The 144,179-nt window shown below is 41.5% G+C and overlaps 4 protein-coding genes, 2 long non-coding RNA genes and 1 pseudogene across 10 annotated transcripts; 2 read left to right on the forward strand and 5 right to left on the reverse strand.

Annotated features, from left to right (window-relative positions):
* Positions 1 to 13,273: 13,273 nt before the first annotated feature.
* Positions 13,274 to 52,474, reverse strand: LOC133258257 (uncharacterized). Of its 2 annotated transcripts, XR_009739888.1 has the most exons (4): positions 50,155 to 52,474; positions 43,541 to 45,029; positions 24,717 to 24,956; positions 13,274 to 13,766 (listed from the first exon to the last, which is right to left on the reverse strand). It is a non-coding gene; the product is annotated as an uncharacterized LOC133258257 (long non-coding RNA). The 2 variants fall into 2 exon arrangements; XR_009739887.1 differs by lacking the exons at positions 13,274 to 13,766; positions 24,717 to 24,956 and having other exon boundaries at positions 42,525 to 45,029.
* An 821-nt stretch (positions 52,475 to 53,295) lies between these two features.
* On the reverse strand, positions 53,296 to 74,278 carry SPRYD7 (SPRY domain containing 7). Its single transcript, XM_061434660.1, has 5 exons — positions 74,172 to 74,278; positions 68,397 to 68,513; positions 65,782 to 65,948; positions 60,090 to 60,192; positions 53,296 to 55,778 (listed from the first exon to the last, which is right to left on the reverse strand). Exons 1-5 carry the CDS (start codon positions 74,275 to 74,277, stop codon positions 55,681 to 55,683), a joined length of 591 nt encoding a protein of 196 aa, XP_061290644.1. The 5' UTR covers position 74,278; the 3' UTR covers positions 53,296 to 55,680.
* LOC133258251 (RWD domain-containing protein 1) lies at positions 60,897 to 61,980 on the reverse strand. Its single transcript, XM_061434659.1, has one exon. The coding sequence runs from the start codon at positions 61,803 to 61,805 to the stop codon at positions 61,074 to 61,076; it is 732 nt and encodes a 243-aa protein (XP_061290643.1). The 5' UTR covers positions 61,806 to 61,980; the 3' UTR covers positions 60,897 to 61,073.
* A 7,946-nt stretch (positions 74,279 to 82,224) lies between the features above and the next one.
* On the reverse strand, positions 82,225 to 89,695 carry LOC133258255 (uncharacterized). The gene is made up of 3 exons (XR_009739885.1): positions 87,221 to 89,695; positions 86,126 to 86,228; positions 82,225 to 82,651 (listed from the first exon to the last, which is right to left on the reverse strand). It is a non-coding gene; the product is annotated as an uncharacterized LOC133258255 (long non-coding RNA).
* A 16,754-nt stretch (positions 89,696 to 106,449) lies between these two features.
* On the forward strand, positions 106,450 to 119,226 carry TRIM13 (tripartite motif containing 13). 4 transcript variants are annotated; one of them, XM_061434654.1, is made up of 4 exons: positions 106,459 to 106,550; positions 107,089 to 107,200; positions 116,781 to 116,921; positions 117,978 to 119,226. In XM_061434654.1, exon 4 carries the CDS (start codon positions 117,986 to 117,988, stop codon positions 119,207 to 119,209), a length of 1,224 nt encoding a protein of 407 aa, XP_061290638.1. In that variant the 5' UTR covers positions 106,459 to 106,550; positions 107,089 to 107,200; positions 116,781 to 116,921; positions 117,978 to 117,985; the 3' UTR covers positions 119,210 to 119,226. The 4 variants fall into 4 exon arrangements, with proteins under 4 accessions (XP_061290637.1, XP_061290638.1, XP_061290636.1 ...); XM_061434653.1 differs by lacking the exon at positions 116,781 to 116,921 and having other exon boundaries at positions 106,450 to 106,539; XM_061434652.1 differs by lacking the exon at positions 116,781 to 116,921.
* A 443-nt stretch (positions 119,227 to 119,669) lies between these two features.
* On the forward strand, positions 119,670 to 125,886 carry KCNRG (potassium channel regulator). Its single transcript, XM_061434656.1, has 2 exons — positions 119,670 to 121,459; positions 125,607 to 125,886. Exons 1-2 carry the CDS (start codon positions 120,882 to 120,884, stop codon positions 125,830 to 125,832), a joined length of 804 nt encoding a protein of 267 aa, XP_061290640.1. The 5' UTR covers positions 119,670 to 120,881; the 3' UTR covers positions 125,833 to 125,886.
* LOC133258253 (cysteine-rich protein 1-like) lies at positions 121,809 to 126,743 on the reverse strand (annotated as a pseudogene).
* Between the last annotated feature and the right edge of the window lie 17,436 nt (positions 126,744 to 144,179).

Genomic DNA, 144,179 nt, shown 5'->3' on the forward strand with positions numbered 1-144,179 from the left:
ATGCACTGGAGAAGGAAATGGCAACCCACTCCAGTGTTCTTGCCTGGAGAATCCCAGGGATGGGGAGCCTGGTGGGCTGCCGTCTATGGGGTTGCACAGAGTCGGACAAGACTGAATCGACTTAGCAGCAGCAGCAGCAGAGAACCTGAGGTTCAGAGGTCATGAATTCAGAGGCCTTTGTTGGCCTGGCTATGTCTGGGCCATTTTTGTAAATGGTGGATATTGGCCTGTTGATAAACACAGGTTTATTTAAAGGCTTCAGACCATTCTTGCCATATTGGACTGTGGGTCAGGCTTGCCAAAGGTCCAATTTTTCAAGGGAAACCAAAAAGCTGGGTTCTTTTTTCCTTTGTTTTAAAATGTAGATTCATGTTTTTTAATGCACTTTAGGGAATAAGTCACTTAAAAACTCCAGGCCCTCACATTGTGGGCCAAATGGTCCAAACACGCATTTGATGGGGAGGAAAAAAAAAAACACCAAAAGCTTAGAATGAATAAATAGATTACTGCTACTCTAGTTCTTAAGGCAGTAGATGTTGCACGTTTGCCACTCCTCTGACTGAAGGGAAACTTGCACACTGTTGTTCAAGCTCTGTTCAGTTCAGTTCAGTTCAGTCGCTCAGTCGTGTCCAACTCTTTGCGACCCTGTGAATCGCAGCACGAAAAAACTTCTCTTTTCCAATTACTCTGCCCATTTCTGCCTCTTCTCTTCACCCTACTTGCTATCACCAACCATGTAAGTCATCATTTTAGAGTTTTAGGCATATTTAGTGAGTACTTACCATGTGTTAGTCATTGCACTAACACTGGGATATATTTGTAAATAAGACAGCCTGGTATCCTGCCTTCACATAACTTCAGAGCTATCAGAGTAGACAGACAATAAAAAAAGTTATCCCCCAAATGTGTGATGGGTGTCAAGGCTCACAGCAGGAAGACCCTTATAAGCTGCTGATTCCTAATACACAAGGACAAGATCCCAAACAGAAGTCTATATATCACATGTCTACAATTTTAAAGTTAAAAATCCAGCTTCCAAGCTTAAAATATATTCTAAACTTTGACAAATGTGCTTCCATTACAACCTGGAAGTCTGAGTCTGAATTTAAATTTCCTGCCTTTTTGGACTTCTGCTTCAGAATGTGTCTGTGTAAAGAAGCATGGTAGCCAGACTCTCGCCCACTTTTTGTCTCCCTTCTTTTCCCTGTCCTGGCTCCACCCCACACTGGAACAGACCTTGAGAACAAGTTCAATTCAGTCACTCAGTCGTGTCCGACCCTTTGCGACCCCATGAATAGCAGCACACCTGTCCATCACCAACTCCCGGAGCTTGCTCAAACTCCTGTCCCTCGAGTCAGTGATGCCATCCAACCATCTCATCCTCTGTCCTTCTCCTCCCACCTTCAATCTTTCCCAGCATCAGGGTCTTTTCAAATGAGTCAGTTGTTCCCATCAGGTGGCCAAAGTATTGGAGTTTCAGCTTCAACATCAGACCTTCCAGTGAACACCCAGGACTGATCTCCTTTAGAATGGACTGGTTGGATCTCCTTGCAGTCCAAGGGACTCTCAAGAGTCTTCTCCAACACCACAGTTCAAAAGCATCAGTTCTTCAGTACTCAGCTTTCTTTATGGTCCAACTCTCATATCCACACATGACTACTGGAAAAACCATAGCTTTGACTAGACGGACCTTTGTTGGCAATGTCTTTGCTTTTTAATATGCTGTCTAGGTTGGTCATAGCTTTTCTTCCAAGGAGCAAGCATTTTTAAATTTCATGGCTGCAGTCACCAACTGAGGCGATTTTGGGGCCCAAGAAAATAAAGTCTGTCACTGTTTCCATTGTTTCCCCATCTATTTGCCATGATGTGATGGATACTGGATGCATTGATCTTAGTTTTTCTAATGTTGAGTTTTAAGCCAGCTTTTTCACTCTCCTCTTTCACTTTCATCAAGAGGTCCTTTCACTGAAGTCCTTACTCTCTGGGAAATGACTGTCACCAGTGACTCAAATTTGGGGCGTCTCTCTGTCAGCCACCATCTCCTTTTTTCCCCCATTCTACTCTTCCTCTTTGTCCTAAAACTTCTGAAAACTTTTTTTTTTTTGACAATTCTTCTTTCAAATGGATTTCTGTTCCAAACATACTTTGAATGTCCACCACCTCCCATACAGTGTCTTCATCAGGTACTTGCATTAATGGACAGGGGAGTAGGGAGCAGAGCAGAGACAGGAGGGAAAGGCGCTCTGCCTGGAGAGTCGATCACACTCTCCTTCTTCCTCTGACCCACTGCCCGCCTTCCCAGCGGACAGTCAGGTGACAATATCCAAAGGGCAACACAAACACAACAAATCCAAGAAGGAACTCACGTGGTACTTACCTAATGGTGCATGGCAAAGACTCTGCACTCCCAGTGCAGGGGACAGGGGCCTGGAGTTCCAACCCTGGAAGGGGAGCCAGATCCCACTGCCACAAATCCCAGGTGCACCCAAATTAATTAAGTAATCAAAAAAACTTTATTGCCTGGCAAAGCAATAAAGATATCCTTTTCTACTTCACCCAAAACTCTGCCTCCGGGATTTGACTCAGCACCAGTGTACAAAGAAGCCAAGGTTTTCGTAACAACCATAAATCCAGGGGTCAGATAGAAAAGGGGCTATCACGTAGACTTTCACTAAGTAGGCATCTATGTTTTGTTTGTATATCACTCTTTGTAGGAGACCTAGTCTATTTGTTAATATTGAGCAGCAAAGGCTCCAATTTGTAAATATTCAGCTCTAAAACCATTCATGGAAAACAGGATAATTGGAGGTAGGAGAAGCCTGAAAGTAAAAGTCAAAAAAGCTTGGTTAAATTGTTTGACTGTAAACATACTCCTCTGTCCTTACTATGATATTTGGGTTATTCATGATTCCCTAAATGAAAACACCTAGAGGACTGAATCTTGCAGTATGAATACAGTTCTAGGCAGAACTTCTTCCCTGTTTCCAAGTTGGCGTTGGAGGAGACTCTTGAAGAGTCCCTTGGACTGCAAGGAGATCCAACCAGTCCATCATAAAGGAAATCAGTCCTTCCATCAGATGGAATATTCATTGGAAGGACTGATGCTGAAGCTGAAACTCCAGTACTTTGGCCACCTGATGGGAAGAACTGACTCATTTGAAAAAACTCTGATACTGGGAAACATTGAAGGCAGAAGGAGAAGGGGACAACAGAGGATGAGATGGCTGGATAGCATCTCCAACTCAATGGACATGAGTCTGAGTAAACTCTAGGCATTGGTGATAGACAGGGAGACCTGGCATGCTGCAGTCCATGGGATCGCAAAGAGTCGGACACGACTGAGCAACTGAACTGAACTGATATCCCTTATAATCAACACTGCCAATATATTAATAACCGTTGGTTCAGCAGTAAAGAATCTGCCTGCCAATACAGGAGATGCAGGTTCCATTCCTAGGTCAGGAAGATCCTTGGAGAAGGCAACAGCAACCCACTCCAGTAGTCTTGCCTGGGAAATCCCATAGACAGAGGAGCCTAGAGGGCTACAGTCCAAGAGGTCGCAAAGAGTCAGACACGACTTAGCAACTAAACAACAACAAAATAAAATATACTATCAAAGCTTTCCAAAAGAAGTTTTCCCTACTTATATTTTGTGAGTTTTTTAACTTTGAGGTCTACCTTCCTTTAAAATCTGCAATTTAAATGACTTTGATTTGCATAAAAGGTTATTTTTTTTCTCCAACTACTTGCTCACTTGCTGTCTTCGATGTCCAGATCTACTATGCATGAGTCCACAGTAGCCTGTGTTTATAGACCAAACAATGTGATGTCCTACAGCTATGTGTAGCCACTAGACACAGGTGGCTATTAAATTCAAATTTAATTGTTTGATTAAAATTAAATAAAATTAGAAACTGATTTCTGGACTTCCCTAGTGATTCAGTGGTTAAGACTCTGCCTGCCAAAATAAGGAACAAGGGTTCGATCCCATGATTCCACAAGTTGCTTGGGAGCTAAGGGCGTGCGCCACAACCACTGACCCCACACAACCTAGAGGCAACGCTCTGCAACAAGATGAGCCCCTGCAGTGAGAAGCCCACAGCCCGCAACTAGGGAGCAGCCCCTGCTTGCCACAGCTAGAGAAGGCGCAGCAACAAAGATCCAGCACAGCCATACATGAAGAAATATTTTAAAAAAACAACTGATTTCCTCAGTCACACAAATGTCATTTCGAGTCCTCAAAAGCCACCAATACTGTGGGTACCAGACTGGAACACAGAGACATAGAACATTACCACAGAAAATTCCAGGACGCAGACTTAGCAACAGACAGACTTTTGTTCGCAATTCTGAGGTGGCGCTAGTGGTAAAGAACCCGCTTGCTGCCACAGGGAACTCTGGCTCCATCCCTGGAGAAGAAGATGGCAACCCACTCCAGCATTCTTGCCTGGGAAATCCCATGGACAGAGGACCCTGGTGGGTCCACTCCAGTATTCTTGCCTAAAGAATCTCATAGACAGAGGAGCCTGTAGGGTTCCAAAGAGACGGACGTGAGTGAACCGGCTTAGCACCACGCAGCAAACATGTTCAATTCCCATCTTTTACTAGACTTGTGATCGCAAGAAAGTTCTTAAACTTCCAAAGCTTCAGCTATTTACATTATAGAGCAAGAAATATTAATACCTACACCCATAGTCAGTTAATGCCCAGCACATTTTAATTGCTTTAAAAAAGTATTAGTGTATAGGGATCAAAAATACAAGTTTTTTGAGACTCTAATTCAACACCAACAAATATTTTCTTCAGGCCAAGAATATTCAATAAATCTTGCTGGCTATTCAAAAAGATTTTTGAAATTAAGAGGGAAAGAATATATGTATACTTAGAGCTGATTCATGCTCTACAGCAGAAACCAACACGACCATTGTAAAGCAATTATTCTCCAATTTTAAATACATTTTTTAAAAGATTTTAAAAATTAAAAACATCACAGTACACACTTTCTTTCTTTTTAATTTTTGGCTGTGCTACAAGGCATTCAGGATCTTAGTTCCCTGACCAGGGGTCAAACTCACGTCTCCTACAGTAAAAGCGCAGTCATAACCACTGGACCTCCAGGGAAGTCCTCAGACACATATTTTTGTTTCTTCATTTATGACATCCAACTTTTGTAAGAGAAAACAAGTTGAATTGCCCTGGAGAAACCTAAGATGTGGGTAGCTATTTAAACCCATAAGTTGACCCAGGAGATTTCTGTTTCCCAAACCATCCCTAAAATTTAATTCAGGAACAGGTTCAGCAGATGTTCGCATTTGAACAGAATCCTCTTGGTGATCCAAGTCTGCCTTCCAGAGCAATGAGACAAAATTCACACTTCCCTCTCCCCACCACCCTTTAGCTTGGGGATAAAACCCATGCAAATTGCACACTCTAGGACTTTTGAAAGTACTTCAACTTATCTAAGCCTCTCTCCAGCCCCATCCACTTGCCCTACTTTCAGATCAATATGGAGCCTGCTATAACAGCCTCCAAAACCGAGAGCTGTGGATAATGTCCCCATAGAACTTAATCCCTGCCACTCTCACAGAGGGACACATTACAGATAGGAATGCGAGCTGCTAGAGCCAAGATAATTCCAGACTCACAGAACAATTGTTCTATCAACCACAACTACACAGACCAACCCAAACAAAAATAACCAGGAGAAGCTATGAGTAACTTACAACTCATCATGATATGAATTGCTAACGTCACACTCATTTGGAAATTCCGGTTTTTCTAAGCTTCTCAAAGTAAAAAAGAGAAAGGAGAAGTGAGATTATGCAATGAGAAGATAAAAAGATAGGGGACAATAACTGGTCCTTATTGTTCAAAGCTAGACTGAAAAATATTCTAATTAAATCTTTAGTTTGTTTCTCTTTAGACTTCAGTAGAGCTTTGCTTAGGTTTTCTTTCATATTAAAGGAGCACAATAAAATGAGTTATTTCTCTCTTTTTAAAAAAAATGTATTTATTTACCTATGGCTGTGCTGGGTCCTCATTGCTTCGAGCAAGCTTTCTCTAGTTGCAGTGAGCAGGTTCCACTCTTCACTGGGGTGCATGGGCTTCTCCTCGCAGAGCACAGACTCTAAAGCACGGACTTCAGTAGTTGTGCACTGACTCAGTTGCCCTGCAGGACTTGGGATCTTCCTGGAGCAAGGATCAAACCTGCGCCCCCTGGGTTGGTAGGCGGGCTTCTACCTATTGGACTACCCGGGAAGTCTAATGAGTTGTTTCTCTCTCGTAACATCAGACAACCCAACTAATGGGAAAAGGGATGGGACAGATGAATACATTAAAAATACGTAGAAAAATACCATAAGAATGTCTTCTGACCCACAGTATGAGCAGATATAATTCCAGTCTCTTACTACCAAAGGAAAATCTGAACCGAGCCAAGCCCTGCCATTTGAAATAGCCATAATTCTGAAGACCTGTCGTCATTAGTTTACTTCATTTGTTTACTATGGAAATGAGAATAAGTAAAGAATCTGCCTGCAATGTAGGATACCTGGGTTCAATCCCTTGGTCAGGAAGATCATCTGGAGAAGGAAATGGCTATCCATTTCGGTATTCTTGCCTGGAGAATCCCATGGACAGAGGAGACTGGTGGGCTATGGTCCATGGGGGTCTCAAAAGAGTCAGACACGACTGAGCAACTAACATTTACATTTAACACGTTCTAAGCACTGTCCTAAGTGATTTACATATATAACTGACAAGCGTACAAGGTAAGTAGATAGTACCATTTTCCATTTTTATTGTTCATTTGCTCAGTCATGTCTGACTCTTTGTGACCCCAAGGACTGCAGCCCGCCAGGCTTCCCTGTCCCTCACCGTCTCCTGGAGTTTGCTCAAACTCATGTCCATTGAGTTGGTGATGCCATCCAAATATCTCATTCTCTGTTGTCCACTTCTCCTCCTGTACTCAATCTTTCCTAGCATCGGGGTCTTTTCCAGTGAATTGGCTCTTCGCATCAGGTGGCCAAAGTGTTGGAGCTTCAGCTTCAGCATCAGTCCTTCCAATGAATATTCAGGGTTGATTTTGGTTGATCCCATTTTACAGACAGATCAGCTGAGGCACAGAGTAGAGACTCTCCTTAGGTCATACAGTTACTCAGTGTGAGAGCCAGGATCTAAGCTCAGGCAATCTGGATTCATTTTACAATCTTGCCTCTGGGGGCAGTTGGAACACGAATGAACTTAAACAATTCCTTACTATACACAAACCTGTGATCATACAGCAAGACTAATACAGCTATGGTTGTTTGTAGAAATCAATTAGGAAGAAGAACTCCAAGGGACTTACCAGGTGGTCCAGTGGTTAGGACTGCCTGCTTCCACTGCAGGGGGTGTGGGTTCAATCCCTGGTGAACTAAGATCCTGCACACCCCTAGAGTGTGACCAAAAAATAAAAAAACAAACACCTGATGGTAGCCTCTTACTGTCATCAAACCCACTTCTCCTTGGTTTTCAAAATCCTCTATAGGATGAGTATCTCAGCTGGCCATAATTTTTAAAAGTCAAGAAATAAATCCTGGACACATTCTTTTGGATCTAATTCAAACTGCACCTGAAATTGGAATCATTCATGAAATTTTCTCTCTTTTTTTTTAAGTTATATCATTGAATAAATTCTCCTTTCAAAAAAACCTGGTTGAGTTTCAACAGAAAGACCCATAACAAATACATCCTTTTCTGCAGCCACTGTCATAGGGAACGTCTCAGGGGTGGGCTCTGACCTCAGTCAGTCTATTCAGAGTGAATCTCAGGACCTTTGTGGGCAGGATCAGACAAGAAGGTCGGTAGAAAACTGAACTTGAACCTTGGAAGACATGAGGCTGCGGAAGCTGTACTCAGAGTTGCTGGAATCCGCTGTTGAGAGTCCAGGGTACCCATCCAACCAAGGAAAGGTAGTCAAGATATGGAGAGAAACAACCCCGTGACATCATTTGATCCTCACTCCTTTTCAGTAACTCTAGCCAATAAGATTCTTCTTTTTGCTCAAGTTTTATCATTAGTGATCAAAAGAGTTCAAACACACTCTTTTAATATTCCTCAAATTTATCTTCTCTCTTTCTACCCTGCCTAGGATCAAGTTAGCCTTCCTTCTCTATAGAATGCTTCGATTATCTATTTTTGCCTTACAACGACCCTGAAATGTAGTGGCTTAAAACAACAATTCATTATTTTTCTCCATCCTGTGTGTTCGCAAAAGGTGATTGTCCAGATGTATCAGTCAGCTTTACCATAGTAACAAAGGACTCCCTGACTCCCAGTGGCTTGTAACAACCAGTGTTCCTTACTCTGGTATCATGTCTGCCGCCACGTTGGTAAAGGCTCTGCTTCTGCTCCGTGTCTTTTCACAATCTGGGACCAAGGTTGCAGGAGTAGCTCCTATGTGAGACGTGCCAGTCCTGTGCCAGAACAGAAGAGCAAGAAAGTAGGTGCAAACGTCCACAATAACCTTTAGAGCCTCAGTTCGAGTGGTGTTTATGCTACGTCCTTTCAGAACACAATGACCAAAGCAAGTCCCTAGCTTTGAAGGCTCCCCATAGCTGTCCAGATAAATTAGGCTGACACCCAAGGCCCTTTTGAGAGGTTAAATAAAGTAAGGAGATACATACATGCACGCACACAAAAGCACAGAGAGAAGGAGATATTATATGTATAGATACACACACACACACACATGCACAGTATTATCCTTTCTTGCTTGCTAAGTCACTTCAGTTGTATCCAACTCTTTGCAACCCTGTGGACTGTAGCCCACCAGGCTCCTCTGTCCATGGGATTCTCCAGGCAAGGTTACTGGAGTGGGTTCCCATGCCCTCCTCCAGGGGATCTTCCTGACCCACAAACCGAACTTACGTCGCTTGTGTCTCCTGCACTGCCAGGTACGTTCTTTACCACTAGCACCATCTGGGAAGCCCACACAGTATTATACCACCCTTTATTTTTAATTTTTATTTTTTTGGCCATGCCACACAGCATGCGGGACCTTAGTTCCTGGACCAGGATGGAACCCAGGTCCCCTGGAGTAGAAACAGAGAGTCTTAAAGTATTATTCCACTCTTGAGGAAACTTGACTTCTACATGGCAGCTTGAGGGTAAGCTCTGGAACCCGTCCTTTACTAATCAGGGGAAATCCAGGAAGCCTCTCTCCAAACAATTGTCAGGCTTCTGTTGAGCCTGTTCTGATTGTAGGCTTTAGTTCTAGTAACTGGGGTCCTCCCCTCCTTTTTTTTTAAACTGTAGTAAGAAACACATAACACGAAATTTACCATCTTAGCCGTTTTCAAGTGTGCAGCAGAATAGTGTTAGGTGCACTTGCTGTGTTCAGATCTCCCAAACGTCTTCATCTCTCATAACTGAAACTTTACACCCATTGAGTAATAACGCCCCATCTGCCTCTACCTCTAGCCTCTGCATTCAGCCTTTTGCCCCACCTGTAGGGTCACAGTAGCTCTGCTGTGGGATTTCCCTGCGCACCTGCCAGGGCTCCTGCCAGGGACGCTCAGCTCCTTGTTGTTTTCACAGACCTTCTTCTCAAAGCCGACCACGTAGTCTGCCCTCCACTACAGCCCCACCCAAGAGCATCAAATTTCTGCCTCCTTTCTGGATACATATATAGGAGCTGAGATAATAACACTAGTGGGAATTCCCTGGCAGTCCAGCAGTTACACACAAGGGGCTTCCCAGGCGACTCAATGGTAAGGAATCTGCCTGCCAAACAGGAGACGTAGGTTTGATCCTTGGGTAGGGAAGATCCCCTGGAGAAGGAAATGGCAACTCATGTCAGTATTCTTGTCTAGGTAATCCCATGAACAAAGGAGTCTAGCAGGCTACAGTCCATGGGGTCTCAAAAGAGTCAGACACGACTTAGCAACTAAACAACAATGACAAACCAGTGGTTAGACCTCCGTAACCACTGCCAAGGGCCCCGGGTTCAGTCCTTAGTAGGGGAACTAAGATCCCATGAACTGCGTGGCTCAGTCAAAAAGTAAAATTAAAACTAAAAATACAAGGTAATAATAACATCTATAATTTATTATATATGTTATTTATTATATATGTCCATAATTTATTATAATTTAATAAATTTATTATATCTATAATTTATCTATAATTTATAGATATAATTTATTATATATGTCCAAGTTCTAGGCATCATTCTAGATGCTTGACAGATGGATCTCTAATCCCTACACAACCCAGAAGTTATGTAAGGTATGAAGGCTACTCCCAGGTCTTTGTTTTCATTAAGCACCACTCTTTTTTTCTTTTTTTGGCCACATCACTGGGCTTGTGGGATCCTAGTTCCCAGACCTAGTTCCTTCAAAGCATCTAGTCCTAACCACTGGATCACCAGGGAATTTACCATCACGCACCATTCTTGATGTAGATTTCAACCCTTCTTCAAGTCCCCCATAACAATCCATTAGCACCAAAACTATTCGCAAGCAATATAAATTTGCTGATGCCTCCCCAAAGACATGAAACAGAGTTCTACACTGCACATCCAATAGAAGTCAAAATTCTCAACAGAAGTGGCTTTTCTCTGATGTCCTTTCCTGCTGTGCTACCGTCAAGTCTCCTTCTTCTTCTCCCATCTCCAAGGTTTAGCCGCCTCAATTTTATACTGAATAAGTAACAGGTAACAGAATATGCAATATAAACATGGCTTAAACAATAAAGTTTATTATCACTGGAAATATCATTTCTAGCTTTGGTTAATTCAGAAGCACAACGATGTCATCAAGCACCAGCCCAGGGGCTTCCTGCCGTTTTCCTTTGCCATTCACAGAATGTAAGTTTTCATCCTCAGAGTTGTTGCCCGTGGTCACAAGATGGCTGCCATGGCTGGAGGAATTCTACCTGCATATAACTACACGTTCACGCAGAAAAAGTGGCATTTCTCACCACATCCCCTGCCTCCCACCCTAAATCAGAAGAGAAAACGTTTCCCAGAAATATCTCAGAAGATTTATCTTTAAACTCATCCACCAGGGTTGAGTCACAGGCTTGTAGTAACTAATACTGGTGTTTTTAGCCTCTAGAGTTGGAAAGACGGTTCTGGCAGTAAGGACAAAGGGGAGGGAGAGTTGTTGTTGAGAAATTAACCACCAGTCTTGTCCATACGAAGCAGCTCGGTATCCTGCTCATTTCTGTGCTCTGCAAAGTAAAATGCCCGACTGTTTAAAAGGTGAAGCTCCCTGCAACTCTAGTTCACAGCAGTCTAGTATTACGCAGGGAGGCTCTTTAGAGGCCTACTCCTGCCCCTAACCCTAGTGGGATTTTCAAAGCAGAAAATGTTAAAACTCCTCCCTAAGAGGACTTCTGGAAATATCTTTACTGCCATCTCCACACACGTAGCCATTCAGCAAACTTTTATAACCTCGTACAGATTTGGAAATTCAGCATCAAAGTGGAGTCAAACAGGCTTCAAACAGGAGTCAAACTGCAGATCAGTGTTCGAATCCCGGGCTGCCTGGCTTCAGTGGCCTTGCTGCCAATGAAAGCGGCAGCCTCGTGCAGAGTGCTCAGTCACCCAATCGTGTTCGACTCTTGGAAACCCCATGGACTACAGCCCAGCAGGTCCTCTGACTATGGGATTTCTCAGGCAAGAATACTGGAGTGGCTTGTCCATTTCCTTCTCCAGGAAAAATTCCTGACCCAGGGAACAAACCCACGTCTCTTCCTTGGCAGGCAGATTCTTCACTGCTGAATGACCAGGGAAGCATCTTCAAAGAACCAAAAAAACAGAATCGGTTTAAAATTTACCAGAAGGATAAATAACTTCTTGGCCCTGCAATAATTAAAAACCATCACAAGGTTTTAAGGAGGAATACAATTTCTGTCCCTCCCTGGCTATCTTTAAAAGATAAAATAGAGCAGCGCTTTCAGCTCTTGGCTGAGGACATGGAGGCGTTTTAAAGTGTCTGAATAAATGAACACAAGCCATGCTTCTGAGTTCCTGACATCCAACCCTGTAAGTGGGGCCTAGGGAGCTCTTCGTTCAACAGCAAACACTTACTGAAGGCCTGGCCCTGGCCCCGAGCAACAGGGTCTGAGGCCAAAAACCTGAATAGACAGATATTTTGGTCTCCATGTGGTAAGAGCTATTGTGGAAGAATGAACAGAAGGCGCGGGAGTGCTAGCAGGGGAAAGGGCCAGGAGGGTGGCTGTGAGAAGGGCCAAGATCGTCATCGCCCCGGCTGAGGCCATGCCTGTGTTCCGGGACAGGGCGGTCACTCACTTTCAAAACCAGGACCCTGAGTCATGAGGGAAGAGCTAAACTGGATTCGGAATACACCGTTACACAAGGTGCGTGCGTGCACGCTACGTCACTTCAGTCATCTCCGACTCTTGGCGACCCCATGGACTGTAGCCCACCAGGCTCCTCTGTCCATAGGGATTCTCCAGGCAAGAACACTGGAGTGGGTTGTCATGACCTCCTCCAGGGGATCTTCCCAACCCAGGGATCGAACCCAAATCTCCTGCGGCTCCTGCATTGCAGGCAAAGAAGTCTTCACCACTGAGCCCCAGGGGAAGTCCGTAACACAAGGTAGCGGGGTGGGAAATGTTTTGGAAAGATTTCCTTCCAAATGGTTTACAGGAAAACATTTTAGCAATTCTAAATGTAAATTTCAGGGTTTCATTTGTCTTGAAACTCGGCTTATGGAACACTTCACGTGGCTCATGTACTTACTTCGAATAATGTAGCAAGTAATTTGCATACATAATCTTGTTTAAAGCTTACAATAATCCTGTGAGATAGGTAGTCCTATTTTTCCACTCAAAAAAATGTTCTTTTTAATTTTTAATTCCTCCACTCTCCTTTCTTGTTTTAGGTGCAGGAACTAAGGATCAGAGAGGTTAAGCAATTTGTCCAAGGTCATTCAGCTCCTAATTAACAGACCCAGATCCTGACCTTCCCTGTCACGTACGTGATCAAGATGTGTCTAGGAAACTCATTCTTGGAAAGTATTATTTCACGGGAAAGGTAGTTATAGGTTAGCACACTGGATCCAAGTACAGAATAGGCTTCCTGTATTTACACTTCAACAGAAAAGCAACAGAAATGGCCATCGAGGTTGAATGATCCATCAGTAGAAAGGAGAGGAGAACCATTTTTTTTTAATGGATACTGAATGATGCTCTATTCTCACACGTATTTTTATAACAAAGTATTTATTAAGGAATTTAGTTTTAGGGAGAATAGTTTTGCCACTCTGACTATCTGTTTGGGCTGTATTTTCTAAATCTTGGGCAAATTTACAGACATACTGAAAAATGTAAACGGGAACACCACTGAACTCAGACCCTTGCGTTCAAAGAGTTGTCTATCCCCTTGACTGCTTTTCAGAAATGCAGGTTCTCAGGCCCCTCTCCAGACCTGGTAGGTGGTTGGTGGTTTAGTTGCTAAGTTGTGTCCAACTCCTGGCAACCCCATGGACTGTAGCCCGCCAGGCTCCTCAGTCCATGGGATTTTCCAGGCAGGAATACTGGAATGGGTTGCCATTTCCTTCTCCAGGGGATCTTCCCAGCCCAAGGATTGAACCCCAGTTTCCTACCTTGCAGGTGGATTCATTACCGACTGAGCCGCCAGGGAAGCCAGGATGCCCACATGGTTCGAGTGCACATGGAGCCTGAGGAGCATGCTTCTCCTTGTGTATCTCTTTCTCTGGTCTCCTCCCTCCCATCCTGGATAACATTCTATGAGTCTATGAAAATCAAGAACACAGTAGGTCATGAGATGGACTCAAAAAGACAAAGTTTATATCCAAACATTTACTATCTCTTTAACTGGACTTGTTTTTACTTTATCTAGTAACTCCTTTCCATAGATTTTTAGGGAGACCTATGGAGAAGGAACAGAGAAGGCAATGGCACCCCACTCCAGCACTCTTGCCTGGAAAATCCCATGGATGGAGGAGCCTGGTGGGCTGCAGTCCATGGGGTCGTTGAGTCAGACACGACTGAGCGACTTCACTTTCCCTTTTCACTTTCATGCATTGGAGAAGGAAATGGCAACCCACTCCAGTGTTCTTGCCTGGAGAATCCCAGGGGCGGGGGAGCCTGTTGGGCTGCCGTCTATGGGGTCGCACAGAGACGGACACGACTGAAGCGACTTAGCAGCAGCGGCAGCAGGCAACACAGAGCTTCCTAGGTGGCACTAGTGGTAATGAACATGCCTGCCAATATAGGAGTTGCAAGAGACGTGAGTTTGATCCCTGGATCGGGAAGATCCTCTGGAGGACAGCATGGCAACTCACTCCAGTATTCTTGCCTGGAGAATCCCATGGACAGAGAAACCAGCAGGCTATAGTCCATAGGGTCTCACAGAGTTGGACATGACTAAAGTGACTTACCACGCATGCACACACATGGTCATACTAGAAAAAAGGGGGAAATAACAGGGAAAAAGAAGTCAGTGGGAAGAAAAAGGAGGGAGCTGTGGTTTCCCCATGGCACAGACCCATCATAAAAAACTCTTTAATACATTACTGAATTTCTGCAAAGGTTGGGTGCAAAGCCTACTACATGAAGTGCCCTCTGGGTGGTCTGGCTTTTGAACAATGATTCCTCCCATCAGAAACCCTCTGCTATTTTGCAAACATTTCAATGGCTCTGATGAAAGAAGTGAAACAACAGCTGGTGAATAATCTCATTTTATATTAATAGAGCAGTGTTGACCCATCTAGGTCCCTCAGTACTTTACAAAACAGAACATCCTTTCTTTCCCAGGGCAAGGAAAAGAAGTCTCAGCCACTCTGCACTAGAGCACCAGTAGGGGCCGCTGCAGAAGCAGAAGCAGAGAGCCCTTTTCCTGCAGACAGAACCTACTGGGCTCTTCCAGACGAAATTTAAGCTAGAATTGGACAGAAGGCATGGCTGCGTGCTGGTAAGCTGTGCCCGACTCTTTGGGACTCCAGGGACTGTAGGCCACCAGGCTCCTATGTCCATGGAATTCCCCAGGCAAGAAAACTGGAGAGAGTTGTCATTTCCTCCTCCAGGGGATCTTCTCAACCCAGTGATTGAACCCTCGTGTCTAACATCTCCTGCATTGGCAGGGGGATTCTTTACCACCACGCCACCTGGGAAGCCCTATTAGAGAGAGTATCTTCATTAAATCACCATACTTTACCTATGATAAATGATAGCCGCAAAATAACACAATTCTTGTCCCAAACCTGCCTCACTTTTCTTTATGTGAAGCTCTTTCTGTGAAGCACAGTAGACATGTCAAAGTTAGGTGATAATCCTGAAAGATAAATCTGGGCTATTTTTAATACCAGGACTAGCAAAGAGTTGGACATGACTGAGCAACTAAGCACAGCACAGCACAGCCAGTGGTTTAACATGAGTGGAGTCAAATACAACAGAACCTGACGACACCAGCCTTAATCAGTGGCCGTGCTTGAGCCAGTAGCATTTCAACAGTGTAGAGAATTGCAAAGGAATGAAAAATAATCTGTGATTTTGAGGCACTTCATTATGCTGCAGGATTTATTCAAGACAAATATCTGGAAGCAGGGGTGTAAAATAAAAGCATTAAAGATATATACTGCAGCTGATTATAAATGCTATTATTGACATACTCAGGGGGGCTTCCCAGGTGGCTCTAGTGGTAAAGAACCCGCCTGCCAATGCAGGAGATGTAAGAGATGAGGGTTCGATCCCTGGATTGGGAAGATCCCCTGGAGGAGGAAATGGAAACCCACTCCATTCTTGCCTGGGAAACCCCACGGAGAGAGGAGCCTGGTGGGCGACAGTCCACAGGGGTGTACAGAGTCAGATAGGATTAAGGCGACTCAGCATGAAAGCACACATACAGGGTGGGAAAACTAAAATATTTTGCTTAAGGAACATTTCTGGAGGTTTGGTCAAAACTTTTTTTTTTTTTTAATTCCAGGAGAAAAGTAATGCTGTTTGGTTTTTGTTGTTGTTGTTGTTCATTTGCTTTTAATATTACTTAACGTTTACTAAAGCTGAATTGTGCTTCCCAGGTGGTGATAGTGGTAAAGAACCTGCCTGCCAATGCAGGAGACGTAAGATACATGGTTCCATCCCTGGGTTGGGAAGATTCCCTGGAGTAGGAAATGGCAACCCACTCCAGTATTCTTGCCTGGAGAATCCCATGGACAGAGGAGCCTGGTGGGCAACAGTCCACGGGGTTGCAAAAAGTCAGACACAATTGAGTGACTAAACAATAATAAATTCTGGAGGATGACTTACGTGCTGGCACTGCAGTTAGAAAATAGGGATTATTATCCCCATGTGTCATGGAAAGTCTTTCTTTATGACTCCTCTGTACATGATCCCCCCTTCCTTTTCTACTTTGTATTATGGAACATTTTCAAACAATACAAAACCGAGAAAATAATGTAATGGATCACTGCCAAGCCTCAACAATTATTTACATGTGGAAATCCTACTTTTCTATATCTAACTGGATTATTTTGAAATTAGTCCCAGATTTCACATCATATTATCCACACATATTTTAGTAGTGTGTCTCTAAAAGATAAGGACTCAGAAAAAATCATAACCATTGGGATTTTCTCGGTGGTCCAATGGCTAAGACTCCACACTCCCAATGCAAGCGGCCGGGGTTTGATCCCTGGTCAGGGAACTAGACCTCACATGCTGCCGTTAAAGATCCCGCCTACCACAGTGAAGACAGAACTAGGACCTGGTGCGGCCAAATAAACACGTAAATGTTAAAAAAATCATAACCATAATGTCATCATCATACCTTAAAAAGCCTTAATGTTATCAAATATTCAATCAGTGTTCAGATACTCGAAATTTCTCATTATTTTTTAACAGCTTTTTAAAATTAGTATTTTATGGTCCATACATTGCAGTCAGTTTAAATATCCTCTACGTCTCTTGTCACTTAAATAAACTGTCCTGCCTTCTTTTCTTCTTTCCTTTTATTTGTTGGGAAAACTGGGATACTTTGCAGTTACCTACATTCTGCATTTTGCTGACTGCATCCCTGTGGCAACATTCAACGTGTTTCCCTAAGCCCTGCATTTCCTGAAAAGTATTGGTTACATCATGACTAGATCAGGGTGCCTTTCTTTTTCCCCCAAACTTTAAACTGTTTATTTTGTACTGGGGTAGAGCCGATTAATAACGCTGTGGTAGTTTCACAGGAACAGTGAAGAGACTCAGCCATACATACACAGGTATGCTTTCTCCCCTAAAGCCCCCTCCCATTCCCACTGGCACACAACACTGAGCAGAGTTCCCTGTGCTACACAGTAGGTCCTTGCTGGTTACACATTTTAAATATGGCAGTGTGTACATGACCTTCCCAAAGTCCATAACTATCTCAGGGTCCATTTTTTGACAAGGATACTCTATAGCTGGTGCTGTGAACCTCCAACTGCGTCGCATCAGCATCACGTGGTGTCTGCTTGTCTCATCTTTTGTGATACTAGGATTGGCGAGTGAATCCAGGCACTGCCAGCTTGATCCGTCCATTTAAAAGTGCCCCATAAGCTTTTCCCCTGAGAGTTTTTAACAGGCACTGATGATCATTGCTTACATCTGTTATCTCATTAGCGATTAGGGACGTACGGTATTCTAATCCCAGCATTCCTCCTTCATCTACTAGCTGGAAAGCTTCTGAAACAAGAACTTTTCCTCAACAACAATTCAGCTATCCTGAGATATAGTTCATATAGAAAAAACTAGGCAAATGCTCAGCTTTCCCTTTTTAAACCAGCGTTCAGAGTGATGAGTCGGTTCCTTAGCAACCTGTAAAGGTGACCTATGAGGAGGTTTTTTTTTTCTCCTGGTATAATTATAAACTCACAAATTTTAATATATTTGATGAATCTCAATCCATTGGAGATGCTCAAATTATTTCATCTTTGAATGCTGAGAGTCTCTTTAACTTCACTGGCTCCTGACCTGAGTCTTTTGGATACAACCCAGTCATCTCTAAGGGCTTCCCCAGTGGCTCAGCAGTAAAGCATCTATCTGCAATGCAGGAGATTCAGGGTTCAATCCCTGGGTTTGGGAAGACCCCCTGGAAAAGGAAATGGCAACCCACTCCAGTATTCTTGCCAGGAGAATCACATAGACGGAGCAGCCTGCCGTGCCACAGGGTCCAAAGAGCCGGGCATGACTGAGAGACTGAAGAACAACAACTGTCATCTCTGAAAGCCTCCTTGCTTTCTAGAAGGACAAAATGCTCATTTCTTGCCCCAGATCTGGAATCAGTGATGACCCACAGAAGCCCTGCTTCCCTTTAGTGACCACAGTTGAGTGGCCACATGCCGGGTGATGGAGTGTTTCCTGCTCCTGGGATTGCCGTATGAGTGGGTCTTTCCATGGCCAGAGCCAGACAGGCCCCGCTTCTGCTCTCATCTCCTCCTACTGCCCTGGTTCACTTCACTCCTGGCACACCTGCCTCCGCTAAAAAGAACAGAGAACCTCCTGCCGAGGGCCCTTTCTTTGCCTTCGGTGTTTCCCACGCTTGTCACTCACTCTTCCAAACACCGCTGCTCACTCCTCATGTCCATCAAGCCTTTATTCAAATGTCACCTACTCGGTGAGGCCATCTCTGAACACCTCATCCAACATGGGACACGGAACCCCTGCCCTCCCCAGTATTCTCCACACTTCTCCCTGCCTGAGTTTTCTCCCAGGACGTGCTGACTAATTCTATGTAATTTAGTTGATATTTTATCTGCTGTCTGTTTACTCACTAGAATGCATGTTTCAAGAGGGCAGAGACTTTTGTCTGTTTTTTGTAGGTTCGCATTAGTTAACTATTTTATACATCAGTTCAGTTCAGTTCAGTCGCTCAGTCGTGTCCGACTCTTTGCGACCCCATGAATCGTAGCACGCCAGGCCTCCCTGTCCATCACCAACTCCCGGAGTTCACCCAGACTCACGTCCATCAAGTCAGTGATGCCATCCAGCCATCTCATCCTCTGTTGTCCCCTTCTCCTCCTGCCCCCAATCCCTCCCAGCATCAGAGTCTTTTCCAATGAGTCACCTCTTCACATGAGGTGGCCAAAGTACTGGAGTTTCAGCTTTAGCATCATTCCTTCCAAAGAAATCCCAGGGCTGATCTCTTTCAGAATGGACTGGTTGGATCTCCTTGCAGTCCAAGGGACTCTCAAGAGTCTTCAATACCACAGTTCAAAAGCATCAATTCTTTGGCGCTCAGCCTTCTTCACAGTCCAACTCTCACATCCATACATGACCACAGGAAAAACCATAGGCTTGACTAGATGGACCTTTGTTGGCAAAGTAATGTCTCTGCTTTTGAATATGCTGTCTAGATTGGACATAACTTTCCTTCCAAGGAGTAAGCATCTTTTAATTTCATGGCTGCAGTCACCATCTGCAGTGATTTTGGAGCCCAGAAAAATAAAGTCTGACACTGTTTCCACTGTTTCCCCATCTATTTCCCATGAAGTGATGGGACCAGATGCCATGATCTTCGTTTTCCGAATGTTGAGCTTTTAAGCCAACTTTTTCACTCTCCTCTTTCACTTTCATCAAGGGGCTCTTTAGTTCCTCTTCACTTTCTGCCATAAGGGTGGTGTCATCTGCATATCTGAGGTTATTGATATTTCTCCTGGCAATCTTGATTCCAGCCTGTGTTTCTTCCAGTCCAGCGTTTCTCATGATGTACTCTGCATAGAAGTTAAATAAGCAGGGTGACAATATACAGCCTTGGTGTACTCCTTTCCCTATCTGGAACCCATCTATGTCCAGTTCTAACTGTTGCTTCCTGACCTACATATAGGTTTCTCAAGAGGCAGGTCAGGTGGTCTGGTATTCCCATCTCTTTCACAATTTTCCACAGTTTATTGTGATCCACACAGTCAAAGTCTTTGGCATAGTCAATAAAGCAGAAATAGATGTTTTTCTAGAACTCTCTTTCTGTCTTTTTCGATGATCCAGCAGATGTTGGCAATTTGATCTCTGGTTCCTCTGCCTTTTCTAAAACCAGCTTGAACATCTGGAAGTTCACGGTTCACGTATTGCTGAAGCCTGGCTTGGGGAATTTTGAGCATTACTTTACTAGCATGTGAGATGAGTGCAATTGTGCGGAAGTTTGAGCATTCTTTGGCATTGCCTTTCTTTGGGATTGGAATTAAAACTGACCTTTTCCAGTCCTGTGGCCACTGCTGAGTTTTCCAAATTTGCTGGCATATTGAGTGCAGCACTTTCACAGCATCATCTTTCAGGATTTGGAATAGCTCAACTGGAATTCCATCACCTCCACTAGCTTTGTTCGTAGTGATGCTTTCTAAGGCCCACTTGACTTCACATTCCAGGATGTCTGGCTCTAGGTTGGTGATCACACTATCGTGATTATCTGGGTCGTGAAGATCGTTTTGTACAGTTCTTCTGTGTATTTTTGCCACCTCTTCTTAATATCTTCTGCTTCTGTTAGGTCCATACCATTTCTGTCCTTTATCGAGAAACAGAGTTCTGTTTTGTTCAGAGATATATCGGTGGCATCTAGAGCAGGGTCTGGCTGTGAGTAGCTGCTTAGTAAATAGTTGTTGAAGAAATGAACTGAGGGGAAATAAGCCTACTGTGACCGACCTAAGCCATCTAGTCTTTCAATTATTGGATGCCTCTGGCAAACATCTGTAGACTCCAAAAATTAGATTTTTGTGGGGAATATAAGCTCACCCTACCCCATTATTTCCCGATCAAATAGCCCTGGAAACAGGACTAATTTAGTCACACACTTGTCAGACTCATGGGCCACTGGAAGGACTGTGGTTTATAAACTGAGTGAGACAGGTTATACGAAAGACAGGAGTCAAGGATGACTCTCCAGGGTTGTATCATTTTTGGTTTTGTTTGGGGTTTTTTTTTTGGTACAAACCAAAACTTTCAGAGTGGCATTGCCATTTACTAAAATAGGGGAGAAAACCAGAGAAGCAAGCTTTGAGGGACAAATCCTGTTGGTGTTGACAGCCAATAAGATACTGGAGCTGTCAAGTGGGCAATTAGATAGAAGGGTTTCAAGTTCAGAGGAGAGGTCCTGCTTGTATAGATAAATGTGGGAGTCCTCGGTACAGAGACGGTACTTAAAGCCCTGAGACAACACGAAGAGATGAGGCAGATGGGGGATGAAGGTTGAGGACTGATCCTTCGGTGCTTTAAGGTCCAGGAGTGCCCTGGCAGACGGCCAGAAACTGCAGAGAATGTGTGGTCCTGAAAGTGTTCCAGGCTTCTCTAGTGGCTCAGTGGTAAAGAATCTACCTGCCAATGCAGGACGACAGGAGTTTGATCCCTGCTCTGGGAAGATCCCACAAGCTGTGGAGCAACCAAGCTCGTGCACCACATCTATTAAGCCAGTGCTCTAGAGCCCGGGAGCCGCAACTACTGAAGCCCATGCACCCTAGAGCCTGTGCTCTGCAATAAGAGAAGCCACCACAGCGAGAAGCCTGAGAGCGCCACAACCACAGAGCAGCTCCCCGCCTGCCGCAACTAGAGAAAAGCCCGGAGCAGCAATGAAGGCCCAACACAGCCAGAAACAACTAGATAAGTACAATTATAAAGGAAAGAGCTCCAAACATAACGTGGATTTCCTTCAGTACATTAAAAACAGAAAAGAAAGTGTTTCAAGGAGGACAGGGTGAGCAACTGCCTTAAAAGGAAGTAGGATAGGTCCAGTAGGATGTGTGCTCAGTCACTTCAGTCATGGCTGACTCTGCGACTCCATGGACTGTAGCTCGCCAGGCTCCTCTGTCCATGGGATCTCCAGGCAAGAATACTGGAGTGAGTGAAGTCGTTCAGTCGTGTCTGATTCTTTGCGACCCCATAGACTATAGCCTACCAGGCTCCTCTGTCCATGGGATTTTCCAGGCAAGAGTGCTGGAGTGGTTGCCATTTCCTACTCCAGGGGATCTTCCCGACCCAGGGATCGAATCCGTGTCTCCTGCATTGTGGGTGGATTCATTACCACTGAGCCACTGAGAAAGCTCCAAGTAGGATGACCAGTGGATTAAAGAGAGTAACTAGCCATGCCTAGAGGAGAAATCAAAACCACCACACACACACACACACACACACACACACCAGTCCCCAGGGAGATTTATCTTGAAGTAAATCATAAACAATAAAGGTTTCTCCAGGTGCATTTTACTGGATGAGGGGCAAACAATATGGCCCCAATATTCCTTGGGCCGGAATGGGGGGCATGCAGCTTTGTGTCTCTGATCTTCAGGGCAACTCTCAGGCCATCTCAGCATGGAAACCAGAGCATTCCCTTAGGCAGGGTTAGGGAAGTGTTTTTCATTCCTAGGAAATATCACTCCAGGGCAGCCCCCTCACTTGGGTGTCAAGGGCAAGAAGGGTGGCTTCAGAGCTGACAGGTGCAGGGGAATGGGCTGCCTTAAAGTGGGGGTGTGGCAGTAACTGTGGGGCTGGGGCCCTAGTCATTCTAGGTGGAATCTACCTCATATCCACTTCTCCCCACTTTCTTATTGTCCTTCATGTCAGAACCGTCAGGCTTCCTACCTAGGAGACTTCCCCCTCGCATCTTCATTCGACCCCACTTTTCCCCAACTTTGACTGCCTCAGCTTCTCCTCGGGGCACAAAAAGGTCAATTAAAGTGAATTCATAATAATTGAAAACAATGATCACTTTAATACAGGTTAGGGTGAGGGTGAAAGTTGCTCAGTTTTGTCCGACTCTTTGCGACCCCATGGACTATACAGTCCATGGAATTCTTTAGGCCAGAATACTGGAGTGGGTAGCCTATCCCTCTCCAGGGGATCTTGCCAACCCAGGAATCAAACCAGGATCTCCTGAATTGCAGGCAGATTGTTTACCAACTGAGCAATAAGGGAAAGATTGAGACAAATCTCTCCTTTAGTGGAACACCTCCAGTTCCCCACCTGGCCTGTTTTCTTTGGCCTAAGTGCCTGTAGGCTCCAGAAATAAAGAGGTGGGCAAGGGGAAAGGGGACCATTCGGTTCAGTTTTGTTCAGTCGCTCAGATGTGTCTGACTCTTTGAGATCCCATGGACTGCAGCACGCCAGGCCTCCCTGTCCATCACCAACTCCCTGAGTTTACTTAAACTCATGTCCATTGAGTCGGTAACACCATCCAACCATCTCATTCTCTGTCATCCCCTTCTCCTCCCACCTTCAATCTTTCCCAGCATCAGGGTCTTTACCAATGAGTCAGTTCTTCACATCACGTGGCCAAAGTATTGGAATTTCAGCTTCAGCATCAGTCCTTCCAATGAATATTCAGGACTGATTTCCTTTAGGATGGACTGGTTGGATCTTCTTGCAGTCCAAGGGACTCTCAAGAGTCTTTTCCAACACCACAGTTCAAAAGCATCAATTCTTTGGCGCTCAGCTTTCTTTATAGTCCAACTCTCACATCCATACATGACTACTGGAAAAACCATAGCTTTGACTAGACAGACCTTTGTTGGCAAAGTAATGTCTCTGCTTTCAAGCCTAATGAAGTTTCATGTCAAATAAAGGACAGCCTGTCCCTTCACCAGAGCTATCTCCTTGAGCCTCTTACCATCAAAAATGTGCACCGCCCTCTTACGTCACCACTAGCCAATTAGAACAAAGCCACACACCCTGCAGCCCTCACCCCAAAATCTGCTGATAAAAACCTTTCCCCAAAAACCATCAGGGAGTTCAAGGTTTTTGAGCATGAGCCACTTGTTCTCCTTGCTTAGCCCTGCAATAAACCTTTCTCCAAACTCTCATAATTCAGTCTGTTTGACCTCACTGTATCCTGGGCACATGAACTTTGTTTGGTAACAAGTTCATCCATAAAATACAATGTTTCCCAGCCACAAATTCCTTTAGACAAATCTACCTGAATGGATTTGGACCTGTCCCCTAGGCATTTGAGGTGAAAAACAGAGTATTCATTATGTTACCACTTCAATCCTAAAGGAAATCAGCCCTGAATATTCATTGAAAGGACTGATGCTGAAGCTGAAGCTCCAATACTTTGGTCACCTGATGGGAAGAGCCTACTCGTTGGAAAAGACCCTGATGCTGGAAGGATTGAGGGCGAGAGGAGAAGGAGACGACAGAGGATGAGATGGTTGGATGGCATCACTGACCCGATGGACAGGAGTTTGAGCAAGCTCCAGGAGGTGGTGGAGGACAGGGAAGCCTTGCCTGGTGGCAAGGGACACGTCTGAGCAACTGAACAACAGGAAAAAAAAGAAAGAAAAAGAAGGGCACAGAACGTTCCTGAATCTGTGACAGATTGGTACAGAGAGAGAAAAGAAACATGCATTTCCCTACATACCTTATTGTTGTTTTGCAGTTATTGGAATGTACATGAATCATCTATTCAAAAATTAATTAAAAAAAAAAAACTAAAGAAAGCACTTAGAAAATCAATGCTATCCAATTGATTGATTGATCTTGGCCTTCCCGGGAGGACTTGCAGATGAGAATCGAAGGTAGGAAGGCTTTCAGAGGGATACATTGATCTAGGGAAGGTTTTAAAGCCAGGGGCAGGCTTGGGAGAAAGAGACTGGAAAAAGTGTCAATAGACACCTAGAGACAATCGCGCTTGAAAGAATTTGTGAAGTACTTAAGTTCCCTGACACTTAGGAATTACATCCTAGCTGTGACACCATTATGGAAGTGAGAATGTGCTGGTTTAGAATGCCCAGGGCACTTACCTCCAGTTCTGGAGGCGGTCCAAGGAGTCTCCGCTGCAGTCTTGGAGGGCTGTGGCATCACCATGCAAATCTTCAACAAAGGTTGCCTGTCTTCTTGAGGGGGCTGGGGAGATGGCACAGGGGATCAGAGCCCAGCAAAGTGAGGGGCTGGAGGCTTTGGGTCCCCACCTCTGCAACATCTCATTTCCAATTCTTGCCTTCTTGGTGAGGAGCAGGAAATAGAGGAGCTTGCTCCCTTCTCTGGGAGATGAATAAACCACAGTGTCAGGTCTGCCTGAATTTGGGATTTAATCCTAATAAAATCTTACTCTGGAAAGCAACCTCTCTCAGTTGCTACTTTCTGGTAGTTCATTCTAGAATTGCTTTAATCGTGTTAAAACCAAAATGGCCATTAGCTTTGAATGGAGAAAGATCAAGAGAAAAGGCGGGAAAGATACTAGCTGAAGCCAAATCACTGGTGGCTCATGGCTTGTTCTTCACTTTACCCCTCCTATCAACAGCGTTTCTAGGGACCTGGAGTTACTGAGTAGGAAAGACCCAGGTTAGCATCTCATCTCCACCATTATTTAGTTCAACGGCCTGGGCAAATTGAACCGGTGTCTTCCTTGGTAACGGGAAACACTAACGGCTGCTTCAGGGCTATAGTTAGGGTCAGATGAGAGCCTTTGTGGAACTTAGCCATTTTTGTGCAATTATCATGTGATAGGAAGAGGGCTAAAGCAGTCTTGTGCTCTAGTGTAAGAGATAGATGAGAGGATCCTTGAAGAAAGAGAACCAGGAATGGCTTTCTTGACATAAAGCCATTTTGGGATCTAAGCCTGGCCACAAAGCTTGCCCTTGAACAGGTCTCAGTAATTAATCATCTTAGGAGAGGGGAGGTACAAAGAAGGGAGAAGCAGTCAAGAAACAATCGGGCAGCCCTGGGGCAGTGTCCTGTTCCTCAAGGAATATGCATAACCATATACCTTTAAATTCTGCAGGATTTAAGGCCCCCCACCCAGATGGACTGAACTGAACCCAGATGGAGGACAGAATGATGATGTTGACCCTTTGGACTTCAATCAACTCACGCGTAGACACTGTCAACCTTTTTGCTCCAATTCTGTGCTGAATTCTTCTTTGCTCAATCCGCATGATGAATATGCATGTGTCTGCCTGCCTGCTTAGTCACTCAGTCATGTCCTACTCTTTGCAATTCCATGGACACAAAGGCTCCTCTGTCCATGGGATTCTCCAGGCAAGAATACTGGAGTGGGTTGCCATTTCCTTCTCCAGGGGCTCTTCCTAACCCATGGATCGAACCCAGGTCTCCTGCATTGGCAGGCGGATTCCTTACCATCTGAGCCACCAGGTGAAGTCCTTTGCTCAAGCCCACTTATGAATATGCATATACCCTTAGTTTAAAACCTCCTCAGTGTTGCTGTTGGGGAGACATTGCTTTGGGAAAGGGTTCTTATTTGCTAAGTCACTTCAGTCATGTCTGACTCTTTGCAGCCTTACGGGGTGGAGCCTGCCAGGCTCTGTCCAGGGATTCTCCAGGCAAGAATACTAGAGCGGGTTGCCATTTCTAATTCCAGGGGATCTTCCTGACCCAGGGATCAAACCCAAATCTCTTCTGTCTCCTGCATTGGCAGGCAGGTTCTTTACCACTAGTACCACTGGGAAGCCTTATTTGCTGCAGGTAACCATAAGTCCTTCCTTCTCCCACTCTTTGGCTTGGTTGTGTCTATCGGCTCAATATCCATCAAGAGGTAAACCCAACTTTCTGGTAACAAAAGGGCTTCAGAGACAATCTGAGAAGGAAGTGCTAAACTGTGGGTTGATTGGGGGGAAAAGGGTGCAGATTTGCAGAGGATTAAAAAAGTATACATTAATAGCAGTTGAAGCAGATTTGCCCTCACCCCTGGAACTCTCCACCGTGTTGCTCCAGTTAAACTTCTCAGTGTCTGTCAGTGCTTTGCTTGTATGCTACAGTCAGTCCCCCTCTTCTAGAACACAGTCTACTATACCGTCTCTGCCATGTTCCCTGCTGGGTCTCTTGCACCGAGAATTCTCCTCTTCCTTTCTTCTTTTTATTTTTTTCAGGAGGGAGGGGTGGGTATCTTGATTGTATTTTAAGATTATGATCAGTTCATAAAATGTTTGAGACTTTTAGTTTTTTTCTCTGTGAAATAGTCATCCCTGGGTATCCTCAGAAGACTCTTTCAGTAACATTCCAGTAACTGGTTCCAGTAACTGCAGGCCAGTAACATCACTGGCTACTTTGCAATAACTCTGTATTAAAGGGTAGATAGGACCCAGATCTCCTGAGCCCACTGCTTTTTCAAAGGTTAGATTGAAATCACTCTTTTACTCTCTTCTGTGAGTATTGACTGGTTTAGATTTTCTTCTTTTTTTGGATCAATTTTGGTAACTTATATTTTACTAGGAAGTCATGGATTTCCTCTACATTTTCAAATGTATTACCGGAGTGTTGTACAGATTTCCCACATTTCTGTGTATCTCTTCCATCGATTCTGACTCCTAACTTAGTAGATGGAAGAGCAGGCAGCAAAATATGATTGAGGAAAAAGGGTCAAAAGGATTAGGGTTGAACCAAGAGAGCTGAGTATTAAGCCAGGCACTGCAGATACAAAGATATGCCAAGCCTCATGGGGCTTCATATTCTGTCGCTTTTTGGGTATCTCCCCCCCTGCAAAAGGGACACTTTTCAAAGTAAAGTGAGTTTCCAATAATCTAAACTGAAAACTAATGAGGAGAAAAATAAAGATGGTGATTCAAATAGATGTAACCCAATAAGCTAAGTCTTATATCATCGATTTCACCATCATCATTATTTGAACTTAGTGTTCAGGAGAATAAGTCCTCACTCAAATCATTAAAGCCTCTGCCTCCCAGTCTTGGGTTCTTTTGCAATCTGTCCAAATTATATCCACTAATCCCTGATTTTTTTCTCCTTGGCAGCAGTTGGCATAACTGAGTTTCCTATTGTTTCTGTTTTGGGTTGCCTCTGCTTCTTTGTGTTCCTTCCTGCTCCCTTCCTCTACTGTGGGGAGGTTCCTCATGCTTGGAAAGTCTCTCTCTGGAGTTTATACATCAAATTTGGCATATACCAAATAATAATAGATAAATATTGGTGTATACCAATAATACATATATACCAAATAATAGGGAATTCCAGATGGCTCAGTGGTAAACAATCTGCCTGCCATGCAGGAGACTAGGATTCGATCCCTGGGTGGCAAAGATCCCCTTGGAGGTAGGCATGGCAATCCAGTCCAGTATTCCTGCCTGGAGAATCCCACAGACAGAGGAGGCTGACAGGCTACAGTCCATGGGGTAGTAAAAAGTCAGACACAACTGAATCGACTGAGCTCACACATATGCACCAAATAATAGACATATGATTTGGGATATATACCAATATATACAATATACCAAAAAAGAGATATATTGTTTGGTATATACCAAATAATATATATATATATGTTGTTTGGAATATACCAAATTATATATATATATATATATATATATATACACACACACACACATATATCAAATTTCATATATATTAAATTTGGTATGTATCAAATAATAATAGAAATACATAGAAGGCATAAAACAATACAGAAATACATAGAAGGCATAAAATAATAGAAATATGCGATAATAGAAATATAAAACAATTTAGAGGAAGGAGAGATTGAATCAGAAGAAGAAAAAATTGTTACCCAAATAAGACTTGAGAAATGCATAGGGAAAGATTGAGAAATGCTCAGAAAGACTGAGGGTAGGAGGAGAAGGGGGCAACAGAGGATGAGATGGTTGGATGGCATCACTAACTCAATGGACATGAGCTTGAGCAAACTCCGGGAGATGGTGAAGGACCAGGAAGCCTGGTGTGCTGCAGTCCATGGGGTTGCAAAGACAGGACTTAGCCTAACCTGCATCATACCAGACTGTGTGTTTACTGAGGGAAGGAATCTGTTATGTTATCAGATCCTACAGCCCTGGTCTGCCGAGACAAGGCATTCAATTAACACCTGGAGAACCAACTGATACACAGTTTTACACTTAGGCGGGCCTTATTTTTAATTTTTAAATTTTGGAACTGTTTCGATTTACAGAAATATCTAAAGATAGTACAAAGAGCTCCCACATGACCTGTGCTTAGTGTTCCTGACTATTCACATCTAACATTAATATGGCATTTTGTCACAACTAATGAACCAATACTGATTCATTATCATTAACTAAAGTCCATACGGCATTCCAATTTTCCTTTGTTTTTACCTTATGTCCTTTCTTCTATTCCAAGATCTGACATTACACGTAATTGCCACATTTCTCTGGGCTTCTTTTGGCTGTGACAGTTTCCCATACTTTCTTTGACCTGAATGACCTTGACTGTTAAGCAGTGCTGGTCAGCTCTTGTGTAGGATGTCCCTCAATTGTGATTCATCGAATTTTTTTTTTTTTTCTGATTAGACAGGAGTTATGGGTTTTGGGGAAGAAGACTGAGAGATCAAGTGTCCTTCTCATCACGCCATACCAAGCATACAGACTCTCAATGGGATTTATCCCCGTTGATGTTGACCTTGATCACCTGGTGAAGGCAGTGTTTGCCAGGTTTCTCCATTCTAAAGGTGCTCATCCCCCCAACCCCCACCCTTCTCACACTGCACCCTTTGGAAGAAAGTCCGAGTTGAGCACACTTTGAAGGAGTGGGAGTTAAGCTCCACCTCCTGGAGGGCTGAGTATCTACTTAATTTTGGGGGAATTCTCCGCATGGGAGATGTGTCTCTCCACTCCCGTGTCTATTTACTCAATCACGTATTTACATCAGTACAGACTCCTGGATATTTATTTTATACTTTGGGTTATAATCCAGTGCCACTTTATTTTGTTGCTCAAATGCTCCAACTTTGGCCATTAGTGAGTGAAGTCGCTCAGTCCTGTCTGACTCTTTGCAACCCCATGGACTGTAGCCTGCTAGGCTCCTCCATCCATGGGATTTTCCAGGCAAGAATACTGGAGTGGGTTGCCATTTCCTTTTCCAGAGGATCTTCCCAACCCAGGGATCGAACCCGGGTCTCCGGCATTGTAGGCAGATGCTTTTCCTGTCTGAGCCTCCAGGGAAGTCTACTTTTTAAGAAAGGATCTATTTATTTGGCCACACGGGGTCTTAGTTGCGGCACTCGGACTTAGTAGTTGTGGTGGTCCATACGCTGAGTCGCCTGCAGCACATGGGATCTTAGTTCCCTGATAAGGGATTCAACCTGTGTCCCTGCATTAAAAGACAGATGTTTAGCCACTGGACCGCCTGGGAAGTCCCTAGAGGCTCTTTCATTTGACTCCTTTGTCCCTTTCACATACCCACACCATCATGCAGTTTGTTTTATTTTGTTGTGTGTGTGTTGTTTTCTTTTTAATCTTTCGGCAATGCCACATGGCCTGCGGCATCTCAGTTCTCTGGCCAGGGACTGAACATGGGCCCCCTGTGTTGCAAGCCCAAAGTCTTAACCACTGGACCACCAGTGAAGTCCCAGGTTTGTTTTGACACTTTACTTTCCAGCCCTACAACATGCTCCAGGTTCACCTTGTATAGCTCTTGCTTGAGTCCAAGAATCAGCCATTTCTCTGAGGAGCCCTACTTCTTATTGAAGAATGCTACATACATACTATAGACCAAGACCTAGGCACTCGATATGCTCACCATCACTGGACTGTTGTGGCTCCCAGGCCTCCTTAGCTGGCAGCAAGAAACATATGGGAAGATTCTTTTAATCTTACAAAGCACATTAAAAAAAAAAAAAGAAACTGGAGCAATTTAGGCTTCCCTGGCCATTCAGTCTCAGGCTCTTTTGCTGACTTTCCCTGCCAGTTCCTTTGTGGCAGTCCAAATCGGTCTGTCCTGCCTCCCCTCTTTGCCTACCCCTGCTCTTCTCTCTGCTGCAGTGAGCTGACCCCTGAAGGCTGCATTTCCTTGGCTCCTAGCTCAGCCAGCTTCTGCCTGCTGCAAGTGGAGGGCAGCACCTCTGGCAGCAAAGGTACATCCTCTAGGGCCCCAGCTCCTGCTGGACAGGCCCACTGTGATGCTCTGTCTTCTAGACCCCGCTGCCATCATCTCAGTACTTTGTCTCTCCTGCCCAGAGGTGTCAATGTCTTCAGACTGCGGTCTCTCTGTTGCCCTCTCCCCGACCACTGTGGGCTTCTCAGCTTCTTCTATCATGCATGAAACCATTTCTCTGAATAAATTTTTTCTGTTTAAAAAACACAGTGCTGGGACGTCTCTGGCAGTCCAGTGGTTAAGACTTCCACTGCAGGGGGCACGGATTCTATCCCTGGTTGGGGAACTAAGATCCCACATGCCCTGTGGTGCCATCAAAATAAATAAATATGCATTAGAATAGAATACACGGTGCTTTCTACTTAATCTATTTGGACCCTGAGACAGATACACATGTAATTTTTTTTTGTAAAGTGGCCCCAAGGAGGGGGCTTCCCTTCGCTGGTGGTCCAGTGGTTAAGAATCTGTCTTGCGATGCAGGGGACACTGGTTCAATCTCTGGTCCAGGAAAATTCCACATGCCATGGGCGCAACTAAGCCCATGCCTCACAAGTACTGAAACCGGCGTGCCCTCGATCCTGTGTTCCATGGCAAAAGAAGCCATCGCAATGAGAAGCCCAAGCACCTCACCTAGAGAGTAGCCGCCATCTGCTGCAACTAGAGAAAGTCAGGGCACAGCAGGAAAGACCCAGCACAGCCAAAGATAAAAATAAATATATATATATATAAATAAATTCTTAAAAAAATAAAGTGGCCCCAAGGAATGAGAGTGGGGTTTGGGAGAGAGTGGCTGTCAAGCCAGTCACTGCTGTGGACAACTGGGAGTTGGCCCCGCTGGGGAAGCCGACTTGCTAGGGAGAATGGACCTCAGAACTGTCAGGCTGCCTCCAGAGGCTCCAAGTTTGCCTAAAGATGGGTAACTCCTTGTACCTCCAAGTTTTCACACAGATCTGGTTGGCTCAGTGGGTCCCCACAGGCATGCCATGGGTGGTGGCAGTCCTCACCTCCATCCCCATAGAAATCCAAAGATTCAACTGGCAGCCGAGGGGAGGGGCTGTTGGGACCTATGTGCCTGACTGTTTGCCGCAGAAATGACTGAAGTTTATAAGAAAGCATGGGCCACGAGGATTTGAGGCAGGCACAGAGGTCTCTAATAGATTTTTCGCAGGTTCTGTTCCTCATGCTCTGCTCAAGGCCTTCTTTTCCTCTCATTCTTCACCCTTCTTGAGCAATCTCACACAAACTATCTACACTGATGTAGATGGATCCGAGTTTGATTTGTGCTTTAACAATAATTATTAGAACCACTGACTTACTTTACTTTTGCTGCTGCAAAATTCCCTTTGCAGACAAGAAGGATACTCTGAGATACTTCGCCTATCTAATTACAAAAGCTTTCTGTTGAACTTACACTGGAACTAGATCAGTAAGGACTACTCAGCAGATATTCATGACGAAGCTGGTAAACAAATTCAACCTTCTAGAAAAACCATGGTGTTGATAATTTTAAGTGAAGCACATTCTTTACCACAAATATCTTAACAAATGCAGTAAATATGCATGGTTTCAAGATTACAAGTCAACAGTCCTTAGAGGAGAATTGTTAAAATTAAACTCTGACTATGACATGAATGTTATATTAAATAACCAGAAATATTAAATAATTACATCATGGTTAGCTACAGAACGAAGAGTCCCCTGGACAGCAAGGAGATCAAACCAGCCAATCCTAAAGGAAATCAACCCTGAATATTCACTGGGAGGACTGATGCTGAAGATGAAGCTCCAATACTTTGACCACCTGACGCAAAGAACCGACTCATTGGAAAAGACCCTGATGCTGGGAAAGATTGAAAACAAGAGGGGGAAGGGGGTGACAGAGGATGGGATGGTTGGATGCCATCACTGACTCAACGATCATGAGTTTGAACAAACTCTGGGGTACAGTGAAGGATAGGGAAACCTGGTGTCCTGCAGTTCATGGGGTGGCAGAGAGTCAGACATGAGACTGAGTGAATGAACACCACCACCACAATGTATAAATTCTGTGACATCAACAACCAAAAGGTGGTGGGATGAAGATGGAAAGGAGCAGAGTTTTTTTAAATGTTGTTGGAGTTAAACTGGCATAAATTCAAATTAAAGTGTTATAACTTCAGGACGTCAAATGTAATCTCCATGGCAACTATAAAGCAAATAGCTGAAAAATATACACAAAAGAAATGAGAAAGGAGTTTAAATGTTTCCATTTAAGAAAAAACTAAATACCAAAGAAAACAGCAATGCAGAAAATGAGGGGCATATAAGGCATAGAGAAGATAAATAGTGAAAGTAAAGAAGACTGAAGAAAGTCCGCTTTTCCACAGCCCTCGCCTTGTAGCCACCTCACTTGTGTGTGCACCTGACTAGACCCTGGGCACTGAGTTTCTCACAAAAAGAAATTACAGTGTGTCCAAGGGCAGATAAGGAAGGTTGGGATGAGCCCTCTGATACAACTCCAGTTCTCAGCATAGAGTCTGACACACAGGTGACTGCAAAATAGTTTGCATCAATGCTTCTTTCTTAACATTTACTTGTAAAACTTGGAAGCCATGACTCCCCTGGTGGTCCAGTGGTTGGGACTTCGCCTTCTGAGGCAGGGGGTGCAGGTTTGATCCCTGGTCTGGAACTAAGATCACACATGGGCCAAAAAACCAAAACATAAGACAGAAGCAATATTGTAACAAATTCAAGTGAAGCATTAGTCACTCAGTCCTGTCCAACTCTTTGAGACCCCATGGACTGTAGTCTGCCAGGCTCCTCTGTCTATCAGATTCTCCAGGCAAGAATACTGGAGTGGGTTGCCATGTCCTTCTCCAGAAGATCTTCCCAGCCCAGCAACTGAACCCAGGTCTCCCACACTGCAGGCAGGTTCTTTACCATTTGAGCTACCTGGGAAGCCCTAACAAATTCAATAAAGGCTTAAAAAACATGGCAGCCATGCACATTTACAGCGCCCATTCAGCCTCTGATGACAAGAACCGACAGCTTAAGTTTCCTGCCCTTTCTTTGCACCTTATATTCCTCTTAGCCTAATTTCTTTGGTTTTGATCCTACTTTTTTTTTTTTTTATGAAATCTGACATGAAGTCTTCTAATATTCAACATTAAAGTTTAAGTTTAGGGAACCTCCCTGGCAGTCCAGTGGTTAAGACTCCACGTTCCCAATGCAGGTGAGCCCGAGACTTAAAATAAATCAGTTTAAGTTATAATATACTACATAGGTAATTTTCTATTTGGTTTGAAGTATTAAAAACTGACTTACTTAAAAAAAATTTTTATCAGGGAAATTTCAAACATATCCAAATATTTTTTAAATTTTAAAGGGAGAGAGAATAAAGCAGTGAATTCCCCTAAACATCTATTATCTAGCTTCAGCAATTATTAATTCACAGCTAGTCTTCAACTATACCTTCACCAACTTATCTCTACCACCAGATTATTTTTAAGTCAATCCAAGATGATATGTCATTTTATCCATAAATATTTCAGTGTGTCTGCTATGGTGCTAGGGGTAAAGAACTCACCTGCCAATGCAGGAAACCTAAAAGATGTGGATTCAATCCCTGGGGCAGGAAGATCCCCTGGAGAAGGGCATGGTAACCCACTCCAGTACCGCCTGGAGAATCCCATGGAGGGAGAAATTCCAAGGGCTACAGTCCACAGGGTCACAAAGAGTCAGATACGACTGCAGCAACTTAACACACAAACACACACACGCTTGCTTGTATCCATTTATAACAAGCTACCCCAAAACATAGTCGCTTACAACAACAATGTATTTGCTCTTACTTTTGCAGTTTAGGCTGAGCTCAGCTGTGTGATTCTTCTGTTTCCCCCAAGTGATTCATACAGGCAAGGGCATCAAGTAGCTTGAGTGTGGTGGGCAGGTCTAACCTAAGATGCCTCACTGTCAGGGGACTTGGTGCTGGCTGTCAGCTGGGATTCTCTCTCCATGTAACCGCTTACCTTTCAAAACTTTGGCTTCCTTCTGTGGCAATGGCAGCATTTTAAGAGGGTGTAAGGTGGGGGAGGTTTCCAGGTGCCGCTACTGCTAAAGAACCTGCCTGCTAATGCCAGAGACTTAAGAGACATGGGTTCGATCCCTGGGTTGGGGAAGATCCCCAGGAGGAGGGCATGGCAAAGCATTCAAGTATTCTTGCCTTGAGAGTCCCATGGACAGAGGAGCCTGGTGGGCTACAGTCCATGGGGTCGCACAGAGTTGGACACGACTGAAGCAACTTAGCATAGCACTTTTTTCCCCAATTATTATTATTTTATTGAGTTTAGGACCTCGTTTATACAAGGAGAGATAACTTTTAAGGCTCTGGGGGAATGTTCTTACTCCAGAGAAGACTTGGTGTTTTGGCGCTTTTTGGTTTTTGGCCTCACCATGCAGCATGTGGGATCTTATTTACCCAACCAGGGATCAACCTTGTGCCCCCCGAAGTGGAAGTGCACAGGACCACTGGGGAAGCCCCACCAGGTTTTTCAATCTACCAGTGTCTACAAGACAAAACCTCTAGTTTTTGAAACAGAACCACAATTACACGGTCAAATCTTAAAAAAAAAAAAGTTAAATGATATAGTATAATTCTTTATTGATTTGCAGGGGTTTCCCTGATGGCTCAAGCAGTAAACAGTCCATCTGTAATTCAGGCAATTCAGGTTCGATCTCTGGGTTGGGAAGATCCCCTGGAGGAAGATATGCAACCCACTCCAGTATTCTTGCCTGGAGAATCCCATGGACAAAGGAGTCTGGTAGGCTACAGTTCATGGGGTCGCAAAGAGTTGGACACGACTGACACACACACGTTGATCTGTAACTTCAGAATTATGAAACAAAAATGCTATTATTACAAATATAACAGTGTTCTGGGATATTTTTTCTTAGTAGATATTATTAATGAGGATTTGGAACTTAAATAGGAAAACAACGATGTAAATCTCTAAGATTTTAATTCTAATATGGCTAACTGGCTCCTTGAAAAAGCAGCTAAAAAAAAAAATGTAAATGTTCCATGATTGAAAGAATAAGGGAGCCTCTTCTGGGAAATTACATACTTAGTTCACTGCAATTTGCTTTCTAATTCGCTGAAAAATAATGCAAGTGAACTATTAGAATGTCTATTCATGTTGCAATTTTTGAGAGTTTAGGGAGACAATGAGAAATGAACTGGGGCGGGATCCCCAGCCTCCTCAACAAAGCTCCTAAACGGGCCTTTGTGAGACGCCACGGCAGCTGCAGGCCACAAGGACTGCCAGTCTGCAAGTGACCCACAAATCCCACATGCCAGGAAGTTGGCCAGGTGCAGGCTCTGCCCAACTAACAGGGCCCCCTTCAACGTCACTTTTAATTGTAGAGTCACTCTATTAACAATTGAGGGCATGATTACATAATTGGTTTTATTAACAGCCCAAAGGATTCAAAACTAATTTGCAAAAAAATAGAGAATTTACCAAAAAAGAAAAAAAAGTCCAAGGCAACTACGAGCTCTTCTCAGAGGGCAAGAATTCAAGGAACTTGAGAGGCAGCATTGAACAGCCCAAGTCATAATGGTTAAGAGCTCTGGCTTCTAGAGTCAAGGGCAGCTTGGCTCCCTTGTTACTGTATGGCCTTAAATAAGTTACTTAATGTCTCTGAGCTTTAACTTCCTCACATTTTTGCTTTGAGGGTTATATGAGACAACATGTATAAAGTACTTAATGGCCAGCCTGGCACTTTGAAGCATGAGATACATAATAGCTCCTATTGTGGGGCATGTAATATCACTCATATTCCCATATCCAATCAAAGGTGCTCAGCACGATGCAGATGGTCAGTTAATGAACTGACTGAATGTGATTGTGCTAAAAGATGCACATTATTTGCTGATCAGCACCATTTCTTTCTTAGAAAATCTGTTCCTCCCTTAACTCATCTGGTCTCACTGTTGCTATTCGGCCAAAACTGATTCACACACAGGGGATACCAGCCTCAGGCTTAGCCCATCAGATGGTATTGGGCCCTGGAACGGTGATGTCCTGAAGACTGGAAGTTGGCAGACCACAACTCTCCAGTCAAATCCAGCTCACTGCCCCTGACTTTGTAAATAAAATTTATCAGCACACGGCCACACACATTCACTTAGGTATTGTCCATGGTTGCTTCTGCGCTACAGACGTGGAGTTGAGTTAAATAGTTGTAACAGAAGCAACAGGATCTGCAAAGTCTGATTATTTAACCACCTGGCCCTTTAGAGTAAAAGCTGGCCTATTCATGGAGTAGACCAACAACTGGCAACTATTTTTTTTTTTTGCCATTTGTATGTCACAAGGTAAGCAGGAAGAAGGCTCACCTGCAGAGATAAGAGGGAGACTGGTTTAAACATTTCTGTGGGCATTTACCCACAGAAAGCGAGACAGCAGAGAAGGGAGTGGCAGAGACAGAGGCTCGGGGAGGACTGGAGGGTTCGCTTCCAAGGGCTGCTCTGGAGGTTGTTGAGTAGCACCAGCTGTGGCCTAGGTTCCTCGTGTGGACTGACCCTCCAGCCCCCACTCCCCGGGAACTCCTGAGTGTCCTCGGGAGACAGCAGCTGGCTTCCCCTGGGGCGAGTGACCTAAAACAGTGTCTTTTATGATCTAACTTCAGAAGCCACACACATAGACCGCTGTTTCCACGATCCTGTTCGTTCCTTACACGTCAGGCCTGGTTGGTGTAGGAGGACCGTGCACCAGGACGGGAATATAGGGAGGGGAGACTTACTGGGACCACCTGCTGACCTTCCACCAGTTGAGGCCCCTCTGAATTCTCTGGGATTCAGTGAGACTCTGCTTATCTTATAACAACTGTCTCCCTCCTTTTCACTGGAGATGACAAGTACATTTCTATATCCTTGCAACAAATCAGTCCTAAGAAAGCAATGAAGAGCGGAAAATGACATATTATTTGTCCCATCACCTCTTGTCAAATGAAGGGGTCCCTGAGGTCTTGGGCTTCCAGGGCCCTTCTTGGTAGCCTGTCTCTTTCTGGTGTGCGACACTCCAGCCTAGCTCCTACTCATTTATGCAACATGAGTGACTGTCAGGCCCTGGGATGCGGCCACAGACAAAACAGAAAAAGACCCCATGCCCTGGAGCTGAGATTCCAGTATGGGGAGACAGACAGTAAAGAAACAGAGAACATAGCCAGCGGAGATAAACATTATAAACATAATTAAAATGTGTGTGTGAGAGAGATTTTATAAAGGGTGGCTGAGCAAAGACCTAAGTGAAGAGAACGAGTGAGCCATGAGAACGTAGCAGGAAAGGGAATCTGAGAGATTTGCTGGGAAGCTAAGAGGCGGGCGGTAGGAGCAGGATGTGGGATCACAGGATGAGAACATGTCCAGTAGCCAAGGAGCGGGCTTCCCGGGTGGCACTAGTGGTAAAGAGCCTGCCTGCCAAAGCAGGAGATGTAAGAGATGCAGGTTCCATCCCTGGGTCGGGAAGATCCTCTGGAGGAGGAAATGGCAACCCACTCCAGTATTCTTGCCTGGAGAATTCCATGGACAGAGGAGCCTGGCGGGCTACAGTCCACGGGGTCGCTTCAGTCCACGGACACGACTGAAGTGACATAGCACACGCATCTCATGATTCAGGGATACGGGAGCGAAAGGGATGAAATCTGGAGGCCACCCGACCCAGCAATTGAACCCGGGTCTCCCGCTTTGTAGACAGATGCTTTACCATCTGAACCACCAGGGAAGTCCCCCTACAGAGCTGGGACCCTACAGATGGAAGCAGGTTGAGGATGTGATGGACAGCTGAATTCATACGACTGCGTCCAGCATTCTCAGTGGACTGTGAGCTGAGTGATGGGCCACTGGGGTTCAGGAGGTTTGAGGAGAAAGAGAAAGATGATGAATGAATTTCAGAAAACAAACCACCAGGGCAGTGCTTCTGAACATTTGATGCAGAAATGAATCACCTGGGGACATTGTTAAAGTGCTGCTGCTGCTGCTAAGTCGCTTCAGTCGTGTCCGACCCTGTGCGACCCCATAGACGGCAGCCCACCAGGCTCCCCTGTCCCTGGGATTCTCCAGGCAAGAACACTGGAGTGGGTTGCCATTTCCTTCTCCAATGCATGAAACCGAAAAGTGAAAGGTGAAGTCGCTCAGTCGTGTCCGACTCCCAGCGACCCCATGGACTGCAGCCTACCAGGCTCCTCCGTCTGTGGGATTTTCCAGGCAAGAGTACTGGAGTGGGGTGCCATTGCCTTCTCCTGTTAAAGTTTAGATCATCCTAATTCAGGAGGTCTGGGTGGGGCCTGAGCTTCTGCATGTGCAAAAGTGATGTCTGTGCTGTTGATCCAGGAAGGGAAATAGATCGGACTTGTGGGCAGTGTGATGGGGTCTGTGGCCAGGAATTAAAGTGAGAACACTCACCCCAGCTAGTGTTCTCTTCTGGCTGCTTGGCTACAGGGATAGAGCAGGGGATAGCCGAGCATTAGTGGTATTTATGAGGAAGTGCTCTTAAAAAATATGCCATTTACCCAAAGCTGAGTCAGGAAGGACATGAAAAACTAAGCTATGATGGGGATGAAAAAATGGTAAGGCCAGTGTCAGGGGCCTTGATGACGTCAGAGAATCGCTGGGATGGGAGCATTAGAACTAATAAGCGAGAAGGAGAGGAAAAGGTGCCCAAGAAGCGGGGGCTTCAAATCGAGACTTACATTTGACGACAAGGTCCACCAGGGTGGAAAGTTATAGACCACTCGAGGTAAGGAGGTCAGGAACATAGAGGCCAAAGTTCCCTAAATAGTGACGGAAGGGGTTGGTGAAGATGAAGATGGTGAGTTCAGTACTCAAGTTCTTAAGGAACAAGGAGGCTGAACGTGAAGGCAACTGGAGGGCGCCAGGGGTTTAGTCTGGTGGCATGGACTCTGAAGGAACTTGTGCCAGCAGCTGGCCAGGGACACAATACAGACATAATTCCCTCTCCTAAGCGTGATGAGAACCATGAAGGATTTTAGACCAGTTTGTTGTTGTTTAGTGGCCAACTTGTGTTTGACTCTTTGTGACCCCATAGGCTGCAGTGTACCAGGCTTTCTGTCCTTCACTATCTCCCAGAGTTTGCTCAAACTCGTGTCCATCGAGTCAGTGATGCCATCCAACTCTCTCATCCTCTGTTGCCCCCTTCTCCTCCTGCCCTCAATCTTTCCCAGCATCAAGGTCTTTTACATTGAGTCAGCTCTTCACATCAGGCAGCCAAAGTACTGGAGTTTCAAGTGCTATATAGACCAAATGTTTGTGTCCCCCCTAGATTCATATGTGGAAATCCTAACCCTTAATGTGGCAGTATTCAGGACTGGGGCCCTCAGAAGGTGATGAGGCTTCACTCTCATGAATGGGATTGTTGTTGTTTAGTTGCCAAGTCGTGTCCGACTTTTTGTGATCCCATGGACTGTAGCCCGCCAGATTCCTCTGTCCATGAGATTTCCCAGGCAAGAATACTGGAATGGGTCGCCATTCCATTCTCCACGGGATCTTCCTGACCCAGGTATCGAACCCGAATTTCCTGCATCGGCAGGCAGGTTCTTTACCACTGAGTCACCTGAAACATCCTAAACGGGATTGGAGCCCTTATAAAAGAGCTCCCTTGGCCTTTCCACACATGAGAGTAAGAGAAAAGACAGAGGGTAAGAGAAAAGGGAGTGGGCCTTTACTAGACACAGAATCTGTGTCTAGGCACCTTGTTCTTGAATTTCTCAGTCTTGAGAACTGTCAGAAATAATTTTTTTGTTTATAAGTGACCCAGTCTATGGTATTTTGTTACAGTGGCCTGACCAGACTAACAGAGCAAAGAAAGTGACATGATCCAAATGAGATTTTGCATAGCTCAGTTTTTAAAGAATCTACCTGCAATGCAGGAGACCCCAGTTCGATTCCTGGGTCGGGAAGATCCACTGGAGAAGGGATAGGCTACCCACTCCAGTATTCTTGGGTTTTCCTTGTGGCTCAGCTGGTAAAGAATCTGCCCACAATGTGGGAGACCTGGGTTCGATCCCTGGGTTGTGGGAAGATCCCCTGGAGAATGGAAAGGCTACACGCTCCAGTATTCTGGCCTGGAGAATACCATGGACAGTATACTCCATGGGGTCTCAAAGAGTCGGACACGACTGAGTGATTTTCACACAAAGACTTCTCGGACTGCTATACAGAGAAAAGACTGGAAGGAGGTTCAGTTTGTCAAAGAGTGGACTCCAGGAGCTTCAGCTTCACCAAAAACTTATGAAAATGCACATTCTTGGGCCCCTGAATCAGAAACTCTAGGGTTGGGAGCCCTGCAACCTGAGTTTTAATGTAAACTCTCCCAGTGATTAGATGTCAGTTGAAATCAGACTAAAGAACATGGTGATTTGATTAGGGCAGTGGAGAGAGAGAGGATGGAGCCGTATTTTGGTAGAGGAAGGACCAGGACAGAGTATGGGATGTGTGTTTGAGGGGCAGGTTTCTGGGAGAAAGGAAAGCATAGATGGAGTCTTATGCACAAGAAAGGCAAGGGTGGAGAAGCCAGTTTGCTGGTGAGATCAAAAGTTCAGGTCTGCCCGTGATACAGGGCAAACGTGTTCTGGAGAGGTTTTGGTGGGAAGTAAAGTTGTGGGTAAAAACCACAGTAGTTCTCAGCAGGAAGTTGGAGATGCCTTCATGCAGGATTGCTGCACAGGGCCCCATGGGACGGGAGTCATGTGACGTGTCATCCGTGGCTCTCTAACAGTCTGGCTGCTGCTGCTGCAGGTGCTTAGTTGCTTCAGTCGTGTCCAACTCTTTGTGACTCCATGGACTGCAACCCGCCATGCTCCTCTGTCCATGGGGGTTCTCCAGGCAAGAATACTAGGGTGGGTTGCCATGCCCTCCTCCAGGAGATCTTTCTGACCCAGGGATCAAACTGGGGTCTCCTGCATTGCAGGAGATTCTTTACTGCTGAGCCACCAGGGAAGCTCCAACGGTCTGGCTAAGTGTCAGTATTTCACACTCATAGTTGGTGGCCTGATAGAGACAGCACTGAGTTTGGAATCCAGAGGAGTTAGGTCCCTGGGTTCTAGTCACTTTTCAGCAAGTTACCTCACCTCTGTGAGCTCCAGCCTCTACCTCCCTTCAATTGACATTTTGGTATCTACGTGTCAAGATTCCAAGGCACCAGGATTCTTCTGAAGACTTTCTGCTCTTCTGTTATGACCTTCAAGCACCTTCTAAGTGTCTTTGCTCTCCATGACACCCAATCACTTTTACTTAGATATTGATGGTGGCATGTTTGAACAAAAGCCTGGGGAGGGCCTCCGAGGCAGGTTGGCCTCCCTGAGTCCACTAACCTACAGAATAAATGCATAGTAAAGGATGGGGGGCAGGCAGGCTGTCTTGGCCCAGGAGTCTGTTTTCCAGGGGTTCACTGAGATGCAGTACCTCTTGCACACAGAGAGCATTAGGCTTGTGAACTCTGCTGTGGGCAGAAGAGATACTAAAGTTGTTTGGAGGCTGCGGCAGTTGATGATGCCAGTCTGTGACATGAGAGTCTAGCAGAGTTAGAAAGGAGCCTGTGTTCCTTGCTTTACAAACACAAAAAGCCAGGGCTTTGTCCACAAGACCACATTGGGACTGGTGAGTGTAACAGAGAGAAACAGAATTCCAGCCTCCCAGCTGCTCCTCTCTTCGCTCCTATACTTTAAAAAAAAAAAAAAAATTTGTTTATTTATTTGACTGTATTGGGTCTTAGTTGGATCACTCGGGATCTTCCTTGCTTCATGATAGATCTTTCTTTGCAGCCCACAGACTCTCTAGTTACGGTGCACGGGCTTAGTTGCTCCCAAGGCACGTGGGACGTGGGATCTTAGTTCCACAACCAGGGATTGAACCTCCGTCCCCTGCACTGCAAGGCCGATTCTTAACCACCGAACCACCGGGGAAGTCCCACTCCTATACTCTTAAAAAAAGAACTGACCCAAGACCAGACAACAAAAAGTCCAGAAAGAACTGACATCTTTTGCATGAGCATGGCCTTCATTAAAGAGTGTTTTCTGAATATGGGCTTGGTGTCAGTTCTCCCGTGAGCGCTGCTCTGCTGGATCACAATGGTCCTGTAGGCAGATACCGTCAAGGTTCAGGGCTCCGTGGTATGCGTGCTTTGGGCTCCCAACTGTTGGCAGGATGGATGGGTGGGTGGGTGAACGAACAATTGCCCGAAGGAGCTGGAGAATATCACCTGGACAGACTCGGAGTACAAATTCAGTGTCAAGGAACATCATGTTACACTGGTTATTTTTTCTGGCACGGGAGACTATGTCTCAGAGGAAAAACCCTGCTGTTGCCCAGCAGTGTAGACATCAGCCATCAATTACATGCAGTCACTACTGCTGTTTTTTAATGTGTCCTGACTCCTTCAGTGGAGGCAATAAACAGTTAAAACATTTGCTCCTACACTGTCCTGAACACTCGTTTGGAGTGGCTGTGAAAATCAACCATCTGAGGATAAAAGAAGGAAAAGGAATTAACCTCCAATGACTTCACTTTCAGAATGAGTCAGGGCAGCTTAAAAAAAAAAAAAAATCACCACTGGAGAGGTAGAGAGAGAGGCAGAGACACAGGGCTTCAGAAGCAACAGCAAGCTCCAAGGAGAAAAGAACAGTGTTAATAAAGGCTGTTTTGGTTCTCTTGTCCCTGGGGTCTTTTGGTGGGTCCATGATTAGGTCTGCAAGTCACCTGGCTCCCTTTGGAGAACCGAACACTTGGCGCTTCTTGGGCCACAAAGATGTTTTGCTGCTTTTGGAGTCGGGAAGAGATGGGTTCTAGTCCGCTGGCTGCGTGACTTTCGGCCAGTTACTTAACCTCTCTGAGCATTAACTTAGCTGTGAGACAGGTTTGTCCAGAGTAAGGGATATAGCACACGGGGCATCAGTGCGCGCTCATCGAAGGGCTGGAAAGTGAGGGGGTTCCCGGTTCCCGGAGTTACTGAGAGCAAACTGCGCGGGGAGGAAGGGGGACGCGCCTTCCGCGAGGCCTCAGAGCCACCTTGCCTCGCTCGAGGGGCCAGTCCAGGCTCGAGCTCTGAAGACAGCGCGCCCCCTAGAGGCCGTCCTCCGGAACAGGTTTCTTCCTGCACAGGGCGAAATAGAAACCTTAGGGGCACCCCTGGCCAAAGGCACAGGGTGAAGAGGGGCCGCCCAAAGCTGTCAAAGCCTTTTTCTGTGTTTTCCGAGGGCTTCGAGCGGATTCTTTCGACGGTACCAGGCTGCATCCCCCGGCTGCCGAGCTGACCACAGTCGGGTAAACTGAAAGAAATACTTGGTTTGTTCAAGAAGGAAAGACTCAAGTAATATTTACCGAGCATTTACTCTGTTCCAGTGTGGGAACTGGGTGCTCTTCACTTAGCCTTATCTTGTTTAAACTTCTCAGCAGCCCTGCGAGGGAAGGTTTATCCTCTGTTTTTCGGGTGAGGTAATTGAAGCACCCTAAAAGAAGGTATTTGCACAGTTGAAACATGCCGAAGTTGAGATTTGTGTTAATCTGTTGTTGTTGTTGAGTCGCTCAGTCATGTCCAACTGTTTATGAAACCACGGACAGTAGCCTACCAGGCTTCTCTGTCCATGGCATTCCCCAAACAAGAATACTGGAGTGGGTTGCCATTTCCTCCTCCAGGGGATCTTCCCAGGGATCGAACGTGTCTCCTGCATTGGCAGGTGGGTTCTTTACCACTGAGCCACCAGGGAGGCCATTTGTTAAGACTCCTATAACAAAAAACCCCAGACTGGGTGGTTTAAACAACAGAAATTTATCATCTCACAATTCTGGAGGACAGAAGTCTGAAATAAGATGGAGTTGGTTCTTCCTGAGAGGGCCCTGAGGGAGGGATCTTTTCCAGGCCTTTCTCTTTGGCTTGTAGATGACTGTCTTCATTCAGTATGCATGTCTGTCCCCCAATTTCCTCTTTTTTAAAAACACCAGTCATATTGGATTAGTAGTAGTTGTAGTGTTAGTCTATCAATCATGTCTGACTCTTTGGAACCCCATGGCCTGTAGCCCACCAAGCTCCTCTGTCCATGGAATTCTCCAAGCAAGAATACTAGAGTGGGTTTTCATTTCATTCTCCAGAGGATCTTCCCAACCCAGGGATCAAACATGGGTCTTTTGCATCGCAGTCAGATTCTTCACCATCTGAGCTACTGGGGAAGCCATATCCAGCAAAACTGTCCTTCAAAAAAGATAAAAGAATATATGGCAATATAAATAAAAACAAGAAAACAAACATATGAAATCTTAGATGTGAAAAATATATCAATAATAGTTGAAAAGAACACATCAGGTGGATGAATAACAGAATGGATAGGGCTGCAGAACAAATTAGCAACTTGGAAGACCAGGTGAAGGAAATCTTTCAGAAGGAAGGAGGAAAGAGATATAAAATATTTTAAATTTTATTTTACAAAGAGATATAAAATATTTTTTAAAAGCTAGGTTATTTGGAAGATAGAAGTAGAAATATTGAATACTATCATGTGACTGAGAAGAGTCCTAGAAAGACAGGAAAAATAAAATGAAGAGGAAGAAGTGTTCGAGGAGAAATTGAGATAATTTTTTGTAACTGATAAATGATGAAAGATTGAAAGAGTTATAGAGGAGAAATAATGAAAAAATTCCACACCAGGATATTTTACAGTAAAATTAAGAATTTCAAAGAAGCAGAGAAAATTCTAAAGTACGGCAGAGGGAAAGAGAATATCTCAAAAAGAGAAGTCAGATGGCATCAAATTTTTCAATAGCAACAACTGATTAAGAAAATAGTGGAGGGAATTCCCTGGTAGTCCAGTGGTGAGGACTCTGAGCTTCCACTGCAGCGGGCATGGTTTCAATCCCTGGTCAGGGAAAAGTCCCACATGCCCCCCAAAAAAAAGAGAGAGAGAGAGAGAAAATAGTGGAGTGGTATTTTCAAAATATAGAGGGGACAGAAATTAGAACCAGCCTCTTTCCTTTGTCCAATCTGCCACCAAAAGCAGCACATAATTAAAAAATATTCTCAGGCATTTAAGTCCCCAGAAAATTTATCACACAAAGACTACACTGGAAACTGTTTTGGACAAAGAGCTTAAAATAAGTGGGGAGAAAATCTTGTAGGTGCTGCAAGAGATACAGGTAAAATTTGTTTGACTTAAAAGAATAGCTGCTGCTGCTGCTGCTAAGTTGCTTCAGTCGTGTCCGACTCTGTGCGACCCCAGAGACAGCAGCCCACCAGGCTCTACCGTCCCTGGGATTCTCCAGGCAAGAACGCTGGAGTGGGTTGCCATTACCTTCTCTAATGCATGAAAGTGAAAAGTGAAAGTGAAGTCACTCAGTCGTGTCTGACTCTTCACGACCCCATGGACTGCAGCCCACCAGGCTCCTCCATCCATGGGATTTTCCAGGCAAGAGTACTGGAGTGGGGTGCCATTGCCTTCTCCGAAAAAAAGAATATATATTTCCCATAAACTGGCATTAAAGTGTAGGTAGTAACACTATGTAGATTTCCCAGGTGGTGCTAGTGGTAAAGAACCCTCCTGCCAATGTATCAGTGTAACCTGCAGGAGACACGAGTTCGGTCCCTGGGTGGGGAAGATCCCCTGGAGAAGGAAATGGCAACTCACTCCAATATTCTTGCCTGGGAAATCCCATGGACAGAGGAGCCTGGTGGGCTACAAGTCCACGAGGTCACAAAAGAGTCCAACACGACTGAAGCAAATTAGCATGCACACACAGAGTAACGTAATATAGGTCTGGGGTTAGAGATGAAGAGATATGAGTGTATAGTAAAGCCTTGCTTTTATTAGGGGTGTGAAAGTGTTAGTCGCTCAGTTGTGTCCAACTCTTTGCATTCCCGTGGACTGTAGCCCGCCAGGATCCTCTGTCCATGGGATTCTCTAGGCAAGAATTCTGGAATGGGTTGCCATTCCCTTCTCCAGGGGATTTTCCTGATCCAGAGATGGATCCTGGGTCTCCTACATGGCAGGCAGATTCTCTACCATCTGAGTCACCAGGGGGAATATATACTTATTAAAGAAAGGGTTAACAGGAAGTACAGAAAAAGTGAGTCAGACTGAAATAAAATACTAAGATCACAGAAGCAGGTCCAAATATATAAATAATTACACAAATATACATGAACTAAATTAATCAGTTTAAGAAAAAGACTGACTGACCATTGGATTTTTTAAAAAATCCAAGTATGTGCTGTTAACAAGAGATGAACCTAAAGCATAAGGAAAATGCAAAGGCTATATGTAAATGAATGCAAAAGGATATACCAGCAAAATACTAATCAAAATAAAGATGGTTTATCTACAGGAGTGTCTAACTCACTTTCATTTTCATAAAGGTCTGGAAGTTAGAACAGTATTTCCAAGTTAACTCTATGACTAGCATGCAGGTTGGCTTGCTTGGGAGTTAGTGTGCCAATTTGGTTGGAAGCTCCACTGACTGAAACCAAGGAATCCAGGGACTGAAAGACCAACGAGTTAAAGCGCAGTTAACTTAAGTCACAGTTGTTCAGTCGTGTCCGACTCTTTGCAATTCCAAGGACTGTGGCCCACCAGGCTCCTCTATGAAATTCTCCAGGCAGGAATACTGGAGTGGGTTGCTATTTCCTTCTCCAGGGAATCTTCGGGACCAAGGGATCGAACCTGGGTCTCCTGCGTTGCAGGTAGATTCTTTACCGTCTGAGCCACTTAGTAGATGGGAAAAGGAAAAAGGAAGGGCGTAAGTTGCTGGGATCCTCTTAGAGATGCAGGGAGAGCAAGTCACTTGGGAAGAAGTGACATCCAAAAGCCACGAAACCACAACCCTGAGAAAACAAGTATTAATCAGGGGGTACAACAGGGATAAGGCCCAAAATCCAAGTGGAAGAGAGCAGGCAAACGGAATCTTCACCGCTCATGGATCAAAACGCAATGTTTCAGGTATGTGCTTCTCGGCAAATACTCCTACCATCTGCTTTTGAAATGACGGAGCTGGTTTAAAAACGATATATGCCAGGCACTTCAAGGGCCCCACATTCTGTAGGCAAAAGTGAAGACAGAGTTGACAGAGCACATTTCTGTTTCACCTGACTGCATGGAAGACTGCATTTTTCCTCTAAAGGCGTGGCTGGGACTTCCGTGGTGGTCCAGTGGCTAAGTGCGCAAGTGCAGCGTTCCTGGGTTCCATCCCTGGCCAGAGAGAAGTCTGCCAGGAGAGGAACACCAAACTGTCATGGTATGAATTTGCAAAATTCGACAGCTTTAATGATATGGCCTTGGTCTTGAAATTCAGTGCACAGTAATTTTATGGTAAAGAAAAGGACATGAGAAAAAAAAAGGGCAATATGTTTTTCAAAATTTTTCCCTCTTCAATGACTAAGCAAATGTTCTTTAGAAAAATCTGATGTATTCTCATGCTTAGAAATTTTGCTATAGGGATAGCCACTGCTACTGTTTACATGAGACATTCCTTTTCTGATATCTAAGCTCTGAAGTATTTACTATGCTTAGATAAATCACATATTTTTCCTTGTGAGTACAGCCTGTTCAGGTTTATACATACCACTGGGTAATTCCCCAAGCACTGTTCCCAGCTTATTGCATGATGTTGGATGTATTTGTGGAAACTGATGTGAAAGTTCTTTGCTCTTCAAAATACTTGCTAAGCAGGCCAGTTAAAAGCATGCCTTTGAATCTGAAACTGAATTTGGCTTTGGTCAGTGGAGGCTCCAGGAAAACTGATAAAACAGAAGAGAAACTGGCTTGTTTTTCTAGAATGTGAATGGGGAGACCCAAGACTGAGGATGGGAAACATGGCATAATGATGACAGAATCTTAAAAAGAAAAGACATGATTAAAGGCAGCTGAAGATCTGGCCCTCCTGAGGCTTTGATTCAAGAAATATCCTAATATCTTTCTGTAATCTTCTGCCATGCTCTAAAAAGTCTACAACATCTAAACAGCCCATAATATTAGGGAAAAGTTACTCAACTGTCAACAGAGCCCAGAAGATGGTACAAAATATTTCTTCACTGTTCTCATCACATTGCTGTTCAGTCCTGCTCCATGACAAGGCCCAGAGCACATCTGCTTCGAGAAAGCATTGAATGAATGCTTTCATGAGTGGAGCCCCTGCCAGTTCTCTCAAAGGAGAGCTCTGTGGTTGCTCCCCTTGGTAAGTCAGTAAAAGATACCACCACTGATACAGTCTCTCCGATTCTATTGAGGATACTGGATCTCAGAGTGGCAGAAGTAATAGAAGCACTTAATCATCCAAGACAAACAGGATGCCTCTACTGTTAGGGGTGGGCTTCCCAGGTGGCTCAGTGGTAAGATACCTGCCTGCCAATGCAGTAGACGCAGGAGACGCAGGTTTGATCTCTGAGTCAGGAAGAGCTCCTGGAGTTGGAAATGGCAACCCACTCCAGTATTCTTGCCTGGAGAATTCCATGGACACAGGAGAGTGGAGGGTTATAGTCCATGGGGGTCACAGTTGGACATGACTGACTGAGCAACTGAGCACACAGCAGCACCGCTTTCCAGAATTAACATAAATTTTAATGTGACGAATCCTTACATGATCCCTGGAGATTACACATCTCCTATTTTCTTGCTTTCAGTTTAACTTGTCTGGAGACTCAGCAATAGTGTGAGTGAATCAGAATCACAGAGTTTTAGAAAGCATTTCATTTGGTCTCTAACCCAGGAGGAGCCATATTTATGAGGTCTCTGGGATAATCCTCTAGCCTCTGTATTAATTATATTTTCTTATTTCTGTATTCCTGATTCTTTCCTGGAGCCTTACTGTCAGAGGAGGGACTGCTTCACCCAGGGTTAGTTAATTCCTGGAGACAGCAAACAACTCACCCCAGGAGTCTGCCTTTCATTTGCAAGCCAACCAATCCAGAGCCCCACTTTCCCAACTGATTCTTACATTCATGTCAATCAATATTCCCTTGTCCTACTCACCCCAGGGCCAGGTACCAGACAGCTGGGACAGCCCCTATACCCTAGAGCCTGCTGAAATTCTTCACACTAGCCAATCCCCGATGGCTCAGTGGGTAAAGAATCCACCTGCAGTGCAAGAGACACAGGAGATGCAGGTTCGATCCCTGGGTCAGGAAGATTCTCTGGAGAAGGAAATTGGCAACCCACTCCAGTACTCTTGCTTGGAGAATCCCATGGACAGAGGAGCCTGGAGAGTCACACAGAGTTGGACACAACTGAGCGACTGAGCACACACAGCACATAATCCTGAGTGTGCTTACCCTGCCTTGCCCATGGGAACCACACGGGCTGATGCCCACACCTCCCCATGCTCCTTCTGCCTACCTGTGGGTCCCTGTGTGGCATGGCGTGCCCTCTCCTCTTCGGAACAGTAACAAACTATCTTTTTTTCACTGCCAGTAGTCCCCTGCTCACCATACCTGAATAAGGACAAAACTTACATCTTAAAAACACCGGTTAAAACAATTCCGGGGACCAGAAGTTCATTTCTTTGCAAGGCAGCAGTTTCAATAGTCAACTAAATAGGCAAGTTCTTTTCCATCTTAAATGGAAATTTGCTTCCCTCTACCTTCTAATAACTCTGCCTGCAGGACAACAGAAAACAAATTTACCCATTATTTAAAGAGATGAACCATCAGATATCTGAAACACATCTATGATTGTCTGCTGAAATACATGTGTGAGAATGACACATGTGACTCTAGATTTTGGGGGGCTTTATTTCTAGTCTCCTTCAAATGACTAGTATTTCACAAGTCATTTTGGTTTCAATAGCTCAGTGGATTAAATATAGTCTTCCAACATTACCAACATCCTCAATGACCATTCATTCATGGATGCATGGATTAATTAAGCAGCCGCTCAGCAGTCCGGTGGCCTTCACTGGCTTCTCCCTGTCCTTGATTTCAAGTGCAGTGTCTGCTGGAACTGGTCTACTCCGAGTGTGGCTCCCTGCTCACTTATTTCCATGGGCCTGGGGACCCGGTCTATAGTGGTGCCAGGCATGGCATCAACTAGACTTTCTGCATCTTTTAAGATGAATTGTCACGAAACACATTATATCCTGTACTTGAGTTGTGATTTTACTGTAGCCTTTTAGATTTTTTCAGTGTGAATGTAAAATCCCCTGTTCTCTAGTGCACAGAGCTTCCTCCAGAGTCACTTTTCTCTTATTTAAATTTTTTTTTTTCCCAAATAGCATGTTAATTGTAAAAAAAAAAAAAATTATCAGATAAATTTGCAGTGAAAGACTTAGTTCCCTGTAATCTTATTCCCATTTTGGTGTATAGTATATATTTTTTCCTATGCATAAGCCTTTGGGGTTTTGTTTTTTGGCCATGCCACACTTGAGGAATGTATTTTTGTTCCCTGACAGGATTGAACCCCAGGCCCCAGCAGTGAAAGAGCGAGGTCCCACCTACTGGACTGTGGATCATATTATACATACAATTGTAATTCATTCATAAATATGATACAAGAAATGATTCATTCATCAGTAATTCATCAGTATGGCTCTACGGGAAAAATTTTACTAGTACATCTTGGGTATTGTAGAGCCATACTTATGAATGAATTACAATTAGCAGAGTTCCTTGAGGGCACGGAATATTGCCTTTGAGTATTTATGAAACACAACACATAAATGATTCAATTTGAATGACTACATTGTAATGATTCCTATGGACTTACAGATTATGCATTTCAGCCAATACTGGGACAGTTTTTCCTTCAAATTTCTATAGAAATCTTGGATGGTATGTGATTCATTTATATTGCTAATTGTATCTAACATTGCTGTTTATATTGATTATTTCAATAATTTGGTCCTGGTTTTTTTAAAAGAACAAGTTGAAGGATATTCATATCCTGCTGCTGCTGGCTGCTGCTAAGTCCCTTCAGTCGTGTCTGACTCTGTGCGACCCCACAGACGGCAGCCCACCCAGGCTCTGCCGTCCCTGGGATTCTCCAGGCAAGAAAACTGGAGTGGGTTGCCATTTCCTTCTCCAATGCATGAAACTGAAAAGTGAAAGCGAAGTTGCTCAGTCGCGTCCGGCTCTTGGCGACCCCATGGACTGCAGCCTACCAGGCTCCTCCGTCCATGGGATTTTCCAGGCAAGAGTACTAGAGTGGGGTGCCACTGCCTTCTCCTATTCATATCCTACTGGATGACAATTAATTGATTCTATTTCCACCCATTCATGAGAACAGCCCATTTAGCTCCAAAGTATTTCTCTATCAGATTGCATAAATATTGCAAATTAATATAAGTGGTAGTTGATTACATTCCACTTATGAGTACTATGCCTCCCTTATGGCTCAGCTGGTAAAGAATCTTCCTGCAATGCGGGAGACCTGGGTTCGATTCTTGGGTTGGGAAGATCCCCTGGAGAAGGGAAAGGCTACCCAGTCCAGTATTCTGGCCTGGAAAATTCCATGGACTGTAGAGTCTGCTGCTGCTGCTGCTGCTAAGTCACTTCAGTCGTGAAGTGAGCCCACCAGGCTCCCCCGTCCCTGGGATTCTCCAGGCAAGAACACTGGAGTGGGTTGCCATTGCCTTCTCCAATGCATGAAAGTGAAAAGTGAAAGCGAAGTCGCTCAGTCATGTCCGACTCTTCTCGACCCCCTGGACTGCAGCCCACCAGGCTCCTCCATCCATGTGATTCTCCAGGGGTTGCAAAGAGTGGGACATGACTGAGCAACTTTCACTTTCACTATGAGTACTATGTACAGGAAAGTTCCCACAGTTTTGATTATAAATTTTCTTCTCACAGTATCTAGTGTTTTTACATTATCAAAAGAAATTATTAATTTAATGTAGCTTATCAAGAATAGTGTAAGACTGCACTCACATTTTCAGCTATGCTTTTGCTGGTCCATACCTAGACTTACATTAAGTAAATATGCAGTTAAAAGAAAAAATAAAGACGTGAGCAACACTATCATACATGTTTCTGATTTTGTTAATGATTTTTAAAAGCCTTAAAGTATATTTTGTATCATTCTTAAATGATAATAGCTTGTAATCCAAGTGGGAAATATATTCAAATAATCTCAACCAGTGAGCTGACAGCAGTTAAAAGCCAGTATCTTTTTCTGGTTTTTAATACTGTAAACTTATTTATGAGATGTTCATTGTTTCACATATATGCCATTACAAGTCCCTTGCAATGTTTAAATCACTGAAAAAATAACATGGATAATAAATCACTGACTAATTTTCAATGTGAGTATAAAAAGCTACATCAGTGTGAACAAGTGGATTTCTGTGAAAAACAGAATCAAGACAATGGACAGCTTCTTCAGCCAGGAACAAATGCAGGTTTTTTTGTGTGTTAAAATACAAGGATGTTTTATGTCCCATCTATGTGTATATTTAGCTATCACTGAATACTTGTGCTGTAAGTATATACCATACTAATGTTCTATTGTCTTCAAGAAAGCCTTTAATTTTCTTCTAGCTGAATGTAGGTTTTTAAATACACTTTATTTTTTGGAACAGTTTATATTCACAGAAAAATTGAGACAATAGTACAGAGTTCCCATATATCCCCTCTTCCAATTTCCCCCGTTAATAACATCTTACATTTTTATGGTTCATCTATTACAATAAACATAGTGATACATTATTAACTAAAGTGCATGATGTATTTAGATTTCCTTAGTTTTTACCTAACATCCTTTTCTGTTCCTGGTGTGCACATTACATTGACTTGATTTTTCCCTTGATTTTGATGACCATGACAGTGCGGACTACTGCTCAAATATTTTGTAGGATGCCCCTTTAGGAATCTGATGTTTTTCTCAAGGTAAGACTGAGGTTACAGGTAATTTTCCTATGAGAAATTAGATAGCTAGAGGTTAAAAGCACATCTAGACTTCATCAAACTGTTGTCATGGACGTAATTCATATACTGATTTTAGTACTGTTATCTATTCAGTGTGATTAGAGGTAGCAAAGATAGTCTTGAGAAAAGAACACGATCATTAAAAAAAAAAAGGTTAGCTCTTAAAAAAATAATTCGGAGGTAGGTAACATTATAAAGAAAGCAAGCAGTAGTTATATTAAATCTCTTTCTGAAATAACCATGTTCTTTACTAATTAAAATTACAAGGTCAGAAAGCCAAAAATACATAAATAATAAAGTTAGTTAAATTCTGTGTATCTACAGAGTTAAATCTGGGATTTATGTAAATATGTTACTCAAATATATCTATGTTTTAAAAACAATTGTTCTACTTTTATCTATCAAATAAACAATAAATAAATATCATGCAGGACTCTCTTGTCTATGTGTCAACAATAGTCTTAAATCCTTAGAAAATTTATAGTAGGCAATCATTCTCGAAGAATTCTCTCCTGAGCAGTGGTTCTCAATCTTTAGCGTGGATCAGAATCACCTCAAGGGCTTGTTCCAACAGATTCCTTCGTGCGTCCCCAGCAGTTTCTGATTCCATGGGTTTGGGGGGGCCTGAGTGTGCACGTCTACCAAGTTGTCAGGTAAGGCTGACGCTGCTGGTCTAAGGGCCCCACTGTGAAAACCACTGAGTGCAGTCAACAAAGACGCTGCCTCATCACGTGCAGATGATGACGAGGGTGTTTTGCATATGAATTTTAACCAGTTACAGAATCTTACCAATAGGGTCTGACTATCCCTTTTATAAATGCGGAATCTGCATCCAGAGAAACTGAGGAAATTGCCTGAAGAGATAATGGGACCCGGTGGCAAAACTACAATTCAGGTCTCCTTTGATTCTTAAGCCATGTTTTTCTGGTATGACATACGGCTTCATGTGATAAATGAGTGAAATGTATGTATCCTTGTCCTGGCCTATCTGGAAAGGAGACTGTCCCAAAGATATGGACAGTGATTTGTTCAGTTTTGTAGGGTAGTATTTAAAGGATAGCAATTCTTCCTGAAAACTAAGCAAAGGCTCAGTTAGGGTCATGGAGAGGATTCACTTACTTCTGAACTTCTGAATAATCAAGGGCAAAGTGAATTTACAGTATAATTAAACAAAACAGGAAGAACATGTATTTAATATAGTACTGAATAGTCCTTAATTACTATTATTTTATTATTCCTTACAGAAAAATGCACATTTAAATTAAAATCCTTAAAAGAATAACCTCATTTCCATTTAAATTGAAGGCATCATACTATTCTAAACGTCTGCTGTGTACACGGTCACCAGTCAACCACCACTTACGCAGGTATTGAAGTAACACAGCATGATGGTCTTCAACAAAATGCTCCAATAATTACTACCACATTTATCTCCTTTCACAAAGGAAATTAAAAACAACGGCATACAAACAAAACAAGCAATTAACATTTTTAAAGTGGTACATTTTACAGTAAATAAACTGCCAAAACTGAAGTTGCCAATAATATAAATATAAATTTGTCACTTTGTTATACTCTATATAAAAAAGACACTGAGACACAAAATTATTGGACTGCAGACTTAAAACAGTTAATAAGGTCTGAACATCAGAATGACCACAAAACCCACCCAACTGGTCTCTATCAATACAAATATTTTACACTAAGAAAGACTCCCTTTTAAATATCTATACACATATTTCCATTTAATATTGTTAATTAAACCCAAAGTTATATTTATTTAAATAAGAGTTAAATAAACCACCCCAAATGCTGATTTCATATCATAAAACCTAAGTATTTTAAATCACAACTTCAGGGTGGTATAGTGTATACACTGGTTCCTTAGACAATATTAACAAGCATATTTTTAAGAATATATTTTCATTTATACGTCAGGTAAAGCTTTATTAAATGGTAAACACTTTTAACAGTGCAGAAATACAAGTTTCAAAAACAAATACATTCAGAAGATCTGCTGTTCAAATAATATCTTTTCAAAACCAGGTGGAGGAGTATGATAAAATTCACTGAACTGGCAATCCAAAATTGCACTGTCATCAACTAGAGACAGAAAAAGAAAGAAAATAAATTAGAAGCAAACACCTTAAACTGAATGAGTAATACTTATAAACTGTTTCCATAATGCCATAAAATTAACACACAAGAAGAAGAAACACATCTGCTATCCAGGTTACAAAACATGATCCTACTGGTTAAAAACAGCCACAGTGAAGAATAAAATCTGTCAAGAACACTGAACGGAAATACATCAAAATATTATTATGATTATTTCTGCTGCTGCTACTGCTAAGTCGCTTCAGTCGTGTCCGACTCTGTGCGACCCCCATAGACGGCAGCCAATCAGGCTCCCCCGTCCCCGGGATTCTCCAGGCAAGAACACTGGAGTGGGTTGCCATTTCCTTCTCCAATGCATGAAAGGGAAAAGTGAAAGTGAAGTCGCTTCAGTCGTGTCCGACTCTTAGCGACCCCATGGACTGCAGCCTTCCAGGCTCCTCTATCCATGAGATTTTCCAGGCAAGAGTACTGGAGTGGGGTGCCAGTGCCTTCTCCGATGATTATTTCTAGATGATATAAATATAGGTAATTTGAGTTTTTCCTTATTTACCTACCTGTATTTTCTCAATTTTATACATTAAGATAATTTACTTCTTAAAAAATATTTTATTAAAAAAGGATAGATTCACAAAGAGTAGCAAAAACAATACAAAAATTCCTGGGTAACCTTCGTCCAGCTTCCCCTAGTGGTAACATCTCACACAACTACAGTACAATGTCCAAACCAGGAAACTAACACTGACACAATACTGTTAATTAGCCTGCAGGCCTTATTCAGCTTCTATATGTTTTTTTGTTTTCCTTTTTTTAAATCAGTACTTATCCAAGAGAAATGAATGCATATATCTACACAAAGGCTTATACATGAATATTCACAGCAGCTTTATTTGTAATGGCCAAAAACTAGAAACAACTTAAATATCCAATAATAGGAGAAGGGAAAAATCAATTCTGATGTATCCACACAATGAACTATACTACTTGGTAATAAAAATCAATGAATTCTTGGTACATGTTACAACATGGATGAGTCTTAATTACACTGAGTAAAAGAAGCTAGATTAAAAAAATACAAATTGTATGATTTATACAATACTCTAAAAACGTAAGATAATCTGTAGTGACAGAAAGCAGACAGTGACTACAAGGGGGTAGGGTGGGGAGAGGGGAGCAGAATGCATGGCAAGGGGGCAGGAGGAAACTTAGGGGTGACAAGTATGTTCATTATCTTGAGTATAGTGATGATGTGGGTTTCACTTTATAGTTATTTGTTAAGTTGCGTATATATGTTTAACGCACATTACTAAATAATTTATATTTCATTATCAATGCAGGAAAAAAGTTAAGCACTAGATGTGACATTCATGACATCACTAGTAATTTTTAACAGACGTGGTTTCAGTGAAGTGGTGTAAGGCAGCCACAGTAGTTGACGATACAATATAAACAGAGACAAAAGCTCTTTTACAGGAAATGCAGGCATATAGAGAAGGGTAAACCCAGGCCTGGTGAGGGGTACAAGTTTAAGGGAGAGTATATTGGAATAAGAATGATTTAGAATGCTTACAGGCATTGAAGAACGAGGTTGATGACATGAGATACAGACAAAATAACTGACAATAAAGTCCCAGAATTGGGAAGTTTGAAATCTAGACTGAGTTTTTTAAACATGAAGGGCACCACTTCCTCTAAAATGGTATGGGAAGGAGACAAGATGGGAAGAGAAAACCTTTAAGAGGTGGGGGAGGGAAGCTGGAGTTCACCATGATGGACTGTTTCTCTATAAAGTGGAAGAGGGATCTACAGAAAATGAACAGGGAACTCAAGAACGATGAAAGTCTAGAAGGTGCAGAGATGTAAAAAACACAGAGAACTTAGATGAAGCTGGAAGTCCTAACTATGAACAAACTTTTCTTCACTGTTACTCAGTTTTGTCTCTCCACAGGTTGAATAAAAGGACTGACAGTATGAACAAGTGGAAAGAATTAGGATTCGGTATAGGATAGAAGGCAAAGGGTAAGGGAATTTGGGACTTCCCTGATGGCTCAGAGGGTAAAGCGTCTGTCTGCAGTGCAGGAGACCCAGGTTCGATCCCTGGGTCAGGAAGATCCCCAGGAGAAAGAAATGGCAACCCATTCCAGTACTATTGACTGGAAAATCCCATGGATGGAGGACCCTGGTAGGCTACAGTCCATCGGGTCCCAAAGAGTTGGACACGACTGAGTGACTTCATTCACTCACTCAAGGGAATTTGAATTTTATTTTTATCTTTGATAGTATCTGGCTATCAATTTCAATTTATAAAATATATTACTACATAAACTTCACTGCATTAAAAATAATGCCAAATCAAAGAAACAATTTAGAATAAAAATCTCATTTGCTATCTTCATTTGTGTAACTCAGTCTAAAATTTTACTGATATTTATTTCTCAGACTAAACTGTTTCAAATATTAAGCTACCATTTCCATTTAAGTAAATAAAGACATTACTTTTAGGGTTATCAATTATTGCAAGCAAACTAACTTATATCAAGTTTAAAAATTCACCTTTCATGCAAAGATAAAGAAGGTAGAAGGACTGAAAAGTAGTATTTAGGGAAAAAGAAGATAAATGAAAACTTTAAAGCACAGGCTTTGGTTGTTATATCAAATTATTAAATATTTATATTTGCTACTGTATACTTTTCTGCCACTCTGAACAAAGTCTGTTACTTTTCTGGTAAGTTACTATAAAAAAGTTAACCATTAGTTTTTGTTATGGCTCAAATTCTTAATTATTTAAAGTAATTTAAATGAGAAAATGGTTTACAATCCACTAATACCACAGGCAGAAAAATCATACACTTGTTGATTTAAAGTTGATAACATAAAAAATGAAAAAGAGAGTGATAAAGGCACTGTACTTATGTACGTTTCCTATAAAGAGAGACACCTTATTTTTTAGGGATACATATAAAATATTTTAGAATAAAATGGTATAATGTCTGGCATTTGCCTCAAAACAATATAAGGAGGGGAGGTGAAAAACAGGACTGACTGTAGGGAGGAGAGGAAACCTGTCTGGCTATTAGCCGACAATTGTTTGAAGTTAAGTAATGGAGTAACGAAGACTCTTGAGAGTCCCTTGGACTGCAAGGAGATCCAACTAGTCCATTCTGAAGGAGATCAGCCCTGGGATTTCTTTGGAAGGAATGATGCTAAAGCTGAAACTCCAGTACTTTGGCCACCTCATGCGAAGAGTTGACTCATTGGAAAAGACTCTGATGCTGGGAGGGATTGGGGGCAGGAGGAGAAAGGGACGACAGAGGATGAGATGGCTGGATGGCATCACTGACTCGATGGACATGAGTCTGAGTGAACTCCGGGAGTTGGTGATGGACAGGGAGGCCTGGCATGCTGCGATTCATGGGGTCGCAAAGAGTCGGACATGACTGAGCGACTGAACTGAACTGAACTAAGCCATGTATGTGTAAGTATAGTTTCTGTACAAGTATACCTCCAAGAACAGGGTTACTTAGAGATGACTCTACTCAGTTACCTTTATTACAGAAAATTCCAAACATGTGGAAGTAACCAGAACAGAATAATGAACCCTCATGTATCCATTACTTAACTTCAAACAATTGTCGGCTAATAGCCAGACAGGTTTCATCTCCTCCCTACAGTCAGTCCTCTGTTCTTCACCTCCCCTCCTTATATTGTTTTTAGGCAAATGCCAGACATTATATCATTTTATTCTAAAATATTTTATATGTATCCCTAAAAAATAAGGTGTCTCTCTTTATAGGAAACACACATAAGTACAGTGCCTTTATCACTCTCTTCTTCATTTTTTATTTCTTTTGAAAGTAGAAGAGTTTTAACATTTAGGCGATTTTGTAAAGGTAACCAATGTTCAATCTACACGGAATTCCCATCTCTACTTTCAAAATATTCTTTACAATTACATTTTCTGTTCATCTAACCCTTTCTAACAATTAGCAGGCATACCTTTTTGAAAATTCTGTAAAGTTTTTGAAACTTTCTGGAATATAAGATTAAATGATCTAAAAGGGAATATGGCTATTGCATATTTAAGAATAATCATTGTATTTAGCAAGTTGATTTTTTTAATACAAAGGAAGTAAAAACTTTCCTTAGTCCTGCAAAGAGGGATTGTGATAACCTACTGAGTATACTCCATATACAAAGGTCCTTATTAATTTGTCCAGCCTTCTGAATGATAGTTACAAAGTTAAATGCCAAGCAAAAGTTAACATACATTTAATAATGTTTAGAAATATTTTCACTTACCATAAACAACTGGATACACTGTCCCTCGTATACCTGATGCTGGACAATGCATGTTTTTTCCATTCAAATATACATTTAATTCTACATGGTCATATGTAATACCCTAGAAAGCAAAGTAAATATTAAAAAGAGGAAAAATATGTATGTTCCATAAAAACCTGAACAGTCAGAAGGCACTAACTGGGGAGCATGGAAACAAAAAACTAAGCAAAAGATCACAACAGATTTTTTTTTCCCATAACAGATTTTATTAAGGGTTTACAATCTGGTAGAAATCTATTTGAATTGAGCTAGAAAAAAACAGTAATGGTGATTATGTGGGGGGAGGGGAAAGTAAAATCCCATGAGTCCACATTCGAGGGGTCAAACTAAATCCTAGTATTTTATTCAGATAATCTGGGTTTTATATTCTGAATATTAAGATGATATAAGTACTATATACTGTAAACAGAGAGACCTTTTACACTCACATAGAAAACACTGCTTTATGTAGAATTTGATAACAAAGGGGGGAAACAGTGAAGTTTTCACCATTAGGGATTATTACCTATCATTGTTTTCAGTTGTGATGAACTGTCTTTATACAATTTATTTTCAAAAAGAAATAATATATTTCTCTATCTCTTTACCTTGGTTTCAAATATGTAAAATGTATTACTAAGGTAAGGTGGGCATTTACAACTGCATGTAACTGATAATTAGTATCAAGTGGAAAACAGAAAAACAACAGCTCAAAAGACTTTAAAAAGACAGCAAAATAAAAATATATTACTTTGTATATTATTAATGGTACAAAATTACAATTTTTTTTTTTTATTTGAAATTTTTAAGATCAATTTATTAAGTTCAATGATGAAAGCCATCAGAAGAATATTCTCCTGAAAATTATTTTTTTCTTAGAAAAAAGAAAGGAAAATCAACACCCTCTCAGCATAGCCACAGATGCTGTGGCAGTCAAGCCTCTCTGCAGACGGGAATAGTCCATCAGTCGGTCAAGTCACTCTCCCGGTCAGCAGGATTGTAGTCTGGATCATCATCATCGTCCTCCAGCTCCAAGTCATCCATTTCCTGGAACAAAGACTCATCTACCTCCACGTTGTTTCCAGCATCTTCCAAGAACTGGATATCAGATGTGTCAAGATTATGATCTGTTTCAAACAGTTGTCTCCCACTTAATTTATTTTTTCCTGCTTGCTCTTCTTCCTTCATCCGTTTCTTTTTAATTTCCAAGAGTTCTGCATCAAACTTGGCCTTCCAATTTAAGAAATTCTCAATTGTAACAGGAGTACCATGGAATAATTGCTTTTCGGCTTCTTCTGCTTCTTTTTCTTTTTGTTTCTTTTCTTCTTCTCTTCTAGTTTTTATTTGATCTACTATTTCATTTAATTTTTCTTGCACAGCTGTCACTAAGGTGAAGATCATCACCATACCAAGGTTTTCTTCTGCCTGTAATGCTAATAATTTTAAAATGTCTGCTACATCATTATCTTCTAGATTTAACTGGGCGAATATTTCATAAAGGGGAGCTTCATCTGGGTATTTTTCACTGTATGTAAACTTGAGGGTTGTCTGGACAGTTTCATCATTTTCTCCAGCCTCAGATGTCACAGTAATGGTGAAGCTGGGTGGATTTTCTGATAATACTGTGAAGGAGTCAGGGTAGATGGACTCCAGAGCCTCCAGCTCGTTGCGCTGCTCCTCGCCGTAATCTGTCATCGCGGCCCTCGCTGCAGCCCATGGATCGCCCAGATACCCAGGCGGCGTGCTGCAGCCTGGACCGCGGCCGCGCCGGGAGAGCAGGCAGCGGCCGGGCGGGCGCAGGCGCAGAGTCCCAGGCAGAGAGGCCTGGGGCCCACAGCCAGGCTGGGCCTGCTGATCAACAGCCCTGCGCCGGCCCAAAATTACAATTATTATTATTGACATTCTGGAAAACAACCTGTATTATTTACCAAACCCTAGACACTTCATATTTACTCATTTAATCCTAGGTATTTTTATTATCTCCACTTTACAGATGAGGCAGCTAAAGCATGCTGCTAAGTCGCTTCAGTCATGTCCGACTCTGTGCAACCCCATAGACAGCAGCCCACCAGGCTCCCCCGTCCTTGGGATTCTCCAGGGAAGAACACTGGAGTGGGTTGCCATTTCCTTCTCCAATGCATGAAAGTGAAAAGTGAAAGTGAAGTCGCTCAGTCGTGTCCAACTCTTCAGGACCCCATGGACTGCAGCCCACCAGGCTCCTCCGTCCATGGGATTTTCTAAGCAAGAGTTCTGGAGTGGGGTGCCATTGTCTTCTCCAAGCTAAAGCATAGGAGAAGTTAAATAACTTATTTAAGGTTGCACAGTTAGGAAGTGGCAGAGCTGGAATTTAAACTGATGCAGTATGGCTTTGGAAAACTTATTCTTAATTGCCATGCAATTCAAAGCTTGTAAGACTTTTACACTTTTAAAACTCTCTTTAAAACTCTGTACAGTATTTACTAGCTGAAGACGGAGAGCTTTCCTTTCAAGAATGACAACAGAGACCTTTTAATAGAGAAATCATCATAGATCAAGAAGCAACCACTTGAAGGATTTCTGACTGTGGATAAATTATATGAACGTAAAAGCTTTTATAGATAGAAAAAGACCTTACAGATGATCTAGTCTTAAATCCTTCACTTTACAGTTAAGACAGCAAAGGCCCAGATAAGTGAACAGGTTAAGTGCTATAAAAGATTCTCCTCAAATCTTAGCAAAGCCAGGGTTAGACTAAACACTGAGAAAGATAAATAAAACTGCTTTTGCTTTATTTCAGTGTATGTATTTAAATATAATATGTAAATAATACTTTAAATAATAAATACTTTAAATACCTTAAATAATACTTTAAATACTTTAAATAATAAAGTGATCGCCAGGATTCGCTTTTTAGTGAAGAAACCTGTTTTCATTTTAAAAACCTGATTACATAAAAAGCAGCATGTAACCCTCTTTACTGGAAATCCAGCAGCTCAGACTAACAGGTTATGATCTGGGCACCTTCCCCACCTGGTGGCAGCATAACCTATTGCAAGTTCTCAACCCCACCCTCCAGCATTAATACCCCATGAGTGAGTGAGTGAGTGAACGTCGCTCCGTCGTGTGCGACCCTTTACGACCCCAAATGGACTATACAGTCCATGGAATTCTCCAGGCCAGAATCCTGGAGTGAGTAGCCTTTCCCTTCTCCAGGGGACAATACCCAATACCCAGTATCAAAGATCCCCTGGAGAAGGAGATCGCAACCTGCTCCAGTCTTCTTGCCTGGAAAATCCCATGGACACAGGAGCCTGGCAGGCTATAGCCCACGGGGTCACAAAGAATTGGACATGACTGAGCGACTAGACCAAACCAACTAGACAATACCAAAGAAAGACGTGAGGAAGGATGTGAGAAACCACACCTCGGGATGTTAGTTCTCTGACCAGGGCTGAACCAGTGCCCCCTGCAGCGGAAGCACGGAGTACTAACCACGGGACTGTCAGGGAATTCCCTTAATCTGCCCTTTTATCTGTTCTAGATGTTAGGTTTGATTCTCTCATAATGATACCAAAAACCCGATGTGTTCTAAGGATTTATCAGTATTTGCAGGTTTGGTGAACAGACTCTGAAATTAGACTGTAATCCTGGGGTCACTCTGAATAAGCAATTACTTAACTTCTGGTCTGTAAAATGATAATAATAGTACCACCTATTTCGCCTTCTCTGAAATTAAACTGAAAACTGCAACTTAAAAATGTAATCTGTACTTTTCAAAACTATATACAAAAGGTAAAAATAAGCATAGGCTGTCTCAGGTGTGCCTCCTTGGTGCTGCAGTAGGCCCTGCTGATCCTGTATGGTTATTACAGAAACATAATCATTTGGTTGGATGTTGAAAGCTTATTTTTCTTGATTTTTCCTCAGAGAATGGTATATGACTGAAATTCTACACATATGAGAATGTTTTTACTGTCATAATTCATTCCAGCTTTCCTACGCTATTGTCAGCAATTTGGTGAAATTTGTTTGCAAGTGTTTAAACTAGGAAGATACAGCCATTAGCGTGGGATACTGCTTTACTTTTCAGGATTCTGCTCATCTTTCATCTTTTTGAGCCCTCCTTTTATCAGAATGGGCATAAAAACTCAAAGTCTAATTTAATAATGCTGACAGACTAAAAATGACATTCTTAAGTCTGTCGATATGAAGTGCCAATCATCTTAAGGAACGAGATAGGAAGGAAATAACAACACACAGTACAAGTCAGTACATCAACAAAGAAAACCTTTTGTTACTGATTATCCTTTCTTCTTTTTTTGGTCTCACCATGCGGTACACGGGATCTCAGTTCCCTGACCAAGGACGGAACCCGGGGCCTCTGCAGTGGAAGCACAGTCCTACCCACCGGGGAGTTACCCGGATTATCCTTTATGTTTGAATTTCATTTTTAGTATAAGCAGGCTGACAGCATCAACCTGACTTCAAGATTCTCTTTCATGAAATAACCCCTTGAATAGGGTGTTCCACATTACGGGCATCTGGCAATGATCTATATATGCAGAACCAACTATTTAAAAGGAAGAACGAGGAAAAGCAGATTTTAAAAACGGTTGATGTCTTTGGTTTCCTTGTTTTCTTTAGTTAATTTGGGGGGGAAAAAAACACTTTCTATAATTTACCTATTTAAAAACTGTTCTTCACAATTTTTTTTTTAAACTGAAGAGAAGAAAGATCATAGTCAAAAGCTTTCATTTCCTCATTATTTTTCATCTTCTTCCAAATAGTGTATACTTCTTTAATTCAGTAACCTGGATTTACCTTGTCTGTTATCAAGTATTAGAAACTCTCATTCTTTAGATTCCTTTCAACTTGGTATAAGAGCAAGGAACCCAAGGCTCTGTGTATAAGGACACTCTTGCTAAAGGAGACCCAAGAACTCTGTTCTCAACAGCTAATGGCCTGAATTCAATGTATAAGGTTCTTGGAAAACACTGTGAGAAGTATCTGAAAAAGACAGAAAGGGATCTCTGGATTACATTTTCAATAGGATGGCTTTGGCAAAGACTTGAATATATCTAGTTGGGAATAAAAACTGAGAAGCCTTCATACTATGTAACTCCTTCTATCCCCTGCTTTCCAAAAAAAAAAAACTTTTCCACAATCAACCCTTAGGATTTTGAGCCAGTTCTTGAAAGAGTTCTGAAAGTGAAGGAAGTTTAACCAGGTTAAGTTTAACAAGGACCAACACTCCTGATAAAAATGCGGTAATTCTTTAACAGAAGTTCCTAACAAATTAAGTAATAAATGTCTTCTCTAAGAGATCTCCAGCTGCAAAAATACCTAATCTTTTCTAACGTAAGGGTCAGCGTTCTTTTAAAATTGTGGGCCAAGGTTTCTTTTATGTGAGAGTGGCAGGAGATGTTGACTGGCAGCCAACCAGTCATAAACTCTCCTAAATGGAAATAAGGGTTGGTGGTGATTTTCCTGGCCAGTGCAGCTCTAGAAAGAAGGCAGTTATGTAAGACAGCAGCATTGACATCAAGGGCTCTTTGGAAAATGAACTACCTCATTAGATCCAATCCCCGTGCTCTGGAATTTGGACCACAAACTCCCAGGCAAAACTAGAAATACTAAAAGCAGTTCAGGTTGAATAATTCACGGTGGAAAACAAGTCCACGAGGAAACTCACCACCACGTCTCCCTCCTGTGGAAGGCTGTTTGCTGGCAGTCTGTTTTTCTCCTCATTGTTGTGGTATAGGGCTCCATCATTTCTCATCACCAGACTGTGTACATCTCGGCCAAGGGGGATCTGATTCAAGTTAACTTTCTGAGTTGCAACGCCAATACCCCAGATTCCTGAAAAATATAATAATTTAAATGCTCCCCAAATCTGAAGAATACAAATATGAAAGTTGTTGTTTTAAAAGACAGTGTAAATTGTTTATAAAGAAAGTGGCATATGATCACTAAATTATTTTTTGTTAATCTTAAAAAAATTTTTTCTTCAAGTAGTTTGCAAATGATGTACTACATCTCTTCAGATGTAGTGCAGCCTGGGAGATAAAAGTGGGCTCTGGAGTTGTACTGCCTGGTTTAAATCCTGCTTGTGCTATGTCATCTTGGGCAAGTTACGTAACCTCTGTTTCCTCACCTGCAAACTATGGAGTCTAACAGTGCTGCTGCTGCTGCTGCTAAGTCGTTTCAGTCGTGTCCAACTCTGTGCGACCCCACAGACGGCAGCCCACCAGGCTCCGCTGTCCCTGGGATTCTCCAGGCAAGAACACTGGAGTGGGTTGCCATTTCCTTCTCCAATGCATGAAAGTGAAAAGTGAAAGTGAAGTCACTCAGTCATGTCCGACTCTTGGCGACCCCATGGACTGCAGCCCACCAGGCTCCTCCGCCCATGGGATTTTCCAGGCAAGAGTACTGGAGTGGGGTGCCATTGCCTTCTCCGAGTCTAATAGTACTTGCCTCTTAAAGTTATCAGAAGATACAGCAAGATCATCCAAGTAAAATAACTGGAACACTGTATTTTTTTTTAATGGATAAGTAAAGCACAGAGGAAGTATTTTTTAAAAAGATGCTAGCTATTGTCATTACTATTATTATTATTCCCCCAAAATATTACTAAAAAGCCACACACTGAATTTAAATAGCCTCGGCTTCTATTTCAAGCACCACCTCTGAGAAGCAGGAAATTACTTCTTTAGTTTTTGCATCTGTAATATGTGACCAATAATGTATATGACCTGGTCAATACTATGGAGAAGAGAAAATTAATGATAAAATGTAAAATCATTTTCTTATCCAATACCTTAAGTCCATGAGTTTAAAACCGTTTGGTCTAAGTTGACTTTTAAAGAGACCAGCTCTCTTCTTTTCAGTCTAACAGAATATGTAAGCTCCTGATTACATCTCAAACTGTTTCCTTCTTGGTTTTTATCAAAATCAGGGGAAATTCTAAAGAATGCTTGAAGACCATGTTGTCAATCCATTTTCCTGGATTGAGTGAGGCCATCAGAAAGCTGCATGTCTGGACTTCACTGTCCTGGCCTCCTAAATAATCTGATTCTATAATTTATCCTCCAAGGTGAGACAAGAGTGCCAGTAGGGGATGATACTAATTTCACGTGACAACAGCTCTAGACAGGGTTACAGTGTCCTCTTCCTCCTGAGGAACTGTGCATGATGACACCCTGTGGCACACTGCCTGAAGCTTTCCTTGAGGGATCAAAGCCTCAAACTCCAACACACTATTGTAGAAATATCTTTGAGGATAGCATCCTTTACAGAAAATCCACAAAGAAATCTGTATTACATTTAAGGCTCAAGGAAATATTCACTTCTCTTGAGAAAAGGTATGTTATACTTGAGAAAATTACGGTAACCAGAGACATTTTGCAGCCAGTGAGTTAACTTACAAAAGAATGGAATGGAGGACAGATTTATATTTATTTTACACACTTAAGAAAAATCAGTATTTAAAACAATTTAAAAAACAAGTCCCAGAGGAATATTTTATGTTTTTTCATTTAAGAGCAGAATTAATTTACTCCACTCTAGTTTCACTGTTCTGTACCTATATTACTCATGCCATATTTTACTACAGGTTTCTTTCTAATAAAGCCTTAAAAAACTTCCCCATATTCAAAACTGCCACAAGTTAACTAATAATAACTATTATAATACTCACGTAGAACTGCCATACAAGAAACTTCATAATTTAAAATTTTTTTTAAATTTTAATTGAAGCATAGTCGATTTACAGTATTGTGTTAGCTTCAGGTGTACGTATTTAAAAAATTTTAAAGAGACTTTAGACTTCTACCAAAATTCTAAATCTGCCAATCGCTTCAGAAGACACTGAATCAGGGAATCTTAACAAGAGTTAAGAGAAAAACTTAGGATCATAAGATTAATTTTATCCTAAGATAAAACAGCAAAAGTCTACACCTTACATGCTTGACCAAATGAAATGGTTCATCTAGCTCCCGCTAATTAACCATATTAGTAATAATGCTTGTGTGTTAAATGGAACCAGTACATACTGCTGTTAAAACACTTTCATGCATACAGCTCCTATGAAGCAGGAAGGGCAGCTCCTGTAATCCATTTTATAGATGAGAAAACTGAACTTAATATAACTAAATTAACTAATGAGACTAGGATCTCACAAGAAGATGTGAGTGAAAATGGCTTTAAGTAAGAGTTGTTTTTTTTTTAATGACCTCATTAATCTTTTCCGTATATTGAAGATTCCTCCTCACATTCAGAGTATTAACAGTCAAGTACCATTATACCAACCTGTGGATTGGATTTTGAATTCGAAGTAGCTTTTGTTTTGATGTAAAGGTGCACTGGCTAAACAACCTCCCGTTCCACATATTCGTCTTCCATTTTTTACAATGACAACATCAGTTCCTAAACAAAAAATACAGACACTGTGTAAAGTTTTGTATTCTCTTACCCAACAATCAAGGTTAAGTTTTAAAAGATATTTATTGATTTACTGTTTACTTATTTGGCTGTATTGAGTCTTGGCTGTGGCACAACAGATCTTCATTGCGTCATGTGGGATGTTTCACTGCAGCCCAGACTCTCTAGTTGCAGCCCACGGGCTTAGTTGCTCCATGGCGTGTGGGATCTTAGTTCCCTGACCAGGGATGGAACCTGTGTCCCCTGCGTTGCAGGGTGGGCTCCTAACCCCTGGACTACTAAGGAAGTCCCTCAAGGATAATTTCTATTTCACTTTTAACTCTTAGTCTCCAAAAAATAGGAAGGCTATATATACTTTGAAATATGAAATAATGATAAATTATTTAAAATATTTAATTCACTTTTTTCTGGGAGAACATTTATATTTAATATTAATTTGTGGCTATAAATTTTGTTTAATTAGTTTCAAATAAACAGTAATTTTGTATTATACTGAATTTTTTTTATATACATACTGAATATTTTAAACACTTTTAAGGTAGAAATAGACTTTGTTTTTGTTTTTGGCTGTGCTGTGCGGCTTGTAGGATCTCAGTTCCCTGAACCCTGGGTCCACCTCAGTGAAAGCCCACAGTCCTAACCACTAGGCCACCAGGGAACTCCCTGAAGTAGACTTTCTTCCATTTTAGCCAGTGAATCAATTTGATGACGGCATAAATTTCTTGATTTAAATAAAAACAGAAACACTTAAAAGAAGCTGGGCAATCAGTACAATTTTCAGTTCAATCCAAAAAAAAACAACCTGATAAAAGCTGAATGAATGTATGTACACGGTCTTATGCACGTGCATTGGTCAAGTAAGAACTGAAGAGTAATGAACCATGGAAAGAAACATACATCTATGTTCTTGAAATAGCTGACATGGAAAAATGCCAATTTTAGGATCTTAAAAATATCTGTAAAATAGTTGCTGTTAATCACATTGAAAAGATGTAAACAAGGTTTCAACATCATTAAATGCATTTTATTCTCATGGAAAATCTTAGTTTAGTTCAAATAACATTTGATAGATGAGAGTGAGAAAAACAATCTCTTGATCATGTGACTCCAATACCAATTCTTTTCCAAACACTGATTTAGGAAAGCATATCAGAGAATATGAAGAAATTTAACAAAATGCTTATCTGTAAGAAATATCCCATAACTATCCCATGACAGACTCCCAAGATCTGTAATCAGTATAACTCTTCTGCTAATAAGTTTACAAACCAAGCAGATCTGGTTAGGGGAACTGTAGGGAACTCCTCTTTCCAGAGGGGGTAAAATAAAACTAGAAAATAGTAACAAATGTACTAACAGAGAGGCAGGTCTCTCAACTCACCGTTGAATTGATACTTGAACAAAAAATTATTTGGGACAAATACACATGAGAAATACCACATTTTCAAGACTTTACCACAATTCTAAATGGGCTGATTAAAGACACTCTTATAGAAGGTAAAATGAAGATCCTTTGTATTGCACTATGTCCATGCTCAGTCCCAGGGACTGTAGCCCATCAGATTCCTCTGTCTATATAATTTTCTATATATGGAACAACAATAATGGAATGGGTGGCTACTTCCACCTCCAGGGGATCTTCCCGACCCAGGGATTGAACCTGCTTGTCCTGGGTTTCCTGCATTGTAATTGGATTCTTTACCCACGGAGCCATTGGGGAAGTCCACGAGATTCTATTATATGATTATTAAAAATTCATTAGCATCCTTTTTTTTCCCTAATTACAAAATGCTAAACTGCAAATTCTGGGACAGTGTCTTTATACATAATTTACATCTAGCTGCCTCACAGATCTCCAGCAGTTGCTGGTGAGCAACCAGGGCCCAGCTCCTCCTTAATAGCAAAGACCATGGAGTGCTTGGCATCCAGCAGACGCTCGACAAATAACTGATACGGAAATGAATGAATATGCTCTGCTAAGTACTTGTCGTGGACATGTAGCATCTGTTTTCTCTTTCCCAACGAACTTCTCTCTGGAGATCAAAACAGTTCCAAGGAAGCTGACTCAATCTCTGGCTTCAGGGCTACAGCTTTGACCTGGGTTAAGTCAATCAGTGCATTCCACATTTCTTGGCCACAGTGACTGAGTGAAAAACGGTTATGTGACCTAAGCACTACCATCAGAGATAGTCTCAAGACTTTTGCAGAGAGAATGAAGGGATAAAGATTTTATCGCTTTTGCTGGATTCGCATGAGGAAGCCGATAGTACAGGGAGAGGCTGCAAGTTGTCATGGACGCCAGCCTTCACGAATAAGCAACAGCTGATGGGGGAAAGAGATAAAAGGAGTCCAGTCCTTGGCAGCACTGAGTCTTTTCTGAAGCTAGTGCTGCGTTTTACTTTTTAAATTTACACAAACCGATGAATTGCCTTCATTTTTCAACAATTTTTGAGTTGTAGGTTTTACTGCTTGTAACTGAAAGCACCCTAAGTGAAAAAACACTTCAAGAATTATGAAAATACATGGTATTTTTTTAAACCCAGCAATACTTTATGGTTCTTACATATAACTCTGAGTTGAACCCAAACAACCAAATCTGAATACGCTATTATGTTCTTACTTCAATATCATTTCTTATCTCCAAGGCATTCTGCTAGGTACTGAGATGTTCTATACATAAAGATGGATATATTCAGAGAACATTCTACAGTGCTTGTGAATCATTAGGGAATTATTTCAAGCCTATTTTATTTCTCTTTTTTAAGTACAAAGATATCCTATATTTGGATCTGTGTGATTTGTACAGTTTTATTATCAAGACTGTTTAGAGAGTCAAGGAAAATTTGAGTACAGTCAGAAAATATATAAACATAGCCAAAGAGTATTTTTTAAAAAGCATTAGACATTTCTAAATGAATAACATCCCTTTCAAGGAAGCTACCTTGGAAGACATTCATTTCTAAAAAGTATTAATCACTCAGTCATGTCCAACTCTTTGTAACCCCACAGACTGTAGCCCACAATGCTCCTGTGTCCATAGGATTCTCGGGGCCAGAATACTGGAGTGGGCTGCCATTCCCTTCTCCAGGGGATCTTCCTGACCCAGGGATCAAACACGGGTCTCCCACATTGCAGGCAGATTCTTTATCACCCAAGCCACCAGGGAAGTTCTATATTTCTAAAAAACCAAATCACAATTAAATATGGAGGCTGTGGTAAAAAAGAAGATATTTATAAAAACTACATCACAGAAAATTCCAAGAGGAATTTCAAATCACTTTAGGTGATGTAGCATTACCAATATAAGTGACAACTTTGAAAGAGACAACACTTATTTGCATATGAAACACAGAGACTTAAAAAAAAAAAAAGCAATCATATTAACCTTTCACATATCCAAATACATGCATATTCACTCAGTGGGCTTCTCATATTTCAACTTAAGATCAATTCATGCTTGAAACCTACTCCTAACTTGATAAGCCTCTCCTCTTATTTGTTTTCTAAAATCAGGCTTTTTCTGTGATTGAAGAATTTGAAGTTTTTGGAAGACAGGTTAAGAAAAAGTTTTCACGCAGGAAGAAAATCAGGGGATGATATTACTCTACTGAAAGATGCGGGGCAGCTTTGGAAAAAGGAGAACATAGTGGAACGAGTACCAGTGACCAGCTCTCCGTGGAGAAGAGACCAGAGAAAACAAATACTTAAAAGAGTATTCGCTCAGTTGTGTCTGACTCTTTGTGACCCCATGAACTGCAGCCCACCAGGCTCCTCTATCCATGGGATTCTCCAGGCAAGAATACGGAGTGGGTTGCCATTTCCTTCTCCAGGGGATTTTCCCGACCCAGGGATGGAACCCGGGTCTCCCGAATTGTAGGCAATTCTTTACCAACTGAGCCACCAGGGAAGTCATCCTTTAAAGAGTAGATTGTAGTAATTCAGGAGTTTGGAAGAAGAGACAGAAAGAACTAAAGCTGATCATAACCTCCCGAAAGAAACTATGTGTGATTTTTCTTTACTGTGTTCCTAGCACATTGCCGGAGAAGGCAATGGCACCCAACTCCGGTACTCTTGCCTGGAGAATCCCATGGACAGAGGAGCCTGGTAGGCTGCAGTCCATGGGGTCGCTAAGAGTCGGACATGACTGAGTGACTTCACTTTCACTTTTCACTTTCATGTATTGGAGAAGGAAACGCAACCCACTCCAGTGTTCTTGCCTGGAGAATCCCAGGGACGGGGGAGCCTGGTGGGCTGCCGTCTATGGGGTCGCACAGAGTCGGACACAACTGAAGCGACTTAGCAGCAGCAGCAGCAGCATATAAAACAATGCCTGCCATCTGACAGTCACTCAATAAATATCAGTTGAGTGAATGAATACATGAAATGGAAACATTTCCTGAGAGAAATCACAGAATTTGGACCTCTGTCTATAAGTGATGATGAATAAGAAATAATTCAAGGAGATATACGTACACCTACATACATAGTTATGTATTGGGGTTCTATATTACACTTGGGAGATCTAAGAATGAAAAGTAAAAACCCACATACAAAGTGGTAAACAATTATCACATTTGTTATTTAGTACATGCTATAGAAAGTGAAAAAAAGAAAAATATAATGAGCAGAGTATTTTCAGAGTATAAAGAATCTGGGCAGGAGAGGGTTTTGCTACAAATATTTAAGAATTCCCTTTGTTATTTCAATGCACTGTCCTTTAGTCAAAGAGAGATATGGGGAAAACTAAAAGTGCAGATGTATATTTAGAAGAGAATAATTCGGCAAAAAGACAGTACTTTGAAATAATTACAGTGGGAAATGTCATCCCCTAGAAACACACTCCACAAGCATGGAACTACATGGGACAAGTCTAAAAAAGAAATAATAAGGTGGCGAGAGGCTATAGAGGGGAAGAGGAGAATGTTATAGAAGGAGAAGCTATAGGCTCATTTGAAATTCAAAGGAAAAACCATAGATGGGAAGAAGCAACACGCTATTTCTGCAATAGCCTGACCTGCTAGGAAGAAGCCAGCCAGGTGAAATTACACCACCTCTAAGCATGACTCAGGAGGAGCCGCACAGGGGAGGTTTTTGTTGAAATGACATGTCCTGAGCTAAGCTGTGACTTTAGGCTTTTGCAACTTGCCTCGTCTTGACTTTAGGAGGTGAGAGCAAACAACCGATAATTGACGGGCGAATAGAAAGCTGTCAGGGCAGAGGAAGGAGCCAGGACAGCTAAGTGTTCTCAACATGTGCGTATTTGACTGAAGCTCGACGGCGGGATAGGAGAACCGAGTCGCCCCCGCGCCCCACGCCGGGGACGTCTGACGAGTCTCGGGAGGAGGCGCCCCAGAGATTCCTGTGGGAACGGTAAGGTCCAGACGCCTGTATCTCCCCAAGACAGGAGCGGACCGGGCTGCTTGAATACACCAGGCCAAGGTGCGGTCGGCCGGAGTCCGGAGGAGATCCGCGACGCCGACCCGGGTCTTCGGCAGCGTCGCAGGGCGAGGGGCAGGGGACGACGCCCGGAGCCCGCAGGGGCCCGGCCGCGTGCGGGGCTCCTCGAGACGCCCCCGGCTGCCCCCGACCCGCCGCGCCCGACCAGGGGTGGGCCGTTGGGTCTGGGGAAGGGAGGGCCCTTACCCATGTGCTGCGTGTCCAGCTGCACGGCCGGCATCTCCTTCAGAGGGATGTGGCCCGTCCCGCCATCTCTGCAGCACCGCAGGCAGCAAAACACCGAGGCGGCCATATCTCGGGGACCTCCGGCGCCGCTGCCGCTGCCTGCAGCTCCTGGGCTGAGGCGACACCGCCCCCGACCCCTCCGCTCCGCCTCCCGCCCGCGCCCGAGCGCCGGAGTAGGTGCGGCGGGGATGGGGGAGGTGTGTGCGCAGCGCGGAGGCGGGTACCGCGACGCCCCAGGCCGGGCGGGCGCAGCGCAGGATGAAAGGAAGCCTGCCTGGGCGGAAGATACGGAAGACACGGAAGACCAGCGTGCGGGGCGGGGCGGAGCTCTGGGGGCGGGGCTACGGCGGGGGCGGGGCTAGGGGCGTGGCGTAGCGTGGCGTGGCGAAGCGGGTGGCGGCCTGGCGGAGGACAGCGGGACTGCGCGCGCTGGCGCGTAGGAGGATTTTTTTCCTTTGCAAAGCCAGCTTGTGTGTCCTGATAACTGAGGGATGCGTGAGCTTGGCCGATTTCACTGTACGCTAAGGGGTCCTGGGGTGCTGTATCTTTAAAATTGTGCTCTCCTCACCTTAAACATTATCTTTAGAGATGAGCTGACAGAGGCAAATCTGGCTGGGGAACGGGAGCCGATTTAGAAGAGCCCCAAGCTTGTCCCCGCGCACCCAGGACTGAGAAAACTATGCCTCCACCCGAGAGCCTCTGACGCGCCCCCACCCCCACCCTCCATACCGTGACTAGTTTCTGAAGAGTGTTCTCAAATCCTAAACCGATGCACAGGGCCCAGGATTAATGGCTGTTAATGATTGCATTGTGAATATACATCCTGCGCTCTGAGTCGTTGGTCCTGCTGCATTTTAGGTACAGAGATGAGCTTTTCGTCGTGACTTTCGGGTGCCGCGCGGTCGCAGTCGCTCAGGAGGCTACTCTGGGAGGGACCCCTTGGGCAGGGTGGGAGGGCGATCCTTGACCTGCCTCTTCCAAGCTCATCCTCCTCGTGGGCATGGGGTTCTGATGAGTGTGATGGGAACCTGGAGGTAGTGGGAAGAATGCGGAGCCTCCGAGGGAAGTACTCAGTTTCTACCGCTTGTTCTTTCCTGTTTCCACACAGGAATCTCCCTTGGTGATTACCCGTCATCTTCGTGCTTACGTAGATCACCTGCCCCGATCTATTTTCCATCTTCAGATCCCACTTGGCGTCTGGAGATGGTGTGGGATGACTATCTAGAATTAACCTGAAATTAATCTGGCTCAAACCTCTGTTCCCAAACAAGGTTTCCTTCCTGAAGGCTTCCCTAGGCTTCAAGTCCTGGAAACTCCGACGCAGAATACCCTCTTACAATGTAATGGGTTCCTCTACACAACATTTTGGTGACCTGAGTACAAATATCCTTAATGGAGAAAATTTTCAGGGGCCTGTGTCTCTGATGTTTATACAAATGGTGTTTTCATTATAACACTTATGAAGGGCATTGCAAACCACTCCAGTATTCTTGCCTGGAGAATCCTGTGGACAGAGGAGCCTGAAGGGCCAGAGTCCACACAGTCGAAAAGAGTCAGACACAACTGAAGCAACTGAGCACTTTGTACTTGGAGATTTATTATGGTAGGATTAATAATCAAGATGATGATTGAACCCCTCACTGCCTATAAACTATTTTCTTGGTAGTCACTTTACATGTGAAATTTTCTTTTACTGAAAACTTTGACCAATATTCTGAGAAGTGTTAGTGTTCTAGTTTTTTCCCATTGGGAAGGAGTGGGGAGTTGAAAAGAATGTTGCAGAGACAAAAATTTTCTGTCTCTGTGTGAGGCAGGCACTCTTTCACATGTATATCTAATTGAATTATTGAAACCTTTGAGAGTGAATATTGCCTCTACTTTCCAGATGAAGCAATAGGCTTGGAGGAGTTAAATAATTTGGGTAGACACAGATGACTAGGAAATAAATAAGGTGGGATTCAAAGCCCATCAGTTTGACTCCTAAGCCTGTATTTGCTCCACCAGATCATGCTGCTTCAAATTCTGAAGTTCTGACTCTTGCAATTAAGGCTACAATCCTCTAAAATGTGCTCTCAGTTCGAAAGGCAGGTGTGCACTTTATTTTTGTATGTTTCATTAATCTCTGAATTGGCCATAAGCAGCCATAACTCATGTGTTTAGACAATAAAATAAAATGAGTTGTTATAAGGTAAAATATTCAGAAATATTATTAAAAGTAGTGCGTGCGTGCATGCGTGCTCAGTCATCTCCAGCTCTTTGCGATGCTGTGGACTGTAGTTCACCAGGCTCCTCTGTCCATGGGATCCTCCAGGCAAGAATACTGGAGCGGGTAGCCATGCCCTCCTCCAGGGGATCTTCCCAGCCCAGAGCATGGAACCCACGTCTCCTGTGTCTCTAGCATTGCAGGCCAATTCTGTACTGCTGAACCACCGGGGAAGCCCTATTAAAATTAGTACATATACTGAACATATAATGAACATTCAGGCCATTCAAGGTAGTCACATCTTCAGTGAAAAGCCAGACTCTTATACAGCTGTGAATCAGCCTTTACTGTAGAGGCAGAATTGCCCTAGTCTTTCCTGGCAAGAAAAGTCATTTGCTGGGGCACTGCCCAGTGTACTTTGTTCCCTTTGTAGCTACTCAAGTGTACTCAGCGGTATGAAGCAAGCAAAACCGGTTAGCTCCTGAGACAGACTTTCCTGTCTTGGGAGATGAATGCCATCCATGAGCTCACAGACCTTATTCCTTCTTATATCTGGGATTCTATTATCCTTTCATTATTACTTTCAAAGAAATTGGCCTTTCTTTTGGAAAAGCACACTGTTAGGAGAGATTTTGACAGTCTTTCGCAGCTATCACTTTACATAACCATCACAAATAAAGTCTACAAAAGGTTTCCCAATAGTTAGTTAGAAGGTCGTTTATCTAAATCAAAAGCAATAACAGAGAATGACTACTTGAAAAAAATTACAAAAACAAGTCTGTCTGTTTCAGCGACACATGCCAGGAGCTCAAGAAGTGATAGGATGATAATGTAAAGCATGTGTTTCTGAGTTGAGGTCAACATCGTGCTCAGGATTTTCTTTAATGGTTTTCATGCCAGCCAGACATCTCCTGTGAGTCAACTTTACTCCTTGTACTGGGTCATACAAAATGGTTTCTCTCTTAAAAACTCATTTATCAGTGTATTAAGCCATACTTTTTTTTTCTTGGAGTAATCCAAGCCCCATTGGTGATCTTTTAAAAATCAAAAACACTACAAAAAAAAAAAAAAACCTCAGACTTCTAAAAACTAAAAATGTTTCTGGAGCCTTCATCTATTCATTATTATAATTTTGAGTGATAGTAACTGACATTTATGTGGTGTTTACTATTGCCAGGCAATGTTCTAAGTACTTTTAATAAACTAAATTAATCCTTGTAATAACCCCATGAGGTCAAACTGTCCTCCAACTTTAAAGATGAGAAAACTGAGGCAAAGAAAAGATAAGAAATGTGCCCAGAGTCACATAGTCAATAAAGGAAGTTAGATTCAAATGCAGGCAAATCTGGTCTGTGTTCTTAACCACTATGCAAACAGCCTCCCTAGGGTGTCACATTTAAGAGTCAATACCCTGTTTTCATTTACTTCCTTCTCTTCCTTACCTCAGAAGTTGATGTTTAAATGCACCTGGCATTAGTTGCACTCGTCCCATCTGGGTTTGCTGAATTATAAGGTGTATTACCTATATCCAACAACCAAAAACAAGACAAATAACACGGAGAAACTTTCACTTGCAACACACGGACACTAGTCATCTTGCAGCTTTGCTGTCAGCAGCACCACTGAATATTTTCCAGCAGTGTCCTTCATAGGATGTCTCTAAATGGCCCAAAGAAAAGGACATTTAGTACTTTAAATTTCTAAGACACTTAAGCCAGGATGCAGATGGGAAATATAAGAGATCTGACATAGGAAGGGAAAATAAAATGGGGTAAAATAAAGGTATTTCATTTTGAGCAAGCAACTAATTGAAAAACTAATTGAAAAATAATTTAAATTAGGTAAAAAAAAATGTCCAACCAGGCCATTCCTTAAAAACTTATTATTTTGAAATAATTTCAGACTTATAAAAAAGAAAAAAAAAAAGGTATTTCATAAAAGTACAGGAAAATATGAATACTAGGGGATAAAGCAGAACAATTTTTTAATATTAAAAAGGAAGGAAAAAAAAAACAACAATAGCATGTGCTATATAAATAAGATGCCAGGGAATAAAAAAAATGTGATTTACCAAAATCTTTCAACCTGGATTCCCTGGTGGCTCAAATGGTAAACAACCTGCCTGCGATGCAGGAGACCAGGGTTCAATCCCTGGATTGGGAAGATCCCCTGGAGAAGCGAATGGCAACTCACTCCGGTATTCTTGCCTGGAGAATCCCATGGATAGAGGAGCCTGGCAGGCTACAGTCCATGGGGTCACTATGAGTTAGAAATGACTGAGCAATTAACACTTTTACTTTTTTTTCAACCTAGAAGATGTGTACCTTAATCCCCTTCTCTTCTGTGGAAGATAAAGCAGTTGTCTTGAGCATGAAGTGCCTATTTAAGTCTGCCTTTTTTAAACAACTGAATTGTTGTTTATTCATTATTAATTTGTAAGAGTTTTTAAATATATTCTGGATAAAAGTCTTCTGTCAGATATAAGATATTATGAGTATCTTGAAAGCAAGCAGGACCCTTGTGGGGCCCTCCTGCGCACAAAAGCCTTTCTATGTCCCCTGTTTTCTTATTTGCAGGAAAAGGGCTTCTGTCTCCTAGACCTTCCTGAATACCAAAGAGCAGATTCAAACAGTTGCTAATCAGGGAAGTAAGGGGATGTAGAAACAAAGGAGGAACAATTGGAAAATTATAGTGCAAGACCCTGGTGCCTCCTCAAGAGGTATAGGTAACAATATCTTTGAGTTCTACCCGAACCAAAATCCCCACCCAGTGGAGGTTGGCAACTTCAGGGAGAGTACCAGATTACTAGAGCACCACCCTGTTACCTCATCACCAACCAATCAGAAGAAAGTTTCATACCCAGCAGCCCTCACCCCAAGTTTTGCCCATGTAAGCTTCTCCCCCCAAACCAGGAGAGTCTGCGGGGTTATAAGCACGAGCCACGTGTTTTTCTTGCATGGCCCTGCAATAAAACTTTCTCTGCTCCAAACTCTAACATTTTGGGTTTGTTTGGCCTCGCTGTGCACTGGGCACACCACTTGTGAACTTGCATCAGTAACATCTTCCAGTCTGCGGCTTTTTTTCTTTTTTCGTTTTTTAGTGGTGTCTTTTGATGAAGTTCTTAATTATAATTAGATCCAATTTATCAATTTTTTCCTTTTCGGTGAGTGTCTTTTGTATCTGTTCAAGAAATCTCTCAGCATTGACGGCCACATTCATTGATTTATGGACTCTTTCACTGGGATTTTTGGCTAATAAGCTTTGTTGATAAACACTGGAATGAATTACTTGAAGGAGCCAGTGTTACATTTTAGGTTAGCTATAAATTCTGCTTTGATTGCTGATCAAAGTAGCTTAGTATGTTATATGCTGCATACACAATAACATTGCAAAAGGATATACTTTTTCTATGAAATGATTTTTAAGGGTTCCACCATTTGATAATCCCTATATATCTATTGTTAATAATTTTTTAAATGACATTTCTTTTTCTATATATAGTCAGTAAAACTTCATAATCACATAGGTTACTTTCATATGCTTATAATATAGTGAAGTAAAGTGAAGTGTTAGTCAGTCTGTCGTGTCTAACTCTTTGGGACTCCATGGACTGTAGCTTCCCAGGCCCCTCTGTTCATGGGATTCTCCAGGCAAGAATACTGGAGTGGGTTGCTGTTTCTTTCTTCACGGATCTTCCCAACCCAGGGATCAAACCCAGGTCTCCTGCATTGAAGGAAGATGCTTTACCATCTGAGCTACTAGAGAAGCCCCTTATAATAATATATTAATATATTATATAATATAGTCAATATATTATTATGTAATATATGTATATTATGTAATATATGTAATAATTGTATTTATTATATAATTACATATATAATTGTATTATATATGTAATATATGTAATAATTATGTGATAGATGTATATTGTGTACATATATACATATTTTATGTGTATATTATTATACATACATTATGTAATTATGTACATATTATTATGTAATAATAATATATTGCCATAATATATTGACTATATTGCTTATAATATATTTACTATAATTCATCACAAAGGTGATTTTTGATATCTCTTACTACCTTAATGGTTTATATCAAAACTGTATCATTGCTTAATGAAATAAGCAATGATAAAGAAATAAATTCTTCTCCGACATTATGTGGCTCAAACAATCACATTTTGTGATTGTGCCATTCTATAAAGGACAAGACTTTTGTCCTTTTAATTAGAAGATTTATTCTAATTCCAATCAGAGTATGATGGCTTTATAACAACGTTCCTTTAAATATTAGAAATATTATATAATTTGCTAACTTTATCAATATTTCCTGTAAAATGTACGTGATGGTTTTTTTGCTTCACTAGAAAGGCATATTGGCACAATGGGTATTTTATTTGTGAGCAAAGTTAGGAACACAACTTCAAATAATCAACTGAATATTACCATATCTTTTATATATTAGCCATTTTGAAATAATAGCCAACTAAGATTTTTCATATATGAATATATTTACTATACATATGCATATATGATGTTCATCTAAGAAATTCACATGAAAATAAAAAATGTAAACTATTCTGGTTAATGCAATTGGATGTGAGTTAATACTAATCACCAAGACACCAATGTTTCTCATCTGTTTTTAAGCCTCATAACATCACTGTAAAAATTATGATCTGCATTTATAAGATCTGGAAATGGAGGTTCAGAAAGATTAAGTAACTTAAGCAAAAGCATAACTAGTAAGTGCTAGAACCAGATATTAGGACTATTTGCTTCTAAAGCAGGTGTTCTTCCAGTGTTATCTTTCAGCATTTGAGGGTATATAGAGATTATATTCGGAGAAGGCAATGGCACCCCACTCCAGCACTCTTGCCTGGAAAATCCCATGGACGGAGAAGCCTGGTAGGCTGCAGTCCATGGGGTCACGTAGAGTCAGACACGACTGAGCAACTTCACTTTCACTTTTCCCTTTCATGCATTGGAGAAGGAAATGGCAACCCACTCTAGTGTTCTTGCCTGGAGAATCCCAGGGACGGGAAGCCTGGTGGGCTGCCGTCTATGCGGTCGCACAGAGTCAGACACGACTGCCATGACTTAGCAGCAGCAGCAGCAGCAGAGATTATATTGGGCTTCCCAGGTGGCACTAGTGGTAAAGAACCCACCTGCCAATGCAGGAGATATAAAGAAACACGGGTTTGATCCCTGAGTCAGGAAGATCCTCTGGAGAAGGAAATGGCAGCCCACTCCAGTATTCTTGCCTGGGAAATCTCATGGACAGAGGAGCCTGGTGGGCTACAGTCCTTAGGGTTGCACAGAGTTGGACACAACTATAGTGACTTAGCATGCATGCGAACCGCATGCAGGACTTCCCTGGTGGTCCAGTGGTTAAGAATCTGTCTGTGAATGTGGGGGACATAGTTCAATCCCTGGTCTGAGAAGATTCCACATGCCAAGGGGCAAGTAAACAGTGCACCACAACTACTAAGCCCAAGCCCTAGAGCCCAAGCCCTGCAACAAGGGAAGCCACTGCAGTGAGAAGCCCAAGCACCTCAACTAGAGAGCACTCTCAACAACTAGAGAAAAGCCTGTGCACAGCAATGAAGATCCAGCACAACCAAAAATACATAAATGAATGAATAAAAATTTTAAAAGTGAAGAAGACCTAAAGAGCCTCTTGATGAAAGTGAAAGAGGAGAGTGAAAAAGTTGGCTTAAAACTTAACATTCAGAAAACTAAGATCATGGCATCTGGTCCCATCACTTCATGGCAAATACATAGGGAAACAGTGGAAACAATGACAGACTTTATTTTTTGGGCTCCAAAATCACTGCAGATGGTGACTGCAGCCATGAAATGAAAAGACGCTTGCTCCTTGGAAGGAAAGTTATGACCAACCTAGACAGCATATTGAAAAGCAGAGACATTACTTTGCTAACAAAGGTCCATCTAGTCCAAGTTATGGTTTTTCCAGTAGTCATGTGAGAGTTGGACTATGAAGAAAGCTGAGCACTGAAGAATTGATGCTTTTGAACTGTGGTGTTGGAGATGACTCTTGAGAGTCTCTTGGACTGCAAGGAGATCCAACCAGTCCATGCTAAAGGAATTCAGTCCTGAATATTCATTGGAAGGACTGATGCTGAAGCTGAAATTCCAATACTTTGGCCACCTGACGCGAAGAACTGACTGAACTGAAAAGACCCTGATGCTGGGAAAAACTGGAGGCAGAAGAGGACGACAGAGGATTAGATGGCTGGATGGCATCACCGACTCAATGGACATGAGTTTGAGTAAACTCCGGGAGTTGGTGATGGACAGGAAGGCCTGTGTGCTGTAGTCCCTGGGGTAGAAGTCAGACATGACTCAGTGACTGAACTGAACTGAAAAAACCCATGTATAGTAAAATATTAATGGTAGAATCCAGGTGGTAATTACACAGTATTCACTATAAAATTCTCTCAACTTTGCTGTAAATTTGTGAATTTTCATAATAAAATGTTTTGGGGAAAAAAATCTATAAATTTCATGCCATCCTAGTTCAGCAGGAAACACAAAAGAAGCCACTGTAATGATTAGACCTGTATTCTGATTTCCGGGCTCGATAGCCTTTTAGACGGAATCTAATTTCCTGGATTCTGATCTCTCAGGGTTTTTATTACTTAAAATTAGTTACCTGTATTTTGATTTTCTGGTTTATCTATTTGTTTATTCGTTTTCAAATGCTTATCTTCACCTTCTGTGAACCCGGCCCTGTTAGGTAGAGGATACAGTTTTGTCCCTGTTTCCCTGAATCCTCCATCCATGGCTTATTTTCAGTAAACAGTATCTTCGATCTCTTAATTCTATCAGAAATGCTAGTTCCTTCATCTCTGGCTGAGGCTAAAACTGACAGGACCACATTATCCATTGAGTGCTACAAGACTCCACTCCTAGAGCCTAGGAGTTTCTGTTTTTGTTTTTGGTGGGGGGAGGGGGGAGGGCCGGGTGATGGTGGTGGTGGTGTCGTATCTCCAATTTACAAAAAAGAAACTGCAAAATCTTCCACATTCCCTAGAATGCAGAAACAATTCCTAGTCCCCTTGATTCTCCCTTTTTCAGCTTTAGATCCCAAAGGACTAACAGCCAGCATTTCTGGTCCCAGTGGCAAATCCAGCTCTAAAGCAGATGCTGTAGGGGAGTAAGATACTCCAACAGAGAGGTGGACCCTTAAACTGTCATCATCTTATGCCACTGGATTCCTTGTGCATCGGGCTACCTTCTACTTCCCATGTAGGCCCGTGGAGAGAATGCACTATTTGAGTTTTTCTGATGCTTGTGACAGTGATTTCTCAATCAAACCGGACAAGCAACCAACTCTTGATGAAGAGCTGTTGCATCACACGTCTGGAACTCAGGGAGAAAATACACCAATCATGCCGCCACCACCATCATCACCATCATTTTGGTTGCTTGTGGCCATAAATTTCTCAGTGTAAATTTAAATCAGTAATGCTTGCATGTGCGCTAAGTCACTTTAGTCATGTCTTATTCTTTGCAACCCTATGGACTCTAGCCCCTCAGGCTTCTCTGTCCGTGGGATTCTCCCGGCAAGAATACTGGAGTGGGTTGCCCTGCCCTTCTCCAGGGATATTTCCGACCCAGGAATTGAACTCGAATCTCTCATGTCTCCTGCATTGGCAGGCAGGTTCTTCACCACTAGCACCACCTGGGAACCCCCTAAATCATCCCCTAAACCAGTGACTAAAAACAGGGGATGGGGAATATTCTTACACTCTTTGTCCTTCAGAGCCTTAGTTTTGAACTGTTTTAGCTGATTTAGCCCTCATAAAGCCTTGTTCTTTTTCTCAACTTCCAGTTCTAATCACTACTGTTCTCTTACTGATGACTACTTGTCCTCTGACCTCATGCAAGGCCCATCTTATCAGCTGAGATCTTAGCTTCTGTTTCTCCACTTTTAGCTGTGTTATTTCTGGGTCCCTTGAGAAAGATCCAGCCAACCTAGGCCCCTGGATCACAAGGATGCTCCTGCGGCCTGTACATACTGCACACCCGGAGCTGGGGCCTACCTGGGCAGCTTTTTGCACATAAAATCCCAGGATTATAAAGATTTCCACTTAGTACATATCAACAAATAAAGAATATTGGTTTTAAGGACTTTATTGTGACAAGGTAAACAATAGAACCATGACTTATAAACCAATATCTAGTGAAAACTAAGAGTATTATGAAATATTTTATTTTTATTGGATGGTAATTACACCTGGATAGTTTACAAAATTATCATACATTCTTAATTTTATGCTTCCTCTAGGAAATCCTTCCCTATTTTAAATAAAGAGTATTCTATCTATTGAATGCATTGGTACTTCTATCCTGTTATACAATTACAACACTGTAAATAAACAGAAAGAGCTATGTGGTTTGACTACTTCAGTCAGAGAGAATTAGCTCCCTAAGAAGAACAGTGTTACTATCCTTTTCTCTTTAGAATCAAAAGGAGTCTGATGATAGCTCTTTGAAAGGACGACGCTGAGAAGACTAAATCTTCTCAGTCTTCACATCCCTGTTGAGCTGTCTTACTCTGGATGACTGTGAACAGACTGGGATGTATGTCTCTGCTAGGGACCCCAAAGAGCTCACTGTATAGGACCTACTCCAGCTTGGCTTTATATTTTCTGCATTTTTCTTCTGTTTTTGTTCAGAAAAGCTATGGGGTTAAAAACAATGTGTGTGTGTGTGTGTGTGTGTGTGTGTGTGTGATAGAGAGAGAGAAACCATTTCAGTTACCATGTGTTTTAGTATTTAATAGTATTCAAATATAGTCATCTAACATTATGATCACTCTAATTGGCATATATTTTTTGTATATACTTGTGGTTGTTCAGTCACCCAGTCATGTCCGACTCTTTGCAACCCCATGGACTGCAGCGTGCCAGGCTTCCCTGTTCCTCACCATCTCCCGGAGTTTGCCCAAGTTCGTGTTCATTGCATTGGTGATATATATAGTTCTATACAGCCTAACAGCGTGCAGTTGGAGACTATTTAGCATGTCTGATGTGAAAGGCACTGGGCAATGTTAAATCTCCTGTTCAACAAAGCAGGTTATAAATCAACCAACTAACAAACTATGTGCCATGTGCTCAGTTGGGCCTGACTCTCTGTGACTCCATTGACTGTAGCCCACCAGGTTCCTCTGTCCGTGGGATTACTCAGGCAAGGAACACAGGAGTGGGATGCCATTTCCTCCGCCAGGGGATCTTCTTATCTAACTCGTGTCTCCTATGTCTCCTGCACTGTAGAAGATTCTTTACCATCCGCCTACAATTGGGGGAGCCATCGGGGAAGCCCCAGAAACTATATAGAGATACAGTATGTACAATACAGTGAGGACTATTCAAGTCCTAACTTTGCTAGATATTCCAGGTAAAGGTCAAACTGGTACTTTAATAATTCATAAAGAATTATTATATAAAGGATTATTATTAAAATAACAACTAGAACTCATTTATAACTGTATAAAGGAGACTGTTTCTGATAAATATCTATTATTCATGATTTATTACATAAATAGCATTATTATTATTTAATAGGTAATATGTTAATTGTTCTTCAGGATTAACTATTTTATGTTAACACTATATGAGAAAATGCTATCTTAACCTCTCTATGGGATGTGTGAAATCCTAACATACCTGTGGAAATTCAGCATTTTCATTTATCACCAGGCATAAGACATGGCTCCACCACCTCCTCCTCTCCAGCCTCATCTTCATTCCCACTGTCACCTCCTATGAACTAGGACAGAGGACAGAGATATAAATATGACATAATTGGTCAGCTTTTACTACCACACACCACCTGACCCAGGTCCTGAGAGTGACATTTGTATATTTGTCATACACACCTTCTGGAGAAGGCAATGGCACCCCACTCCAGTACTCTTGCCTGGAAAATCCCATGGACGGAGGAGCCTGGTAGGCTGCAGTCCATGGGGTCGAGAAGAGTCGGACACGACTGAGCGACTTCACTTTCACTTTTCAGTTTCATGCATTGGAGAAGGAAATGGCAGCCCACTCCAGTTTTCTTGCCTGGAGAATCCCAGGGACGGGGAAGCCTGGTGGGCCGCCGTCTATGGGGTCGCACAGAGTTGGACATGACTGAAGTGACTTAGCGGCATACACACCTTCTCTCAGTTTAAGTACATAACAAAGCTTAATGCTCTCTGTTCAAATTTGCTACAGGTACATTCTTAACATTTCAGGCATGCATAAAAATAGAGGTGTTGTGTTTGGTTTTTTTCTGATTAAATCAAATAGGGAGGTGGCTGTTGTTTTTGGCCACAGTTCTCACATTTGCTGAGAAATAGGCGAGGATTTTTAGGGGTGGGGGAATCCTGTGTAAGGGCTTCCTGTGAAGCCATTAGCTGAAAACCTTCGGTTTAAACCACAATGTCCAGAGCTGGCCTCTAGCTGCTGTCTCAGGGCTGCCTGGCCTCCTGCCTGTCCCCACCCCTTGCACCTCTGCTCCACCATTAACAGCTGTTTGTTGGTGGGGGAGAGACTTTCACTTCTACATTATACTCTTCTGCACTGTCTGCATTTTCACATATTTACTCTATGTGTATGAGAACACTGAAGTTCTTCTTTTCTTGCCTGCTGTTTTACAAAGCCACGCATTACTTACATTAAATTATAAATGTGAGATGTTCACCCTGATGCACCCTGCCCGTGGCTACCCACACTCACACCTTCTCTCTGCTTCCCACCTCATTCTCTCTCCCTTCTCACCGTTTTCTTCTTCTCTGCTCTCATGAGTTTCCAGTGTTGCCTTTCTTCGTTTGCACAGATTTTTTTTCTCCACTGTACCCTTTGTGGGAACCGTCTTAGACACTCCTCACAGGTCCTCATTTGTAATTACATTCTCCTTTGGTTGCCATGATGGCTGACCTATAGGCCATAGCTTGGAAACACTTGTCCAGAGTGACTCCTGCATGGAGTGGCATATTTCTCGACTTCTTTTACTTTTTATCCTCATATGATTTGAGAACAATTATTAAAAACGTGTTCTTCCTCTTCCTTCAAGTCCTTTTCCCTCTTGGCTAGTATAGCAGGTTTTGTTACCGGCAGAACTTTCTCTCAAGTGAAAGGCGACAGAGAGTTAACTAAAAGACACAGTGAGCTCCTGGGTGTGTCCAGAGTCTGATTTGGTTTTAGAAGAGGAACAGAAAGAATTTTTGTGTTTTAGAAATTGAGGAGGCCTCTTGGCCTAGTTTGAAAAACACAAACAGATAAAATTCTGTTTTTAAAAAATCCAACAAAGTCTAGTTGGGAAGCTAAGCTAGCATCTTGTTATTAATGCATCAGAAGTCTTGGTCACATATTTTTAATGCACTTGTTACTTATTAATTTAATATCCGAATGCATAGATCTCCTCCTGGCCCCTGTTAACCTTAATCGTGAGTTTTCTGTGCAGTCCCTCTGGCGCCCACCCTAGAGAGCTCGCTATGGGACAGCTTCCAGGTAACCTGGGGCTTCAGCGAAGCACCGACCGATTGGCCTGGTCGCTCCTGTGCAGGCCGTGGTTTCTGCGCACACAGAAAATGATGGGGTGAGTCATAGTCCTCCTTTCCAACAAAAGGGCATTGTACTATGCTGTTTGGTTCAGGCTCTGGCGTGCCACTTGTGGTTGCGATCGTATGGGGCAGGAGGCTGGCTGCAGCTGCATTCTAATGGGCTGCTTCGGGTGTGCCCCGATAGACCGTGAGATACTTTAAGGCTGCGAGGCTTTGATTTACCTTAGATGCTCAGCGCTAAGTGCACTTGTGCTTAGCTCGGGGCAGCGCTAAGCCAGTTTGGCTTGGTTGGAAAGCTGCAAAAGAGGGGAAGGGCTAAAGTTTGCGCTGTGCTGGGGGAAGCGGGAGAGGCCGCCTGATGAGGCCGGCTTGCCGGCCCAGTGCCGGCAGGGGGCGCAGTTGCACCAGTAGCTAGAACGCCCCACTTGTTTACTCGAGCGTTACCTTTTTGGTGAATCCGGAGGCGTGAGACCCTAGAAATTTAAACTTAAACCTGCACATAAGTATTAGAATATGAACTATTGAGCAGAACAAACTCGCATTATATTTAGTCCAAAAGGCACAAGAATAGTCCGGAGTTCAGTTCAGTTCAGTCGCTCAGTCGTGTCCAACTCTTTGCAACCCCATGAATTGCAGCACACCAGGCCTCCCTGTCCATCACCAACTCCCAGAGTTTACTCAAACTCACGTCCATCAAGTCGGTGATGCCATCCAGGCGTCTCATCCTCTGTTGTCCCCTTCTCCTCCTGCCCCCAATCCCTCCCAGCATCAGAATCTTTTCAGTGAGTCAACTCTTCACATGAGGTGGCCAAAGTACTGGAGTTTCAGCTTTAGCATCATTCCTTCCAAAGAAATCCCAGGGCTGATCTCCTTCAGAATGGACTGGTTGGATCTCCTTGCAGTCCAAGGGACTCTCAAGAGTCTTCTCCAACACCACAGTTCAAAAGCATCAATTCTTCAGCGCTCAGCCTTCTTCACAGTCCAACTCTCACATCCATACATGACCACTGGAAAAACCATAGCCTTGACTAGATGGACCTTGGTTGGCAAAGTAATGTCTCTGCTTTTGAATATGCTATCTAGGTTGGTCATAACTTTCCTTCCAAGGAGTAAGCGTCTTATAATTTCATGGCTGCAATCACCATCAGCAGTGATTTTGGAGCCCCCCAAAATAAAGTCTGACACTGTTTCCACTGTTTCCCTATCTATTTCCCATGAAGTGATGGGACCAGATGCCATGATCTTAGTTTTCTGAATGTTGAGCTTTAAGCCAACTTTTTCACTCTCCTCTTTCACTTTCATCAAGAGGCTTTTTAGTTCCTCTTCACTTTCTGCCATAAGGGTGGTGTCATCTGGAAGTGTGTCCAGAGTTAGCTTACCGAAATACTGAGTCAGGACACCTCCCAGAGTCAGATCTAAAGAGGAAAATTACCTGGTCAGCCTTCTAGGAAATTTGAATAATTTTGCATTTGGACGCTTCTTACACTCACTTGACGAACTAGTTCTTCTGATTTAGCCACCTCATTTGTCAGAGGAGAAGCCAAAGTTTACGAATCCAGTCCCCTAGTCTCCTCAAGAGGATGTAGCTACAGAAAAATTATATAGAAGTTTTCTGGGTTTTAGCCATGCTTTGAAAACACCCCAAAAGAGGGCCATTTGGAAAACTGCACTTACAATCCTGCTCTCTCTCATACACACACACACACACACACACACACACACACACACACACACACATATGTACCTATATAAAATATAACATTTATACACAAAAATATATTCATATAGTATATATTTTATGGGGCTTCCCAGGTGTCTCAGTGGTAAAGAATCTGCCTGCCAATGCAGATGTGCGTTTGATCCCTGGGTCAGGAAGATCCCCTGGAGTAGGAAATAGCAACCCATTCCATTGGAAACTTCCATGAACAGAGTAGCCTGGTGGGTTACAGTCCATGGGGTTGCAAAGAGTCGGACACAACTGAGCTACTGAGCACACAGTATATATTTTATATATGATAAATATATATTAAAAACCTATCCATCTCTGCCTGCAATGCAGGAGACCTGGGTTCAGTCCCCTGGAGGAGGACAGGGTAACCCACTCCAGTGTTCTTTCTTGGGACATCCCCTGGACAGAGGAGCCTAGCAGGCTACAGTTCACGGGGTCACAAAGAGTCAGACGTGACTGAGTGACTAAGCACAGCACAGCACAGCACATCTACCTATCTATCTATTTTTCAGGCCCTTAATAGAGGCAGCATAGCCTAGTGACCTCAGCATACAGGGTCACTGGGTTTGAATTCTTGGTTCTGTCACTTATTAGCTGTATGACCTTGTGCAAGTTAATTAACCTCTTTGTGACTTAATTTTCTCACCTATAAATGAGGTTAATAATAGTAAATGTTTCATTAGTTTAAGGATTAAATAGGTTAATTTTGTAAAGCTCTTAGGATCATACTTGGTACATAAAAAAGTACTATAATAATTGTTAAATAAAATTCATAAAATTTTGAAAACACTATCTTAATCATGAATGTAGATCACATTTCATAGGTACTTTTTAAAAGGTTTGAAGTTGGCCTTTAATAATATCTTTTTTAGGGGAAATCTATCATGAACCTGTCCACCAGATTGAGTCTGAAGCTTTACATTATGATTCCAGGTGAGGCTCTGGTTTCCAGGGTGCAGAAAAGTCATCTGACAATCTTTTTTTTCTCATTTTGGAAAATTAAAAAACAACCCCAGGAATTCCCTGGTGGTTCAGTGGTTAGGACTTCGGGCTTCCACTGTCAGGGGCGCAGGTTCCATCCCTGGTCAGGTAAACTAAAATTCCACATGCCGTGTGCCGCGGCTAAAAAAGCAAACAAACAACAAAAAACCCCCAAAACAGAAACCCCAAATTCAAATGCCCAAATCTTCAGAGAATCATGTGCTTGGAGGACTTTAAATGTAACTGCCCCCTTGTAGTCTGCTGTTTCAGAGGAACCACAACTTTCTTTCTGGAGCTGATTCTTCATCAGCTTCCTCCCCTGTTCCTGAGTGTCTCTATCTGAGCCAGCCACTGTTGTATTCGGCTTGTCTGTGGGGGCTGCAGGGAGTGGCTGGCAGGAAAGATGATCAAGGATAGTCTGTCCAGGCCACGTGGGACATCTGGACTCCAGGGTCAGCCAGTAGAAGTAGGGGGGTCCCTGCCCCGTGAGAGGCCACTAGGATCCAGCTGAAGCCCAAGTTGGGGCAGTCAGGCCCAGCTCTCAGGGGCTGTCGCTGGACAGATCAAAGCAGCTCCAAGAGTGCAGAAGAGGCAGCTCCCCCTACTTGGGTAGAAGGATAGCAAGAAAACAGTTCAGTTCAGTTGCTCAGTCGTGTCTGACTTTGTGACCCCACGGACCGCAGCATGCCAGGTTTCCCTGTCCATCACCAACTCCCGGAGCTTGCTCAAACCCATGTCCATCAAGTCGGTGATGACATCCAACCATCTCATCCTCTGTCACCCCTTCTCCTGCCTTCAATCTTCCCCAGCATCACGGTCTTTTCCAATGAATCAGTTTTCACATCAGGTGACCAAAGTATTGGAGTTTCAGCTTCAGCATCAGTCCTTCCAGTGAATATTCAGGACTGATTTCCTTTAGGATGGACTGCTTGGATCTCCTTGCAGTCCAAGGGACTCTCAAGAGTCTTCTCCAACACCACAGTTCAAAAGCATCAATTCTTTAGCGCTCAGCTTTCTTTATAGCCTGACTCTCACATCCATACACGACTACTGGAAAAACCATAGCTTGGACTAGATGGACCTTTGTTGGCAAAGTAATGTCTCTGCTTTTTAATATACTGTCGAGAATGGTCATAACTTTCCTTCCAAGGAGCAAGCATCTTTTAATTTCATGGCTGCAGTCACCATCTGCAGTGATTTTGGAACCCAAAAAAATAAAGTCTGTCACTGTTTCCATTGTTTCCCCATCTGTTTGCCAGGAAGTGATAGGACTGGATGCCATGATCTTAGTTTTCTGAATACTGAGTTTTAAGCCACCTTTTTCAGTCTCCTCTTTCACCTTCAACAAGAGGCTCTTTAATTCCTCTTCGTTTTCTGCCATAAGGGTGGTATCATTTGCATATCTGAGGTTATTGATATTTCTCCCAGCAGTCTTGATTCCAGCTTGTGCTTCATCCAGCCCGGCATTTCGCATGATGTACTGTGCATATAAGTTAAATAAGCAGGGTGACAATATACAGCCTTGACGTCCTCCTTTCCCGATTTGGAACCAGTGTGTTGTTCCATGTCCAGTTCTAACTCTTGCTTCCTGACCTGCATACAGGTTTCTCAGGAGGCAGATAAGGTGGTCTGGTATTTCCATCTCTTTAAAAATTTGCCACAGTTTGTTGTGATCAACACAGTGAAAGGCTTTGGTACGCCAATAAATAAATAGTAGTCAATAAAGCAGGAAAACATGGAAGAAATGTCCTAGGGTCTCACCTGAGGAGAGGACTGAGTGGAGGTCTTCAGGAAGAGAAAAGGGTCCCTGAAAGGCCTTGGCTGTGAGGGGGCAGGGCTGAGAGGCTGTCTGCGAAGAAGAAAGGCTGGTCTCTAGTTGGGTGGAGGGCTCAGATAACCAATAATCAGGGAGATCTGCTGAGGCAGAAGAAGATGCCAGCAGGAAAGTCCCTGAGGAGCATGAAGGAACCCCTAAATTCCCCACAGATATCTCTTCACATGTTACCTGGAAGCCACCACTGGGAGGCTTTGAAAGAAGATACTGGGTCACCCCACACAAGCACTTGCCAAGCCAGGTGACCCGTTGAGAGAAGCTGCTAATTGTAATAGAGGCAAAACGTTATCTGTGCTAAGTTTAAAACAGTTTTCCAGGGGGAAATAAGGACAGGCCAATGCAGCCAAAAAGAGTTGGTTGTTGGCTTTGCAGAAAGTTACAACTGACAAAGAGGGTTGCCAGGCGTCCTGTGCTGAACCGGACAGTGTGGTATTTTAGTTTCTGATGTATTAAAATGCAGCAAATAGTTTGTTTTTTTTTAATCACTATTATTTCAGATGTACTTTTTGTTATATTTTGATTGATTTTTTAATCAGCAGAGGTTTGTAATTTCACCTGTTATTTACTCTTTCTGCTAAATGTTAAAGGGACAGCACTACTTAAAGGAGAATTGTGAGCCGTTTGAGATGTGAGGAATTCTTCCAGGAATCTGTGCACAAGTAAACCATTCCAACACTAATGCTAAGTATTCTGTTAAATAAATACCTGTCCCTTGGGAGGGGCGGGTACACTCTACAAAACAATTTTGTTTTCCCTCAGTCTCTGTGGGGTGCATATTTTTGCAATCCTAGGAAATGCTTATCTTTAAGGCAACAGAAGAGCTAACATTTACTGAGGGTTTACCATGTGCTGTGTGAGCCATCAAGGTCCTCTATTCTTTCTCACAATAATCCCAACAGAGAGATGCTCTAATTATCCTCATACTACCGAAGAGGAAACAGGCTCAAGAAGAATAAGTATTGAGACCAAAAACGTAGATGTTATCCTCAATTCCTCTTCCCTCTCCCAGACGCTCATTATTAACAAGTTCTGCCATCTGTAACACCAAAATATATCTAAAAATCTGACCTTTTTTTCACCCTAACTCAAGTCCTCATTATCTTTCTTGCTTGGATGTTGCATTAGCCTCTAACTGCCCCCAGGTCACTCTTACCCCTGATATAATCTTTCTTCCACACTACAGCCAGCATGGTCTTTTTAATTAATTAATTTTATTTTTATTTTTTGGCCACAGCCCATGGCATTCGGGATCTTAGTTCTCCAGCTCCCCAACCAGGGACTAACCCATGCCCTCTGCATTGGAAGCTCAAAGTCTTAACCATTGGACCGCCAGGGAAGTCCTAGAGTAATTTTTTAAAACTGTAAGTCAGACCACATACTCTCCAACGACTTTCCTTCACATTTAAGATAAAGTGGAGGACTTACAAGGCCCTACATGATCTGGTTCCTGGTTGCCATGAGCAAAGCCTTCATTCATTTAACAAAGAATTATTGAGGGCTTCCCTGGTTGCTCAACAGTAAGGAATCAGCCTGCAATGCAGGAGGCACAAGAGACATGGGTTCGATCCCTGAGTCAGGAAGATCACCTGTAGAGGGGCATAGCAAACCACTCCAGTATTCTTGCCTGGAGACTCCCTTGGATAGAGGAGTCTAGCGGGTTACCGTCCATAGTGTCACAAAGAGTCAGACGTGACTGAAGAGACTTGGCACTCACTACGTACGTGCCAGGCACTATTCTAAATGCTGGGCGAATTGTTTCTGTCCAGAGCTTGCAATAATCAAGGAAATATGTAGGACGATAAGCATTATCTTGTAATAACCTATAACGGAGCATAATCTGCAAAAATACCGAAACACTGTGCTGTACACCTAAAGCTAACATAATATTGTAACTCAACCAAACTTCAATTAAAAGAAAAAAAGAAATATGTAGGCTAGCAGATAGTGGATAGAAAAACAGAAGGACTAAAACAAGCCAGTAACAATGTACAATGTACAGGTCTGAAATTGGGGTATTGATCGAAGTTTGTCTGTTTTTTTCAAAGAAAATGCATTAAAGCAATGCTTTTGCTGGGACTTCCCTGGTGGCTCAGTGGCTAAGACTTGGAGTTCCCCATGCAGGGGGCCTGGGTTTGATCCTTGGTCTGGGAACAAGATCCCATATGCCACAACTCTGACCTGGTGCAGGCAAAAAATACATATATACGTGTATATTTTAAAAGGCAGTGCTTTGGAATTAAAAATGAAAAAAATACCCATTTTTTTAAAAGGAAAAAAGAAAGGGAAACTGCAGACAATCTGGTGGTGAAAGCAAAGGGTGCAACTTTAAGTTGTCTTTTCTGGGACAGCAACTGGTTTAGAAGACTAAACTATGCATATGTAAAGCAAAGATTTTGAACCATTTTCTGGGTTACACTTACATCTTTAGTTTCACGAAGGATGACTTGAAGCAGCCACATTTGTGATGTAAAACTTATTCTTCAGTGTTATTTTCCATTTGCAAATTGGTTGGATCCACTTGAGTCAAACTGTGCTTTGGTAGATGTCATTGCTGCTTTTGGACGTGTTCTCTCAAATTAGGTTACAGAAACAAGAGCTGAATTATACACACAGCTGCAGAAATAGATTTCTACTTGCAAATGTAAGATGAAAAATAGGAAACTTGAGAGAGCTCCTTTAATGTTGAAACCAACCGACCAACTTTCTGGGTAAAGTTCTGTTTCTTAACACATTCAGAAATCGGTGGGTTGGTGTCCACATGGCCTGAGGAGGCAGGCAGTCCCCTTTTAGAGCATAAGCTGGGGTCGCACAGATAGATGTTTGAATCCAGTTCTGCTCTTCCTAGTTGGGTGACCCCGGTCAAGTCATTTAACCCTGTTACTTTCCTCATCTGCAAAAACCCCTGTGCCCAGAGCTCCCTCATGGGGCGGCTGTGAAGATTAATTGAGATGACTGAGTGATTTGCTTGATAAATGGAAGTCATTGTAAACTGTTAGCAGACTCCTTCTTGCTTTCATGCACTTGTGTTTTTGTTCTTGCTCTGTTCACAGGCAGCATGAACAAGGAATTTATCATCCACACTGGGGCCCTTTTGAATATAAAAGCGGACACCAAACCTGAGAGAACTCTGGGCTCTTAGGAGTAGGTTGGGACTCTCCCAGGTCACCCTCCCGAAGACTGAGAAGCCTGTAGGAGGGGATGGCTGCCACCACCAGTGCCTGCTGGAGGGACAGAGAAGAAGGGGATGAGGTAGGCGATATTAGTTGCCCAGTCATGTCCAACTCTTTATCACCCCATGTCCTGTAGCCTTCTGGGCTCCTCTGTCCAAGGTATTCTCCAGGCAAGAATACTGGAGTGGGTTGCCATTTCCTTCTCCAGGGGATCTTCCCAACCCAGGGATGGAACCCGGGTCTTCTGCTCTGCAGGCAGATTCTTCACCTGCTGAGCAACCAGGGAGACCCAAGGTAGGTAAGGACGGGCCTTGTCTGGATTGGTGTGCTGGTTAGGAACGAATAGTCAGTTCGAAAGATTAGGAACAGAAGAAGCCCCATTTCCCTCCTCTCCTGCCACTTTATAATTTTGGCAACGAACCTCCCTCTGTTGTGCCCAGATTGGGCTGGAGATTAAGCCAGCATGTGCCAAGGTAGCATCAGACCACAGAGGCAGGGTGAGGACCCCCAGCATGGTTATGAGTAAGCCTTTTCTTGTGAGCCGAACCATGGGGATTTATGCCACTGTGTTTATTTCTCTTTGTTACTTGCCAGTACAGTGATACCCAAAACTGCCGAATTTAAGGATAACTGACTTTACTTTCAGCTCCCGCTTCCATCCTCCACCAACATAGACCCGAATCCAAATCTCTTGACATTCTGTATATTTAAATGAGAGTCTGGGACAGTTTCTGTGACCGGCAAGGTCAGGAAACATTGCTCTTGCCTTGAGAAAAGCCATTTAAGCTTTCTGGCTTTGACTTGGTTGTGCCACGAGATATTAAGAAATGCCTTTTGTCATCTCACGTCTGGGCCTCAGCTATCAAAGGAGGGATGAATCTGAGGAGGCTCTGATGGAGCAAAGACAATCAGGGTGAGATTTCCAATACAGACACATCTCCAGGACAGGGTTTAGGGTTCTGTGGTCTGTCTGCTTCTGGCCCTGCCCTCACTGGGATCTTTTTCAATGCAACTTAGGAGGAAGTGAGCACTATGCATGCTGTGTGTGCTAAGTCACTTCAGTGGTCTCTGATTCTGTGTGACCCTACGGACTGTAGCCGGCCAGGCTCCTCCATCCATGTAATTTTCCAGGCTAGAATACTGAAATGGGTTGCCATGCCCTCCTCCAAGGGATCTTCCCGACCCAGGAATCAAACCCATGTCTCTTATATCTCCAGAATTGGCAGGCAGGTTCTTTACCACTAGTGCCACCTGGGAAGCCCCAGTGAGCCCTACATTTATTATTAAAAAGCAGTGATTCCGTGTCCCTATACTCTATTTAGTTATTGCTCTTTCTCTTCTTTCCCCATCCTGCTTCCAGAAAGAATCGTTCATACCTCCTGTATGTACTTCCTTAATTGTCATTCACTCCAGAATATGGTGGGGTGAAGCCTGGCTGGGCGATCTGCTCTGTGTGGCCCTCAGCAGGTCAGTGAACCACTCCAGCCTCGGTTTCTCCACTGCGCCTTCTACACAAGGTAAGGCACTTTACTCTCTTCCTACCCACCTCTGCCCCTCATCCAGAGGTGAACCTTCTTTTCCTGAAAGCATTAGAAACCTAATTGTAAGATTTGATGGTTATTTTCCAGAGCTCAACTTACTTTTCTTGTCAAGAGTTATGAATATACTCAGTTCTTGAGATTCTTTTTTTTTTTTTTCTTCCATCTATGTTCCTTTTCTTGGTTTTTGCCTCCTGGTTCTTTTTCCTTTCATAAACTCAACAGTTAGGTGTATTAATGGAATTATGCAGCCATCAGAAGGTGTCTATAAAACTGTGGAAAGATGATAAAATGATTACCTGAACATCTTAAGTATCAATAGAAAGAGTGCAATGCAAAATACTACAACTTAAAAATAGGTAAGGTGGGACTTCTTGGTGATCCAGTGGTTAAGAATGCACCTGTCAATGCAGAGGACATGGGTTTAATCCCTGGTCTGGGAAGATCCCATATGCCTTGGGGCAACTAAACTTTTCTGAGCCTGCACTCTAGAGCCATGCTCTGCAAGAAGAGAAGCCACTGCAATGAGAAGCCCACACAGCACTACTAGAGAATAGCCCCCACTTGCCACAACTAGCAAAAGCCCGCTAGCAACAATGAAGACCTAGCACAGCTAAAAATAAACATAAATAATAAAGAAAAAAAATAAGTAAGGTGCTGATGCTCTTAAGAAGGCATTATGGCCACATGACCAAAGACAACAGTATATTACCCTAGACTGTGGCCACACCCACACTCACACGCAAGATCTCCCAGGGACAAAGGGAACATCACAAATGAGAAAGTGTCATTTGCTATGAGCACCCTGGTAAGCTGGGTCTGAGCCCTGCTTGGGTTTCAGATCTGAAGACTTCCTCTATCTTCCAGGCATAAATAAACTCTTACCTCTGCAGGAGCCCATCAGATAGGTATGTCTAGTCCTCTGCCTGAGATGGATCAGATCCTAGTTTCAGCAGTGAACGAAGAGGCAGCAGAAAAGATGATAAATTCTCTGTTGGGTGTATTGAAGCAGGCTCATAGGACTTGAGAACTGATTCTGATAACTCTCCCCAACTCTTCTGATAACTCTTCCCAATGTGAGTTCACTGAACTCACATTGACAGCTTGAAATCAGCCATGGTGGGAGAATTTACAACATGGAAGATGGCAAAGAGTATAAAGTATGGCTCTCCACCCCCTATCCTTGCCCAAAGCTGAATGTTAACTGTTCATCGGCACACCACTGGGAGAGTGCAGAAAACCCGTCAGCCTCCCCTACTCTGAGGTGGCCCTGGTTATATGTAACACTTTCATTATAGGAAGAGACAGAGATGTCTAGATTCATATCTGCAATAATAAAGATGACAACAATGATGATAAACGCTAACTGAACACATCTGGGCACTGTGCTTCTCCATACTAGCCAAGTGCTTCCCAGGCATGGCCTTAATTTACACTCAAATGACTTTATGAAATAGGGACTGTGATTACCTCTGTCTTACATATGAGGAAATTGAAGACCAGAATAAGTGATTTGTTAAATGTGCCACTGCTGGTGATTAGAAGATTCTGGATTCCAGGCCAGGCAAGGCCTCTCAAGTGTCTCAGCTCTCACCCCTCATCATAACCCCTTCCTGGGAAAAGGAGGAAGACAGACTGGAAAGTTTCATCCCCAACTAGCAGTTGACAGCATGTATTTCTATGATTGACATGTTATATTTAAAAATATGCATCCTTGTATATTGTGATACAACTTAAAAAAATTTTGTTTTTAAAAATGTTGGCTATGCTGGGTCTTCGTTGCTGCGAGGGCTACTCTCTAGTTGCGGTGCTGGGGTTCTCATCGCGGTGGCTTTTCTTGTGAAGGAACCCCCATTCTGCAATGGAGAGTAACGCTTACTTGCTGCAACTAAGAGAAAGCCCATGTGCCCCAATGAAGACCCCGTGCAGCCAAAAATAAGTAAATTTGATTAAAAAAAAAGAGGGATCTGACATTGGCCTGGAAAATCTTGGAGACCTAACCTGGGATGTGTCAATTGTGCTGTGCTTGAAGGATGAGGACAAGGAGGAGGAATGTGGGGCCCAGCGAGGGGCATTTGTTAGGGAGACAAGGAACTGGGGGAGTGGGAACTGTGAATCTGGAAGAACAGGAGGAAACTTGAGCAACACAAGGGCTAACTCAAACGCTTGCAGAGAGGAGGACTGTGGGAGAGGAAAAAGGGCCACACCTCCCTAAAGTGTATATAAACTTAAGAAGATGAGACTGAGGGTTATCGGTTTGTGATCTCTGCTTGGCAGGGAACGTGAGAGTCATTAGGTGATAGCTGAAGTCTGGAGAGTGTCCTGAACCTGAATGTTCAAAGGATTCTAGAACTTACATTCTGGATACAAAAGGACAACCCAGCAGGAGTTGGAAAAAGAAAAACTGGGTGTGAACATGATGTTACTAAAGGCCAGGGAAAGAGGGCTTTTTAAGGAAGAGTCAGTGAGAACTGCCAAGAGACCAAAGCAAATGAGAACTGAAAAAACTGTCCGTTCAATTTCACAACCCAGAGGTCAGTGACCTTCCCCAAATGCCCACCCTGGGCTCCTACTGTTTGACAAGTCTCATGCGTCTTCTGGACTGTCTGTGTCTTTTGCCGTGACTGGGAGGAGTGTGGGCTGCTTTAGATCCAGCGCAAGCTCCTGGAGACCTGGCCACATTCTAGCCACAACCAGGATAGTGTTGTAAACAACAAGACCATTATAAGATAAATATGTGTATATATATATATTTTTAAATAATTTTATTTATTTATTTTTGGCCATGCTGGGTCTTCGTTGCTGCGTGGGCTTCTCTCTAGTTGTGGTGCACGGGCTTCTTGTTACGGTGGCTTCTCTTGCGGCAGAGCACAGGCTCTAGAGCATGTGGGCTTCAGCAGCTGTGGCTCCCGGGCTCCAGAGCACAGGCTCAGTAGTTGTGGCACACGGGCTTAGTTGTTCCACGGCATGTGGGATCTTTCCGATTCAGGGCTCGAGCCCCTGTCTCCTGCATTGACAGGTGGATTCTTTACCACTGAGCCACTAGGGAAACCAATAAGATAAATACATTTTTGACAAGGCATTTATTACTACATGCTTTGATATCAGAGAGACTCAACTGGACTCATTAAAAAACAGAAGCATGTATTTCTCATGCAGTGCTATATAGGTAGGTACATGATAAATTTAGATCTTCAGAGCCAAAGTTCTGTGAGATGTACTACTGCCTTTACTTGAGATAAAGAAAGTGTGTTGGAACTATAGAAATCTACCAGTTATTTAAAACTATAATATAAAGCTATTGTACCCTTATTTGTGGAAGACATATTCTAAAAATGTCTCATAGAACAGAGTGAGAGTAGTTTCCTATTTCTTATTATAACTGACATTTTCAAGAGAAAACTAGAGCACATGATGATTAATGAACTCAACACAAAAATTCCAACTGAACAGTTTCTGCAAATCAAGTTCTCTTAAAAACTGCAAATATTTACCTGAATGAATCATTTCTTAAGGCCCCCATAAAATAACTCTTTATCAAGAAAAAAATTCTACATGTATGGGAATTAAATTTATAAAAAATTAACATAATTGAATGTAATCATTATTAAAATATCAAAATAGAGCATTATGCTTCAAAGTAATGATTTTTAAAGCTCTAATGTGGAATACTCTAAAGTGTAATTAATATTTACAATATACTAACATTAGTCATACAATATAGTTAAGGTCATTACAGTAAGATAAATTATATAGAATTGACATATAAATATATATATATATACACACACATATAATTTCCCCTCAGAGGACTTTAGGAGGATATTTGTCATGGTTAATTCTTCTTCCATTTTATTTACAAATTGAGAACTTTAATAAGCAATATATTTGAAATTAAATGGTTCAATGGGATTTAACCTAGGCACACATGTTGTACTTGCCTTTTTTTTTTTAACATATGTTGTACTTTTATATACATTGTTATTGTTGTTTAGTCACTCAGTTGTACCTAACTGCATTTTTAAAAAATCTATAATTTTCAATAACCTCAAAAATATTAAAATAAAGGAAACTTCTTCTACCTTAGGTCTTGGCTCCTGTTATCAGATGGGTCTTCCTACAATTCTGTTTTCATCTTGTTAGTGCCATATACTATTATCCAGCGGCTTCCCGTTTCCTACAGAATGAAGTTCAACTCTGACATCAGAAGATTCCACAATTTGGCCTCAGAATTTTTTTTTCCCCCAAACTAAGCCATGCCCCTCACTGACTTAGTATCAGTGAAGTTCATTCCCACCCTGAAGTGTTCCTTACCTCTAATGCTCTTCCTCTTTCTCATCTTCAAATCCTGTGATCTTTAAAGGTTCTGTTGGACTCCCACCTCCCCTCTGAAATCTTTATGATGCTTCCAGGCCTTCCTCTGATCTTGTTTTCACCACTTACATCGGCTCCTAAGCAGCCACTATTACTATACTAGTTCATGCTTTTAAGACTTGTGTCTTCAACCAACGGGAAATTCCTCATTTATTGCCTTTGGTGCCCAGCACAGTCCTGAGTATAAAATTATAAAGTGAAAGTTGCTCACTTTCTGACTCTTTACAACCCCATGGACTATACAGTCCATGGAATTCTCTAGGCCAGAATACTGGAGTGGGTAGCCTTTCCTTTCTCCAGGGTCTTCCTGACCAGGGATCGAACCCAGGTCTCCCACATTGCGGGCAGGTTTTTTACTAGCTGAGCCACCAGGGAAGCCGAAGAATATTGGAGTGGGTAGCTTATCCCCTCTGCAGTGGATCTTCCCGACCCAGGAATCAAACCGGGGTCTCCTGCATTGCAGGCAGATTCTTGACCAATTGAGCTACCAGGGAAGCCCATAAATGTTAATATCATCTTAATTACCTCTGACATTTTACTTTATTCTTATAAATTATCTTTCCATCTAAAGAAATGGCACAACTACAAGCTAAGTTTACTGTTGCTTAAGTATCTCTCATTCTCTCCCAAAGCTAACTGGTCTTGGTGTTTGCTCCATTTAATAAACCATCTTCACCGTGCAATTGAAATACATGGAGCCTGGAATTCTCTTCCAACCAAGGACTAATTCCTTTAATTTCACCCAAGTCTTAGGTAAGTTTCTGTCTCTGGTGATAAATGTATGTTTACAGGTAGATTTTTTTTTTCCTTTTAATGGAATGTTTTGGATGTTCCAACAATTTCACTGAAATTGTAAAGCTTTAAAAAACACTGCAAAGTCTTCCTTTCATTAAGTGGTATTTTTTTTTTCTTTTTCTTCTCCTTTCCCTAAGCACAAGGAAGAAGATACAGTAGAAAGATCTGTGCCTTTAAAGGCCATCCTGGACTGGGTGTAAAAAAGCAGAAATTATGGTGCCAGCTTCCTCAGAGTCGGACACGACTGAGCAACTAACGCTTTACTTTCCTCTACTGTATAGGTAGTTTACCTCTGTTTAAGATTGCTGTGCTTGACGCTCACAAATCCAAAGTAACTGTTATTCAAAACTGGCATGGTTTTCTTCTTCCATATGGCAGTAGCAGCTGTTTATTAAGCACCTCTTATATGTCAGATACCATGCTGGTTGCTTTGTACATTATCTAATTTTCCCAATCAAGTGAAATGTGACCCCCATTTTACAGAAGAGAAAACTGAGGCTTAGAGATGCTTAGTAATTTGAACAACTTGTATATGGCAGAGCTCGAGTTTGGATGCAGAACTGATTCCAAAGTCACTGCTCTTTTTGCTACACCTTGCAATGTCAGTGCCTTGTATTGCCAGGAATTCTTGCTGGGGAATGTTGGGGCTTGCATTCATGACTTCGGTGGCTGTTGGGAAGGGAAGGATAGAATAGTAATGAAATGTTCCAGTATATCCAAGGAGGCTCACCAGCGCCCCTCGCCTGCACATAACTGCTCCAGTCTTAACTGTTAGATGTTCCCAGCTCTTGACAGTTTACACTTTCGTGTACACCAAATTTGGTGCTGTCCCTTTTGTTATCTAACATCTGATCACATGTCTTGAAAGGTGTAAGGAATGCTGGTGAATTTTAACTTCGCCAAGGCTCAGGACAAAAGCAATAGCATGAAATAAATCACAAAAAATAAGACTATTTATATATTTCAAATATATAACATTAGAAACTCTAGGGACTTCTCCGGTGGTCCAGCGGTTAAGAATCCACGTGCCAATGCAGGAGACATGGGTTTGAGCCCTGGTCTGGGAAGACCGCACATGCTGCAGGGCACCTAGTCCCATGCACCACAACTACCGAGCCCGTGTGCCTACAGCCCCAGCTCCACAGCAAGAGAAGCCACCGCAGGCCTGCACACTGCAACTAGAGAGTAGCTCCCACTCAACTGCAACGATAGAAAGCCCAGGCAGCAACGAAAATCCAAAAAGTAAATATAAATAAAAATACTAAAAAAAAAACCCAGAAAGGAATTCTACCTGTAAAAATACTTTTTCTTCATGAAAGATCAACCTACATAAGACTCTATCTTACTGCTATGCTAACATAAGAATTCCAATCTTAAGCTTAGTCTATTATTTGAAAAACAGTCAATAGAAGGAAATTCCAGTGTGACAAGCATTTTGACAATCCCTTAGTGCTATCTCCAGTGGGATCTAGTTACATTGTACTCTTCCAGGAAAGATGGTGCTGTGTATGCAGGTTTTAATCCAACAGTAATTCTCTTTTTCTAGTAGTACTACATGTAGTGATTGCCTGATTGTCTATTTTACAAAATTAGGACCATGGGAGGGAAAATAGGTTATTCTTCCTTCCCTATTTTTCTACACTTGAGAGTTTAATACACAATTTTTTCATAGTAGTTAATTTTTAAGACAATCAAGCATTTCTACACAGATTTAACCAATGTGTTCATTTACTTGGCCAGAAGTTTATTTATTAATATCTACCACTAACCAGAGAGATTACCTCACAGCTCAGTTGGTAAAGAATCTGCTTGCAATGCAGGAGATCCAGGTTCGATTCCTGGGTGGGAAAGATCCCCTGGAGAAGGAAATGGCAACCCACTCTAATATTCTTGCCTGGAGAATCCCAAGGACAGAGGAGCTTGGTGGGCTACAGTCCATGGGGTCGCAAGAGTCAGAGATGACTTAACGACTAAATCACCACCACCAACCAGATACACATGAGTATCATATAATTACATAAGGATCATTTCTGATTTATGAATTAATAACTTTTCACTCTTTTATCATTTTAATATTAGGGTAATTGAAAATGTTTATAGAAACAGGGGTTTTTAAAATAACACTTATTTAGTAGGAGACTGGGATGCAGTTTTCGTACTGACAGTTACCTTGCTATAGAAAGACTGTGTACCTGGAATATGACTTCAGAGACTCAATTCTGCCTGTTTTTTGTCTTGGAATTACCACTTCATCTGCTTCCTCATCTATAGGTTGCAGATCACAATAGCCATTCCACAGTGTTCTTATGAAGACAAAATGCCATAAATATAGGAACTCTTTGAGAAATGGAGTATTTCCTGCCATATCAATAAACAAGGATGTCACAGTTATCAGTGATTCCAGCCATCCAGGGCAACCAGGAAGGAAAATAATACCTGCTGCAGGGCAGTCATTGGGCTGCAGCTGTTCCCTATGGTGAGCACTGAGAAAAAACAGGATATGGCCCCAGATAGCTGAGATGCATATGAAAAGAATGATTTCAGTGAGCCCAGACGCTTGCATCTTTTGGTATGTAGAAAACACTAAATTCCTTGGTTTTCTTTAATTCACAACAATTCTTCTGATGTTCAGACTACCTGCCCCTTGTTGCAAATTTCTATAACTTGACCTCCCTACCCTCCCCCACCCCCAGCAGTTCTTTCAGGGTCACTTGAGATGCTGTCTCCCAGGCTTGAAGTCCTAAAAATTCCCACTGAATAAATCATATTTCTCAACTTTCAGATTGTGACTATATTTGACGGCAACATATTCTTCAAAGGCAAAATTGGGTTTAACAGATACACACAAAACTGGGTTTTATGGGACCTAAGCATGGTCAGGAACTGGACATTTTGGAGTGGGGAGGAGCTTTTTATAGCGATTGAGCTAAGTAAGCAGTGTTAGTTACTGGGCCCAAGCACCAACCCTTTTCTCCAGGAATTCTACTTCCAAAGCACAGACTTCCAGTGCACAGACAAACTCAACCCCAGGGGATATTCTGTGATCTTTTTTGTCCTTGCTTCACATCCCTCAAGGCTGCGAGTTTGGGAGAAGCCATTCTTTCACATTTATAATCTTGTAATTGAACGTTTGAAAGTGCTTAACGCCTTTGCTATTAGACAATGTCCCTATACAGGGGGCTGGACGTCAGAATACTGAGTCAGACTTGCGGCTAATTGTATTTAAGTTCTTTCTCTCCAAAGGAAAGAAAGGACAGTGGTGTTTTCTCTAAAAAGAAACCTTGAATTGGGTCCCTCGTGTTCAGCCTAAAGCCTGCAAAGAAATAGATGGGGAGGACGGGGGCGGCAATAGTTAAGTATTTTGACTGTGCTCTGGCTGGAGCCCTTGGCTACAGCCCTGGCTTTGGTCTCAGCGCAAGTGCCCGTCCCACCCACCCCGGGTTGTGGGGTGCAGGCGGACAGCCGTCTCAGTTTCCCCCAAGCCGCTGAGGCGAGCTTCTGGTCGTGAGAGATGCAGATGAAGCGGTGTGAAGGGTTGGGCTTTTTTTTTTGTTCCTAAAAATGCAACGAACAAAAAAAAAAGTACAACAATCCAAACCCAACCATCTCGTTGTGCGCCGGCTTCCTTCCCAGGCGGCTCCACCGGGGACCACGCCGCCTCCCGTCGCCCGCGCTCGGCCCGGGCCCAGCCCGCGGGTCCGCGCGCTCCGCGTCCCCGGCCCGGCGCCCTGGGCACGGCGCTCCGCGGGCGCGCGCAGCCCTGATGAAGCGAGAGAAGCGCGCCGCCGGGAGCCCGCCCCTCGGCCCCGCGCGCCGCGCGCCGCACGCGGAGGCGGTTGCAGGCGGCGGTTGGAGATACCGGAAGGGCTCCCGCCTGCCCTCACCCGCGGCCTCCCTCCCCGGGGGAAAGGCGAGCCGCGGAAGGCGGAACAAAGGCGCGGCTCGGCGGGGGAGGCGGACCGAAGTGCCTGGGGAAGGAGGGCGTCGGGGCGGGGCCCGTCGGCGCCGCGAGTCCATTTTGCAGCCGTTCCCGCCTCGTAAACGCGCGGTACCCGCGGCCGGAGGACTGGCCACTGCGCGGCTCCCGGAGGCTCCCCTCCATCGGCCCCGGAGGTCCGAGATAAGTACGCGCTGGCCGGCTTCTCCTGGGGAAGCGGGGTGGGGACTTGCCCTGGCTGGGCGGGCACCTGCGTGCGTGGGGGCTGGCGGAGAGCTCGGTCTGCGCTCTGGTCTCCGCGGAGAGCAGCCGGGCCCGGTTACCGGAGGTGGGGGGAACGGCGTGCGGGTGGGCGGCCGGGGGCCGGGCCAGTGTGGCCGGACTCCAGGAAACCTGCTCCGCTACCAAGCGCTCCTGGCTTCACCGCAGGCTCCTCGGGATCGCCTACAAAAGAAGAGGCGACCATGAACCAGAGTCGGAGCGCGCGACCACCACCCTCTGGCACTGAACGTGGGGAGGCTGCCTGGTGCCGGGGGAGGGCGCCCTAGCCGTGAAGCTCCTTAGCACAAAAGATCGCCAGGCTATCCCAGGCTCATGGCTTTTTCACCAGGTCCTTGCCGGCTGGCTTTATTTGTTGGGGATGATTGAAAAAAAAAGTGAGGGTCAAGACTAAGGATCCTGTGCAGATAAATGCATAACACTCTTTCTTTGTTCTTTCTCTGCAGTAGCCTCGTTTTGATTACCAGTCACGATCTGAAGAAAAAACAAACCAAAACCTGATTGCTTTGCCTTGGGAAACAGTAACCTGACCAATACTCCTGGCTTGCATTGACAGAGGTAAACTACAATACTTTTCCCTACATTAAGCAGAAAAGCACCCAATGTCTTCAGGCCCAGAACCTTTCAAAATCGAACTCTGTTGAGTGTATGTGTTCCCATCCTCATAAATGGTCTTTGTTCTTTTCATATTTTGTCAAAACCCAGAAAAATAGATTAAATACTTAGACACTTTATATGACAGTTATTTGAAACATAATTCAAAGATTTGTATTGTAAAGGAAAAGAGGCTACAACCACTTTTGCTTTTAAATAGGGTTGTTTTTTTTTTTTTTTCCACTTCCTGTGTCACTGCTTGGGTTTGTACGATAGGGCTTGAGTTTTCTGACCCTAGAGACCTTTATATAATAGGTATTTTAAAAGCAGAATTTCTTTTACATAGCCAGTCCCTCTGGTAGAACTTGATGGAGTTGTTGATTAATTGGTTATACTTGTGTCTTGAACAGTAAGAAGATCTATTTCTTCATACTCTCCTGTCTTTCCCTAAAAATACTGTCTTTTTTTTTTTTGCACCAGCTGACATACTAAGCCTCTCTGGCAAGTCTTTCTGTAACACCAGGTTATTTTTATTCTCTACATGTATTGGTTACCTGGCCCTAACTTCTGCCACAGCTGTTCAGCTATGCCCACAGCTATGCCCATCTCCATCAACGGTGCTTTGCACCTACTATGCTATGTAACACTTTGCCCTCCCTTAAAATTATAGTTCAAAAGAGTCCAACTGTCTTAGACTTTTCTTGGTTAATACACTCATGCTCTAACATAACACTAAATGTGTAGTTATAGTTTTTACAGTATCTATACACACATATGTTAATTAAATCACCTTACACTGATGTAGGTCAATAGTTTACAAGATTGTCACACGTTACTTAATCTTTCCAAGAACATGAGGTAGGTATTGTAAAAATCCTGATTCCATGAAGGGGAGAACTAGTGCTTGGAAAACTAGGTAGTTAGATGCAGTTTCAGTGCTCTTTACCCTTCTTCACTGGAGAATCTGTTACAATCTACTTTGTAAAAATTATAGCATTTTAGAAGGGATTTAGAGAACTCATGATTAGATGTCTCCATTTAATGAGTGAGGATCCTGAATTCTTGACCCACTTTTCGGATAGTGCTAAGGTCTCATAATTGGGCAACTCAGGTCCTATGCCTTGCTTGCTGTGTACAGTTGCAGGGTTGGGTGGGGCTCTGTTTTCACTTGTAAAGTTAGGTGTTTAGCTAAATGACTGCCAAGATGTTTTTAAGCCCAGTATTTGTTTTATTCTTATCCCATAACTTTTAGCACCGTATACTATGTATTGGTGATATGCAGACACATACTAATATTAACTGCCATAAACTGTTTTATACTTTAAACTTAGGTAGGTATGGTAAAGTATGCCTTTTTCTTCTTTTTGTTTTTTTTTTTTTTTTTAACTAAGTTCTATAAAAGTATGGTTCTGTTGTAAGGTCAGGAACTACTTGGAGAGGTGGAGCACCATCATACATCATTGGTCAGAGTGCAGAAAGTGGTGTACTCTTTTCTAGAGGGAAACTTGGCAGTTTTTTCAGGAGCCTTGAGAATGTTTCTACTCTTTGACTCACCTGACAATACACTTAAAGGAACCATCTAAGGAAATAATTAGAGTGTTGGACTAAGACTTTGCTACATTGTTCATTAAAATGTTATAATCCCCCCAAATTAAACAGTAGGAAATAGCATATCCATAAGATAGATGATCATCTTTTAAAAGAATAGGGGAACAATAGGGGAAATGCAAGTAATAAAATAAGTGGAAAAAGTGGACACAAAGTTGTGTTATGCTACCAGTTCTGTTAAAATATGGTGTGCATACACACACAAGATTGGAAGAAATATGCCCAAATAATGTTAGACGAAATACACCAAAATAATAATAATGGTTATTTCTTGGCAATATGACCATGGGTAATTTTTTTCCTATATTTCCTGAATTTTCTGTAATCACAAATTACAATTTTAGAAAAACAAAATCCACTTGTATGGATAACCTCTCCAACATTAGTATGGTGTCAGCTTTCTATGTCCTTTTGTAAGGCATTTATCACATCTTGTATGATAATACCTCTGTAAATGTGCTATATTTTGGAATTTAGGGCAGGAACTGATTTTTTACTTAATATTTCATCTTTTAAAACAGCATTAGATCGTTGGATTATCCATTTTTGTATTCATGAAAGACACTGCTACTGTCATTACCTTGCCTTGAAACTCTTAGGTACTAGAGGAATAGCACCCCTAACAGTTAACCAAAAATAGGTGTCCTTTGACATAGAGAATAGTTACACTCCAGTTAAGCCCTTGAGGGAATCCAAGCAGATTCCCTTAATGTGGATGCTTTCTAATTCATTTGCATTATAGGTGTAGATACATTTCTAAGGAAGAGTGGAACTGAAAATTTTTGCCAGTAGTTTAAATCATTGTCTTTCCTGTGGAATAAGCACAAGTGTATCCTATTTGGCAATAGCCTGGCCAACCCTTTAAAATTCCCAGAGGAGCTCTTTCTTTTTTCCCCTGAATATGTGCATATACTGAATAGGAGGGCGGAGTGTCAGCATAGAGGATAGAATATAGCCAACCTGGAAATTGCTTAAAGTTTAGCATAATCAGCTTTCTATTTGAAATATTTTCTAGATGAGTTTTACTTAGAATAAAATGTGTATGTAATTCTACACTGAACAAAGGGAACTTGGTTCAGACCAATTTTATTGGTAGGTAGTACTGATCAGTTAGCCACAAAATAACCTTTTTCTCTTGGCGCAGTATTACACACTACGTGATTTCACTTACCAGATCTAGCTTGCTGTGTACTGAGTTGACAGTACTTTTCTGAAAGCTGGCATTAACCTCAAATGCAGGGCTAGATAATGAAAACTTTTAGTAGATACCAATCAGGTGGGGATAATAATTTAGGCTAGTGATTGCCAGGTTTGTTGTTGCGAAAGATTTGTTTTAAAATTTTTTCACCTTCATTTAAACCTCTTTACATTTATTTGGGAGAAAAGAAACCAGACACATCTGGTTCATAAAACCTTTGTTGGTAGTCCAATTTAAGTTAATTTTAACTCTTAACAGGTAAAGATAAATAATCTGAATCTGGTTGGTACCAGACTAGGAGAATAATTTAGGCCATATATTATGTTTCCTTGAAATTCAGACCCTCATTTTATTCTAATTGATTTCATCTGGGTGGGAGAGACTGGGATTCCATACCATTAGATGGCCTCATAGATTTCTAAATAGTTGTTCATAAATAGGATAGTGATACCTGATCTAGCTCATAGTCCTAGAACTATTGATTTAATGCTACTGATTAACAGGATTACAGAATAATATCTTGGGTGACTATCACATAAGAGAGAGAAGGTGTGAGATAAGGAGGGAATAAGAGGAAATCAAAAAGATTATGTTCCTTGAAGTAGAATGGGGAAGATGAGATAAAAGAAGAATAAACAAAGGAGTCAAGGAAAAAGAGTGGCATAGAGAAGAGAATGAAGGAAAGGAAAAAACTAATTTTTTCCAAATTTGTCTGGACTATGAAGGTAATGACCTAGTTTTTGGGTTTTGAGATGTCATCTTAGTCCAAAAACTTGTGAACATTGTGAGTAGGCAGGGCTTCTAAGCTGCTAGACTTTCTGTACTAGGTTTATTTTGCTCTAATCAGGAATCCTATTAGAAATACTGTGGGGGAAATTTTACTTATTATTACTTATTTACTTATTACTGCCACTTGTTCTAGGACAGTGCCAGAAAAGGTATGTCTTATATGGACACAAAGGTAAATTATACGGTGTTTGCAAGGGCCATGTAACAATTAGATAAGCTATTTTAGATACTATACTTGGTATATTAATTTTCATATTCCTTTTTTAAGTTATCAGAAATTTTGTTTTTTTCTTAATCTCACATTATCCTGTTTGGATCATGTTTTGGCACAGTCTCTAAAAGCCAGAATGAAGTGTTAATAACATACTGAAAGAGTACTTAAAAAAAAAACAACTTGGTAAATAGTTTTCATATATTAGATAACTTTCAAAACAGTTTTTCAATGAGGTTTTACACAGTTTAACATGTGTAAGTGGTTTGTCCAGGGTCAGATTGAGAGCAAAAATGAGTATGTCAGTCTACTCATAGGCCTGGATCCAGAGATTTCCAATAAGATACTTTTAATTTTATAAAAGATAAAAAAATATTACAGCAGATTAAGCTCTTTATGAGGCTTATCATAGTCAGCTAGTATTTCTAAAGTTTTACCTTTTTAGCACAATATGATTTTCTTATAACTGGTCTCACTGTTGAGTTTTTTTTTCCAACTTTTGTGAAAATTTTCAAATATACTGAAAATTAAAAGTACACTACAATAGATATCCTTACATCCTCCACCTAGACTCAATTATTGTTAATACATCTTCAGTAAGTTTCAAGAAACCATTTAGTGGATCTCTTACTAAATTATCAGTATACTATTTGAAAATAAAATTAACTAGTGGGATTAGAGGACATAAGTTTTTAAAAGGTGAGCTCTTTTATTCTATACTTTGTTCCAAAATAAGGTTGATTGATGATTGGCTGTTTAGTAGAGTTCACATAATTTAGTTTTGTCTGTGAAGTGAGTTTCAGTATTTTCTATCTAGTTACTTGTTAGGTATTTAGATACTGCTTTGAAATCTCTGAATTCAAAGATCAAAGCAGGATGGAAATCAGGTTTAAATTTCTAAGATACAAGTTATAATCTTTTTATTCTCTAATGGGATTTGGGGAAAAAATCATGGCTATTATTTTGAACTTTATATTGTTGTCAACTAATGAAGTGCCAAGATTTAATAGGAAAGGTTCTTTTAATTAAAAGGTTTTATTAAAATTACCTTTTAAGAGTGAATAAAATGAACACCTCTTCATTTATAATCATTTTGAGTTGAGCATATAGAAACAAAAAGGCTTCCAGGAGGGAGAAGTCAACTTTAATTGTGTTTTATGACTCCTTTCCCTTGGGTTGTGTTAGTCTAAAGCCGTGTCCGACTCTGCGACCTCATGGACTGTAGCTGCCAGGCTCCTCTGTCCATGGGATTCTCCAGGCAAGAGTGCTGGAGTGGGTACCCATTCCCTTCTCCAGGGGATCTTCCCAACCCAGGGATCGAACCTGGGTTTCCTACATTGCAGGCAGATTCTTTACTGTCTGAGCCATCAGGGAAGCTTGTAACTGTTAGCTTTTCTATCTTTTAAAAGTATTCTGGTTGGTGTATTAAAGACTCTTGTTGCTATTAATATATACCTACTCAAGGTAGTATTGATTAAACAGTTTTTATAGTCTTCCTTGAGTGGATATTTTGAAAGTTTGCTTAAAAATAAATCTGTGGTGGTGTTATACAACTGCATTTGTCAAAACTCATAGAATTATGTACAAAAAGGAGTTTTATTCTCCATAAATTAAAAAATATATTTTAAAGTATAAATATAGTAGACAAATGAAGTTGAAAACCAGAGGAGGTGGTAGGTAACTAGTTATATACTCAGCTACTTTCTTTGTTGGTATAGAACTTGGGAGATTTTTAGGAATTCCTTGGCAGTGTGATGATTAGGACTCTGCGATTTCCTTACTACAGGCCCAGGTTCAATTCCTAGTCAGGGAACTAAGATCCCACAAGCTGTGTGGAGCAGCCAAAATAAACAACTTGGGAAGTTTTTAATTCAAAAGAAGAAATGAATCTTGGAAAACTTGTTTGCCTTTATATACTTAGTTTGAGATTGGTTAAGTTGAAATTTTATGACTGGTGAACAAAAATTTTGTTCACATAATAAAGTTTCTTAACATCTATATTTGTCCCCCTAAAAAGGGGATGTATATTTTAGTTTTGTCAAAGAAGTAAGCTCAGGTGATTTATTTAGATTTTTATGTGTTAGCACACTTTTAAGAAAAGAAGCTGTAAGTTCCTTTACTGTGAAGCATACCCTTCTCTTAGTTAGGCTAAAAACCTTATTGTTTTCCTTTAAAACTTTAAAGGCAACAAACTTGCCATGGTTTCTTGGGTTGTTAGGCTAATATATCTCAGTTTCCTCTAAAAGTCAGCTAGGGAATTGCTCACAGAGTTTTTGACATAAGGTTTTGAGTATAAAGCTAAGAAAATAAAATTGTTTTAATGTGGATTAAAATGAAAATCTTTAAATTATGAACTAAAATTTATAAGTTGTATCACTAAAAGTGAAATAACAGGTTCTACTATGGTTTTGATGCAATTTTTTTAGAAAAGGGACTTTCCAAATAACGTTTTTCTCTGGTTCATTTTAAGAGCTATAAATTGATTATGGCTTTGGGATGACTATTATTTCTAAATTTTCCTGTGTGTGACATTTTCCTTTTTTCTTTTTGATCATACTTGGAAGTTTCTTTGTCTTGGGTCCCTTTTTCTCCTTCTCATGACAAAACTTGGTATCCTTTGTTCTTCCTTTTAGTTATTTAACATGCTTAGATAGGATTCTCTGGAAATATTAACCTGGCAAGGAAGAGTAAATTAGGTTTACTTTATTGAATGCTGCCGCCGCTACTTTCCTGTTTCTACTGCGTACTCCAAAATATAATTCTAGGTGAAACATGTTAGAGAGCAGGGGAGGTGATGGAACCAGGACTAGTGGTGGAGGGTCATGAAAAGTTTTCTTTCTTTGCTCTAAAGAGAGTGTTTTATAACTGCTTGATAACCTTTTAGCACACTGACCTCAGTCTCCGAAGCCATTCTCTTTCCAGTGCTTTTCGAAGATTATTTGATTTGTCATGTCACAAAAGATTTTTCAGAAAAATAAGCTCATCACCATTTTTGCCATGTAACACTACATTTTGACAGAATACTCTACTTTAGTTCTACATTGTTGTTTAGTTGCTAAGTTGTGTCTGACTCTGCGACCCCATGGACTGTAGCCCACCAGGCACCTCTATCCATTGGATTTCACAGGCAAGAATACTGGAGTGGGTTGCCATTTCCTTCTCCAGGGGATCTTCCCGACCGAGATCAAACCATTGAGCCACCAAGGAAGCCCCAGTTCCACATATATATGTATTATACAAATATCTCTTACAACCGAAGACCATAAACCAATTAGTCCTGCAAGTTCAGCTTATCTTTTAAGTCTTCTACATTGTAGGTCCAATTGTGATTCTTAAAATTACTGTCAAAAGTGTTTACTTACTTTTGGTTATAAGATGACATAGAGATTCAGATCAGATCAGATCAGATCAGCCGCTCAGTCGTGTCCGACTCTTTGCGACCCCATGAATCGCAGCACGCCAGGCCTCCCTGTCCATCACCAACTCCTGGAGTTCACCCAGACTCAAGTCCATCGAGTCAGTGATGCTTATCTCATCCTCTGTCATCCCCTTCTCCTCCTGCCCCCAATCCCTCCCAGCATCAGAGTCTTTTCCAATGAGTCAACTCTTCGCATGAGGTGGGCAAAGTACTGGAGTTTCAGCTTTAGCATCATTCCTTCCAAAAAAATCCCAGGGCTGATCTCCTTTAGAATGGACTGGTTGGATCTCCTTGCAGTCCAAGGGACTCTCAAGAGTCTTCTCCAACACCACAGTTCAAAAGCATCAATTCTTCAGTGCTCAGCCTTCTTCACAGTCCAACTGTCACATCCATACATGACCACTGGAAAAACCATAGCCTTGACTAGACGAACCTTTGTTGGCAAAGTAATGTCTCTGCTTTTGAATATGCTGTCTAGGTTGGTCATAACTTTCCTTCCAAGGAGTAAGCGTCTTTTAATTTCATGGCTGCAATCACCATCTGCAGTGATTTTGGAGCCCAAAAAAATAAAGTCTGACACTGTTTGCACTGTTTCCCCATCTATTTCCCATGAAGTGATGGGACCGGATGCCATGATCTTCGTTTTCTGAACGTTGAGCTTTAAGCCAACTTTTTCACTCTCCACTTTCACCTTCATCAAGAGGCTTTTTAGTTCCTCTTCACTTTCTGCCATAAGGGTGGTGTCATCTGCATATCTGAGGTTATTGATATTTCTCCCAGCAGTCTTGATTCCAGCTTGTGTTTCTTCCAGTCCAGCGTTTCTCATGATGTACTCTGCATATAAGTTAAATAAACAGGGTGACAATATACAGCCTTGACGTACTCCTTTTCCTATCTGGAACCAGTCTGTTGTTCCATGTCCAGTTCTAACTGTTGCTTCCTGACCTGCATACAGATTTCTCAAGAGGCAGATCAGGTGGTCTGGTATTCCCATCTCTTTCAGAATTTTCCACAGTTTATTGTGATCCACACAGTCAAAGGCTTTGGCATAGTCAATAAAGCAGAAATAAATGTTTTTCTGTAACTCTTGCTTTTTCCATGATCCAGTGGATGTTGGCAATTTGATCTCTGGTTCCTTGACATAGAAATTAGTAGACCCTATTTTATTTATTTATTATTCATAAATTGTATATTACTTTGGTGGTAATGTGATAAATACTGAAGGATATATTTATCTTAGTGAACTGAATGGGGACATATTTAGTGCTATTTTTGTTTCTAAAACTTTAGGGATAAAAGTTTTAAAACATACATTTTAAAAGAATAAACTTGAAATGAGAATTAGTATTCTCTAGTTCAAAGGTCTCAAATATTTTGGTCTCAGGACCCCTTTACACTTGAAAGCTGAGGCTCCCAAGAACTTTTATTTACATGTGTATTTGAAATTAAAACTGAGAAAAAAATTTAAGGTAATTCATTTAAAATGACGATAAACCTATCACATGTTAACATAAGTAATTTGTGAAAAATAACTTTCAGAACAATTGTGAGAAGGGTGGCCTTGGTTTACATATTTAGAGATTTCTGTCAAGAATCGCCATTTAGTAGACAACAACAGGAATCTTTTCTGTATCTCTGCATTACATCTATTACAATCAGTTATTTTGGTTGAAATATACAAAGAAAATCCAATTTGGCTTGGGACAGATACGTAGTTGGTGAAAGGAGGAATATTTTAATGCCCTTTTTGGAAAACTATCACTCTTCTTTGATACTATACCAAAACTCAACAAGTGGTAGTTTGTTAATAGTTGGTTGAAGTATGAAATCTGAAATCATATTTTTTTTAACATATTGGTCTTTTGATCTTTTACCCAGGCATGACCTGTAACATGCATTGGTGATTTGAACCAGTTAATTCGCTGTGTAATGTAGATCTCCAATGCACGCACGCACGCTAAGTAGCTTCAGTTGTGTCTGACTCTGTGCGACCCTATGGACAGCAGCCCACCAGGCTCCTCCATCCACAGGATTCTCTAGGCAAGAACAGTGGAGTGGGTTGCCGTTTCCTTCTCCAGTAGATCTCCAAACAGTGACATATTTCATTATACAAAGATCTCTGTCGTAAAACAATACGCATGTTAATATTACCACTTGTTTCATTGGAAAAGTCTTTAATTAATGGTAAACTGTCAAGCTCTTAAGTGGCAACTATGTTTGCCAAAATCCAGTTTTCACTTAAAAATTCAACTTTTTATCATTGGTGAGAAACTGTCATTTGTTTCCCTTGAAGTGATGGGCTCATTTTGTTTGTTTTCAGAAAAATGTCTGCCAGATAGTCTCCACACCCACAGTTTGTCATTCATTGTTTCAAGTATAAAAATGGCGTTCCCTGGAAAAAGCAGCTGATTAGCTTGTGGCTAAATTGCCTAATTGCTTTTGCTTCAGACAGTATCTGCTGGTATGCAATAGAAATACTTTGTGGTTACTTCATATTTTGTTACATGAAAGATTTACAAAGACATGTACAGAAGAATTAAGATTTAGTACAATGAATAATTTTTACCGTTTCATCAAGAACATTCTAAACTGAAACTGGCTGCCCTCACCTTTGCCCCAGCTGTGGGTGTGTGGTGGTGAAGAATACATTAGGAATCCAGTTTGGGGCTACCTGTGGTCTTGTTTGGTTCTTGCTAAGGCCACAGCTGTGTCTGCTTACCGTTGCTTTTTTAACAGCGCAGTGTCAACACTGTGCCAAAGGTAAATAGCATCTCAGTATTACTATGAAAATAGTATTGTCCTCACAGGTGCCCTGGAAGAGCCTTAGGGTCGCCCAGGTTTCTCCCCACTGCACCTTGAGAACTGATTGCTCCAGACAGTGCAGATAGCTTTGATTACTGTCCCAGTGGTTTTAAAAAATATCCATTTAGTTCTCTAGGGAAGAATGAATTGCAGCTCTCTCATTTTATGTTTTTACCCCTGATTTTAATAATTGTAATCTTGCCTTTGAAATAGGAAAATGTGCCAGTTTTTAATAAAAGTCTCTGTGAGAGAACATGCTTGGATTTATATCTCTGCTTCTTTCTTTAAATAGCATACCATTTTATAATTGTGGGCCCAGACTAAAGAGCTCATTCTGCTCAGACACTGAGTGGCTTTGTTTCTGACAGCTAGTAGTCAGCTCTGTTTTAAAACAAGCATTTGGGCCCTGCTGGCTCAACTTGCAGTTGTCCCAGTCCTCGCCCTGTCTCAGCCAATGCCTGTTGTTGGAAAGCCCACACAAAGGCCTTGTGTGCAGGGAGCCCCACTGATAAGGAGTGTGCTCTAGTCCCAGCAGATGAAATCTGCTTTGGTGTGCATTCCCGTCCCAAATTTCTCTTATTTTCTTTGCTTGACCAGTTATTTCTGTGACAAGAGCATTTTTTAATGGCTGTGAAGATAGTTTCTTCTAATTATTTCATAGTCCAAATGGAGGGGATTCCCAGAGTAAAATAAAATGTTTCTCTCTCTCTGGTAGGAGATGTGATGGAGCTGCTTGAAGAAGACCTCACGTGCCCAATCTGTTGCAGTCTGTTTGATGATCCCCGAGTTTTGCCTTGCTCACACAACTTTTGCAAAAAGTGCTTAGAAGGGATCTTAGAGGGGAATGTGCGGAATTCCCTGTGGAGATCCTCTCCATTTAAGTGCCCCACGTGCCGGAAGGAAACTTCAGCGACGGGAGTCAACAGCCTGCAGGTTAATTACTCCCTGAAGGGTATTGTGGAAAAGTATAACAAGATTAAGGTCTCTCCCAAAATGCCAGTGTGCAAAGGACACTTGGGACAGCCTCTCAACATTTTCTGCCTGACTGACATGCAGCTGATCTGTGGCATCTGTGCGACTCGGGGTGAGCACACCAAGCACGTCTTCTGTTCTATCGAAGATGCCTACGCTCAGGAAAGGGACGCCTTTGAGTCCCTCTTCCAGAGCTTTGAGACCTGGCGTCGGGGAGATGCCCTTTCTCGCTTGGATACCTTGGAAACTAGCAAAAGGAAGTCTCTACAGTTGCTGACTAAAGATTCGGATAAAGTGAAGGAGTTTTTTGAGAAGTTACAATACACGTTAGATCAGAAGAAGAATGAAATCCTGTCTGACTTTGAGACCATGAAACTTGCAGTGATGCAGGCCTATGACCCAGAGATCAACAAACTCAACACCATCTTGCAGGAACAGCGAATGGCCTTTAACATTGCTGAGGCTTTCAAAGATGTGTCAGAACCCATCATATTTCTGCAGCAGATGCAGGAGTTCAGGGAGAAAATAAAAGTCATCAAGGAAACTCCTTTGCCGCCCTCAAATTTGCCCTCAAGCCCTTTGATGAAGAACTTTGATACCAGTCAGTGGGAAGACATAAAACTAGTGGACGTGGATAAACTTTCCTTGCCTCAAGATACTGGCACGTTCATTAGCAAGATTCCCTGGAGACTTTATCCGTTATTTGTGGTGGTCATTCTGCTTGGCCTTCTCATTTTCTTCAGTCCCACCATGTTCCTAGAATGGTCTCTATTTGATGAAATCGCAACTTGGAAAGATAATCTTTCAAACTTTAGCTCCTACCTGACTAGATCAGCTGATTTTGTAGAACAATCAGTTTTTTACTGGGAACAGTTGACAGATGGGCTTTTCATTTTCAGTGAAAGATTGAAGAGTTTTACTTTGGTGGTGCTGAACAATGTGGCAGAATTTGTGTGCAAATATAAACTATTATAAAATCTGTTTCAAGTACATAGTTCTGTGTCTTTTGTTAGAAATTTGTTAGAATAGAGTGGTAGTTCAGATTTGGTTAAAATTCCAGTCAGATATCGCCCTCTAAAAATATTCCTTTCAAAAATAATGTCTTATACATGTTGAAATTAGGTAGCATAAAGATAAAAGTGAAATTTAATAGTTTAGTCTCCAGCCCTCCTTCCTTTTTAAGGTGCTTTTGAAATTAGCATCCTATCCCCAGTATCGGTTATGTTTGTGCTATGAAAGGAGGGGGTAAGAGAGTACATGATTTAATACTGTATTGATGAGGTAGTGTAATGATTGTTTTTAAGCATGTAATAAAGACTACTCTTGTAAAACAACTCTTTTTTGTTTTTTGAGAGTGAACATTCTTTAAAAAAGGAATAAGATAAGATGGATTGAATTTGCAGCTTTTTCTGCAGATGGTTGATTTCCTTTTTCAATACAATGTAAATCTCATGTAAACAAAAACTGGCATTTTCTTATGCTAAGCTGACATTTTTAGGAGGGTGGAGATTTATTTCAGTTTGCCTTTTATCTGCTTTTAGGTTTTGTAAATTTATCACCAAAGGAATTTGGTGGTAAACTACAGAAGTGTTAGTGACTGTGTAAGACAAGGCATGGGTTAAAAAGAACACATGGCAAAAGCAGGAAGTGGGAAGGCCTCCTTTTTACTGGCAACTAAGTGTTGTTCCAAAATATAATGGCAACTGTACAACCAACCAGTCCACTTGTTTAAAGAACTTCAGTGAGACTCACTTGACAGTAGATGAAGCAGTCTATCAGCTATTACAAAGTACAAAGTAAACCAGCTCAACACTAGTACTATCCTGGCTGCTCACATGAGGTAAAGATGCCCTATCTCCCACAGAAGAAAAATACGTAATTTTTCTCACCTTGTTTAGGCTTCAGATGAAAACAGCAAGTGACTTAGAACCTCTTTCAAACTTATTTCTGTCAAGGGGCAAGACATTCCTTGACAGCCCAGAGGGTGTTCACCCCAGTACATTAATTTGGTTAAGAGGAGGTAATACAAGCAGGGATGGGCAAAAAAGGTGGCAACTAAATTTCAAGTACAGAAGAATCTTTGCAGTTATGAGAAGAGGAGTCACCTTCAGCTGCTGATTGAGGTAATGACTGCCTCATCCCCAACGGTCAATCTAGAATTTAGCCACTAAATTTCTACAGGGGTCGTAAGAAATTAAGATGTTTCCCTAGAAAGTGTCTCTGCCATGAGGACTCGAGTAGATACGCGGGGTGGAGAGGCTGAATGGTTTTCTGGTTCCAGAATATATTTGAATACATATTTATAAGAGGTTTTTATGAAGGATTTTTCTTTTTAGATGGGATACTGTAACTGTCCCCTGTTCTCAGGCCTATTGGCAGTTTCCTTGAACTATCCAGTTTCTCATCTGTTGCTTTTTCACTTTGTATACTGCAGGTTCCCAAGCAACTCTCAAATTTGTAAACACGGCTATGGACACACTATTTGCTTTAACAGTAGTTACCTGGAAATTTAGGTCTCTGTTTCTGTTATTTTCCCCTCCCCTGGATTTCTTTATCATATATAACTAACATTGTGGTTAAGGTTGATTTACAGGTTCCTAAGGCTGTGTCTGATGGTTTGTGGCCTTCACTTGGAAGCAAGAGAAGAATGAGTGGTCAGGAACTGGTCACTTTGAACGTGGGAGGGAAGGTATTCACCACACGGTCTTCCACCTTACAGCAGTTTCCTGGCTCTCGGTTGATGAGAATGTTAGATGGCAGAGACAAAGAATTCAAGATGGTTGATGGCCAGATTTTTGTGGACAGAGATGGTGTTTTATTTAGTTTCATCTTAGATTTTTTGAGAACTCAGCAACTTCTACTACCCACTGACTTTTCAGACCATCTTAGACTTCAGAGAGAGGCTCTATTCTATGAACTCAATCCTCTGGTGGACCTCTTAAACCAAGAACACAAGTTACAGCCAAGACCTGCTCTTGTGGAGGTACATTTCCTAAGCCGAAATACTCAGGCTTTCTTCAGGGTGTTTGGCTCTTGCAGCAAAACAATTGAGATGCTAACTGGGAGGATTACAGTGTTTATAGAACAACCTTCCGCACCAGCCTCAAGTAGTAACTCTTTCCCTCAGATGACCTTACTTCCACTGCCTCCACAAAGACCATCTTACCATGACCTGGTTTTCCAATGCGGCTCTGACAGCACTACTGACAACCAAACAAGAATCAGGTATTTTGTACTTTGAAGCCTCTGTTCTATAGCAGTTCCTAATGTTTCTCCTCAAAACTGAAATTTTCTCATGCCTGAATTTTCTTAGAAAAAATGATGACTGAAAATAATTTTTTTTGGAGTGGGGGAGGGAATCAGTAGAGTTGGGTGGAATGACCAGATAATTATTGTCCAGATTGGGGTACTTTTCAGAGTGAAAGAAAGAATTGTTATTACATGGGACAACAGGAATAAATCAAAGTAGTTCAGGGAAAACTGGGTCTATGGTCATTCAAGTTGTAGGAGGAAATAATTTTCATAGATTATGTTCCACCCCCATGGAATGAGATGCCTTTTTCTATCCTACGGGTTTCTTTTGGTTGCTGGCGTATAGTAAAGGCTCAACAGTTTGTCTTGATTTCCTTACACTCTATGTATATTTGTTCTTTCAGCCGTTCTGATTTGGCTACTAATTTTTCTCCATTTCACTTTATTTCTTAAACACCATTAAGGCAGATATATCCCATGGCAAATCTGGTCTCCTGTTACATCGTTGGCACTCTTGCACAACTCAAAATATTGGGATAGGCTGTCAGTATATTAAGGATAGTTGCTTCTGAGTCAGTTATTCACTTTCTCCCCCTGTTATTCTTGGCTGGACCCTCAGGCTGATTTTCACTCTACTGTCACGGACACGTCTTTTCCCCCTTAAAAATGTCTTAATGTGGTCCCACTATTATTTTACTAACTGTGAAAGCTGGCTTGAATTTTCAGGAGGGGGAAAAAGTCTGTATATGTTCTTTACTGATAGTATTTAAATAAAATATACTTTTTTGGGGGTAAAGGTAGATATTTTGGGATATTAACTTTTGCAGTAGACACCAGGAATGAACGTTTACCTCTCCCACAACATACCCCAGGGTCCTGCATACCAGCTTAAAAACCCTGGGCAGTATGACAGTTCTTAAGTTTTCACACTTTATAATCTATTTTTCATGAAATGTCATTTTGGGGAAAGGGATCCAGTTAAATTAACATGCTGATTGTGGAGAAAACCTAAGACGCTATCTTCACCTCAAAATGTTTTAAGATAGCTCTGTGCACAATTGGTAGGACACTAAAATAAACAAAAGGGGAATTACCAGTTTTTATTTAAAAATTTGTGTGATTAAGATCTTTGGGGATCCCTTTCTAAAAAGTTAAAAACATAAGGAAAAATGGTATAATTGATTTCAAGAAGAAACATGCAAAGTAAGAAGATATCCTGGAAATACTAAATGATCTTTAAAAACTACACATTTGGAGAAAATGTAATCTTGAAATGTAATCTTTTTGTAATCTTGAAAAACAAACTCAAGTTGGGATATTTGTGTGTGTACAGTGACAGTAGTTTCCCTTCTCGTTTAGTGTTTGTTTTACAAATCAGATTTTTTTCATCTTAATAAGAGAATGGCATTATACTTAAATTCCAAAATAGATAACTCTAAAACTAGAAGCGATTTTTAAAATTAGATTTTTAAATGCATCACCATATTTGGTATTCTTTTCAGTGTTTGAAGTTTAGAATTTTTTCAGCTGATAAGTAGTTTGTGATTTTTTTTTCTGTAACTACAATTTCAAAGTAGAGGTAGATAACCCAGGATTGAAGGCAGGAGGAGAAGGGGACAACAGAGGATGAGATGGTTAAATGGCATCACTGACTCGCACATGAGTTTGAGCAAGCTCCAGCCATTGGTGATGGACGGGGACCCCTGGCTGCAGTGCTGCAGTCCATGGGGTCGCAAAGAGTTGGACACAACTGACTGAACTGAACTGAACCGAACCGAACCGAGATAACCCAAATCTGGTGACATTATTGGGAGTTTACGTCATCGGATGAAAATTCTTGGTCTTAAGAGGCCCACCTTAGGTATATCCCACTTAGCTGGCAATCATTTTTATTTCCTGCTCACTCCTTGGTCTGAATAGGTCCATTCAGACGTTCTTTTTGAAGGTGAAAAGTGGAGAAGTAAGCCTGAATGGCTCCTCAGAGCCTGATATATCATCCAGCTGTTCAGTTATGTTCTACTAATATGATTTATCACTTTGAGGTCTTGGTAACCTAGCAAGTTGCTCAGTTATTATCTCTTAAGTTCATAGTACTAAAAATATTTGGCATGCATCTTGCAGAGGGCCATTCATGATACCACATTATCAAGCTCAAGTTATGGTCACAGGACTCTAGAGTTTTGGTAGCATATTCTGTCTGTCTTTTCCTTTTTAAACTAGCTCAAATGGAGACGCGTAGTTGCCTTTTAAGTTTTTAAAAGAAGTTTTGATTTTCCATTTCTCATTAGTTTCTTTTCTCTTTTTCTTGTGCCTTGAAATCTTCCATTTCTCAACTTGGCATCTTAGGGAATCTGATATTTAGGCCCAGTGATTTCTTGCAAGTACACTCCACTTGGCTCAGTGATAAACCCGCCTACCAATTCAGGGGACGTGAGTTCGATCCCTGGGTCAGGAAGATCCCCTGGAGAAGGAAATGGCAACCCACTCCAGTATTCTTGTTTGGAAAATCCCATGGACTGAGGAGCCTGGAGGGCTACAGTCCATGGGGTTGCAAAAGAGTTGGGCACAACTTAGAAACTGAACAACAATACTACTTGCATCTTAATTTTGTCAGATGTTCTGTAACATTTTTTCTTTGACAAATGTTTCTAGGCTCTACAATCAAGATCTGGGGCTTGTGGGTAGATGAAATCATTTACTAATGTTAAAAATTTGCTGTATTAAACATAAACATTTTTTGGGTATGTACTTTGTAGTTTCAAAATTCTTACGTTTTATTATTGAATTCTTTTCTTTGTCTAGAACGAGTTTCTAAATGTGAACTACAGTAACCAGTCTATCAATCATAATTAAAAGGAGGCTAGCGGTGTCCCCAAGGCTCTTTTTATCCCATAAAACCACAGACAGTTTAGGTGGCAGCCTGGAACTAATTTAAGTTAGCCTTTTTTTTTTTCCCCCACATTTCATAAACAAATGGTGGGAGGACAGTTCAGTCGCTCAGTCGTGTCCTACTCTTTGTGAACCCATGGACTGCAGCATGCCAGGCTTCCCTGTCCATCACCAACTCCTGGAGCTTGTTCAGACTCACGTCATGTGGGAGGACACAAAGACATAAAAAACATCCTGGACGGTAGATAAGGGGCAATATAGCTGTATCTTTGTGGATATGTTATGTTGACATTATTAAAGCAACGTATTATTATGTTGACATTATTAAAGAAATCTTCCCTGGTGGCTTAGATGCTAAAGAATCTGCCTGCAGTGCACGAGACCCAGTTTGATTCCTGGGTTGGGACGATTCCCTGGAGGAGGTCATGGCAACCCACTCCAGAATTCTTGCCTGGAGAATCCCCATGGACAGAGGAGCCTGGCAGGCTATAGTCCATGGGGTCACAATGAGTCAGACATGACTGAGCAACTAAGCACAGCACAATCTGAAAGTTAAGGTATATATTTTTTCTTGATTTATGTGTATTGATTTTATTGAATTTTCTAGGAAATAGGAAGTTTTGTCACTTTGACTTTAGAGTCCTTTTAGATCCTTTGTTTTGCTCTTCAACTATGGATAGTTATTGAGAAAAATTGACAATAAAATCTTGACATTTATTATCTGCAAAACCTCACCTGAAAAAATGCTTTCGATAACAGAAAGTCACAGGAGAAAATTTGTAATGTCAGTGCTGATAATGAGTAAAATTAAATCTAGGGGGAAACTGTAAAAGGATCAAGTATTCATCAAAATGATTGAATCAATTAATTAAACTAAACAATATTTAGCAAGTCAAAAAGAAAAACTGGAAATAGTTAAATTATATAACAATCAAAAGCTAATTTAATTGTTTGATGAAACTGTTTGCTCCAGGAAATAATTGCGTAGTGAGACTTCATCAGTGTTAGCTATATTCCTAAATGTGGAATTAAAATGACTTTGGAGATTACAGTAGGGTCTCTGTTTTCAGTAGCCTGAAATTACTGGCTTAGATTTATAAATGAAGTCTTTAAAAAAACCTGATAAAAGTGGTATTATGCCTTTATTTGAAGTTATAAATCAAACTTATATATTTAGTTTTGCTAGTTATTAAAGGGATATTTCGTAACTGAACATTTTTGTGTGTCCTAGGTATATCTCCATAAAACCTGATAACCGAAAACTGGCCAACGGAACTAATGTTCTTGGCTTACTGATTGACACTTTACTGATGGAAGGCTTCCATCTGGTCGGCACCAGAACAGTATCCTCTGAAGACAGAACTGAATGCTATAGTTTCGAAAGGATAAAAAAGCCTGACACTCTTGCCATGAACAAAACACTGAAATCAGAGACTACCCTCATGCCAGAGCAATAGCCATCTTCCTGTTTGGAAATTCCATATATAGGGAACATATGTTAGTCAAATATGTGCTCAGTCTATCTTTCTGGCCTTCCACCAAGCCATCTTTGGGCAAGCGTACCTTAATGCTCAAGCCACACTGACTACCTGCTGCTCTCTAAACAACATGGTGCAGTTGGTGCTTTGGTGTATGTTCTTTCTACCGTCAGTGCCTCTTTTCCCTTTCTCTTCTTCATGAACACATAAAGCATTCAAGAAGGGGCTATTGAGGGACTTCCCTGGTGGTCCAGTGGTTAAGAATTCGCCTGCCAATGCAGGGGACATGGGTTTGATGCCTGGTTCCGGAAGATCCCATATGTCATAGAGCAACTAAGCCCACGCAGCACAACTACAGAGCCTACGTTCCATAATGGGAAGCCTGTACACCACAAGTAGAGAGTAGCCCACACTCACTGCAACTAGAGAAAGCCCATGTGCACCAATGAAGACCCAATGTAGCAAAAAAAAAAAAAAAAAAAAATGGGGCTATGGAATCAGACTGCTTGATGTCTTCCCCCCTCCCAAATATCTGGGTTTACTGAGGGGATGAGGGTCTGCAGGGGAGCCCCAGGTGCCTGTGGGGAAAGCCTGCTATCAGCCTGGAGGGCACCAGCCCAGCAGGCAGTTGAAGATACGATCTTCAAAACCTGGGTCTACTTGAAAGAGTGGCTCTTAGCTCCACTGTGCCTAAAGCCTTTGGGTCCAAACATGGTTGTGTAGCAGGGGTGGTTGCCAAAGGGCTTGCCTTCATGTTCTGCATGACTCCCCCAAGGTCAGTGTCTTTCCACATTCTCACACTTCAGGCAAGGCTGATGCCAGTCCTTCCCCAGGGAGGTCACCCACTCACCAAAGTATACCTCCATGTCACACTTGGGGCACATGGGCATGGAGGCGCTGAGTCTGGGGCAGATGGCTGGGTGGGAACAGACCAGAACGCTGGACTAGACTGCTTGATGTCTAATCCCAACTAAGTCACTTACTAGCTACATGGCTTGGGCAAGTCACTCTCTGTGCCTCAGCTTTTTTTTATCTATCAAATGAGGATAATAAATAAATATCCTTGGTTTTAGAAAAGGGAGAGGAACCAGAGATCAAATTGCCAACATCCGTTAGATCATAGAAAAAGCAAGAGAATTCCAGAAAAACATTGATTTCTGTTATGCCAAAGCCTTTGACTGTGTGGATCACAATAAACTGTGGAAAATTCTGAAAGAGATGGGAATACCAGACCACCTGACCTGCCTCTTGAGAAACCTGTATGCAGGTCACGAAGCAACAGTTAGAACTGGACATGGAACAACAGACTGGTTCCAAAGAGGAAAAGGAGTACGTCAAGGCTGTATACTGTCACCCTGCTTATTTAACTTATATGCAGAGTACATCATGAGAAACGCTGGGCTGGAAGAAGCACAAGCTGGAATCAAGATTGTTGGGAGAAATATCAATAGCCTCAGATATGCAGATGATACCACCTTTATGGCAGAAAGTGAAGAGGAACTAAAAAGCCTCTTGATGAAAGTGAAAGAGAAGAGTGAAAAGGTTGGCTTAAAGCTCAACATTCAGAAAACGAAGATCATGGCATCCGGTCCCACCACTTCATGGGAAATAGATGGGGAAACAGTGCAAACAGTGTCAGACTTTATTTTTTGGGCTCCAAAATCACTGCAGATGGTGACTGCAGCCATGAAATTAAAAGATGCTTACTCCTTGGAAGGAAAATTATGACCAACTTAGACAGCATATTCAAAAGCAGAGACATTACTTTGCCAACAAAGGTTTGTCTAGTCAAGGCTATGGTTTTTCCAGTGATCATGTATGGATGTGAGAGTTCGACTGTGAAGAAAGCTGAGCGCGGAAGAATTGATGCTTTTGAACTGTGGTGTTGGAGAAGACTCTTGAGAGTCCCTTGGACTGCAAGGAGATCCAACCAGTCCATTCTAAAGGAGATCAGCCCTGGGATTTCTTTGGAAGGAATGATGCTAAAGCTGAAACTCCAGTACTTTGGCCACCTCATGTGAAGAGTTGACTCATTGGAAAAGACTCTGATACTGGGAGGGATTAAGGGCAGGAGGAAAAGGGGACGACAGAGGATGAGATGGCTGGATGGCATCACCGACTCGATTGACGTGAGTCTGGGTGAACTTCGGGAGTTGGTGATGGACAGGGAAGCCTGGCATGCTACGATTCATGGGGTCGCAAAGAGTTGGACATGACTGAGCGACTGAACTGAACTGAACTGAACTGATAGGATAATATATCTCCCTTACAGGATATGTGAAAATTAAAGGAGATAATGTAAAATACTCAGCACATTACCTGGCACATGGAAGTCACTCTATAACTATCAGTGATGATAATGATGGAAGATGGGTGACCCACTTTCAATTGCACCTCTTCTTGGAGGCCTGTTTTCCTCTTTTCCTAGGTGTAGAAAGCAGCCCTTTTCTCTGTATAGACTTACATGCCATCATAAAAACAAATTTTTCTCACCTGAATGTGAGCTTGATCCACTCAGTTTTAATTCTACTATGTGTAAAAGCATTGTGCTAAACACTTGGTGCTAAACAAAGAAATACCTTTGTTAACAATTATCACCTACTCTGGTGGAAAGCTTTTGAATATAACTTCTATTAATACTAACATTCAATGTTCATATATTACTTTGATTTAATGAGTCCTTTTGTAGGAATCCTCATATATATATGTCATTTAAAATATTAGGATAAACATCTAGAAAGGAAATCATTAAATGAAAGAGAATAAAGAGAGGGGATTGATTCAAGATGGCAGAGTAGAAGAATGTGCACTTATTTCCTCCTATGAGAGCACTAAAATTGTAACTAGCTGTTGAACAGCCATCAACAGGAGGACACTGGAACCCACCAAAACACATAGCCCCCATCCAAAGACAAAGGAGAAGCCACAATGAGACAGGAGGGATGCAATCAAAATCAAATCAAATCCCATAGTCCTCTGAGTGGGCAACTCACAAAGTGGGTAACAATAATACCAAATAAGCTCTCCCACTGTTGTGAAGGTTCTGAACCCTACATCAAGCTTCCCAGCCTGGGGATCCAGCGAAATGCCTAGGAATCCCCACGGAATCTGACTTTGCAGGCCAGTGGGATTTGGTCACAAGATTTCCACAGGACTGCGGAAACAGAGACTCCACTCTTGGAGGACATGCACAAAATCTTGCATGCACCGGGGCCCACGGAGAAAGGAGCAGTGACCCCACAGGAGACCGAGCAGACCTACCTGCTAGTGTTGGAGGGTCTCCTGTGGAGGTGTGGGTTGGCAGTGGCTCACCACAGGGACTGGGGCACTGGCAGCAGCAGTCCTTGGAAGTGCTGCCCCTGGCCTGAGCCCTCTTGGAGGTCACCATTAACTCTACAATAGAGCCTGTAGACTCCAGGGCTGGGTCTCCTCAGACTAAACAATTAATAGGGAGGGAGCACAGACCCAGCAGACAATCAGATTACAGTTTTACTGAGCACACCCTGCCCACCAGAGCAAGACCTAGTTTTTCCCACTGCTAGTCCCTCCCATCAGGAAGCTTACACAAGCCTGTTAGCCTAATCCTCTGGAGGTCAGACAAAAGAAGTAGGAAGAACTATAATCCTGCAGCCAGCCAGAACAAAAATCATATCACAGAGGGTTAATCAAAATGAAAAGGCAGAGGGTTATGTCCCAGATGAAGACACAAGATAAAACCCCAGAAAAACAACTAAATGAAGTAGAGATAGACAGAAAAAGAATTCAGAATGATGATGGTGAAGATGATCCAGGATCTCAAAAACAGAATGGAGAAGATGCAAGAATGTTTACCAAAGACCTCCTGCTGCTAAGTCGCTTCAGTTGTGTCCGATTCTGTGTGACCCCATAGACAGCAGCCCACCAGGCTCCCCGTCCATGGGATTCTCCAGGCAAGAACACTGGAGTGGGTTGCCATTTCCTTCTCCATTACCAAAGACCTAGAGGAACTTTTTTAGTTCATAGAGGAACTAAAAAACAAACAGAGATGAACAATATACTAGAAGGAATCAAGAGCAGAATAACTGAGGCAGCACAACAGACAAGTGACCTGGAAGACAGAATGGTGGAAATCACTGCCGCAAAACAGAATATAGAAAACAGAATGAAAAAAAACTGAAGACAGTCTAACAGTCCTCTGGGACCACATAAAATGTACCAACATTCACACTGTAGGAGTCCCAGAAATAGAAGAGAGAGAGAAAGGACTTGATAAAATATTTGAAGAAATAATAGCTGAAAATGTCCCTAACATGGGAAAGGAAATAGTCAACCAAGTCCAGGAAGCACAAAGAGTCCTAGGCAGGATAAACCCAAAGAGAAACACAATGAGACACATAATAATCAAACTGAAAACAATTAAAGACAAAGATAAAATATTAAAAGCAACAAAGGAAAAATGATAATATACAAGGGAAGTTTATAAGGTTATAAGGTTATAAGCTGATTTCTTGAAAGAAACTCTACAAGACAGAAGGAAATGGCATGATATATTTAAAGTGATGAAAAGGAAGAACCTACAACCAAGAATACTCTACCCATCAAGATTCTTATTCAGATTTGATGGAGAAATCAAAAGCTTTCCAGACATGCAAAAGTTAAGAAAATTCAGCACCACCGAACCAGCTTTACAACAAATGCTAAAGGAACTTCTGTAGGCAGGAAACACAAGAGAAGGGAAAGACCTACAAAAAATAAACATAACAATTAAGAAAATGGTAATAAAATCATCCATATATATAATTACCTTAATGTAAATGGAATAAATGTACCAACCAAAAGACACAGACTGGCTGGGTGGATGAAAACAGGTGCATGTATGCACCTTCAGTTATCACATCACTCTACTTACTCGCTAAATTGTTTGTAATTATTTTATATTGTTAGGTTTATCATGCTTCCATTATGGCTTCCAATTGCAATTATTTTAATTTTTTGTCTGGTTATTGATTGAAAACTGATAAACATCTTTTACTATTGTGATTATGTAACTATTACTCATCTTAATACCACTGTATCATGATTGGTCAACAGGAAATAGTAGAATTCTATCTCACTAAAACTACCATTTAATAGAAAAACCTGTAATCATTTTTTAAAATCCAGATGCACATTAGAATTATCTTGGAATTAAAAAAAAAATACAAATGCCCAGGTATTGTTTTTTTTCCCCTAAAGCTCTAGATGTGATTCTAATGAGCAGCCATGTTTAAAAACAACTATATGATCTTTTATCTAGTTTTGTTTCACTTTTTCTATTTCAGTGCTCCCATATAATTTAGTTTATGTTTTCTAACTTCTCCATCTCTTATTCTTTCTCAAGCCTTTATCAAGTATAGTAGAAAAGCTCTTTTGTATATATATATATAAAATATACATACATTATATAATATATATAATATACATATTTTAGAAAACTTAGGAATTTTTGCCTGGCTAAAAAGTTTATGACATATTGGTTCCAATTGTTTGAATAAGTATGAATAGAATGCTAGGTTCCTAATTTATATTCACTCAAAGGTTAGATAGTTCCATTTATTGTGGCATCTAGTACTACTGCTAAAAGCCTAGAAAGCTTACTATGTTAGTGCTTTAAGAAATTTTTTTGAATGAAGCTTGAAACTTCTAATTCAATTCTGAGAATATAGAGAAATACTATGTTGTATAAAACACCCAGGAAATTAACATGTGATACAGTATTATTAACTAAAGTACAGATTTTGTTTAAATTTCACAATTTTATGCTAATGTTCATTATTTGTTTTCATTCCTTATTCAAGATTCCACATTGTATTTAGTTGCATTGAGCAGCTTCAGTTGCATGCAACAAATTCTCTTTTCATTTTTATTCTGTTACACATATTTTCTAATTTTCCTTGTTATGGCTTCTTAGATACACTCATCCTTTAAAAGTGGACATTTATTTTCCAAACACATGGAGTTATCAAAGTATCTTTGATATTAGTTACTCATTTTGCTATTAATTTCTCATTTAAATGCTTTCTTCTGTGGGATCACCTTCTGTGTTTTTTCAGTCTTTTAATTTTATTGAGGCTTTCAGTGGCTAAGTCAAAGATCTCTCGGTAATTGTTACATTACACTTGAAAATATGAGGGTTATTTTCAAATATCTTTTGATATAGATTTCTAACGAGGCGGAAAGGTCCCACTGAGATTTTTTGAACTCGGATCACTAGATTCAGAGTCCAGAGTGCTCACCATTACACCATGGAACCCCCCTTGATATATATATATATAGATTTCTAACATAATTCTTCAGTGGTAAGAGAACAGACTCTGTATGATTTCAATACTTTTAGACCATTAAATTTTTGTACCTTGTTTTATGTCCCTGAATATGTTCCAGTGTCTCCTGGTTTATAGTCTATGGGAACTTGAATAGAATTTGTATCCTGCTGTTGTGTGAAAATTGTATAAATCTTAATTATGTTGAATTGGTTCATAGTATTTCTCAGGTCTACTATATCCTTCTACTTTTCTGTCTGTTCATTCTATTAATTTTTGAGAGTTTGATACTGAAGCTCCAACTAAAAATCTTAATTATCTACTTAAAAGAATAATTATAACATATAGTGAAACTATATGTAACTTTGGAAAATTCTTAAAGAGATGGGACACCAGACCACTTTACCTGCCTCCTGAAAAATCTTCATGCAGGTCAAGAAGCAACAGTTAGAATTGGACATGGAACAACAGAGGCAGTTCCAAATCAGGAAAGGAGTACGTCAAGGCTGTATATTGTCACCCTGCTTATTTAACTTCTATGCAGAGTACATCATGTGAAATGCCAGGCTGGATGAAGCACAAGCTGGAATCAAGACTGCTGGGAGAAATATCAATAACCTCAGATACGCAGATGACACCACTCTTACAGCAGAAAGCAAAGAACTAAAGAGCCTCTTGATGAAAGTGAAAGAGGAGAGTGAAAAAGCTGGCTTAAAACTCAACATTCAGAAAACTGAAATCATGGCATCCAGTCCTATCACTTCATGGCAAATAGAGGGAAACAATGGAAACAGTGACAGACTTTTTCACTCAGATGGTGATTGCAGCCATGAAATTAAAAGATGCTTGCTCATTGGAAGAAAAGCTATGACCAACCTAGATAGCATATTAAAAAGCAGAGACATTACTTTACCAACAAAGGTCCATCTAGTCCAAGCTATGGTTTTTCCAGTAGTCATGTATGGATGTGAGAGTTGGACTATAAAGAAAGCTAAGCACTGAAGAACTGATGCTTTTGAACTGTGGTGTTGGAGAAGACTCTTGAGAGTCCCTTGGACTGCAAGGAGATCCAACCAGTCCATGCTAAAGGAATTCAGTCCTGAATATTCATTGGAATGACTGATGCTGAAGCTGAAACTCCAATACTTTGGCCACCTGATGCAAAGAACTAACTCATTGGACTAGACCCTGATGCTGGGAAAAATTGAAGGCAGAAGGAGATGGGGACGACAGAGGGTGAGATAGTTGGATGGCATCACCGACTCAATGGACATGAGCTTGAGCAAGCTCCGGGAGTTGGTGAAGGACAGGGAAGTCTGGCGTGCTGCAGTTCATGGGGTTGCAGAGAGTAGGACACGACTGAGCAACTGAACTGAACTGAACTGATATGTAACTTGTTCTTTTTCTAAGTCTCCTGTAAATGTGTCATACTTTCATAATTTAAACACTAAAAAAAAAAATAATAAAAAATAGAGCACCAAGTACTTTGCACATAAAAGGGTTAAAAAATGTTGAGTGGAAGCAGTTGAGCACCATTTTAAAAAGTACAAACTCATTCATTCAAAAACATCTGTTAAACATTTGCTGGACACTAAGTTTTCAGATTTAAAACAAGGGTAAAACAAAAATCCTTATTCTTAATGAACTTATATTCAAGTGAGAAACTGTATCATCATAACAGCAAAAATTAGAAATAAACTCAGAGTTCATCAATAGACAATGGATGAATTATGGGCCACAGTGAAATACTGTGCAGCCTTTAAAATGAATGAGACAGCAATTTATAAACTAAGAAGGAAGGATTATCAAACATTTATAAGTTGAAAATCAAGGTGTAAGACAATGTATAAAGTAAAAAAATATATTTCTACTTTATGTACAGTATGTAGTTTCCATTTGTAGAAAAATATACACACACACACATATATATATATATTCAGGAATTTTCAGCAAAGATATGGTCACCTGTGGAGAAAGAACTAAGTGAATGTGGTTTAAATGTAGGAGGAAGACTTACTTTTCACCAGACCAGGTAGGTCTTTTTTAAAAAGGGAAGAAAAGCCATGCCTGAAAGATTATGTGTAGATACCAGGGTTAGGGGACTGCTTTGGCATAGGATGGCCTATTATCTCATACTGATCCAAATTTTACCCTACCATCTTTCCTGTGAAATCCTTACACTTAGCAAAGGAATTACATTCCAGAAACTTCTAGTAATTATTTATAGATTTGTGTACTAAGCTATAGGGAAGAAAGATCTTTTCAGAAGTCTCCTAGTAGTACCTCAAGAGGTTATGTATAATGGAAAAGAGAAAAATACTTCAAGACCAGTAATGTTAAAGTTAGCAACTGAAAATAATGACCCAAATAAGGAAAAAAAAAGCCTTATGAATGAGTGTTTTGTTTTTGGTAGTACTCTTCTCTTTACCACAGAAAAGTCAACTTAGTTGTTTTAGTCTGCCATCTTAGTTTTGGGGATATGTCTGGTCTGGTTTTCTCACTAGCATATTCTAGAGTACAATATTTCCATTCTGCTAAGTTTTGGGGAGTGTGTGATTTAACTAGCTGAGTAAAGTTGGCATGGCTATATATGTAACACTGTTTAATTTTCTATAGTGCTTTGCTGAGAAGATTATTAAAGACTGATAACTGGTTAAAAGAATAGTGAAGCAAAAATACTGTGACTACAGATTGGCAAAGAATAAGACAGGAAATGTTTAAATTGCTATTAATGTGTTCTTAGTCATTAAACTTGTAGAAACTAGCTTGAGATGAGAAATAAAATGTTCTCTTTAGCTGAAACTCCAAACTTTGGCCACTTCATGCGAAGAGTTGACTCACTGGAAAAGACTCTGATGCTGGGAGGGATTGGGGGCAGGAGGAGAAGGGGACAACAGAGGATGAGATGGCTGGATAGCATCACCGACTCGATGGACGTGAGTCTGAGTAAACTCCGGGAGTTGGTGATGGACAGGGAGGCCTGGCGTGCTGCAATTCATGGGGTCTCAAAGAGTTGGACACGACTGAGCTACTGAACTGAACTGAATAGAAACATTACCCATGGAAACATGTAAAATACATATATTTAGTTAATTCAGTCAGAAAATATTTATTGACATTGTATGCTAAATACTCTTCCAGACACTGAGGATACCGCAAGGAGCAAAACAAGGTCTTCCCTTCTAGAGCTTACTACAAGTCATAACATTGACGATGGGTTTAAATTAACTTAGGCTTTTAATTAAATAGTTCCTCAAAAGACATGGGTTCACAATCCGGCGGTTTTTAGAATGAGATAAATTATCAAAATTTAAAAATTATATATTATTGACTAGGAAAAGTGTACTTTCAGAGTGGATTGAGTTTCTTATTTTAGTAAATATTTTAAAGATGATATCTGGAGCCATGTCTGTCAAGATTATCTCAGTAAGTCTCTTGTCTTCACTCCAACAAAGAGTGGGGCATGATGAGTAAGACATCAACATGCACAAAAAACTGGGTCTTGTTTTAGAAAGGGGGGCAGGCACACGGTTGGAAGCAAACAGGGATGTGTTAGATGCACCACAGACAAATTCAAACTCTTGCCTGATTTAGGGGAAATAGAAGACTTTAACTTATTCATATGGGTATCACTTAACTTCTTGACTGAACTGATCATAAGAAAATCATAAGAAATTATAAGAAAATAATGGCAGAAGTTTGTGTTGGTCAACCAAACTGAAAACTCTGGTGATCAAATCACAGACTCGTAATCGTCCATCTCAGATACATAGGGAAGAATCATCACCAAGCATGGTTTGTCCATCTAGTTGGGCTTCCCTCATTCTCCCACTTACGTTTGTTTCAGCCTCTTTCTATCACCTAAAGTTTCGTTTCTGATAAGGCACTAAGGATTTTAGCTTATTCTTGAATCTCAACAATGTAAACTTTTAAGTGGCTGGAAGTTCTTCCTAAAAAAATTTTCTGAAAAGGAGCTCTAGTGTTGAATTTTATTCTTGAATTTAACATACAAGTCATAATTGCAAAGAATTCTGAGTTATGTTAAAGTCAAACTTAATTTGAACTGCTTCCCTAATAGCTCAGTTGGTAAAGAATCCACCTGCAATGCAGGAGACCCTGCTTCGATTCCTGGGTTGGGAAGATCCACTGGAGAAGGGGTAAGCTACCCACTCCAGTATTCTTGGGCTTCCCTTGTGGCTCAGTTGGTAAAGAATCTGCCTGCAATGTGGGAGACTTGGGTTCAATCCCTGGGTTGGGAAGATCCCTTGGAGAAGGGATACGCTACCCACTCTAGTATTCTGGCCTGGAGAATTCTATGGACTGTAAAGTCCATGGCATCACAAAGAGTTGGACATGACTGAGTGACTTTCACTTCAAAATATACCTGAAATCAGGAGTCTGAAGTAATATAAATGGTCAAGGGAAAGCAGTTTGAGAAATATATGACTTAGGGAATTGTAAGCTGTTTCTAATTTGTCTTGTATGCTGTTTATATCTAACAAATATCAGCTCAGTTATATACATCTTTGTATTGGTTTTCTATCATGAACAACAGAAATGGTCACATTACCAGAGACCTTGGTGAAATACTAAAAGACTTGCTAAGACTTTTAAATATCCCATATTCTACTGTTATTTTTCTTCTGTGTTGGGGAAGTTTACTCTGTAACAGCACATTAAGCAATGCAGAAGGCAGTAAGAGGAAATTTTTAAAAGGAAATTTGGGAAATTTTATTACCTTCCTGGAGCTATTGAACCCATGGAAAACACCAGTGTAACATCAAACTTAGTGTTTTAAGCAAAAGTTTAAGAAGTAAAGAGATGAGATGAAAATATATTACTATAAGTTACTTAATTTCTGGAATATCAACAATATCATAAAAACATAATTGCTCACCAGCTTTGTCCCTGAACTACACTTTTTGAATTGTTAGGTCTTCTATTGGATCTATTAGAGATAAAAAGTTTTGAACAAATTTCACCAAAAGACTCATCATCTCAAAATTATTAAGCTTAGAAAATGCCTTAATATTTATCTAAGCAATGAGGTCAATCCAACCCCTCAAATATTTTAATAGATAAAAAGCTAACCCCTTACATGGTGAATGGGAAATGAGTATTAAGCATGACACACAATAAATAAGCAACAAAGTACAGCAGAATAAATAGGACTTAATTCCCCAAACTGAAATATGCCTAAGACTTAATCACAGAGTTTTCTGTACCTTCAGGTTTCACACCAACACCTCAAATCCAGAAATCATTGTTTTAAAGTGGCTTTTTTTACTCTGCCAGTTGAGTAAAACACACCAACTACCAAGTGTTTGTATTTCATGTTACTTTTCTCATTTCACACTCTGGTAAGAATGTGAGTATCTTTGGGTTCCCAAGTTGGAAGCCAAACAGGAGAGGTTTATCTTACCCTTCTTGTAAAAACGCCCCAAGAAAGTCTGGTTGCAATGTCTGCGGTTCCATGAATTCTTTTAAGATGAGGACTGGAATTGTGCTTCATACTGGTCTTTATATTCCCCCACAGTGCCAAACAGTGGAGGTGAATATACAGTGGAGGTGATGAATAGATTCAGGGGATTAGATCCAGTGAACAGAGTCCCTGAAGAACAATGGACAGAGGTTTGTAATACTGTACAGGAGGCAGCTAACAAAAGTCCATGGGGTTGCAAAGACTCGTACACGACTTGGCAACTGAACAGCAGTGATAGACATCTAACACTCTTACTGAACTCAAGTGAAAAATTTGGAACACTATAGTCTCAGTAAACATCCACTTGGAAAAACAAGAATTACAGTAGATTCAAAGACAAGTGATATTTTACATGAAGAGTCTGAATGAGTTGATTCAAGTTAAAGACTACAGAAAGAAACCCATGGTATTTGTCTATGAGAAGTTTATATGGGTAACCACACAAAAATCGAGATGTATATAGATATATATAGATGTATATAGAAGTACTAAGTAGTTGAAAGTTATGCAAAATTATACATTTAAAATAGCCAAGCCAAACTAGGATATACCATAATATGCTAATGAAAGTGTAATGCTACAAGAATGCTTAGTAATTAAATAAATATTAAAGGAATACAAGTTCAGAATGAATGTTACATGACTACAGTCAATATTAAATCTTGACTTACCTCCATAATTTAGAAGTCATGAAAAGATAGTAGAAGTCATCAGACCTGGCATGTAAGTCAGATGTAACTAGGATGGAAACATAGAAACAAATGTTCCCAGTTCTGGATAACTTGACTTGAAGACATAGGTTCATTGAATTTGGATTAATCAAATGGTTCAAAGATTTAGGTAAAAGGGTCTAAAAGATTCTAGTATATTCAGAAGACATATTACTGAGTTTTTAAAAGGCTATTTTGGAAGCACATGTTAATACTTTAGGTTTCCTTACATATCATTAAAGTAGAATATATTAGAAATTTAAAATGTAGAGTAATATATTTCTGTCTCATGATGGGCATGTAATTACTTGGGAAACCAATCAAGACACTTTGACTTTCTAAATAGGAATCCTATAAAGCAAGGTCTAACTTCTAGAAAACCAGATTACTACTTTCAATTAATTAAAAAATTTTTTTTGCTTGGTCACTTTTTAAATTTCTGGGTGCAATTTAAGCAGTATTGAATCTCTATTTGATTATTTTGGCTAACGCTTTTCTTCAGAAGCAAACCCAATTTAGGGCGAAAGGAGAAAATGTTTTTGACCTCTTAGCTTAATCTCCTCTTAACTGTTTTTCTCCATCAAAAACAAGTATTTAAATAAGGAATCTCAATTATCTAAACCTATTTTGACCATCTTCTGGAATTTCTTGTTATATCTCTTTTGAAATGCCACAGTTGCTGTCTTGGAAAACTTGTCTTCCTGGTTTTCAAATTTCTGTTTATTATTACAATTCTTCAGCCAGAATGCCAGGCCTTTGTGCTGCACTGTTTCTTGAAATTGGAGACCAGCACATTTCCCACAATTTAATTACATGCTTTTCCATTTGAGAAATTAAAGTTATGTCAATTTTACAGTTTTAACTGACTGAATTGTTTACACTTTAAGCTCTCAATTTCATTCCTTCAGTGTAACAGTGGGAAAGATTTTGTTTAGTGAATAGAAGCAAAGGGAAGGTTCAAGAATATGAACACATTTTAGTTATTGACTTTCATAACTGATACAAGTGTAGGAATTTTCCTAAAGGCAGAAGCTTGAGATATGACACTCGAAGAAAAAAAAGGTTTTAATTTCATTTTGGAAATGTTTATTTAAGACTACATACCCAAATATTTTTTTTACATAAATGTAGGTGTTTATGTATTTCTTTTTAAAAGAAAGGGATATATTGTCTTTAATAAAGATCTTTAGTTAGCTTGTCTACCCGTATCAGCTTTGAATGGGTAACTGACACTGCCTCTCCAGCCAGACTTTTACACAGAATTCTAGTTCTGTATATTCAGCGACTTTTAATCAAAGCAATTCCAAAAGAATGCCTGGATATCATTTTAAATTCAATATTACAAAAATGGGACTCAACGTCTTTCTTTCTCAAATTAGTTTTTCTTAACTCTCTTCTTTCAGTGATACTATCACTGTCTTCCAGGACAGAAAACGTTACTTTTGACACCCACTTTTATTCAACTCATTACGATGTTGTGCAATTTTTTTCTTTTGAAATATCTTAAATTTATTCTCTTATCTCCATTTTCATTGTCAGTATTCTGTTCAGGTTTTCTTCACTCCTAGATCACCACAGTAGTCACATGCCCAGTTTTGTTGCCAACAGACTTTCTTAGAATCCTTCTGTATACAGTAGAGCTGGATTTAATTTCTAAAAATTCCATTATTTTATGTTTTTATTATTTTGGTTTCAAGAGGCCATAACATCTCCCTATTCCTTGCTCTATCAAGACTAAAGTCCCCTAATTTGCCTAATATCTAGGCCAAGGCCCAGTGACTTAGTTCTAACCTAGTTATCTAAATTCATGTGACCTTTGCCTTGGGTCTTAAGGCAAAGGTCCCAAGTTACTTTTGGGGGAATACTGCATTCTATTTTGGCTTAGGATCTTACCCACAAACCAGAAAAGTCCAGTACTTGACAACTCAAAGCATCTTAATTTACAAGCGTACAGGCCACAAATTACAAAATGAAGACATTTTTTACTGAGTCAGCAGAGACAGCTGTCTAATGCCCCTGCAATTCCCTAGTTACTTACAGTTTTGAACTGAGGAGATCATCACATGTGGCCTTTATTGCCTTTTACTAGAACGAGCTGTTGTCTGGCACTTTGCTCTGTATGGACAATGTCTGTTTTCTGCTTCTGGTCTCAGTCCTTTCTCCACATGGTCTAGGTACACAAGATACGATTTTTTTTTTTTTTTTTTGATGGGGGCAGTGGTGATGTCAAAATAAGTGCCTAGAAAACAGGTCATAATGCAAATCAGTATAAAGGGGAAACTGCTTCACCATGGGAATCATTATTTAATTGCTGGTTGAATTCCTGACTGCTGGCTAAATATGTCTGGTAAATATGTCAACCTCCCTCAAAGCCAAATCAAACCCAAAAGCAACATTAGACTTTTCAAAAAAAATGTAATTTATATATAGGTTTTGGAAATCAGACAAAAATGTCCTATAGGTTTTATATAAAAGCTCTAAGGGTACATAAAAATAAATCCTTATCACATTATAACTTAAATGTCCTAGCAGAAAACAAACAAGTTCCATATTTGATCCACAATTTTTTCTTTTATTTCTGAAAGCTTTTTTCAAGTGACTTGGATAGTCTTTTATAAAATTGTCCAAGAAAGTTTATAAGAAAACCCATTTCAGTCAATAAAGTAGCTCTAGTAAGCAGAGGGATTCAGAAGCATACCATTAACTCTAATCACTTTAAAGCATTGTAGCAGATGTTCAATAGTTATTTTTGTGATTATAGTAATGCTGGCTCTCGGAATTTTTTTTTCTGAGAAGTATCTTTTAACGTAAGGACTTTTCATTCTACTTGCATCTCCCGTCTCCTCAGGGTGTGCACGTGTGCTTAGTGGCTCAGTTTTGTGTCCTACTCTTTTAAGGCCCCACAGACTGTAGTTCGCCAGGCTTCTCTGTCCATGGTATTTCCCAGGCAAGAATACTGGAGTGGGTTGCCATTTCCGTCTCCAGGGGGTCTTCCTGACCCAGGGATCAAACTCGCATCTCATGCATTACAGGAGGATTCTTTACTGCTAAGCCACTGGGAGAGCCTCATCTCCTCAGTGAAGTGAAAGCCGCTCAGTCGTGTCTGACTCTTTGCAACCCCATGGACTAGTCCCTGGAATTCTCCAGGCCAGAATACTGGAGTGGGTAGCTGTTCCCTTCTTCAGGGGATCTTCCCAACCCAGGGATGGAACCCAGGTCTCCTGCATTGCAGGAGGATTCTTTACCAGCTGAGCCACCAGGGAAGTCCATCTCCTCAGAGACAACAAATAAAAGCCAATAGGATACGGTTAAATTATACTTTTTTGGAAAGTTTTAGATGATCAGCTAGATCACTAATAGCCTCAAAGTTTCGTAGGCTTTCCAACTATTCATTCCCCTATGCATAGGTTTCTGGCTTTAAAATTTTTAAAGGAAATTTCTTCAAGGTAGTTAATTAATGCTTGAATGTTAATAGGCAGCATAGAACAGAGGAGCTCTGATATGTGAAACAATTAAAGATGGAGAACTTCTAAATTACCAGGTAAGAGCCTGGGCATTTTTATATTTATGTAGCTGGTATTCAGCCTTTCCAGAACATACTGTGTCCAAATTACTACTGATTTTCAGCAATCAATTGGCATTTATCAAGCATCTTGCAGAGTATATAATGAAAAATAAAATAGATGGACCGTCCCATGATCAGATTTCATTAGAATCACTTCTTAGGCATTTTAACTGGGTTAGGATGTTACCTGGGAGAGGTGCCAAATAAACTAATCTGTGCTAATGTGTTTAAAAGAAAACAAAACCCTCTACCCATAAAGAAGGATGTATTAATTGTTCTAGGGCAGGTATAGGAGCAAAAAAGAGAGAAACAATATTTCTGTATGAGGAGAAAAGTGAACTGGGAAAATTTCATGCAGGGGCTAGATACCCTAAAAATATTTAGATAGCTAAAGATGAGGGAAAGCACATCCTAAGAGTAAATAATTTGAGCTAAGGGTGGATGAAAATTAGAGGTTTGGAAAAGGAGTAATGTTTTTATTTGGCTTAACAACAGTACTACAGTATTAACTCATAATCATTTCTGTAGTGGTAAGGTCAATCTCAACTGGGCAAAAAGTATCCCTGACAGTAGGCTTTTGGCCATGCAACCTCTTCCTCTCAAGATTTCTCACTTGATTTGCTGAATTAAAGGCCTAGACTGCCCAATGTTTAGGGTAATCCGATCTAACTTAAGCCTAGGCTTCCTTCTAATATTTCTTACAACTCATGTTTTATTTTCCTTCAGATCACATTTTTATTTTTCAAGAGACTGCAGGCAATCTGAATACTCTCTTTTTCTTCAATTAGAAATTAGGGCACATTATGCAGAGGAAGGAAAACAATCTCAAACATGTACACTTATTTCCCTACCATCTCCCCAAGAACCAATCTGTTTTAAAACTGCAACTACTCTTCCTTACCTGATCATGACTTTCTTCATGTTTTCTGCACTAAGTCTCCAATTCTTTCATTTCATTGAGTTAATCCTATCTATTTTTCAATAGATAGGAGCTTATTTTCCACCTCCTCTAAGAAGTCTTTTCCGTTGTCTAGATCCACATTTTCTTTGAGGTTCTACTGCGCACTTCAAGTTCGTAAGACAGACTTTACACTCCACTCTTCTCTAGTTGTTTCCTGTAAGTCAGTACAATATTACCAGCTAGGCTAAAAGTTCTTTGCAGACAGTGACCATCTTTTTTAGACTATTGTGAAGTACTGGGCATAGAATAGGTCTTTAATAATAAAAGATCATCTCACTTGAAAAATGTAAACAGAAAACTTTTAAGGCATTTTAAGAATTATTTTAATAGCTTTTTGATGGGATGAAATTATATTCACTCTTATTTATAGACCTCACGGAGAAGGCAATGGCAGACCACTCCAGTACTCTTGCCTGCAAAATCCCATGGACGGAGGAGCCTGGTAGGCTGCAGTCCATGGGGTCGCTATGAGTTGAGCACCTGAGTGACTTCATTTTCACTTTTTACTTTCCTGCACTGGAGAAGGAAATGGCAACCCACGCCAGTGTTCTTGCCTGGAGAATCCCAAGGACAGGGGAGCCTGGTGGGCTGCTGTCTATGGGGTCGCAGAGTCGGACACGACTGAAGCGACTTAACAGCAGCAGCAGCATAGACCTCAAATTATCACCATGTCAGATTTTTACACTATTCAAAAATAGATTTGCATATGAATAAAACTGTCCTGCTCTACTTTGGTAAGGTATATAACATACATACACATGTTATGTACATAACCATGATCAAAACCAGTCGCCATTCTTGGGATTTCCCTGGTGGTCCAGTGCTTTTGACTCTGCGCTTCCACTGCAGGCGGCACGGGTTCGATCCATGGGTTCCCTGATTGGGGAAATAAGATCCTTCATGCCACACAGCCCAGAACAAAACAAAACATAGCAGCCATTCTTGATAATCCAATTCCTTCTGATACAATTTCTTGCAATAGGAGATTTACAAGTATTAATACTTGGTTGTGGCCTTGCTTACAGCCAATAGATTAAATCGAAAGGTTTGAAATTTGAATCCTTTAGACTGTACACATTTCAAGTGTGTTGTCAAATTACAAATACAATGTAATTTTGTTTAGTTTGAAATAAAGTGAAATTTTGCTTAAAGGAAACTGGAATTCTTCAAATTGAATCCACCTGAATTTGTCTCTTGAACTCTACTTCAAGAAAAAAGTCAACTTTAAGAAAAATTATAACCAAACACCCTTTGGACATTATGGCTTAAAACACATTAAATACTACTCTTGAAACTTCTATACCTATTATAATATTTTATATGACTT

Source organism: Bos javanicus, chromosome 12 (genome assembly GCF_032452875.1).
Source record: "Bos javanicus breed banteng chromosome 12, ARS-OSU_banteng_1.0, whole genome shotgun sequence".
Lineage (NCBI taxonomy): Eukaryota > Metazoa > Chordata > Mammalia > Artiodactyla > Bovidae > Bos > Bos javanicus.

Bases quoted from the DNA above. Each gene is read 5' to 3' on its own strand.
- LOC133258251 (XM_061434659.1), bottom strand. From the start codon at position 61,805: ATGACAGATTACGGCGAGGAGCAGCGCAACGAGCTGGAGGCTCTGGAG.
- SPRYD7 (XM_061434660.1), bottom strand. From the start codon at position 74,277: ATGGCCGCCTCGGTGTTTTGCTGCCTGCGGTGCTGCAGAGATGGCGGG. The intron at 60,193-65,781 runs GTGAGTTTCCTC...TTTGCTTTCTAG, and splicing joins CACAGGAGGGAGACGTGGTG to GGTATTACATATGACCATGT. The intron at 55,779-60,089 runs GTAAGTGAAAAT...TTCTGTCTCTAG, and splicing joins AGTGTATCCAGTTGTTTATG to TTGATGACAGTGCAATTTTG.
- TRIM13 (XM_061434653.1), top strand. From the start codon at position 117,986: ATGGAGCTGCTTGAAGAAGACCTCACGTGCCCAATCTGTTGCAGTCTG.
- KCNRG (XM_061434656.1), top strand. From the start codon at position 120,882: ATGAGTGGTCAGGAACTGGTCACTTTGAACGTGGGAGGGAAGGTATTC. The intron at 121,460-125,606 runs GTATTTTGTACT...TGTGTGTCCTAG, and splicing joins GACAACCAAACAAGAATCAG to GTATATCTCCATAAAACCTG.